The sequence below is a fragment of the Macaca nemestrina genome, chromosome 3 (genome assembly GCF_043159975.1).
Source record: "Macaca nemestrina isolate mMacNem1 chromosome 3, mMacNem.hap1, whole genome shotgun sequence".
Taxonomy (NCBI): Eukaryota; Metazoa; Chordata; class Mammalia; order Primates; family Cercopithecidae; genus Macaca; species Macaca nemestrina.
In genome coordinates, this window is record NC_092127.1 from 121,388,600 (window position 1) to 121,516,130 (window position 127,531).

The following is a 127,531-nucleotide window of genomic DNA, read 5'->3' on the forward strand; positions in this document are numbered from 1 at the left end:
GTGAGTTTCCTAATCTTGAGTTTTAATTGGATTGCACCATTCTCTGATAGACAGTTATAATTTCAGTTATTTTGCATTTGCTGAGGAGTGTTTTACTTCCAATTATATGGTCAATTTTAGAGTAAGTGTCATATGATACTGAGAAGAATGTATATCCTGTTGTTTGGGGATAGGAAGTTCTGCAGATATTTATTATGAGGTCCACTTAATCCAGAGCTGAGTTCAAGTCAGGAATATGTTTGTTAATTTTCTGCCTTATTGATCTGTCTAATATTGATTGTGGGGTGTCAAATATAGTCTCCCATTATTATTGCATGAGAGTCTAAGTCTCTTTGTAGGTCTGTAAGAACTTGTTTTATGAAACTGGGTGCTCCTCTGTTGGGTGCATATATATTTAGGATAGTTAGATCTTCTTGCTGAATTGAACCTTTTACCATTATGTGATGCCTTTGTATGTCTTTTTTGATCTTTTTTGGTTTAAATTATGTTTTGTCAGAGACTATGATTGCAATGCCTACTTCTTTTTACTTTCCATTTGCTTGGTAAATATTCCTCCATCCTTTTATTTTGAGCCTATGTGTGTCTTTGCACTGAGATGGGTTTCTTGAATACAGCATACCAATGGGTCTTGACTCTTTATCCAATTTGCCAGTCTGTGTCTTTTAATTGCGGCATTTATCCCATTTACATTTAAAGTTAATAATGTTATGTGTGAATTTGATCTTGTCATCGTGATGTTAGTTGGTTATTTTGCACATTAGTTGATATAATTTCTTCATAGGGTAATTTGTCTTTATCTTTTGGTGTGTTTTTGCAGTGGCTGGTACCAGTTTTTCCTTTCCATATTTAGTGCTTTTTTCAGGAGCTCTTGCAAGGCAGTGGTGATGAAGTCCCTCAGCATTTGCTTGTCTGGAAAGGATCTTATTTCTCCTTCATTTATGAAGCTTAGTTTGGCTGGATATGAAATTCTGACTTGAAAATTTTTTTCTTTAAGAATATTGAATATTGGCCTCCACTCTGTTCCAGCATGTAGGATTTCTTCTGAGAGCTCCACTGCTATTCTGATGGGCTTCCTTTGTAGGTGTCCTGGTCTTTCTCTCTGGCTGCCCTTAACATTTTTTCCATCATTTCATCCTTGGAGAATCTGATGATTATGTGTCTTGGAGCTGATCTTCTCATGGAGTATCTTAGTTGTGTTCTCTGCATTTCCTGAATTTGAATGTTGAGCTGTCTTGTGAGATTGGGGAAGTCCTCCTGGATAATATTCTGATGTGTCTTTTCCAGCTTGGCTCCATTCTCCCCACCTCTTTCAGGTACTCCAGTAAATCATAGGTTTGGTTTTTACATAGTCCCATATTTCTCAGAGGTTTTGTTTATTTCCTTCTCATTCTTTTGTCTCTAATCTTGTCTGCCTTCCTTATTTCAGCAAAATGGTCTTCAGTTTCTATATTTTTTTCTTCTGCATGATTGATTCAACCATTGATACTTGTGTATGCTTCATGAAGTTCTCATGCTGTGTGTTTCAGCTCCATCAGGTCATTTATGTTCCTGACTAAACTGGCTCTTCTAGTTAGCAGCTCCTGTAACCCTTTATCAAGGTTCTTTGCTTGTTTGCTCTGGGTTAGAACACACACCTTTACCTCAGTGGAATTTATTATTACCTACTTTCTGAAGCCTACTTCTGTCAATTTGCCCATCTCATCCTCTGTCTAGTTCATCCAACTCTGCACCCTTGCTGGAGAGGTGTCACGATCATTTGGAAGAGAAGAAGCACTCTGGCCTTCTGTGTTTTCAGTGTCTTTTCATTGTTTCCTTCTCATCTTCATGACTTTGTCTAGTTTCAATATTTGAGCCTGCTGACACTTGGATGAGGTTTTTGTGGGGACATTTTTGGTGATGCTGTTGTTGTTATTTCTGTTTGTTCATTTGTTTTTCTTTCAATAGTCAGGTCCCTCTTCTATAGGGCTGCTGCAGTTTCTTGGGGATTCACTTCAGGCTCTATTAATCTGGTTCTCATGTGCCTGGAGATATCACTTGAGGAGGCTGAAGAACAACAAAGATGGGTTCCTCCTCCTTCCTCTGGGATCTCTGACCTCAGGGACACCGACCTGATGCCTGTAGGAACAGTCCTGTATAGGGTGTTTGACAACTCTGTTGAAGGTTTCTCCCAGTTTGGTGGCACAGGGAACAGGACCCATTTAACAAAGCACTTTGGCCATCCCTTGGTGGAAGGGGTAAGCTGTGCTGGGGGAAACCTACTCAACTGATCTGCCCAAATTCCCCAGATCTACTAAGAAAGATTAATTCTGCTGGTCAGCAGAGACCACACCCACCTCTCTCCCTAGGGGCTCAGGCCCAGGAAGATCAGAGTTCTGCCCCTGAGCCCTTGGTTGGAGTTGTTGGAGTTCTTGCAGGGAGGACCCACCCTGTGAGGAGGAATGGATTAGGGTTCAGCATGAAGAGGCACTCTGGGCACAGTATCCCACAGCCAATGTGTTGTCCTATGGGGAATACCTGTTGGGACCAAGCCATCCAGCCTCCCTGACTCCAGAGAGGAAAAATGCAGTCTGGAGCTATAGAGATGGCTGCCACATTACCAACCCCCTCCCCGGGAGCTTAGTGTGTTAGGCATCTAGCAGCCCCAGTGTCAGCTGTCACCCCTCCCCCAAGGAGCTCAGAAAGCTTAGACAGCAGGCAGCTGCAACTGTGATGATGGCTGTCTTCCCCACCTCCCCCACTCCCCGAACTTGGCAGGCTTAGGAAGATTCTAGCCAAGTGGTTGCTGAAAATCTGCATGGCTCCCTGGTTGAGACCCTAGGCCCTGTTGGCATGGGCTCATGAGTGGAATTTTCTGATCTGTGGCTTGCACAGTTCCATAGAAAAAGTGTGGTTTCCCAGGCTGGGTAGCATGCTCACTCACCACTTCCCTTGACTGGGGAGTGAGGACTCTGCTGCCCCATGTGACTCTCAAGTGGGCCATCCCACCACACCACTCTTCCTTCCTCTCTGTGGATCATACCAAGCCACTTAGTCAGTTCTGAAGACAGAGCCTGGTTACATGGTTGCCAGTGCAGGATTCACACACTGTTTTGGTTCTTTTCAATGGGAGCCTTTGATCACCTCTGCTTCTAGTCAGCCATCTTGGTCCTGCCCTGACTAACCTATTTCATGTAGCGTGATGACCTCAAGTTTCATCGATGTTGTAGGATGTGTAAGAGTTTCCTTACTTTTTAAGGATAAATAATATTCCATTGCACATTGTTATGGTTAATATTGTGAGTCAACTTGATTGGATTGAAGGATGCAAAGTCGTGAGGGTGTTGCCAAAGGAGATTAACATTTGAGTCAGTTAACCAGGAAAGGCAGACTCATCCCCAATCTGAGTGGGCATAATTTAATCAGCTGCCAGCATGGCCAGAATAAAAGCAGGCAAAAGAACATGGAAAGGCTTGATTGGTTTGGTATTCTGGCCTACAGCTTTCTCTTATGCTGGATGCTCCTGCCCTGAGCAGCAGACTCCAAGTTTTCCAGCTTTGGGACTCAGACTGGTGTTCTTGCTCCTCAGCTTATAGACAGACTATTATGAGACCTCATATTGCAATCATGTGAGTCAATATTCCTTAATAAACTCCCCTTACATGCACAACTATTCTATTAGTTCTGTCCCTCTAGAGAATCCTGACTAATACACATGTGTACACCATGTTTTGTTTACCATTCATCTTTCTTGAAAACTTGATGCTTCTACCTTTTGACTATTGTAAACTATAGCATTATGAAGTTGAGCATACAAACAACTCTTCAAGCCTGTTCAAAAATAGTGTATTGATTTCTGAAAAAAAATTAAAAACATAATTACTATTATGGCCTAGCTATTCCTCTTCTGAATATATACCCCATTGAGGTATATATAGTTACTGCACTACCTTTTATTCCCACCAATAGCACACACAAGGGTTCCACTTTCTCCATGTCCTCACCAATACTTAGTTTCTTTTTTTTTTTTTAATTGTTGCAATCCTGATTGGTGTGAAGTGATAACTCACTGGGGTCTTGATCTGCATTTCCCAAAGGATTGGTTATATTGAGAATACACTAATGTGCTTGTTGACCATTTGTATATCTTCTTTAAAGAAACATCTATTCAAGTTCATTGCTCATTTTAATTGGATTGTTTTGTTATTGTTATTGAATTTTAGATGTTCTTTATATATTCTGAATAATAACCTGTTATCAGATATCTGATTTGCAAATATTTTTTCCCATTCAGTAAGTTCTTCTTTCACTTGGCTAATTTTGTCCTTTCATGCACAAAAGTTATAAATTTTAATATAGTTCAATGTATCCAATTTTACTTTTATTTTGTGTATTTGGTGTTATATTTAAGAACTCATTGCCAAATACAATATCGTGAAGCTTTTTACTCATGCTTTCTTCTAGTAGTTTTGTGATGTTAAGACGTATGTTTAGGTCTTTGATTCATTTTGGTTAATTTTTGTACGTGGTAAAGTAAAGTCCCACCTCGTGTATATATCTAGTTTCCAAAATATCATTTGCTTTAAAGAGTATTCTTTTTCCCATTGAATGGTCTTGGCACCTCTGTAGAAAACATTTGATCATATATACAAGGATTCACTTATGGGATATCTACACTTTTTCATTGATCTATATGCCTGTCTTTATGCCAATACCACATTGCTTTTATTACTTTAGCTTTGTAATTAGTTTTGAAATTAGGAAGTATGAGACTTCACATTTTGTTATTTGTTAATGTTGTTTTGATTATTTAGGGTACCTAGACATTTTATAGATTTTAAGATCTATTTTTCTGTTCCTGAATAGAAACACAATTCAAATTTTGATGAAGATTGCATTATATCTATATATTTCTTTGAGTAGCATTGTCATCCTAGCAATATTAAGCCTTCCAATCAATGAACATGGAATATGTTTTCATTTCTTGTGTGTCTTAATGTCTTTCAGCAACATTTTGAACTTTTCAGTGTACAAATCTTTCATTGCTTTGGTTCAACTTATTCCTTAGTATTTTATGTTGCTTTATTTTTTGATATGAGACCGGGTAGGTTTTCTAGTGTAAAGTCTACCCTAGAATCATCTATGTTGCTAAAAGGGTCTGGTTGGAAATTCTCTGAGTCTACTCTGTTCATCAGAGGTCTTGAAATTTTAATCAACCTGGCCTTGCGGTATCATGCTCATATCAGAATCACGCATGTGGATAAATGAGTGGTTCTGGGGATTCCCAGGCACACTTCTGTTTATCTGAGCTCTAGGAAGTTGCATTGGTAGTTCTCTCATGAAACTTCTAGAGGGACAATTTTTGAGCCTGCTGGTGTATCTCTCCCTGGAAATTCACTTGGTCAGTATGTAATCATTAAGAACCTTTAATTGCAGAAATAACTCAGAACCACAATTTTCTTTAGAAGCAGTCTATTTGAGAAACGAAACGTTTTTAACTTGAATGAAATGGGATTTACATAATTTTCACAATTGTGAACATTACTAATTCTATAGGCAATGGGATGAAACTAAGCGTTGGAATCTAATAAGTCTGGGTTCAAAACCATCAAGAGGCACTCAGATCATTTATTCATCTGTTTTTTATTTTTTTTTAATTAGCCAGAAAATACACAGTTCATTACATTGTTTCAAATACCAAATGGCACAATACATAAAGGGTCTGTTGTAGGTAGATTTTCTGGGAATTACCAAGATTCCATTTTCTAATCACCAGCACCTGTGAACGTGATAAGTATTTTATGTTCTATGGCACAGTCGACTTTTAAAAAGGATACATTATTCAAATAAGCCTTAACAAATCACATGAACTCTTAAACAGAGAACTTTCCTTGGGTGATGACAGAACAGCACAGCAGAAGAGGCAGTCAGAGATTTGAAGCATAAGAAGAATTCAACACCCTGTTACAGCTTTGGACGTTCATACACACACACACGCACACACACACACACACAGACAAATTGCAGAAAGCCTCTAGGAGTAGAACATGATTCCTAGCTGACAGACAGCAAGGCAAAAGGAACTTTAGATCTAAAACTGCAAGGAACTTTATTCTGCTGATATCCGAATAAGCTTAGAAGCAGATTCTTCCTGTAACCTACGTATTAGTGACCAGTCTATTCACCACCTTTCTTTCAGCTGTGTGATATCCTAAGAAAACTCCCAGTCATCCCAGCTGGCTTTTTACCTAAAGAATGTTGAGTTAACAAATGTGTGTTGGTTTTAGGACACTAAGTTTGTGATAACTTGTTATACAGTAATAGAAAACTAATATAGGGCCCCACACAACACTTGCATATTGAAAGTGTTCAATAAATGTTAATTCCCTTTCATTCTGTATGCAAATGATAACATGTTTGTTTCTCACATAGACTAGTTTCACTTATATTTGCCTAAATGAACAAAATTCCTATCATGCAAGGCATAACTGAAATCCATTTTTCTGAAGAAGCATTGTGTGATCACTCCAGGGAAAAAGTATATATATATTTCTTTTTGAATTATTGTAACAGTATTGTTGTATCTTTTCACAACATGAACTGTATTTTGATGTTTATTATAATTATGAGTGAATATCTTACCTCCAGAACTAGACTACACATCCTTTAAGAGCATGACTGTTATATGTGAACTTGATCCTGTCATTATGATATTAGCTGGTTATTTTGCTTGCTAGTTGATGTAAATGTACTAAATGGTCCACTTAAAAGACACAGACTGGCAAATTGGATAAAGAGTCAAGACCCATCAGTTTGCTGTATTCAGGAGACCCATCTCATATGCAGAGACACACATAGGCTCAAAATAAAGGGATGGAAGAAGATCTACCAAGAAATTGGAAAACAAAACAAAAAAAAAGCAGGGGTTGCAATTCTAGTGTCTAATAAAACAGACTTTAAACCATCAAAGATCAAAAGAGACAAAGAAGACTATTACATAATGATAAAGGAAACAATTCATCAGGAAGACCTAACTAACCTAAATATATATGCACCCAATACAGGAGCACCCAGATTCATAAAGCAAGTCCTTGGAGACTTACAAAGAGACTTAGACTCCCATACAATAATAATGGGAGACTTTAACACCCCACTGTCAACATTGGATAGATCAACGAGACAGAAAGTTAACAAGAATATCCAGGAATCAGACTCAACTCTGCACCAAGTGAACCTAATAGACATCTACAGAACTCTCCACCCCAAATCAACAGAATATACATTCTTCTCAGCACCACATCACACTTATTCCAAAATTGACCACATAGTTGGAAGTAAAGCACTCTTTAGCAAATGTAAAAGAACAGAAATTATAGCAAACTGTCTCTCAGACCACAGTGCAATCAAACTAGAACTCAGGACTAAAAAACTCAATCGAAACTGCTCAAACACATGGAAATTGAACAACCTGCTCCTAAATGATTACTGGATACATAACAAAATGAAGGCAGAAATAAAGATATTCTTTGAAACCAATGAGAACAAAGATACAACATACCAAAATATCTGGGACACATTTAAAGCAGTGTGTAGAGGGAAATTTATAGCACTAAATGCCCACAAGAGAAAGAAGGAAAGATCTAAAATTGACACCATAACATCACAATTAAAAGAACTAGAGAAGCAAGAGTAAATGCACTCAAAAGCTAGCAGAAGGCAAGAAATAACTAAGATCAGAGCAGAACTGAAGGAGATAGAGACACAAAAAACCCTCCAAAAAATCAATCAATCCAGGAACTGTTTTTTTGAAAAGATCAACAAAATTGATAGACAGCTATCAAGACTAATAAAGAAGAAAAGAGAGAAGAATCAAAGAGACACAATAAAAAAAATGATAAAGGAGATGATGCTGGCCTCATAAAATGAGTTAGGGAGGATTCTCTCTCACCACCAACCCCACAGAAATACAAACTACTATCAGAGAATACTATAAACACCTCTATGCAAATAAGCTAGAAAACCTAGAAGAAATGGATAATTTCCTGGACACTTATACTCTCCCAAGACTAAACCAGGAAGAAGTTAAATCCCTGAATAGACCAATAGCAGGCTCTGAAATGGAGGCAATAATTAATAGCCTACCAACCAAAAAAAGTCCAGGACCAGATGGATTCACAGCTGAATTCTACCAGAGGTACAAGGAGGAGTTGGTACCATTCCTTGTGAAACTACTCCAATCAATAGAAAAAGAGGGAATCCTCCCTAACTCATTTTATGAGGCCAACATCATCCTGATACCAAAGCCTGAGAGAGATACGCAAAAAAAAAAAAAAAGATAATTTTAGACCAATATCCCTGATGAACATTGATGCCAAAATCCTCAATAAAATACTGTCAAACTGAATCCAGCAGCACATCAAAAAGCTTATCAACCATGATCAAGTTGGCTTCATCCCTGGGATGCAAGGCTGGTTCAACATACACAAATAAATAAACATAATCCAGTGTATAAACAGAACCAAAGACAAAAACCACATGATTATCTCAATAGATACAGAAAAGGCCTTTGACAAAATTCAGCAGCCCTTCATGCTAAAAACTCTCAATAAATTCGGTATTGATGGAACGTATGTCAAAATAATAAGAGCTATTTATGACAAACCCCCAGCCAATATCATACTGAATGGGCAAAAACTGGAAGCATTCCCTTTGAAAACTGGCATAAGACAGGGATGCCCTCTCTCACCACTCCTATTCAACATAGTGTTGGAAGTTCTGGTTAGGACAATCAAGCAAGAGAAAGAAATAAAGGGTATTCAATTAGGAAAAGAAGAAATCAAATTGTCCCTGTTTGCAGATGACATGATTGTATATTTGGAAAACCCCATTGTCTCAGCCCAAAATCTCCTTAAGCTGATAAGCCACTTCAGCAAAGTCTGAAGATACAAAACCAATGTACAAAAATCACAAGCATTCTTATACACCAGTAACAGACAAACAGAGAGCCAAATCATGAATGAACTCCCATTCACAACAGCTTCAAAGAGAATAAAATACCTAGGAATCCAACATACAAGGGATGTAAAGGACCACTTCAAGGAGAACTACAAACCACTGCTCAGTGAAATAAAAGAGGACACAAACAAATGGAAGAATGTACCATGCTCATGGATAGGAAGAATCAATATTGTGAAAATGGGCATACTGCTTAAGGTAATTTATAGATTCAATGCCATCCCCATTAAGCTACCAATGACTTTCTTCACAGAATTGGAGAAAACTGCTTTAAAGTTCATATGAAACCAAAAAAGATCCCACATTGCCAAGACAATCCTAAGGCAAAAGAACAAAGCTGGAGGCATCACGCTACTTGACTTGAAACTATGCTACAAGGATACAGTAACCAAAACAGCATGGTACAGGTACCAAAACAGAGATATAGACCAATGGAACAGAACAAAGTCCTCAGAAATAATACCACACATCTACAGCCATCTGATCTTTGACAACTTGACAAAAACAAGAAATGGGGAAAGGATTCCCTATTGAATAAATGGTGCTGGGAAAATTGGCTAGCCATAAGTAGAAAGCTGAGACTGGATCCTTTCCTTACTCCTTATACGAAAATTAATTCAAGATGGATTAGAGACTTAAATATTAGACCTAAAACCATAAAAAACCCTAGAAGAAAAACTAGGTAATACCATTCAGGACATAGGCATGGGCAAGTACTTCATGGCTAAAACACCAAAAGCAACAGCAACAAAAGCCAAAATGGACAAATGGGATCTAATTAAACTAAAGAGCTTCTGCACAGCAAAAGTAACTACCATCAGAGTGAACAGGCAACCTACAGAATGGGAGAAAATTTTTGCAATCTACTCATCTGTCAAAGGGCTAATATCCAGAACCTATAAAGAACTCAGTCAAATTTACAAGATAAAAGCAAACAACCCCATCAAAAAGTGGGCAAAGGATATGAACAGACACTTCTCAAAAGAAGACATTCATACAGCCAACAGATATGAAAAATACTCATCAACACTCACCATCAGAGAAATGAAAATCAAAACCACAATGAGATACCATCTCACACCAGTTAAAATGACAATTATTAAAAAATCAGGAAACAACAGGTGCTGGAGAGAATGTGGAGAAATAGGAACACTTTTGCACTGTTGGTGGGATGGTAAACTAGTTCAGCCATTGTGGAAAACAGTGTGGCGATTCCTCAAGGATCTAGAACTAGAAATACCATTTGATTCAGCCATCCCATTACTGGGGATATACCCAAAGGATTATAAGTCATGCTGCTATAAATACACATGGACGCATATGTTTATTGTGGCACTATTCACCTTGTAATCAACCCAAATATCCATCCTTGACAGACTGGATTAAAAAATGTGGCACATATACCCCATGGAATACTATGCAACCATAAAAAAAAGGATGAGTTTGTGTCTTTTGTAGGGACATAGATGCAGCTGGAAACCATCATTCTCAGCAAACTACTGCAAGAACAGAAAACCAAATACTGCATGTTCTCACTCACAGGTGGGAATTGAGCAATGAGATCACTTGGACACAGAAAAGGGATCATCACACACCGGGTCCTATTGTGTGGAGGAGGGATGGGGGGATAGCATTAGGAGATATACCAAATGTAAATGACGAGTTAATGGATGCAGCACGCCAACATGGCTCATGTATACATATGTAACAAACCTGCATGTTGTGCACATGTACCCTAGAACTTAAAGTATAATTTTAAAAAAAAAAAGAGCATGACTGGGCTTTATTCATCTTTATTTCTGATTTATCCAGTTGGTACCACAACTTGTTCACATTTGTATCACTTCAAATATTTATTGAGCAAATATATATTTACTGATTCATTACTTAAGATAGTCTAAAATCAAATACATTCAATTAATCAGAAGATGTCTTACAGATAAAAATATAATTTTCAGTGCAGTGGTTGATAAACAGTTATGTAATAAATATCTGCTCATGTATACGGAGGAAAAACTGTATGTAAAATAATCATTTTTAATTATTCTGAGTCTAACGTTTCATTTGTAGTTGTTCAATTTTCTGATTTATTTCCTGTTTTGTAGGTGAACTGATTTTCTAGCTGCTCCAAGATAACAGGTGTCCCATAAATGATAAACAAGAGAAAAAAAGCTTTGGGAAAATATCTGAAGCATTAAGATTAAAGCTTTGATGTGAAGAATTATCTACTCTTTGAAGAGGGCCAAAAGTCATCAATAATCATTATAGTACCTTACAAGGGGAATGTAATTTAAAAACATTTGTCAAATATTCTTTAAAAAATACTACCTTAAAATTCGAAAGTTGAAAGAGTTCAGAATCTAAATGTTTTCCACTGCTTTATCTTGTCATTACTTCTCAGTAGCTTTTAGAAAGGTCATTGACTTATATGTAAGAAACTCAAAATTTACATTTTTTTCTTTGATAGCTCTAAAACCTGAAAATAAATATACAGGGATAAAGTTATATTAGTTCTATTTATATAAATTAGTGTTTAAAGTTAGATTTTTGGGTTAAATATAATGATGAGAAGAAATAGCAGTCAGGATATTAAATAAATAATCAGAATTCCTACTTAACACAAAATGAAATTATGTATTTAGAAAAAGGTCAAAATGCACTTTCAGAGGGAATTCACTACATATTTTAAATAAACTAATAAGAGATTTTACAGTCATATTTTTATTTTGTTATTAAAATGAACCATTTGTGACTATAAATGACATTTTTAAACTTTAGATATTGGTTTACCAAAAAAAAAAAAAAAAAAATGTAGAATACTTCTCACTCTTCAGTGCTACTTTTTTTTTTTTTTTTTTTTTTTTTTTTTCTGAGACAGAGTCTCTCTGTCACCCAGGCTAGAGTGCAGTGGTGAGATCTTGGCTACTGCAACTTCTGCCTCCTGGGTTCAAGTGATTCTCCTGCTTCAGCCTCCCAAGTAGCTGGGATTACAGGTGCTCACCACTATGCCTGGCTACTTTTTTTGTACTTTTAGTAGAAATGGGGTTTCACCAGGTTGGCCAGGCTGATTTCGAACTCCTGACCTCAGGTGATCTGCCTGCCTCAGCCTCCCAAAGTGCTGGGATTACAGGTGTGAGCCACCGTGCTTGGCCCAGTCCTACTTTTTTATGTTCTCAAGAGTTTTATTTTTTGGAAGGCTACATATCAATTTTAAACCAATTGGTTTATAATGTTTGACAATAAAAATATGGTTTAGTGTCATTTGGGATCATTTTAGCTGTGGTAATTCTTTCAATTATAGCATTCCTTAAAATAAAAATAAAAGATATACATGTGTAAATGTATGTTCATATTTTTATTTTTGTCTTAATTAAAGTACAGTCATATAAGGAGAAGAATAATACAGGTAAAACCTACAATACTGTAACTAAAATAATATTGGGGATTTTAACAGCCAAGGATGTTGCTGAATTGAAGAAACAAAAAGAAAAAAAAAAAAAACCTGTGTTAAGCAATATACTTAATGATTAAGCAAAACATGTAAGACTGAAGATGACTTTCAGATAAAAGACTGAAAAAGAAACATTCATTTTTATCTGAATATCTTGCAGCGATTTCTGCAAATGTAAACTACTTCTTAGAATAGTGAAATTTAGTATGACTGCATGTTTAGGAGTAAAAGAGGAAATAAAAGATAGGTGCAATGTCTCAGAGGAGGCATTGTGTGTAAATGAAAATACATTTGTGTAAAGTAGATGATTGGTGCAAGTAGTCTTTTTGAAAATTAATGAAATAAATAGTAATAATAGTAACTAAATGAAAGAAGTCTTCTTTAGTGTGTCTCTTTAGAATTTCCAAAGGGTTTAGTAATTAAGATGACATTCACGGGTAATAATATATTATTAGTGCTATGATGATAAAAATTATCCATATCCATATATGCATAGAACTTTTAAGTCTACAAAAATATGTCTATGAATATATGTATTTATATATTACCATAAATGTACAGTAATTCCTCACTTTGTCAATAGGTTCTTGGAAACTGAGATGTTAAGGGAAGTGACATAAATTTTTTTTATCAAAGTTGTAAGAAAACTACATTCCCCATCTCTACTAAAACTACAAAATTAGCCGGGCATGGTGGTGCATGCCTGTAATCCCAGCTACTTGGGAGGCTGAGCCAGGAAAATTGCTTGAATGCAGGTGGAGGCTGCGGTGAGCCCAGATCGTGTCATTGCACTCCAGCCTGGGCAGCAAGAGCAAAAGTCCATCTCAAACACACACACACACACACACACACACACACACACACACACACACACACAAAGAAAGGAAATATATTGAAGGACACTACTTTATTTAAATATCCACTGTACATCATTTCCCTTAAAGTTGCAGTTTCCAAGAACTTGTTGATGATGTTAAGTAAATATTTAATGTTTATGAATATAGATCTACAGTTTTTCACAACATTTGGATTATTACCCTGACATTACAAATAAGGAAACTTAGGTTCAGAGAGTCAAAGTGGTTTGACTAACAATATATGTCTTAGTCTGTTTGGACTGCTTTGACATAAATATCATAGACTGGATGCTTATAGACAATAGAAATTTATTTCTTACAGTTCTGGAAGCTGGGAAGTATAAGATGAAGAGTTTGGTAGATGTGACGTCTGGTGACCACTTCATGATTCATAGGCAGCCATCTTTTTGCTGTGGTCCTCACATGGTGGAAGGGATGAGGCAGCTCTCTGAGGACAATTTTACAAATGCACTGTCTCAGCCAGAACTACATTCCTTTGGGAGGTTCTAGGTAAAAATCTGTTGTTTTACCTTTTCTAGCTTCTAGGGGGCCACTTCATTCTTGGCTCATGACCTCTTTCTCTATGTTGAAAGCACATCACTTCAACTTCTACTTCTTTCTGACTGTATCTTCTCCTGCTTCCTTCAATCCCTTATAAGGAATCATGTAATTACACTGGGCTCAAGGCTCAACCTACCTGAGGTTCACTGCTGCCACCAATAATGCCTATGTACCCAGCCCACAGGCCGAAGGACTGTTCTGCTTGCTTCCGGCTCACAGCATATCTGGGGCCCACGACCACCACCCCGGTATCTATGTATGCTGCCCAAGGGCCCAAGGACTGTCCAGCCCAGGGCCTGCCACAGCAACCACTGGCACTCACTGTCACCCCTCCCCCGTCCAGTGGCAGGGCTGCCCCATGCCTTTACATACTGCCAAGTGCACTAGGACCAGCCTGTATCGTGTCTCCTTTCCCAGTAAAGTCACTCCATAGCCTTCACAAACAAACATAGACTAACCCATTGAGGAACTAGCAAACATTGCTAACATTGATTATAGCTGAAAAAATTTTACAGTGACTACAGTAATCTACCCACCTAGAATCAAAGCCTAAGCACCCTACTCAACTAACACTATATATATATCTGTAGGAAAAAGTGTTACCCTACAAAATCTACTCCACAAAATTGGGAGAAGTGACTGTTACACTAGATGCACAGAAAACAATGCAGGGACACACAAAAAAAAACATAAGAAAGCAAGGCAACATGACACCTTCAAAGGAATAAAATAATTCTCCAGAAATAGATCCCAAAGAACAAATAAACAATATGTAATTCCTGAAAAAAGAATTCAAAATAATGATCTTAAAGAAACTCAATGAGATAGCAGAGTACACAGACAGACAACACAAAGAAAACAGAATAAAAAAATTCAACAAAGAAATAGAATAATAATAAAACTGAACATAAATTCTGAAACTGAATAATGTAATAAATAAAATGAAAATACAATTGAAAAATTCAACAAGATATTATATCAAAAAATGAATAATTTTTGATCTTGAAGACAGGACTTTTGAAATAACCCAGTCAGACAAAAAATAACAACAAAAAAAGAAGAAGGAAAAAGAATTTTTAAAAATCCACTTGACATATGGGACATCATTTAAAGAAGAAATATTAACATTTTGAGACGTCAGAAGAGACTGAAAAAGGCATAGGGAACCTATTTGATGAAATAGTAGCTGAAAACTTCTCAAGTCTTGGAAAAGAAATAGACATCTAGATGGAGGAAGTTCAAAACTTCCCAAATACCTTCAACTCAAAAAGGTCCTCCCTGAGGCATATTTTAGCCAAATTAGTCAAAAGGCAAAGACAGAGAATTGACAAAGAGAGAATTCTAAAATCAGCCAAAGAAAAGCATCAAGTCACATATATGAAAATCCCCATCAGACTACCAAGAGATTTCTCAGCAGAAACCTTTCAGTTCAGGAGAGAATGGGATGATACATTCAAAGTGTTAAAAAAAAAAAAAAAAAAACTAGACAAAAATACTATACACAGCAAAGCTATCCTTCAGAGATGAAGCAGAAATAAAGTCTTCCTCAGACAAACAAATATTGAGGGAATTAATCACCCCTAGAACAGCCCTACAAAAGCTAAGAGAATCCAAATCTGGAAGTGAAAGGACAATATCTACCTTCATGAAAACACATAAAGTGGAAAACTTAAAGGAGTGTAAAACATATTGATGGTACAGATATATAAATGAAAAACAGAAGGGAATCAAATGTTATCACTGCAGAAAATTACCAAACCACAAATATAAATGATAAGAGAGGAAGAACGGAGCAAAGAATTTATGAAACAATCAGAAAACAATTAACAAAATGACAGGAATAAATCCTCAACTGTCAGTAACAACCTTGAATGTGAATGATATAAATTTCTCAATTAAAAAGTATAGACTGAGTGAATGGGTAAACAAGACCCAACTACATAGGTAAACTCACTTCGCCTGTAAAGACACAAATATACTGAAAATGAATAGGTGAAAAAAGATGTTTCACACAAGCAGAAACCAAAATTGTGCAAAAGTAGCTATACTTATATCAGACAAAATAGACAGTAAGTCAAAAAACATAAAAGGAGGAAAAGATGGTCATTATACAATGATAAAGGGATCAATTCAAAAAAATGATATAGTAGTTATGTATTTAAATGCATCCAACAACAGAGTACTCATATATATAAAGCAAATATTATTAGATCTAAAGAGAGAAACGATCCCAAAATAATAATAGCTAAGAATTTCAACACTGCACTTAATACACTGGACAGATCATCTAGTCAGAAAGTCAAGGAAGACTTAAACTGCACTTTAGACAAAATAGACCTAACTGACATTTGTAGAGCATATTATTCAACAGCTAGAGAAAAAACATTCTTCTCTTTAGCACATTGAACATTTTCCAGGATAGATAGACCATATGTCAGGCCACAAAACAAGTCTCAACAAATGAAAAAAAATATTGAAACAATATGGCAACAGGTATGTGAAAAGGTGCCTAACATCATTGGTCATTAGAGAAATGCAAATTGAAATGACAATGAAATATTCTGTCACCCCGGTTAAAATGGCTTTCTCCAAAAGACAAGTGATAACAAATTCTGGCAAGAATGTTTAGAAAAAGGCACTCTTATACACTGTTGGTGGAAATGAAAGTAGTACAGTCACTATGGAAAATAGTATAGAGGTTTCAAAAAATTAAAAATAGAACTACTATATGATTTAGCACTACTGAATATTTATTCAAAGGAAAGAAAACCAGTGCACTAAAGAGATATATGCACCCCCATGCCTGTTGCACCACTATTTACAGTAGCCAAAATATAAAATCTACCTATGTTTTAATCAACGGATAAATGAGTAAAGAAAATGTGGCATGCATACACAATGGCATACTATTTAGCCATACAAAATAATGGAATCCTAACATTTGTGGCAACATGGTTGAACCCAGAGGACATTATGTTAACTGAAATAAATCAAGCACAAAAAGATTTATGCTGCATGTTTTCACTCTCACTTTTTATGTGGGAGCTAGAAAAATTGAGCTTATAGAAGTGGAGAACAGAATTACGGTTATTAGAGGCTATGAATCCTAGGGAGGAGGGGAGGTTAGGGACAGATTGGTTAATGAATACACTATAGTTATATAGGGGAAATTGATTCAAGTGTTTCATAGCACTGTGGTGGTAGATATACTTAACAACAATTTATTGTGTTTGTTCAGAAAGCTAGAAGAGAAAATTTTGAATGTTCTCAACACAAAGAAATGATAAATGTTTTAGGTGATGGATGTGATAACTATCCTAATTTGATCATTACACATTGTATAGTTGTGTGAAAATATCAGTCTGCACCCCATAAATATGCACAATTATTATGTGTCAACTGGAAATAAATGGAATAAAGTGCATGATTTTTGTATGTCAACTATACCTAAAGTGTTTAACACACAAGAAATATGGGGAGTATAATGTATCATTTCTTCCTTCATATAAAAGTTGCCAAGTGCACTTAGATATTTGAACTGTTCCAATATAATTCAAACTTTAGTATCATTATAAAATTATTATTATTACCTTTTTTTTTTTTTTTTTTGTGACGGAGTCTCGCTCTGTTCCCAGGCTGGAGTGCAGTGGCATGATCTTGGCTCACTACAAGCTCCGCCTCCCAGGTTCATGCCATTCTCCTGCCTCAGCCTCCCAAGTAGCTGAGACTACAGGCACCTGCCACCATGCCTGGCTAATTTTTTTCTATTTTTTAGTAGAGACGGGGTTTCACTGTGTTTGCCAGGATGGTCTCGATCTCCTGACCTCATGATCTGCCCGCCTTGGCCTCCCAAAGTGCTGGGAATATAGGCGTGAGCCACTGTGCCCGGTCTACCTAATTTTTCCAAGTTTTATTTTCCCCCTTATTATCAATCTTCCTCTATTCAGTTCATTATACTTAGTTAATGCATGCTATTTAGTTAATGTCAACTACAAAATTACAGGTGTTTTAAATCCTGAAAAGAAAATTTTATTAAAAATGAAATTTTTCAATTAACACAATGCAATAATGTTCTCCCTGTGCTTAATAATTTAAGCATAGTGCTATTGCACACATTTGCTGTTTGATCATAGCTTTGAGAGAAATAGAATTGAGCACCATAAATTAACTGAGCATATATAACTTTTTGTCAATGTATGCTCTCCTGTTTCTTTCTATTTCTCTTCCATTTTCCTACCTTTCTTTGCCATACTTTCTTTCTGCTAAAAGTTTAACAGACAGAGAGCCAAATCACGAGTGAACTCCCATTCACAATTGCTTCAAAGAGAATAAAATACCTAGGAATCCAACTTACAAGGGATGTGAAGGACCTCTTCAAGGAGAACTACAAACCACTGCTCAACAAAATAAAAGAGGACACAAACTAATGGAAGAATATTCCACACTCATGTATAGGAACAATCAATATCATGAAAATGGCCTTACTGCCCAAGGTAATTTATAGATTCAATGCCATCCTCAGGAAGCCACCAATGACTTTCTTCACAAAACTGGACAAAACTACTTTAAAGTTCATACAGAACCAAAAAAGAGCCTGCATTGCCAAGACAATCTTAAGCCAAAAAAACAAAGCTGGAGGCATCATGCTACCTGATTTCAAACAATACTACAAGACTACAGTATCCAAAACAGCATGGTACTGGTACCAAAATAGAGATATAGACAAATGGGACAGAACAGAGCCCTCAGAAATAATACCACACATCTACAACCATCTGATCTTTGACAAACCCGACAGAAACAACAAATGGGGAAAGGATTCCCTATTTAATAAATGGTGCTGGGAAAACTGGCTAGCTATATGTAGAAAGTTGAAACTGGATCCCTTCCGTACACGTTATATGAAAATTAATTCGAGATGGATTAAAGACTTAAATGTTAGACCTAAAACCATAAAAACCCTCAAAGAAAACCTAGGCTGTACCATTCAGGACACAGGCATGGGCAAGGACTTCATGACTAAAACACCAAAAGCTATGGCAAAAGCCAAAATTGACAAATGGGATCTAATTAAACTAAAGAGCTTCTGCACAGCAAAAGAAACTACCATCAGAGTGAACAGGCGACCTACAGAATGGGAGACACTTTCATGGTCTACCCATCTAACAAAGGGCTAATAACCAGAATCTGCAAAGAACTTAAACAAATTTACTAGAAAAAAATCAAACAACCCCATCAAAAAGTGGGCAAAGGATATGAACAGACATTCTCAAAAGGGATATTTATGAAGCCAACAGACACATGAAAAAATGCTCATCATCACTGGCCATCAGAGAAATGCAAATTAAAACTACAATGAGATACCATCATTTTAACAGTAGTTAAAATGGCGATCATTAAAAAGTCAGGAAACAACAGGTGCTGGAGAGGATGTGGAGAAATGGAAACACTTTTATACTGTTGGCGGGAATGTAAACTAGTTCAACCATTGTGGAAAACAGTATGGCGATTCCTCAAGGATCTAGAACTAGAAATACCATTTGACCCAGCCATCCCATTACTGGGTATATACCCAAATGATTATAAATCATGCCGCTATAAAGACACATGCACACATATGTTTATTGTGGCACTATTCACAACAGCAAAGACTTGGAACCAACCCAAATGTCCATCAATGATAGACTAGATTAAGAAAATTTGACAAATATACACCATGGAATACTATGCAGCCATAAAAAAGGATGAGTTCATGTCCTTGTAGGGACATGGATGAAGTTGGAAACCATCATTCTGAGCAAACTATCACAAGGACAGAAAACCAAACACTGCATGTTCTCACACATAGATGGGAATTGAACAATAAGAACAACTGGTCACAGGGTGGGGAGCATCACACACTGGGGCCTGTTGTAGGGTGGGGGAGGGGGGAGGGGTAGCATTATAAGATATACCTAATGTAAATGACGAGTTAATGGGTGCAGCACACCAACCTGGCACATGTATACATATGTAACAAACCTGCACGTTGTGCACATGTACCCTAGAATTTAAAGTATAATAAAATAAATAAATAAAATTTTTTAAAAAGTTAGTAATCTTTAACATAAGCAAATGCTATAGCTGTATAAAAACACTTTGTACTGTTATATTCAATGTCAGCAGATTTTTCAGCTTCAGAAATAAATCAGCATTTATATTTAATGAAATCACTATCAGAATTTGAAAATATCTTTTATATTCTGTGGGGAAGCATTAGAAAAAGCAGTTTAGCAGTAACATTGTCTCAGCACTTCCATTTCCCCTCCACAGAAACAGCTTGTGGGTTTTCTGGTAAAGCAAACTGCTTTTTACCTCTGACTTAAGTTTCCACCTGCCCTGAAGTGAAGGTTAAACTAGGAAGGAGAGTATTGATTCACATTTCATATGGGAGTTTTCTTTGGACTGCCCTGGGCTATGTATCTGTACCATATAATGACAGTTGCACCAGTTCTTAAATGAACCTAGATGCCTAGTTAAGTAGGTGACATACTCAAAGCTTCTGTGTCCCGGTTTTAACCCAGAGTGTACAAAAGACTATTCATGTTGGCAACTTGTCAGAGATATTCTTGAATGTCAGTTTATTGTATCAATGCTATATGGTATCTACAAGATAAAATGGAACACACTGAAACCACTGAAATAACTCACTCTTTCTCCATATTGTGAGCAAAGAGTATTTGCAATGAATGGTTAGTTTCATGGGTCAACTTGGCTAGGCTATGGTATTCAATCAAACAGTAATTTACATGTAATGGTGGAGGTATTTTGTAGATGTGATTAATATCCACAATCAATTAAGTTAAAGAGGTGGCCTTGATAATTTGGGTGGGCTTTATGCAATTAATTGAAAGTCTTAAGGGCAAAACTAAAGTTTCCCCAAGGAGCAAAGAATCCTGACTCAAGATTAGAGCATCAGCTCCTGCCAGAAAGTTTCTGGCTTGTTCACCTTCTCCTGCCAATTTTGGACTTACCACACCCATAGTTACGTAAGCCAATTTCTTGAAATAAATCTCTTTACTTTATAGATATAGATATAAATGTAGATAAGGTGATATAGATGTTACTGGTTTTGTTTCTTTGGAGAACACTAAATAATACAGTATTATTGGCACAACACTCGGCAAAAGCAGTTCTCTGCTGAAAAAGCTAGTTTTTCTAAACTTTTCTGGTACGCAAGGCATCATCTCGCTTGTTTTCTTATGTAGAATTTAATCTTATTAAAAAACACCAGACTCACAAAATAGGGTTGACATTTGGCTTTTTTTTTTTTTTTCTCATAATACTGGGATTACATGATACGCTTTTGACTAAAGTATACTATGATTCACAGGATAATAATGGGACTCTCAGATATTTTAATCCACTTTCATTGATTTTTAGTGTACTGTCCTTCTCTTTTACTCCACAACTCCTTAATTTTGTATGCATACAATTTTGCCTTAGTCTCTCTGAGGATATTGCTGCTATTTATATTTGATCTATAGTTCTTAAGGTTATTCTTTTACTTTCAACAGAAAGAAGGAATTAGTTTCATCTCATCTGTCAAATTTAATACTTTAATAATGCTATCTGGAAGTCCATGTTAAGAAGGACTCTGTTGGTCTGTGTTTCTGATCAGTAGGAACAATTGATGTTTTTGGCAATTGACAAGGGTGTGTAAGAGAAGGGACGGGAGGAAATGCAATACCTTTGGAAAATTGTAATCTATACAAAGATGCTGGAAAAATCTTTTATCACCAGCCCTGACCTATCTATTGAGCACCAAACCTAGGTCCAATTACTTCTAAATTTTTCTTGCAAGTGGCACCATCACCATTCTACCCTTCTATGAGTTCAAATTTTCTCGATTCCACATGTGAGTGGAATCATAAGATATTTATCTTTCTCTGCCTGGCTTGTTCTACTTAACATAATGTGCTCTGTTTTATCCATGTCCTTTTTAAAAGGCCGAATAGTATTCCACTGTGTATATTTACCACATTTTAAATCCATTCATTTGTTATATATGTATTAAAACATCACAATGTATCCCATCAATATATATAATTGTCAATTAAAAATAAAATAAAACTTTAAAAACTTTAAATAAATGTGTAAATTGTATCACTTTCATCTAGTCATGAAACCAGAAAAGATAGTCATTTAAGCTCTTCTTGTTTCTACAGCCTTTATTCTTGCTAAAACTGAGCTTTGATAATTCTGCTTTCTAAACATATATTTTATCTATCCACTCTGCATAGAAACCTTGGATGTATTCCTATCATAAAACTTAAAGCATACTTTTGTTTTTTACTCTCCCACTAAACACTCTCTTAACAACAGACATTCAGATTAGTCTTTGCATATCAGAGTGGCTAAAATAATGTATGACACTGAGCAAGCTATCAATAAATATTTGCTAAATATGTGGACATCCTTTATAACAGCTTTTCCATCCCAGGCAAAATTAGATGTAACTGAATCCCCACTCTCTCCATGTCCTCACTTTCTTCAAAGTACTTCCTAAAAGGTACTAGATAGCTTGTTTGCATTTATTTGTAATCACTATTATCTCATACTAGTGTCTGTTAAATTATGCAAACAAACCACATCTCAAATCATTCCTGTGTCACTTGCACCCAGTGCAGTTCTTGATTTTTATTGTCTCAGCAAAGTTTTGTTATAGGAAAGTGAATAAAAATTCTTGAGGAAAAGAGGAATCTGGAAAGATGCTTGTGGTCTGGGGTTCAGATCCTCTTCTAGGTATAGAGAAGGCATTGTGTTTGTTGTTGTTGCTGTTTGTTGTTGTTTGAAGACTCAGACTGGAGTGCAGTGGTGCTATCTTGGCTCACTACAACTTCCGCCTCCTGGGTTCGAGAGATTCTCGTGCCTTAGCCTCCTGAGTAGCTGAGATTAAAGGCATGTACCACTTTATCTGGCTAATTGTAGAGACAGGTTTTTTGTTTTTGTTTTTTGTTTTTTTTTTTAGATGGAGTTTTGCTCTTCTTGCCCAGGCTAGAGTGCAATGGTGCGATCTCGGCTCACTGCAACCTCTGCCTCCTGGGTTCAAGTGATTCTCCTGCCTCAGCCTCCCAAGTAGCTGGGATTACAGGTGTGCACCACCAAGTCTAGCTAATTTTGTATTTTTAGTACAGACAGGGTTTCACCATGTTGGTCTGGCTGGTCTCGGACTCCTGACCTCAAGTGATCCACCCGTTTTGACTTCCCAAAGTGCTGGGATTACAGGCATGAGCCACTGCACCGGGTTGAGACAGGGCTTTACCATGTTGACCAGGCTGGTCTCGAACTCCTGACCTCAAGCAATCTGCCCACCTTGGTCTCCCAAAGTGCTGGGATTACAGGCATGAGCCACCACACCCAGCCAGCAATGTGTTCTTCATACTCAGTTTCACACATAGGTGTTCTGGGTCAGATATTGATTTGTTATCATTATTGAAATGATAACTTTTCCCAGCTTTTATCAGAGATGATTCAATGAAAGCTAGATGAAAAACTCTAGTATATGTGTGACAAGATACTCCAAAGGTGAGGAATGAAGAAAATGGAATGTCTCTGCTTATATTCAGGAGTAGGGGGAAGTTGCCTTTCCTTCCTTTCCCTCTCAAAAGGAGGCACAAAAATCTATGCTTCTTCAAGATGTGTTGAAAAGGATCCTAGATTCTCTAACCATTTAGAATGTGAACGCATTTTTCTAAGGGCCAGATACACCCCTCTGTTTCTGAATTTTAATACCTAGGGATATCTCCAAGATCCTGGGCACATTTTCCCTTGAAAGAGAAACACATACTTTGGGAGCTAGGTAAATCTCTCTGGAGTTCTTTTAGTATCCAAACAAGTGAATGTTAACCTCTTAAGGCTTGCTTTTAGCCCAGGGACCAATGTTTTTAGTGAAATTTATTCAGAAAGCTCCAACTCTTCAAGAACACAAAATATTTTCTATACACTGCCATCTGGCTATAATCTCTCAAGATGCAGTCACCCAGGTAAAGTGTGTTTTGAGAAAGCATAGTTGAATATGGGGGTGTGAACTAAAAACCAAAGTGTTGGAGCTTGAAGGCTTTTGGAGGTAATTGGACCAAAATCAGAATCTCTGCAGAGTAGAGAGGTATCTGTGTAACTTTATAAATGTAGTTCAAATAATTAATGTCAATGAGAACAAACTACATGATTGGAATGAAGTAAAAATAATTCTAATAACAGAATATTATAAAGCTTATACCTCAACACACTCTTTAAAATTATTTCTAACAGATGAAAAATCTTAAATAAAAACATCAGTAAATCAAACCTGGTGCTACATTAAAAGGATGATGAATGCTTACTTAGAATGTTTTATTCCAGTAATGAAAAAAAGACAGTTTAAAATTATTAAATCTACATAATAGAACACAACAATAATTCAGAGTTGAAAATAACTTCCATTACCACTAGGAACCAATATATTAGTTTAATGAACCAATTATAAAGACTCAGTAATGGAGAACTAAATATGACTTTGGTACCAAAATAGAAAGGCAGATCTGTGGGATCAATTAGAAACCTCAGAAATGAATGTGTATGTGTGTGTGGGTGTGGGTGCATGTGTATGTTTGTATGCATTTAGTATAGATATACAGCTAGTTTCTATTTGGTGAAGAAACGCTAGAGCAGTTAATACATAAATTAGGGCAATTAACTACCTCTGAGGAAAATAAAGTGAAAGTATTATAGTAGATTATATGTAACAAGGTTGCACATGGATTAAAGAATTATATATCAAATAATTTAAATTCTTAAAAAACAAGAATAAACCATGGGTTAACATTTATCTTGGCTGATGGCTTTTCCAAATAAGACATCAAAGATCAGAGATGAAAAACAAAACAAAGCATTATTAGCATAGGCCAAGAACAGGCTGAGAAGAACATTTGTGATATATGTGACAAGAGAATATCAAATGCCCATAATATTTATACTGCACAGACATGTGAAAGAGAAAAACTGAAACACAGTATAAGAAAATTGAGAAAGTGCATGAACAAACTTTTCAGAAGTAGAGATATTCACTTTCTGTGTAGAGTATATGTAAATAAAAGTTAAATATGCTTCTCCTCTAATGTAATAATATTATTGTTACTACATTTACATTAGAGGAAAAGCATCGTCATCACCATCATCATCACTGTTAACATTACCCACCTTTGCAATTGTTTGGAAAGCAGAGACTTTCTTTACTGTTGATGAGACGGGAAATAGAAATAAATATTCTACAGGGTAATTTCCAAATATACATCAAAAGCTTGGAAAATGGACATTCTTTAATTCCAAGGAAGTATTCTTTGTACATTACCAAAGATTTCAAAAAAGGTATAAGCTAAATATCTGTCAATAACATAGTAAAATTGTATGTGTATACATACATACACACACACACACACACACACACACACAGTGCAATACCATGAAGCTATTAATAATTCCATATTTGAGAACAGTTATCTTCATAAAAAAAGAGTAAAAATAAAAACTGGTTAAAAGTAATGGATATACTTTTAAATGGAAAATAAGAATATATTTTAAAAAGAGAGCAAAATGTAATTATTTGTGGATGGGAGATTAATGGTTATTTCATTTTTCTTCTCTTTCTTCCAGGCCTTCAATATCCAGGCCTCAAACTGTTCTCCCTTCCTTTCCTCCCTTCCTCCCTCCCTCCCTCCCTCCCTCCCTCCCTCCCTCCCTCCCTCCCTCCCTCCCTCCCTCCCTCCCTCCCTTCTTTCTTTCTTTCCTTCCTTCCTTCCTTCCTTCTTTCCCCTTCCCTTCCTCCCTCTTTCATTCTCTTTCTTTTCTTTTTTGTTCCATTTTATACATCAAATATTTTTTCAGTAAATGTAATTTTTTCAGTTAAACAGTTTTTAATATCAAATCATCTTTAAAATATGATTGAGAAAGATAAGATGGGACATTTGAAAGAGAATAATATATTTTTACACAAGCTTCTTCCTGTGGCAGTAATCATGTATTTAAAAGCCTTTGAACCTGAGCTAAAAAGACTTTAAAAAGCCTATAGTTACTACATTTTATTCATTTAGTGTTTAGGTTTATTCATAGTGGAAAAAAATGTTATTTGTGAACTGAGCTGAAGGTATGTGATACACTGTAGTAGATAAGGTAAGAAGAATCCATCTCATAGGTTTTGATGTTTAAAGGAGAAAATCAGATTTTTAAAAATAGATACATGCCACAACCTGTATATATACACATACATGCATATATAGAGAGAGATGGATATTTGTGTATGTATATATTTGCTCAGACACCCACACACACATACATGGCATTCATTACTTCATTGAGTTAGTATCTCACAGAAACACTTGAGGAGATGCACTAGGAATTACACATAGGTAAGCAGCACTGTATTTGTATTAATCTAATGTAAAAATTTAATTGCTGTTTAATGTTTGTAGTGCAAAAGCCTTAGGCTTCCAATTCCTTAATCAATCTCCAGAACTTAACTCGGTAAATGACCATACCAGGAAAATTTAGAAAAATAAATTTCAGTGTTTGCAGACAAGGACAGAGTTTACAGAAATATATATATTTTTAAAAATCTAATGTTTAACACCAAAAAGTATATGTGAGAGAATATTATTCTCTGCTTTCACAATTTCATTCCTTGTCTGTTTTCATTATTCATACTCCCTTACTTGCTTCTCTGTTTCTCTTTGTAAATCAGCACTGCAAAAGGGTATTTCTGAATTATTTCACTTTTTTTTGAAAAAATGGGATCATATTAATTTATGAGATTCAATTAAAATATTTTTACATAATAAATCCAACTGTAAAGTAACTTCACCTTCATCATTATTAGTGAACTTTAATCATTTGCTAGTAATATTTATCTTATTATATAATAAAATTATATACATTATATATTATAGTATAACAGTATACTATTATATGCACATTAAATATTTATATCTCACATACTCTTTACTCTCTTGAGTGCAATTTCCGAGTAGAACATTAAGATATGGTCAGCAATTCTATAATCCCGAATATTATACCATAAAGCACATATACACTGACATTCCCAAACACATATCTGGAGAGCAGAGCTGACATACTGACCATGCACGCAAAAAATTGAATCTGTTTTCCTCATTTTAGGATGACCTTCACATCTTTGATGTGCACAAAGTCCTTAAAAAAATAAGTTGCTGCATCGACAGCTTGTTCTTCAAATATCGGCTTAAAATAAATTTATTCTATTGTTATATATAAGTGGAACATTATAGGAAGTCACGGAATGGTATCTCCTATCATAGCCTTGAGGGCACACAATAAAAAAGTTTATTCATCTTTTTCTATAATCACCCTTGAGATGATGTCAAGGTACAATTCAGTTAAAAAAATGTAGTTTAAATTCACATTTGCTTGTCATAATTTCAACTGTTGAGACACTGCTTCTCAGACTTTTCTACTGATATATCATTATTAATGAAACAGAGAAGTCCTGAGAATGTGTGCTATTGCTTAAAGAAAGATCTTCATATACAAAATGCATTTGCAGGAATTTTTGCATTCAATGCTATAGAAATCTGGCATATGCTTTGGGCAAACCACTATGAATGCTATTTATCACAGTTTTGGGGATATTTTGAAGATATATTTTCTGACAATAACCTGGCAACCACGTGCCACACTTTACTTTCTCTACTCTCCAAATCAAACACACACAGTAAAAAAAAAAAAAAAAAAAAAAAAAAAAAAAAAAAAACAAAAAACAAAACAACAACAACAACAACAACAACAAAAACCGGAACACCTGTATTCACTGTTGTATAAAAAAGGAAATAGTCTGATTTTGCAGATGAAGAATATAATGGTAAAGGCATTATATCTCTTTAAAATACTAACGGGTCTAACAAGTGATGATTCTAGGGGGAAATATGTCCTCTGCAATTCCAGCCACTCATTTTCCCACAACACAAACACAAACAAAATTCCACAAGAGTGATCTAAGGAGAATGAATAAATGAGGGCATTTGAGCTGGAACTCAAAGTACCAGTAGAATCACAACTACATTTCACAGAAAAGGGGAGGCAAAACAGGTCAGGCAGAAGCAAAATGCATTAATGCCATTGAATGAAATATTGACAATAATGTCCAAATGCTCTCACACCCAATGTTTTCTTGAGCAAATGGAGAAAACTAGAACTCTGCTTCTTATTTCGACCTATATATGCAGCACCAAGAGTAAACAGTGGTATTCTAGAAGTTATGCAGATCAGAGTGTATTCCAAAATACTAACTTTATTCAAAGATCTGGAGATGTGCATGATTACAGGCATGAGCCACCGTGCCCGGCCTCATTTATGTATTCATGTATCTAAAGTGTATTTATTTATCATTTAATATATGCTGATATGGTTTGGCTCTGTGTCCTCACCCAAATCTCATCTCAAATTGTAATCCCCACATGTCGAGGGAGGGACCTGGTAGGAGGTTGATAGGATTCTGGGGCAATTTTCCCCATGCTGTTCTCATGATGGTGAGTGAGTTATCACAAGATCTGTTGGTTTAAAAGTGTTTGGCAGTTCCTCACCTGCTCTCTCTCTCGCCACCTTGTGAAGAAGGTGCTTGTTTCTCTTTCACCTTCCATCATGATTGTAAGTTTCCTGAGGCCTCCACAGCTGTGTGGAACTTCGAGTCAATTAAACCTCTTTCATTTATAAATTATCATGTCTCAGGTAATATCTTTATAGCAATGTGAAAACAAACTAATACACATGCCAAGCATGGCACTACATGTTTGGGGGTCCAAGAGTGAACAAAACTAAGTCATTCTCTTCACTGAGCTTTTACTCATGTGTATGTTTGTGTCTACGTGTGTATATTTGTTCATGCACACAAACATCGTCCCTATTGGAGTTGGGAGGAGAACATACAAACAAGTAATTTTGAATTAGAAAGGGAAGAATGTTTTATTTTTATTTACTATGTCTCAGTATGAAAAGTCTGAAAAAAATTGAGCAAGTGTATGACATGATAATTTATATACCATAGAAAGATAGTTCTACAGCAATCCATAATATAGTCAAAAATAAAGAGAATAAAAAACAAAAGGTAAGTTAAAGCTTGGTCAACTGATTGTGAACTATTATAGAAGCACAAAAAAGTAAAAAGAAGATTTGAGATTGAAGGGGAAAGCGTATCATGTCAAGCAGCAGAGCTGCCAAAAGCCAGAGAGGAAATTTGATGTTATTTTGCCAGAATCTAGACATCAAGAGTAGTGTAGATAAGGAAATTAACTTAGTTTGCTATTAGCTACTTTACTTTTGACTAGTTCCTGGGTGGACTGATATGTTCCTGCATTCCTTGAGAGATTTATACTCATGGAAACTAAGGCAGAAAAAAATCCTCAAGAAAGTCAAATAGGTCATATATTCCTGAAAGACCGAGTCAGATATATATTATGGCTGTTTAAAAGTTATACTATTACCAATGACCTCTAAAGGAGAACTTTTAATAGAATAATAAAATATACTCTGTAAAACAAAGACTTTTTTTCTCCTTCTCAACCTTGTGAGTATTCCATCAGTCTTCTAACCATCATTGATTTTGGGACGTAGTAGGAATGACTGTTTAATGCATGGAGTAACGATCCAATAGGAAAGGGTTAAGAATTAAATTAGATGTAAAAAAGAAAGAGAAATGATATAGTATAGAATTTCTAGCATAAGACAGTAAATAAAGTTATTATTAACTAAAAAGCATAAATAAGTCTAGAATTATAATTAAGTCTTAGTTATAAGTAAGTAGATGAATCTAGACTTAGTTATAAGTAACTAAATAAGTAGTAACCTATTTATAAGTAAGTCTAGACTTATCTACACTTATCTTACAGGTTATCTTGAGTTGAGGAAAGATTTTGGGGACTAGGAAAACTTTATTGTAAACACAGCCAATTGGAGAAGACCAATTGGAGAAGAAAGACCAATTGGAAAGGAATTTGGGAGAGATCAAATATGAAAGAAAGAATCAAAGAGGCAAAGGATGCAAGTGGAGATCATCTTAAGAAATTGAAAACTCATTTTTATTTCCAGTGTTACATTGAGTATAGAGGAGTGAATAACGAACCCAAACTTTCCAAAAGCTTTTGATATTTTTAACATTATTAAGTTTTTAGTCAAGCAGCAGACATAGTTTCAAGGTAATCAGGCCAATCAAACCTCAGAGCCATGCATCCAGGGAAATCAGTAAATTTCTCTTAAGGGAAATTTTTAATGACAAGACCGATAGCCATCTGATAGACTCCATTTGTTTCTATTGCTTCTGCACTGTTGGAAAAGGTGACTTTGAGATTGCTTCCAGCTCTACATTTTATGATTCAATTATTCATTTAAACCATGAGAACTAACCACAGAATAATAATTCAAGCAAATCATAAAATTTTGCTCCCTAGGTTGTAATCAATTTATGTGGGGTGTAATGTTTCAAACAAACAGCTTTTGTTACAAATATGAACATACACATTATGAAACTAGATACTGCTCATACTTTATTTGAACCCAAATATTAGCATTGTAAAATTCTTATTTTGTGAGACATGTGATTTCTTATCATTTGCTTGCCCTCTCAGAGCTCTCAAATTAGTATACATCATTTATATTTCTAGTGTATGCTAAAATGTTAGAAATGAAATTATTACATAGCACATTATTTGACATAGATATTTCAATTTCATGCAATACTTGTTGCATCTAGTGCTTGTTATTTAACAGCTTTTTAATTTAAATGGGTATGTAATGATTTTTGAAAGTATATGGAAGCTGCATTCATTTCTCATTTCTTAGCTATTGGATCTATGTCATAGATTAATTTTGCTAGTGATTTTAAAAACTGAAACAGTAATTACTTGTATCTTCTTATGGCACCTTTTAAAATCACTAATGGAAAAAGTCAATGTTAAAACAGTTATTCTCTAATTACTTTAGGTCAATCGATACAGCTAAGTACAAATGCAAGGTAGTACACAATTTATCATATTTTTAACAAAAGTCTACAATAACATTATCTTTAATAATTTCAATATAGATTTGAAAGAAAAAGAACCTGATAATTTTCAGCATATTTTACATACATATTCAAAAATTCATGTATTTTATGGTTAGCAAAGTATCCCGAAGTGCCAAATTGACAAGAATGTTTTATTTTTTTCCAGTTTATTCAAATATATTGGTGCCCAAAACCTGTATTATGCAAACAGGTTATACAACATCATATTTCATGTTGGAGACAGATATAAGTGATATAATAAAATGGCACAACCTAAGTTCTTGCTTCAAATTGACATTTCCCCTGTCTGATCATTGAATATACTGTCTAGATTTGATGATTATTGATATCTATCTATTTTTTTGCTTCTGCTGGTCAGATTTCAACTCTGGGACGCTCAGGATTCATCTCTTACTTGTGCAAATCCCTAGACCTTACCTTGCCTCATATCTTTTTTTTTTTTTTTTTCTTTGAGACGAAGTTTCTCTCTTGTTGCCCAGGCTAGAGTGCAATGACATGATCTCGGCTCACCGCAACCTCCACCTCCCGGATTTAAATGATTCTCTTGCCTCAGCTTCCCGAGTAGCTGGGATTACAGGCATGCACCAACATGCCTGGCTAATTTTTCATATTTTTAGTAAAGACAGGTTTCTCCGTATTGGTCAGGCTTGTGTCGAACTCCCAATCTCAGGTGATCCTCCCACCTTGGACTCCCAAAGTGCTGGCATTACAGGCCTGAGCAACCACACCTGGTCAACCTTGCCTCATTTTTAACTTACAATTCTGAAATCTGAAATTTTGTCTCTATTGAATTCAGTTTCATGATCTACATGTGTGGCATGACCTCAAGCCAGCATTACTTGCACATCAGGTGAATATCAGTCTCAAATAGCTGTGATCACCTTTGTTTCACTAACAGCTTTTGACTCACTAATCAAACCAACACTGGTTCCTATAGATAAGGTGTGTAAAAAATATTTTTATGATAACAATAACACATAATGTTAAAAAATCAAACACTACAAAATGATACAAATTAAAAAATAAAAGACAGTCCACTATCCTGTCGAACACCCCTGAAGTGACAATTCTTCTGAAAGTTAAACCCATAACCGTAACTAATATTAAAAGTAAGCTTTTTCAATTCAATCAATTTTAGGAAATATCTATGGACTCTGCTTTAAAAGATGAAGATGACCTTATTTTCCATCCATAGTTTTTAGTAGATATTCTGATAGTGGGGGGCACTGTAACACAGAAAATCTGGATAACTAAGAAAACAATATTTTAAATAGAACTTGATTTTCTACATATTAAGGAACATATCCAGTACTCAATAATGAAAAAAGTGCACTGCTTAAGATATAGGAAGTAGTAGGAGAATACATTTCCCTTTCCGACTGGAACAAAACATAAAATCTACAAAATTATGAATATCTTAATGCCCCAGAGGGCTGAGTTCACTATGTAACCTAATTAAAAAACTACAAGAAGAGACAAACTCTTTCTAGGAGGGATAAAACTCATGCTGCAACACGTTTGCCAAATCAGTGGAAAAAAGAGGAAACCACCAAAGATAAAAGTCACAAGTACTAACCTGACATTGTAATTAATTCTTAAACCCTGAGAAGTAACTGGGCTTACAGTTTCAAATCCTGTGAACCTCAGAAACAAGGGAAGTCTCCATTTACCACTTTTTTTTTTTTTTCATGGACTTTTCTTGAATAATGAGGGGAAATTTGGGGGTAGGTAAGTCAGGAAAAAACAGAAGAAAAGCAACCTCAGCATTACAGGCACATGAGTCTGTCTTAAGTCTGAGGGTGGAAAATAAAAACTGAGAAAAGCATGTTCATACCTTACACTTTACACTGAAAACCATAAAGCAGCTGTGAAGCACAACTGAGGGGGACAGGAATACCAAAAGAATACTCCTCTAAAGAGATGGAGGGGCATAGGGTCCGTTAAGTCTGGAGGCAAAGTAAGAAAATAGAGAAAAACCCTCCCCGCACTCCAGGCCTTAGACTAAGTACAAGCCAAATTTATCTATTGCTGCTTATAGACTAGGGGACCTAACAGAGACTTACCAATTGAGAGTACAAGTGCATAGAGCCTGCCTACCCCGTGCACAGGGCTCTAACAATTACCCCGGATGGATGACCCCAGCACCTTTCTCAAGTTTGAAGGTCAAGCAGATAAATTAGAAGACTGCATGACTACTGAATGCGACTATAATGAGTTACTATCAAAGTCCAAATCAGCCAAGCAATAATCTAGATTGATTTAATTCTCCTCATGTGAATTGCCTGACAGATGCAAAAATCTCCTGTTTTCTGGATGTAAAAAATATTTAAGTCACTGCTATTCTTGCACACACAATGTTTGACACTCAATAAAAAATAATGGGATATGCTAAAAAAAAAAAAAAAGCGAGTACACATGACACGTTGGCAATAGACAAACGGAAACTAAAACCAAAGACAGACATTTTGTTTCAAATATTTCCGTATCAGACAGGGCCATAAAACCAGTGATGATAAATATGCTAAAACATTTAAGCAAAAACTAAACAATATGCCTGAAGAGTTAAAGAATTTTAACAGAGAGATTCATACCATATTTAAAAATTCCAAATTGAAATTATAGAAATAAAAAACATGATATTAAAGATTCATAATTATTTTAGCAAGCTTAATAACAGAATGAATATACAGAATAATCATTTTATTTGATAGCAGGTCAACAGAAATTATTCAAACAGAAACATTAAGATTGTTTTTAAGTAACAAAAAAAAGAATAGAGTATTTAAAAACAATTTGACGTTAAACTACTAACATGTGCATAATGGAGTCCAAAAAGATAATACAAAAAGAATGACAATAAAATATTCAAATTGAGAAGTTTTTAAGATAAACAGATGTCCTATATATCCAAAAAAAAAAAAAAAATCAGAAGATACTAAGGAGAATTAATAAAAGAAAAACAAAGCTTGGCAGTCATAGTCAAATGGTATTGGGTGAAAATTAACAATAAAGAGAAAATCTTAAAAACTATACCAAGAGGCCGGGCGCGGTGGCTCAAGCCTGTAATCCCAGCACTTTGGGAGGCTGAGACGGGTGGATCACGAGGTCAGGAGATCGAGACCATCCTGGATAACACGGTGAAACCCCGTCTCTACTAAGAAATACAAAAAATTAGCCGGGCGAGGTGGCGGGCGCCTGTAGTCCCAGCTACTCGGGAGGCTGAGGCCGGAGAATGGCGTGAACCCGGGAGGCGGAGCTTGCAGTGAACTGAGATCCGGCCACTGCACTCCAGCCTGGGCGACAGAGCGAGACTCCGTCTCAAAAAAAAAAAAAAAAAAAAAAAAAAAAACTATACCAAGAAACAGTAAGAATTACAAATTGCTTTTATGAAAAGCAATGGATACCAGAAGACAATTACTGGCAATTTTTGAGGCTGTCAACCTAGAGTTTTACATTGACAAATATATCCTCCAAAAATAAATGTAAAATTAAGACTTTTTTGACAGCAAAATATTAGAGAATTTATTTTCAACAAATACAATATATGTGCATTTTTATAAAGATATATATTAACAAATTTTAATATATATAAATCTGCTTAAATTTTTGCTCATTTGCTGTGTTTTTATTTAAAAACACAGTTACACGAATAAATACAAGACGTAATTACTGAAAAAAGATATTTGAAATACAAGTAACTGAAAAATAGTATCACATGGAGAAATTCCACACGTAAATAAGAAAAAGTCCAACAAGACAACAACCAAAAGGCTTTAGATTTGAAGCACTAAGTATCATCTTATTTATTTGATTATCTTATTTTCTTTTTTCTTGTGGAATTCCCATGGAGAGATTTTATGACCTATATGCTACATTTTAAAACTTTTCCATAATTTTCTTTTTTTGTTGTTTGAACTATACTCTGGAAAACTTCTTAGTTTTTATTATTTTGAACATAAATTTGTTATTTAGGCCTGGATATTTCATTTATTCAGCCCTTAATTTTCTTTTATTTCAGAAACAATGTTCCAATTTCATAAAACCTCTTCTTCTTTATGATTGCTCATCAGTCACCTCGTCTATTTTATAGAATCAACAAATTATATATTTAGTACATCTTAAATTTTCCTTAGGAGAAATCAACTTTCCCCATAGTCATCAGAGTCACTAATACAGTTGGTTTTCTATAGCTTGCTTTCTACTGATAGGAATATCCTTAATATATCTTTTCTCTATTGAATATCCTACTCACATTTTCAATTCTCAGTGTTATAACTACATTAATAGTGCTTATGTTCTCCAAAATATTCTACCTAAATTTGTATGAATTCTTGAAACCACAGTTCTTCCTGAAAAAGTAGCTTCTATAATTATCACTGTACTTAAATAATATAATTTTCCAATTGCACATTTCATAGAATAACATTTTCTAAATATTTTAGATTTCATTACTTACTATTTCTCTTATTTTTTTAAAGTAAACTATATCGCAGTCCAGAGGACATGTGAGACAATTTTTGACAAATAAAATATTGTATTTCCCTTTGTAAAATCCATCCTTTTACTTTTGTTATAATATTTACCTACTTAAAAAATTCCATGATAAACATTATTACCTAAAACATTAGTAAAAGCAAGATTAACATTAGTTTTTCATTTATGAAACAATTATTCATTGACCACATGCTATGTTCTAAGTACTATGGCCAAAACTGGGTATAAACGAATGAATAAAAGAGAATATATCCAGTCCTTTGATGTATATGTTCTAATTGGAATACAAACATCAAACAATAACATAAACAAATGCATACAACTAATTTCTAAGTAAAGATATTAAGAAATAAAAAACTAACAAAAAAATCTCTAATTCTCACCCACAATATAACCCACTACTTTTTCATAATGCAGTTAATATTTTGAAAAAATCTGACCATATTAATTAGCTCACAATTGTGTTTTTGATTGTTACTGAAGAACTCCTGAGAATCTTGTTTTTAAAGTTGATAACATATCTTTGGGTGTTCAAAAATATGTCAAAGTACTTGATTTTTAAGGATAAACATGATTTAATCTATATGACACAGTACAATATAAAGTTATCCAATAAAAAGAGCTACTGTAATACATTCTATTGGAAACTAAATATAAATACATAAAGAGGTTAAAAGTAAAAGGCTGGGCATGGTGGCTCGTGCCTATAATTCCAGCACTTTGGGAAGCTGAGGTGGGTAGACTGTATGATCCCAAGAATTTGAGACCAGCCTGGGAAACATGGCAAAACCCGGTCTACACAAAAAATACACAAATTAGCCAGGTGTGGTGGTGCGCACCTGTAGTCCCAGCTACTGAGGAGACAGAGGTGTAAGGATAACGTGAGCCTGGGAAGCAGAGATTGCTGTGAGCGAGCTCATGCTACTGCACTCCAGCTTGGGTGACAGAATGAGACTCTGTTTTGAAAAAAAAAAAAAAAAGGTAAAAAAAATTAAAAGTTTTAGCTGTGTATATGTATTAGTCCATTTTCACACTGTTTGACTTACCTGAGACTGGTAAGAAAAAGAAGTTTAATGGATTAACAATTCCATGTGGCTGGGGAGACCTCATGATCGTGCTGGAAAGCAAGGAGGAGCAAGTCATGTCTTACATGGATGGCAGCAGGCAAACAGAGAGAGCTTATGCAGGGAGACTCCTATTTTTAAAGCCATCAGATCTCATGAGACGTATTCACTATCACGAGAACAGTATGATTCAATTGCCTCCCACCGAGTCCCTCTCACAACACGTGGGAATTCAGGATGAGATTTTGGTGAAGACCCAGGCAAACCATATCAGTATAAAAACATATATTAAAACATATAACTAAGCATAAGATAATTGAAGTGATTATTTTAATATCAGAAAAGCCGACTTCAGGAATATTGCAAGGATAAAGAACACATATCATAACATGAAGAGGAAGATCCATCATAAATATATACTATTTGACATGTCTACAAAACCTTTAACAGAATATCAAAATACGTAAAGTAAAAAGTAACAGAATGAAAACAATAAATAGACAAATTCACAAATACAGTTGGAAATTTAAAAATCACTTATCTCAGTAACTCCTAGAATAAATAGAAAATTAACATGAATATAGGAGTTTTAACAATATTATTAATAAAATCAAATTCTCTAAGCCTTCACTTTAAGAGAATAATGCAAACCTAATGTAGAAAGAATGTATGTAGAAACAATGAAAAATGTCAAAAGAGTGAAATACTCTATATAAGTGCAGACATAAATGACATTGAAAATAGATAATAGAGAAAAATCAACAAAACCAAGCAATTTGTTTAAGATCAAAATAATTGAGTAACTCCCTGGCTAGACTGATCATTAAGAAAAATAAACAAACTCACAAACTTACCTTTGAAAATTAAACAGGGGACATCAGCACTGACCCTACAGGAATTAAAACATTCATAAGGTCAAATTATGTACAATTTTATATAAAATAAATTAATACAACTTAGATAAAATGAACACATTGTTTGAAAGCTGTTGTGGTAGGCAGAATGGTTTTCCTAACTCCTTATCTATCCCCTAATCTATGAAATATGTAAATATGTTATGTTGCTAATGGGACTTTGCAGACATAAGTAATATTAACCATAAGGGAGAGTGTCCAGATCACTGTGCTTCAATCTAACCACAAGAGCCCTTAAAAGCAGAGCATATTCTCATTCTGGGGTTAGGGAAAGATGGCACAAGAGGAGCTCTGAGAGATTGGAAGCCTGAGAGGGACTCAGCCTTCCACTGCTGTTGATGGTAGTGGGATGCCACATGAAAAGCATGAGAAGGAATGTAACAACCTCTAGGAGCTATGAGCAGTCAACAGTCAATGGACAGCAAGGAAACACGGAACTGAACTTTACAATAGCTTGGAGAGCAAGGAAACATGGAACTGAACTTTACAATAGCTTGGAGTTGAATTTGGCCAAAACTCAATTGAACTTCAAGTATATTCATCCTCAGAGACTCTAAAAAGAAAACCTTAATTTTGGCTTTGTGGGATATTAAGCAAATGGACCTCACCAAACCATGCTGAACCGGAACTTCTGACATACTGAACTGTGAGATTAAAATGTATTACTTGATGCCACTAAATTTATGGCACTTTGTTAAAACAGTAATATAAAACAAACACAGGCACAAATGTCAAAAATGACACAATAATAGATAATTTGAGAAGACCTACCTTAACTAAATAAATTTAATTCACAGTTTAAAACCTTCTCACAATGAAAATGCCATCTTCAGATAGCAATACTGGTAGATTTTCTTAAACTTTTAAGACAAAATAATAATGCAAATATGAAGCTTTTTAAGAAAGGAAGAGGGATACCATAATCATTTTATAAGACCATCATTACCCTGTACTAAACTAAACCAGAATGAAATTGATTACAGTTTTAAAATTCATTATATAATATCTTGCCTGATCATTGATGTGAACATCTTTAACAAAATATTAACATATTGATTCAAATGATACCTAAAAGTGCAATACACTATGATCAAAATTTGTTACTTAGAAATGCAAGACTAATATTAACATCTAATAATAAACCAATGCATTTTTCATATTAAAAGAATAAAGAACAAAATCTTTATTACCTTTTCAATAGACTCTAAAATCATTTAATAAAATTCAGCACCTATTAATGAGTTTAAAAATCAGTGTACTAGAAAAAGAAAATAACTTTCACAACTTTATATAAACTGTACACTAAAAACCTATAGCTAATATTGTACCTAAGATCAGAAGAAGGACAAAAGTTGTCCACTCTTGCTATTTCTATTCAATATTGTACCAGATATTTTTTATTTAAACTTTTATTTTAGGTTTTGAGGTACATGTGGATGTTTGTTACGTAGGTAAGCTAGTGTCAAGGGGGTTTGCTCTACAGATTATTTCATTACTTAGGTATTAAGCTCAGTACCCAGTAGTTATCCTTCCTGCTCCTCTCCCTCCTCCCACACTCCACCCTCAAGAACACCCCAGTGCGTGTTGTTTCTTTCATTGTGTTCTCATCATTTGCCTCCCACATATAAGTGAGAAAATGTGGCATTTGGTTTTCTGTTCCTGCATTGGTTTGCTAAGGATAATACCATCTAGCTCCATCCACGTTCCTGCAAAAGTCGTGAATTTATTCTTTTTTATGGCTGCATAGTATCCCATAGTGTATATGTACCATATTTTCTCTATCCAATCTGTCATTGAGGGGCTTTTAGGTTGACTCCAAGTTTTTGCTGTTGTGAATAGTGCTGCAATGAACATTTGTGTACATGTGTCTTTATTGTAGAATGATTTACATTCCTCTGAGTATTTACATTCCTCTGAGTAATAATGGAATTGCTGGGTCCAATGGTAGTTCTGCTTTTAGCTCATTGAGGAATCACCATACTGCTTTCCACAGTTGTTGAAATAATTTAGACTTTCACTGAGAGTCTAAATTAGTATTCCCCTTTCTTCACAACCTCACCAGCATCTGTTATTTTTTTGACTTTTTCATTCTGACTAGTGTGAGATGGCATCTCACTGTGGTTTTGATTTGCATTTCTCTAATGATCAGTAATATTGAGGCTTTTTTCATATGTTTGCTTACAGCATGTATTTCTTCTTTTGAAAAGTCTGTTCATGTCCTTTGTCCACTTCTTAATGGGATTGTCTATTTTTCTCTTATAAGTTTAAGTTCCTTACAGATGCCAGATAGACCTTTGTTGGATGCATAGTTTGTAAAAATTTTCTCCCATTCTGTAAGTTGTTTGTTTATTTTGTTGATAATTTCTTTTTCTGTGGAGAAATTCCCAATTTTAATTAGATTCCACTTATCAATTTCACTTTTGTTGCAGTTGCTTCTGCTGTCTTTATCATGAAATTTTTGCCCATTTCTATGTGCAGAATGGTATTGTGCAGTTTGTCTTCCAAAATTTTTCTATTTTGGGCTTTTACATTTAAGTCTTTAATCTATCTTGAATTGACTTTTGTATAGGATGTAAGAAGGGGTCCAGCTTCAGTCTTCTGCAAATGGCTAGTCAGTTATCCCAGCACCATTTATTGAACAGGGAGTCTTTTCCCTATTGCTTGTTTCTGTCAGCTTTGTTGAAGAACAGATAGGTGTAAGTGTTTGGCCCTATTTCTGTGTTCTCTATTCTATTCCTTTGGTCTATGTGCCTGTTTATGTATCAGTGCCATGCTGCTTCGGTTACTGTTGTCCTGTAGAATATTTTGAAGTCAGGTAATGTGATGTCTCCAGCTTTGATCTTTTTGCTTAGGATTGCCTTGACTATTTGTACTCTTTATTCATTCCATGTGAATTTTCAAAAAGTTTTTTTTTTTTCTATTTCAATGAAGAATGCCATTGGTAGTTTGATAGGAATAACATCAAATCTGTATATTGCTTTGGGCAGTATGGCCATTTTAATGGTATTGATTATTTCTATCCATGAGCATAGGATGTTTTCCATTTATTTGTTTATGTCTTCTCTGATTTCTTTGAGCTATTTTTGGAATTCTCATTGTAGAGATCTTTCACCCCCCTAGTTCTCTGTATTACTAAAAATGTTATTCTTTTGTGTCAGTTGTGCATGGAATTGCCTTTCTGATTTGACTCTTGACTTGGCCTTTTCTAGTGTGTAGGAAAGCTAGTGATTTTTGTAAATTGATTTGTATCCTGAAATTTTGCTGAAGTTCTTTATCAACTGAAGGAGCTTTTGGGCTGAGACTATGGGGTTTTCTAGATAAAGAATCACATTATCTGCAAACAGAAATATTTGGACTTCCTCTCTTCCTATTTGGATGCCCATTATTTCTTTCTCTCTTGCCTAACTGCTCTGGCTAGGACTTCCAATACTATGTTGAATAGGAGTGATTAGAGAAGGCATCCTCATCTATTTCTGGTTTTCAAGGAGAATGCTTCTTTGTACATCTGGTAGAATTTGGTCATTAATTCATCAGATTCTGGGCCTTTTACTGGTTGATAGGCGATTTATTACTGATTGAATTTCAGAGCTCATTATTGTTCTCTTCAGGAAACCAATTTCTTCCTGGTTCAGTCTTGGGAGAATATATGTGTTCAGGAATTTGTCCATCTCTTCTAGCTTTTCCAGTTAGTACACATAGAGGTGTTTGTAATAGTTTCTGATAATTATTTTTAATTCTGTGGGGTCTGTGGTAATATTCCCTTCGTTATTTTTTATTGTCTTTATTTAGATCCTCTCTTCTTTATTTTTGTAGCTAGTGGCCTATTTTATTACTTAAAAATTAGAAAAAGACTCTTGGATTCACTGATAATTTCAATGGTTTTCATGTCTTGATGCCCTTCAGTTAAGCTCTAGTTTTGGTGGTTTCTTCTCTTCTGCTAGATTTGGTGTTGATTTGTTTTTGCTTCTCTAATTCTTTCAGTTTTGATGTTGAGTTGTTAATCTGAGATCTTTCTAACTTTTTGATGTGGGCATTTAGTGCCGTTAATTTTCCTTTTAACACTGCCTTATCTATGTCCCAGAGATTCCAGTATGCTATCTCTTTGTTCTCATTAGTTTCAAAGAACTTCTTGATTTCTGCGTTAATTTTATTATTTACCCCAAAGTCATTCAGGAGCATGTTGTTTAATTTCCATGTAATTGCACAGTTTTGAGTGATTTTCTTAGTCTTGATTTCTATTTTTGGTTTGAGAGTGTGTTTGGTATGATTTCAGTTATTTTACCTTTGCTGAGGATTGTTTTATGTCCAATTATGTGGTTAATTTCAGAATATATGTCATGTGGCAATAAGAAGAATGTATGTCCTGTTGTTTTGAGCTGCAGAGTCCTGTAGAGGTCTATCAGATCCACTTGGTCCAATGTGGAGTTCAGATCCTGAATTTCTTTGTTAATACTTTGCATTGGTAATCTGTCTAAAACTGTCAATGGAGTGTTGAAGTCTCCCATTATTGTGTAAGAATCTATGTCTCTTTGTAGGTCTCTGAGAACCTGCTTTATAAATTTATAAATTTGAGTGCTCCTGTGTTGCCTTCATCCCTTTATTTTGAGCCTATGTGTGCCATTACATGTGAGATGGGTGTCAACTTTCCACTTTGTGCCTTTTCAGTTGGGGATTTAGCCTATTTACATTCAAGGTGAGTATTGGTATGTGTGGATTTGAATATTCCATTGTGTTGTTAGCTGGTTATTATGTTGGCTTGCATTTCCACTTTATAGTGATACTTGCCTGTGTGTTTAAGTGTGGTTTTGTGTTAGCTGGTAGTGGTCTTTCCTTTCTATATTTAGTGCTCTTTTCAAGATCTCTTGTAAAGCAGGTCTGGTAGTAATAAACTCCCTTAACATCTGCTTATCTGAAAAGGATCTTATTTCTCCTTTGCTTGATAAGCTTAGTTTGGTCAGATATAAAATTCTTTAAGAATGTTGAATAGAGGCTCACAATCCCTTCTGGCGTGTAGGATTTCAGCAGAGATGCTCACTCTTAGCTTGATGGGTTCCCTTTGTAGGCGACCTGCCTTTTCTCTCTAACTTCCTTTTACTTTCTCTCTTTCATTTTGGTCTTAGAAACTCTGATGATTATATTTCTTTGGGATTATATTCTTGTGTAGATTCTTGCAGGAGTTCTCTGTAGTCCCTAAATTTGTCTGTTGGCCTCTCTAGCAAAGTTGAGGAAGTTTTCATGGACAATATCCTAAGATATGCTTTCCAGGTTTTTGCTTTCTCCTCCTCCCTTTCAGGGATGCCAGTGATTCATAGATTTGATCCCTTTGCCTAACCCCATACTTCTCAGAAGTTTTGCTCATTCCTTTTTAAAAAAATTTTGTCTGTTTTGAGAAAACCAGTCTTCAAGTTTTGAGATTCTTTCCTCAGCTTGATTTATTCTGTTAATACTTGTGATTGCAATATGAAATTCTTGTACTGTGTTATTCAGTTCTTTGAGACCCTTTAGATTATTTTTTATACAAGCTATTTGTTCCTTCATTTTCTATATTGCTTTATTGTGGTTTTTAGTCTCCTTGGATGGGGCTTTGCTGTTCTCCTGAATCTCAATGATCTTCGTTCATATCCATACTCTGAATTCTATTTCTATCATTTCAGCCTGGTTAGGAACTCTTGTTGGAGGACTGGTGTAGTCATTTAGAGGACATATGACACTGGCCATTTGAGTTACTAGAGTTCTTGCTTTGATTCTTTCTCATCTCTGCGTGTGGGTGTTCCTTTATCTGCAGTGTTGATTGAGTACAGTGAATAGACTTCTTTCCAGATGTTTTCACTGGGCTGAGGCTTTGTGTTGGGCCTTTATTTGAAGCTAACTTCTTCTCTCTGGTTTTAAAGAAGGGTATGGTAGTAAGGTATATTTGGTGTGAGACTTTGGGCTATAATCCAGTAGGTGGCACTTAGGCTCATTGGTGAGTTTGTAGACTCTTGCTCTGTTTTGTAGCTCCCCTATGCTTCCTTATAGTTGCAGCCATGATGCTTCTCAATAATCTGAAATTGTGGGTTCCTCTCCCCTTTAAGTGCTGTCTGTAGACGGCAGCTTGGGACTCCTGGGCTACCTACTGCAGTTCTGCGGTGATCTCATTGTTTATGTTCCTTCCCCAACTTGGAGGCAGCAAAGGAAGGGACTATATCAGAGGTTGTGGCCAAGGGTGTTTGCTTGTCTCCTGGGGTATCCAGGATGCAGGTCAGAGAGATGCAGGTCACCAATCTCTCAGTGCAATCAGCCCAGGATGGAGGGGCTGTGCTGTGTGCCCAAGCCAGGGTTTACCCTGAGGTGGGTAAGATGTGTGGGAGACAGACTGACCTCCTTTCCTTGGGTCAACTGCAGTTTGTTGGAGGTGTGGATAAGGCACTTAAGGTTTTTGCTCCTTCATTAGTCTGAAGGTAACAAGGGGAGTTCCACCACAGAGGCAGTGATAGAGAGGCTCTCAGTTGCACCTAGATGCTCTGTCCAGAGAGTTGCTACTGACTTGATAGCTATGGTTGGGGGGTAGCTGGAGGCACAGGCCTAGAGGACCTGTCTGGTGAGGAGATATGAGAATGAGCACCTGCATAACTGTCTGACCAGTGTTTTTCTTTTTTCTTTTCTCTTTCTTTTTTTTTTTTTTTTTTTTTTTTTGTAGGCTTGCTGCTATATGCTGGAGACCTGCTCCAGTCTCTAGTCATTTTAGATTTTCCAGCACCTGGAGGTATCACCAGTGAGGGTTGTGGAACAGCAAAAATGGCAACCTCCCTCTGGGAGCTCCATCCCAGGCAGTACAGACCTGTTTCTGGCCCTAACACACCTGTAAGAGGTGGCTGGAGACCCAAGTTAAGAAATCTCACTCAGAGAGGAAAAATAGGATCAGAGTCTCACTTTAAAAAGCAGGCTGGCCATATTTTCATAGAGTAGTTGTACTGTGCTGGGTGTCCAGTTCATATCAGACAGTCCAAAGCCTGAAGGCTGGAACAGCTAAGTCACCAAACAGCAAAGATGGTGGTCCACTCCTCCCTCTGGGAGCTCTGTCTCAGAGAGCTATGAAACCTCTGTCAGCTGCAGAAAACCAGCAGGGGTATCTGGAGACCCCAGTTGGGATACTCTACCCAGTGATGAGAAACGAGATCAGGGACCTGCTTAAAAAACGGTCTGGCCATAATTTTGTAGCTCATCTGTGCTGTGCTGGAGGTCCACATTAGCTCTTGGTTGCCTTAGACTGTCCAAATTCAGAAGGCCAGAATAGCAAAGTCACCAAAACAGCAAAGATGGTGGCCAGCCTCTCTATCTGAGAGCTCCATCTCAGGGAAGTTTTAAATCTCTGTCAGCCAGAGAGCACTGGTCGGGGTGGCTGGAGACCCCAGTTGGGAGGTCCTGCCCAGTGAGGAGGAATGTAATTGGGGACCTGCTTTACAAAATAGTCTGTCCATATTTTCACAGTGCGGCTATACTGTGCTGGGGGACTACCCCCACTCTCGGTCACCTCAGACTTTCTAAAGCCTGAAGGCCTAAAAGACTAAGTTGCCCAAACAGCACAGGAGGCAACCGACACCTACATTTAAGAGCTCTGTCTCAGGGAGGTGCCACGCTGCTATTGGTGACTGGCTGGAAATCCAAGCCAGTGAATGTTATCCTGTAAGGTGGCATGGAAGTGGGGCCTGCAGACTGTCACTGCTCAGTCCCGTAGATTGAACCCATTTCCTAGGAGTGCATTTGGGGGGTCTAACCACCTGCTTTGCTAGAGTTGCAGTTACTTCTGCAGGGAAACCCAGAAAGCCTGGGTATCTAAGACTCCCTGGTCCCCATGTGTGGCTGAGAAGCGGCTCTGCCAAGACTTCATGTAGTTCTGTGTTAGACTGAAGACCATGGTGGAATGGGTTTACAAGGGCATCTCCTGACCCCAAAGATGCAAAGATCCATGGGAGAAGCATGGGTTCCCAGGGTCACACATTTACTCACTGCTTCCCTGGGGGAGGAGAGGGTGTGGGAGGTTCTCTTGGCTTTGTGTCACCCCGGAGTGGGCCATTGTCCTGCCTTGATTTTCTCTGTTCTCTGTGGGTCGAGTTGCTTCCTTGATTAGTCCCAGTGTGAGTACCCGGATGTTTCAGTTGAAGGTACTCTATTTATTTACCCTTTCAGTTCCTGTCTTTGAGAGCCACTAGCTGCTTCTAGTCAGCCATCTTGTCCACCTCTCCTGAGATTTTTAACCAGAAGACATGCAAATTTAAGAAAAAAGAAGTAACACTTAACTTAGGAGACGACGTGATCCTGTGTATAGAAATTTTAATAAATTTACAAAAATCTACTTGAATTAATAAATTTAGAAATGTTGGAGGATAAAAATCCATACATCATTGTCAATTGTGTTTATTTATACTAGCAACCAACTATTAGAAAATTAAATTAAAGGAGCAATACTTCTCATAATAGTACCAATACTTAGGATTGAATACTTAGCAATAAGTGCAACATAGGGTAATCAAGATGTATACAAACTATTGAAGAAAATTTTTAAAAATACCTAAATAACTTAGAGATATATGCTGTTCTGGGACTAGGAAACTCAATATTATTAGTGTGTTTATTTATTTATTTTGTTATGCATTCTACTACAGATTCAATGCAATCTCAAATAAAAGTGTTATAAGCTTTTTCTCCAAAGGAAATTGACAACCTGGTTCTGACATTTATATGAATATGTAGAAGTACTAAAATACACAAAAAATCTTTCTTTGTCTAGACCCCAAGATTATCAACCATAATTAATTAGTGCAATTGAAAGTCATCAAAACAAGAACATCTACTCTTTGAAAGTATCTGTTAACAAAGAAAAGCCACAGATCAAAAAAATTTTTGCAATACACATATCAGGTGAAAGATTTGTATACAGAATATATAAAGAACACTCACAAGACAAAATAAGAAGACAAATCCCATAACAGAAAATAGACAAATGATTTATACAGGCACCTCAGTAAAGAAGATATATGAGTGACCAACAAAGACATAAAAATATTAATGAACATCAGAGAAATGCAAATCCAGAAAAGATCAAAGCCCTGCCAACACCTTTATCTTAGCCTAGTAAAAAAAACAAAACAAAACAAAACAAAAAGATCAGATTTCTGATTCATACAATCATAAGATAATACTTTTGTGTTGTTTTAAGCCATTATGTTCATTAGTTACAGCTGCACATTTAACCAAATACAAATACCATCCCCCTAAAATAATTAAGCCTGAAAAAATTAACAATAGAAAGTGTTGATAAAGAGTTGAAGCTATTGGAACTCTCATCATCAATTGGAGTAGAAAATGGTACAACTACTTTAGAAATTAGTTTGACAATTCTTACAATGTTGAATATACGCTTGCCTTATGAACCAGCAATTCCACATCTTGATACTCCAAAGAAATGAAAATATATCCCCACACAATAATTTATAGATGGATGTTTATAGCAGTTTAATTTATAATAAGCCCAAGTTGAAAATGACCTATGTCAATTAAGAAGTGAATTGTTAAAAAAAACTGTGATATATAAAAATAATTATATATATATATATCTAATTTTATTGATGCACACAAAAAAAAATATAGAGAAATCGCAAAAATATGCTGAGAAGAACCTAGCTACCAAAGAATACATTCTATATAGCTGTATACCTATGAATCTCTAGGGACATGAAATATATTTTTTAGTGATAGAAAGCAATTCATTAGTTACCTGAAACTGGGGTATAGAATAGGGACTGAGTGGAAAGAAATAATGGAAATACACTCTATCCTAAAATTACTTAGACTTACCCAGATATACATATTGTACCTTTAAAAGGTAGGCATTTTGCTGTGTGTAAATTGTTGTTTCATAATAAAACACTTCTAATAATTCTAGCTAATCATACTTTCTTAAATCTGACAATGTAATAATATTTATTTAATAATGTTAAGTGTATGATTAATATTAATTTGCTGTTTTGAAATATTTTAACTTTAAAATTTGAGATATTTCCTATGAATTAAGTGTTAATTAATAAATTATGGGGATTAACACTTAATTCATAGGGAACTTTTATAAACTTTTATACTACAAATTTTTTTTTTTTTTTGAGATGGAGTGTCGCTCTTTTTGCCCAGGCTGGAGTGCAATGGCGCAATCTCAGCTCACCGCAACCTCTGCCTCCCGGGTTCAAGAGATTATCCTGCCTCAATCTCTCGAGTAGCTGGGATTACAGGCATGTGACACCATGCCTGGCTAATTTTTGTATTTTTAGTAGAGACAGGGTTTCTCCATGTTGGTCAGGCTGGTCTTGAACTCCCGACCTCAGGTGATCCACCCGCCTCGGCCTCCCAAAGTGCTGGGATTACAGGAGTGAGCCACCGCACTGGCTCTATACTACAAATTAAATGCAAATAGTAAAATAGATGTCTGGACTCACTCAAGTTCTTGTAGAATAATTATAATCGAATTGCTAATGCTTTTCTTTCTTCTGGCAGACAGATCAAATATAGTATAACAAAATCTAAGTTTTTATTGATGGATGTTTAAATAACTCACATTTTTATTTAACATTACAAGATTTTTATCTATCACTATGTTTATCTCCATCCTTACCCAAACAAAACAAACTTCGTACCTGAAGATAAAGCATGTTCAATGCCCTTTCTCACTGGGAAAATAAACTTCTTTTGGGCTCTAGTTGAAGGCCTAAGATTTATCTGTTACTTTCCTGAATACTTTTTGTTTTGAGTGATCCACAGAAACTATGGTAGAAGAATCCTATTTTTTAATTTATAATTTTTTAATTTTTAATTTCTGTGGCTACATAATAGGTGTATATATTTATGGGGTACATGAGATGTTTTAGAAGAAAGCCTACTTTTTAAGTAAAAAACTGGCTGAAGAAAAAAGTAGATGTTCATATGACACTTTGCCACATCTTACTGAAATGAAGTTACTAACAAATATTACATGGGTAATTTAGTTCTTATTTTATTTTATTTTATTTATTTATTTTTTTAAATGGAGCCTCACTCTGTCACCTAGGCTGGAGTGCAATGGGGTGATCTCAGCTCACCACAACCTCTGTCTCTCAGGCTCAAGTGACTCTCCCACCTCAGCCTCTGGAGTAGCTGGGACCACAGCTGTGGACCACATCCAGCTAATTTTTTGTATTTTTGGTAGAGAGAGGGTTTTACCATGTTGCCCAGGCCAGTCTCAAACTCCTGGACCTCCCATCTTGGCCTTCCAAAGTACTGGGATTACAAGCATGAGCCACAATGCATGGCCTGGTAATTTAGTTCAATTAAAGGAAATACCCTTTTTTATGTGAGACTACTACTTCATTACACTATTTACAGTCCACTTTTCACATTCTGATACAGAGATGCTTCTTTCCAATATCAGTATCAGCATCTCCCCCTTAAATTTCTGTAAATCACTCATTGGATTTGTGCCATTTTCTGTCATGTTTTCTAAGCTCCCATCTCTGCCAGGGGCCACTGTTAGGTTTACTACAGGACATGGTGCAGGTTTCAGACTCGGTCACCCTTAACATAATGCTTTCATTTACTCAGATAACCAGGAAACATTGGAGGTAAATGTGGAGCAGGTCTCCTTCCTCTTGGCCCCTTATCTCATCCTTTTTCTACAACACAGCACAATCACACAGTGTTGTATATGTGTGTCAGACTTTATTGAAGGGCTGTAGAAATGCACAAATAAGTAAATCAAAAGAGGATAGTTAAAACTATGAACTAAATATTTTATTCTTAAGTTTTGAAAGAAAATAGTAAAAAATAAATTTTAACCATGGTTACAGCTTTTATTCTAAATCCCCTTTCCTCAGCTCACCTTAAACTATTCTATCTTAACCTATTTTCTTTTAACCTCCGCCTAACCTATTGGGAATCTCCATTCACGCTCAAAAGGATTGATCTCGCCCCAAGATCCCATCCCTCACTCTCCAGCATTACCCTTTCTAAAATCTGAGTTATGTAACTTACTACAAAATTACCTCAGGTCTCCAGGCAGTCTTGTAAAGTTTTTAGTACTTCAAGTCCCATAGAATTCAAGACAGACACAAACCCTCTCAACTGAATACTCAATTTAAGTAATTCCCCATCAAAAATTGGCAAATATGCCCCTTGTCTTTTCCGTATGCCACTTGTGGATCACTTTTAGATTTGAGGCAAGTTATCCAGTACTAGGCAGTCTCTTTCTCTCTCTAACACACACACACACACACACACACACACACACACACACACACCCCATTCAACCATTTGTCAAGGACACAATTATTTCTCCAAGGCACTGTTTTTTTTTTTTTTTTTTTTCCAAAATAGCATCAACTTGTGAAGGAGTTTGTATGCAGGCTAATGTCAACTGCCGTTTCATCTTCTACAACCTTGGTAGAAAAATGAAAACAATCTTTTCCCTTTATAACTATACAGAAAAGGTGATGTTTCCTGAATAACCTCATTTCAATAATAGCGACATCAATGAACTCACTTATAAACTTGAAGTTACCTTTATGTCTTTCCTTCACATCTCCTACTAAATCCCTTCACAAGTGCTGTTCATTCTATCTTCAAATTATATTTTTAATCAAGCCGCTTCTCACTAAACCTCCAAGACAATGTTGTTGCCTAAGATACTATCATCTCTCACCAACACTACTGCAATAGCCTACCAACGAATCATCTTTCAGCTTTCATTTCTCTCCATTCCCTACACAATCTAATGATACTTTAGAAAGTGTTAGTTAAATCTTGTCATATGCCTACTTAAACTTCTAATGAATTTCCATTACATTCTGAAAAAAAAGTCCAAGGTCATAATGGTATAAAAGCACAACCTTATTTGGCTTCTCTTTCTTATTTTGGACTCCATTTCTGCCCACCTACTCCACTCAGGTAGCACTGTCTTTATTCAACTCTTTTTCAACACGCCAATCAGAGAGTTCCCTAGGGGACTTGGCAATTTTCCAACCATCCATCTGGAATGCTATTCCTTGAGACAAATGCCACGATTTATTCCCTCACTTGATTCAGTTCTGTTCTAATATGGCATCAGCTCAGGAACCTTTTCTAACTATTCAATCCATAAAATTCCTCTCTGACTTTTCCCTAACATATTGTTGCTGCTGTTGTAACATTTGTCATAATACATCAACATATTTTTTTAACTTTTTAATTATTTATTGTATTGTCTTTCTTTTTCCCCCAAGCACAGAGATTTCATCTGCATTATTCACATTTTTCAGTACTCATAAGAATCCTTGTCACAAACTGGATAATAAATATATTTTTAGGGAATAACATAATGAATTAATTAATAAAATGATAGTTATCATTCTCTTAGTAATTCTCCATGTTTTTCTGTTTTAACTCATTTGACAACTTCTGGTGTTTTTTAAACTCATGCTATATAGATGGATAATGCCTTAGTATCTAAACACACACAAAAAATATATGCCTAAAGGAGGTCATTTATGTGAAACAAAACTTTGGAGTCTTAAAAGAATATAAATTATGCCACACATCATTTAAAACCCAATAGTAATGTTTAAAAAAAGAGTGAATACAAAATATTTTAAAAGATAATTTCAACTTTTATTTTAAAGGATTCAGAGAGTACATGTGTAGGTTTGTTACGTGAGTATATTGCATGATGCTGAGGTTTGATCGCATCACCCAGACAGTGAGCATAATATTACCCAATAGTTTGGTTTTCAACCTTTTCCCCCATCCAAATCTTCCCCCTCTAGTAATCCCCAGTGTCTATTTAGTGCCATCTGTATGTCCATCAGTACTCAATATTTAGCTCACACTTACAAGTGAGAACATGTGGTGTTTGATTTTCTGTCCCTGAGTTAATTTGCTTACAATAATGGCCTCCAGCTCCATCCACGTTGCTGCAGAGGACATAATTTTATTCTTTCTTATGGTTGCGTAGGACACAGAAGATTTTTAGGATTGTGAAAGTATTTTACATGATACTATACTATGATACTCTACTCTAATTTAAAATAGTGAATTTTTTACTTTACTGATAACTCAGTGTACCTGACAGTCAAACATTGATATATAATGCTTAAAGTTTAACAAAAAATGTTCTGCAGAGTTTAATATTTTATGTCAATAGTTTGTGTTCTTTGAAGTGAGAAGACATATTTATTTGGTCCAATACTTAAGATTACTAATTTAACTATTCTAAAATAATTTTTATTATTATTATGGGAATATACAAACACTTAATTTTGGAGACTTTATTTCAAGTAGCATAAACATTATTCCACATTCATCTATTCATAAAGATCACAGGCCATTATTTCCCTTAACCAGTAATAAAGTCTACTGCAGGAATTGATATACAAGTATCTGCCATTGAATCACATAAGACTTTTTTTTTTGGTAAAAGCTTTAGAAATAATATTTACAAAAATGAATTCAAAGCACATATGTCATAAAATACTAGAAATGGTCTAAAAAAAAGCAAAAAGCTTATATGGGGCATAAGGAAATTATCTCTTTTGAACTGTAATCCAAAGAAATAATTAACCGATAATGAAAGGGTGATTTTTCAGCATCAACTTTATGTTTTATTTTTATACTTCCAAAATTACAGAGTTAATGTAGGTTCTATAGGGTTTCATCTGAAATTCTAACAACCAAAAGTTCTGAAAGTCTGTGTATGTATATTTAAAATAACTCATCTGGCAGCAAAATCTGATTTGACTTGAACTCATTTTGAGGACACTTGACCTGAACTGATAGGGGATACAGTTTTTATTTGTCCCTCCCACTGTGAATATTTATATGTTTCACTGCTGATGTATTAATATGCTCAATTTTAAAATGCTACCCTTGATCTTACTAGACGATATTATAAAATATATTGCATATACATTGTACTACTCTGATAATTTCTGAAATCTATAATCCTCTGGCTTCAGGGGATTTGGATAAGAAATTCTCAAAGTGAATATCCTTATTAAAATAAATCTTGAACAGTATGGGAATGTGTTCTTCGAAAAGTAATGAGCTTAAACCAATGCTGGGCATAATTTGTGCTAAATAACTGTTAACTATTACTATTAACCTGAATCATTGATCTTTCAACTATGAATGAAAAGTGTTTGTCAATTAAAAATCCAACAAGACATCTCAAACAATACGTGTCTAAAAAAAACTTGAATCCACCCTCACTGGCAAAACAAACAAAAACTGCTTATACTGCATCCTTTCCTCCCACACCAAATGAGTTACTGTGAATCTAGTTTTCTGGTTACTTATATCCAAAAGCTTGGTACCATTCTTGATGTGATGATACTGTTCTTTCTAACATATGCCACATGCAAATATCAGAAAATCCAGTTGGAATCAGTTTTTTCTAACTACAAAATATATCCAGAACCTGACCACATTTAATCACCTCCACTGCTAATTCCCTGTTTTTAACAACAGATTTATCTCTTCTGGATCATTCCAATATCTCCTACAGTTTTGTCTGATTCTATTTTGATTCTCCCTCACCGCTAACTCAGTCCACCTTCCAATCTATTCTCAACAAGGCAGTTTATTCAAATCATGTCACTCTTCTACTTAAATTATTGAAATTCCTTCCACTTTTAATCCAAATGAAATCTAAACCCACAATAATTTACTATCTACAATTTTGAACCTATATGATCTATTACTACTTTATCTCTGAACTCACCCACTAACATTCTTCCATTTACTATTGCATTCCAGGCACACAGGCCTTTATGTTCTTTCAGTACACCAGGCAAATGCTCAGCTTTGGGTGACTGTTTCTTCCCTCTATAGCTGTCTTTCAACAGATGTTTGCATTGCTAAATTCCTGAACTCCTTCCAGGATTTTCTCAAAGGGCAGCTATATTCTCAAAGTGGTCTGCTTTGTCCACCCTATTTAAAACAAAACCTTACCTCCTCCAACTCTGATACTCTGGAGTTACCTTTCCCTGCTGTACAATTTTTTTTATAGCACATTCCAGCTTCTAATATATTATTAATTCATTTTTAAATTAAACTTTTTTTTTTTCCATTTTTTAGAGACAGTGTCTGGCTCTGTCATCAAGGATAGAGTGCAGCGGTGTGATGATAGCTCACTGTAGCCTTCAATTCCTGGGCTCAAGCAATACTCCTGCCTCAGTCTCCTGAGTAGCTGGGACTACAGGAACATGCCACCTCATCAGGTGAATTTTGTTAAAGTTAATTTGTAGAGACAGGGTCTCATTATGTTTCCCACACTGGTCTCTATTGGGGGAACCCACCCCCAATATTTCAACATAGGTTATTTCCATTTTCCGTAAGTGTTGGCTGGCTGAGAAATAAAGAGAAAGAGTACAAAGAGAGGAATTTTACAGCTGGACTGCTGGAGGTGATATCACACATCGGTAAGACCATAATGCCTGTCTGAGTCTCAGACCAGCAAGTTTTTAATAAGGGTTTCAAAAGGTGAGGGGGTGTAAAACAGGGAGCAGGTACAAAGATCACATGCTTCAAAGGGCAAAAAGCAGAACAAAGATCACATGCTTTTGAGGGAACAAGACAAAAGGCAAAAGAGAACTACTGATAAGGTTTTATGTTCAGCTGTGCACATATTGTCTTGATAAACATGTTAAACAACAGAAAACAGGGTTTGAGAGCAGAGAACCGGTCTAACCACAAATTTACCAGGGTAGAGTTTTTCCCCACCCTAATAAGCCTGAGGATACTTCAGGGGAGGAGGGCATATTTCAGTCCTTATCTCAACCACATAAGACAGACACTCCCAGAGTGGCCATTTATAGACCTCCCCCCAAGAATATATTCCTTTCCCATGTTCTTAATATTAATATTCCTTGCTAGGAAAAGAATTTAGTGATATCTCTCCTAATTGCACATCCATTTATAGGCTCTCTGCAAGGAGAAAAATTTGGCTCTTTTTGCCCGAACCCACAGGCGGTCAGACCTTATGGTTGTCTTCCCTTGTTCCCTAAAAATTGCTGTTATTCTGTTCTTTTTCAAGGTGCACTGATTTCATATTGTTCAAACACACATGTTTTACAATCAATTTGTACAGTTTACACAATTATCACAGTGGTCCTGAGGTGACGTACATTCTCAGCTTATGAAGATAACAGGATTAAGAGATTAAAGTAAAGACAGGTGTAAGAAATTATAAAAGTATTATTTGGACACTGATAATTGTCTACATTAAAATAAGATCTTCACAATTTATGTTCCTCTACCACAACTCCAGCCGGTCCCTCCGTTCAGGGTCCCTGACTTCCCGCAACAGGTCTCAAACTCCTAGCTTCAAGTCATCTTCCCACCTCAGCCTCCCAAAGTGCTGGGATTACAGGCATGAGCCACGGGTCCCAGCCTATTAATTCATTTCTAAATTTAATTTTTTATTGTGTAGCTTCCTCCACAAGAATGTAAATCCACAAAAACAAGGTTTATCATGATTGTATTCCAAACTCCTAAAAAGAGATGAAAAATACTTACGTATATATTTACTAATTTCCAAGAAAATATCTTATTTTGACTTTCAAAGATTTCTTTTGTCCTTAATCAAATCTATTTTTTTTTTTTTTTTTTGAGACAGAGTCTCGCTCTGTCACCAGCCTGGAGTGCAGTGGTGCCATCTCAGCTCACTGAAATCTCCACTTCCTGGGTTAAAGTGATTCTCCTGCCCCTGTCTCCCAAGTAGCTGGGACTACAAGTGAGTGCCGCCATGCCCAGCTGATTTTTGTATTTTTAGTAGAGACGGAGTTTCACCATTTTGGCCAGGATGGTCTCGATTTCTTGATGTAGTGATCCACCCGCCTTGGCCTCCCAAAGTGCTGGGATTACAAGCATAAGCCACCATGACTGGCCTCAATTTTAATTTTCTATACTTTACTGAAGTCCAGTATAACCTAGAAGTGAGAGAATCTGTGGACAAGCAGTTGCAAATGTAAACACTACACTACATCGTCACCTAACATAGGGTATGGGCGGAAGCTAAAGAATGGCCAATCATTTCTTTAGTGCTCTCTAGTGTTTGCTATCCAAATCCAAAGTGTTTTTAATTCAGATACACAAGGCCAATAAATATGAAATGGAACTGAAAGGAGATCGGTCATGTTGGGAGAGGACAGTTTTCATGGAGCGTCATGTCAGTTGCTTCAACACTTTTAGTAGAATGTAGAAACTAAAATGATGAAAATCACAATTGCTTAAAACCTCAACAATTTGCCTGAGTCAAAACTACAACTCTAGAAACAAACCTAAAATATATTTATTTGCTTCTTAAAATATCCTAGTTAACTTTGTTTGCTAATATAAAGCATAATCCTGAGAAAAAGTAAGTTGATATACTTTTACTAGCCAAATAAAAGTTATATAATGACAACTTTTCATATCAAGTTCTAGTAAAACTTGTAACACAAAACAGGATAATTAATAAAATATGAAAATTTTCATTTCCTATATGGCTAAAAAACACAATCATTTTTATGTTTTTTCTTTCCACATAATTTAAATATTTTCATTTTATAGGGTAAACTGCACTAAGAATATAGTAAATGATTATTGGCTGAGTTGATGTAGTTTATGAAAATTTACATGTATAACAAAGTATGTGCATAAATAAGAAACATTAATATTTTATACGTTTTTATTTCTGTTTTGATGAATAACTGGCACTATAAGAAAATTCATTATTTCAGAACTTTTCTGATAAGAAAAGGAAATCTAAAACTAATAAATCATTTTTTCTGCTTTTTTCAAGGAGATTTATATTACATTAAAATACATATGTAGATATACAAATATACATTTATTAGATTGTCATTAAAAGTAATGACAAAAACCACAATTACTTTTGCATCAACCTAATATATGTATGCATATGTCATATATATATATACACAATATATGGCATAAACATATATCTGTATGAGTGTGCATGTCTGTGTGTGTATGTATGTTTGTTGTTGTTGTTTGAATGTGTTAATCCCTTACCCCCAATGTTTGTTGATTTTATATGACATACCTCTTAGTCTAATTACCATGCTTATCATCTCAATGACTTTGTTGTATCCACTTTGCTTTTAAAGAGTGAGGGTTTTTTTTTTAACCATTTACTCATTTACCATCTGTGTTTATATATTTTTTTGTTTCTGTTTTTGACAAAGCCACTCTGTGACCCAGGCTGGAGTGCAGTGGCGTGTTCATGGCTCACTGCAATCTCTACCTCCTGGATTCAAGAGATTCTCCTGCCTCAGCCTCTCAAGCAGCTGGGATTACAGGGGTGCACAACCATGCCAAGCTAATTTTTGGGTTTTTAGTGCAGATGAGGTTTCACCATGTTGGCCAGGCTGGTCTCAAACTCCTGACCTCAAGTGATCCACCCACTTCGGCCTCCCAAAGCGCTGGGATCACAAGCATGAGCCACTGTGCCCAGTCATATTTTTGTAATTTTAAATACACAGGGTATGAATACACTGAAGTTATTTTGGCTACCTAGTGTCTATCTTTTCTTATTCTATCAATACTCCAGTTTTGTTTGCATATCCACTTACCCTTCTCAATCATTTTCTTCTTATCACTATCACACAACACTTCCCATCCTTCAGGCCAAAGTTGAGGGCACAAGACAATATAAACCAAATTGATGCAAAGAGGCTTGTGCTGGGAGAGTCTGGAAGTTTTAATCAGTTTCTGAAAGCGCTACCAGGAAAGGGCCTCTTCTTGTTGCATATGAACAAGGAGATAAGTACCCTGGTAGCTGCTTGTAGTTCCTTAACAATCTTGGAGGGGACAATCCTTGAGATTGATGGACTCTGTGGAAGGTTTAGAGGAGAGACAGAAAAATGAAAAGACGAAGTGCCTTTTATGATGTCAGTGGGTTAAGCCTCCCCTTCTACCAACAAACTATCAAGTTTTAGGTTTATGAATCTATAAATTTGTTTAAATTTTAATCTAGTTTCCATCAGGTTTTAAGACATTGAAAGCTTCAAGAGTTTTTAACTCATAAAATTTGTTGTATATAAAAACTTATTCAAAACATCTTGAAGCAGGGCCTTGGAAACTTTCTTTCATTATTTATTGTACCGACAATGTAGTTTCTTAGTTAAAAACAAAAACATACACATTTCGTTAAAGTCTTTTTTACTTTTAATTGCTTTATCTCCCTTTATCCCATCTTTCCAAGGTTGAAATCTGACCTTCACCCTCCTTTTCTCTTTTATTCTAGTGATCTTAAGTGTCTTTTTATTAATAAACAATTTTCATGGGATATAGAGTTCTTCCTAGATTTGGGAAGATATTTTCAATCTTTACTACTGCTTTTCCCTGCCTGGTTGAAAAAAAATCATGGCCAATTAGGTGACTATTAATTGTTCTAAATTATTTGAACCTTATATTTAATATTTCCTTTCCAACCATAGGAAGATGACATACTTTGTGAAATCATAATTGTAAATTTCCATTATTGCATTTGTCTTCCCCACAATTAGTACTAATAAGTAAAATTTTATCATACATTCAAGTGTGATAAAAATAATATTTATTAGAACCTACTATGCACCAAATACTATACACTGAGTTTTGCATATCTCATTTACCTTCACATCAATTTTATGAGGAAAATTATACCTCTATTTTATAGGTGATAAAATCTAGTCTTACAGCATGAACGTAAAGTCTCTTGCTTTTCCTACAATGTTACTTGCTTTAAAAGGTAGGTTAATAAATTCATATATATATATATATAAATATTTTGTAATAAGATGCTTTGCATTTGATGAAATATTTATTTATTGATTGATTTTTATGCATAAATCTTTAGTGATTGTTAGTGATTGCAGTCTTTAAAGTTTCTATCATAAACTAAATATTCCAATACACCAATAAGAAATGACATTATTTAGAAAAGTTCGCTTAATCTATAGTGCATTACAGTTATCTATACCTTCATCTGTCTATTCTAGGTCCTAAATGGTGCATCTTAAATTCTTCCTTTGGAAAGCATGAGCATCTTAAAAGCATCCACAAATGTTCTTCAACTGATTCAAATTTTTACATTTCATCTACCTTAATTCATAAGACAAAAGATTACTTAGAATTGGGAAATCAAAATATGGTCCACAAATAGTAAAGTATGAATTGCCTAGGTTCAATAAACTTATTTTCCTTTTCTCCCACTACCTTCTCCTTTCCCTTCCCATTTTTTCCTCTTCTCCTTCTCCCGCTCCTCTTCTTTTGTCTTTTCAAAAAGACCAAGTAATGCCACATGAAGTTTTTCTTCACAGAGCTGCAAAGTTTAACTCATGTTCTCCAGTATCATTCTCATCTTTTTAATGTTTTTAATAGTTAATATAGAGTGAAATTTGATCTTGACTAGCAGGGGTAAGAATATAAGATGAACATAGTTATTGCACGTTATTAGTTCTCTGTTCATATGCTAGGCTTAACTCAATGCTAGGTCACTTCATACATAAAGCTGTATGTGAGAGGAAGACAGGCTTCTCTGTTTTCAGCCAAACTACCAAGGGCATATCTACCTGCCCCAAACAACTCTGCAGTGGCCAAGGTATTCTGGCTGTTTAAGTAATTAAAACATTGAAATAAGATAGTTGCAGCTGTCAATTAATTAGGGCTGTGGGTGTCAAATATAATTAATTAGTTTCTTTAACAAATAGTTATTGTGTTCCTGCTCTATCATGTTAACTGGGGTTTTTATAGCCAATAGGGTAGACCTGGTCTCAAGCAAAATGAAGCTCATAGCCTAATGTGGGATGAAAATGGAAAACAGATGAAGATAATTAATGAACTTAAAAATGAGAACCTAAAAAGAGAATATTTGCTGGGAGAAAAGATTGATATTTTAAAGAGAGTGGGCCCACAAGCTTTTCAAAGAGGTAAAATTTAAACTATAACAAAAATAAATTGGAAGATACTAACTATGTGAAAGGGAAGAACATCCCAGACATTGTACACACCATGTGCAAAGGTCTTAGGGTTGAAAGCAACTTGGTTTGTTTCACAAACTCAAAGACCATTCACGTGCCTAAAGTACAGTGAATGAGAGATGAGTGCAGTCACACATAAGATTTGAAAAGGAGCGAGAAGCCAGATTATGCAGTTATTTTCAGACCAGAGTAAATGCATTTGGTTTTGATTTTAACTGTAGTGGGAAGTTATTGAAAGACTTAATCTGCAGATAAATATGATGAAATTTATATTTTAAGATCCCTTTAATAGGTAGGTGAAAAATTGATCAGGATGTAAGATAAATAGAGGTGGCGAAAATGTGGAGGCTACTGGTAGAGCTTAGGCAAAAGATGATAGGGATGTGGACTAAAATTATGAATGTCAGGTGAGTAACAGAGGGTGGAGGGAAGACATATTTTGTATATAAGATCAACAGAAGTATGACTGATTGCTTTGCAGACATCATAGGGGCATGCAAAGAAAGACTCAAGGAGAGGATTCTGGGATGGATAAATAAATTAGGGAGATAAAGGCAGAGAGGTAGTCCTTAAATCCATGGGAATGTGTGACATCATCATTAGTAAGAATGTTCAGAGACCAAAGAAGATAACTCAAACTGGTACCCTGAGTGGTCCAGATATCTGGAAGCTTTATACAGATGGGGAGGTTAGCAAAAGAGGCCAGCAGAAATCCAGAGAATAAAAGAAAAACAAACAACAGTAGTATAAGTGATATTGCCCGCCCTCTCAAGACCCAACCAACACACATGTTTTTTTTTTTTTTTTTAATTAGTTAACCATTTTATGATAATTTCTAAAACACTGGGTAAGATGAAGATCGGCAAATATTCGCTTAATTTGACAAGTCTTTCATATTGACTGTACTAGAGGAAGGAGCCAGACAATGGTGAGCTGAATGGGAGTGGTGGTGATCATAAAGTTGGATCAAGAGAAGGATTTGGTTTGTTTTTGTTTCATTCTTAGGTGCTGATTTTAGGCCAGGGTCAGGAGTGGTGTGGGATGGTAGTAGGTCATAGTTTAAAACTGATAAAAATAATCCAGAAATAGTTTAATGATAATATAGAGAGACAAAATTTTAAAAGACTTTGAAAATGAAATAAAGGATGGAATCTGAGCAAAAGTGGAAGTATTCTGTGATAGAAAAAAAACAGGTTTTACTATTGTTTAAGAGTAGGTAAAGGGAGAAAATGGAGTTCATACATAGACAGGTTGCTAAACCCCCTGCGTCGCTACCAAAACTGAACATCATATGCATTCAGGCATATGTGTTAGCTATAGATAATGTTTTTCCTTTATTTTAGGTCTGATTTTATGAGATTGGATATCATTATAAAGTTATTTGTTTAATTTTTTAAAAAAATTGTGGTCTATCAGTAATCCAATTTTGTGCAAAAGTAAATTACAGCTTCCAACACTTAAATTAACATGTAAGTCAAAATGTTCTTTTACTAAGCTATTGTACATTGTATATTTCATTCTGGAGTACAAGTCATATTATCAGAAATCAGTAATTCATTCTAAATTTTGATGACTTATTGTTTTCATAAATTTCTGCATTAAAAATTATGACTTAAAATATTTCTCTAAATATTTAAAAAATGGATCCCAAGTAAAAACAATCTAACTTACTCTAACTGAGGAATAAATCATTCTTTTCTAATATTAAGTGTTATTTGATTGATTAGTACTAAAAAAATTAACTGATGAAATCAGTTTTACTATTCAGAAGTCAATGTGTCCAATGAAAGGAATGATTGAGAAATTTTGAAATAGCTTTCAGAATGTGTATTAGATGTAGATAACTGCTATTTTAGAATTAAGTTTAAAGAAATATACCTTTCATAAGTTCTTGCAGAGAAGCAATGTTTGACACACTTAATATTTACCTCTTTATTTCCTTCCTGTATAAAGACATATTACCAACATATTGGCAGACCATATAAAATATATGCAAATGATTTGTGACCACATAAACAACTTTTTACTTTTTTTTCACATGATGTAACAAATGATTTGAATTATGGAATTTGTAGTCCTTCTGTTAATTTGTGTATTCCTTTCTTGAATCAAAGAGATATGAAGTTCCCCATGGATGGATACATGTGAAACCCATTTTTAATTTTTCTTTGAAGACATTTTATAGACTGTTACTACCACATGGTGTTTAAATAATGATAAATTGTGACAGAATTTCAATGAGATATAGAAAAAAATTGTTTAGGGTGCATGATATGTATATTTAATCATTTTATTTTTTCACATATTTGTCATGAATCCAGGAGTGGCCTAAACTGTAATAGATGAAAGTGTCATATTTAATCACACTAATAAAATGTATATTCTCAATCACCAGCTTGTTTGAAATACATTTGAACTTCCAAAAAGCTTACTAAGTGAACAAATTAAAATCACTCAGGCTTGGCATATTTAAGATATGATCTGTAACACAGTTTACCTCTCAAGCACTCAACATATATATTTCCTCATGAATCTGAAATAAGTTAAAAAAAACACTGTAGTATCTCTTCAAAAGTTTAACACAGGCTTGGCTCAAGAATCAGACCTTGGGCTGATAAACAACAGAACATTCATTAATTCATATCTGCCAAGATTTTGTTAAATACCTGTTTCTGATAAGTAAATTTACATTGAATGCTACAGGGACTTTCTTGCATATTGAAAACAGTCATCAAATACAAACTTCTTCATTCTTGAGTGCTTGCTTTTAGACAGGTTATTGTATTTTTCAAAATTAAGACAAACTGGAATATATAACTTCCTAAATGTGTTAATAGAAATTCTTCATGTTAAACAAAATTTATTTAGAGAATTTTGTACTAACTGAATTTATGAAGTAGCATGAACTTTTAATAATCTACTGGAGCCAGTTCATGTGTTCCTGTGTGTCCGATACCACTCTGCACTCAGCATAGAATACGCCTCAGACACACTGGTGTCAATTGCAGCTCACTGAGATCCACAGCTCGGCTCATGTTCTGTTTCCTGGTGTTCTTTATTTTTTATTTTTTATTTCCAAGAATTCTTACCCTGATATACCCCTTGTGTTTCTGTTTGTTTGTTTGCTTTTTCTTTTTCTTCTCCTCAGCGATGAGTCACAATAATCGCTTTTATTGGGTTGCTTTCTGGGCCTCCTAGTTGATGACTCATCTAATGAAGTCTGAGCCCAAGATCTTATCCTCAGACCCTTCTGGCATCTCTACAGTACCTCCAGTGGAACACGGAAGACACACTATGACCTTTTAAGTTCTATGGATGACACTGATTTCTCACAGGACTAAGAAAACTCTGAAAGATTCTTCTTTCTCACTGTATTGCAGCATCATCATTGGGCTAAACCAAAATTTAAAAATTTTAGTTACTTATATATATTCATAATGTATAATTTATAAGTATAAACATGTTTATATATAATTTTTAAATATATAAAATATATATAGCTTACAAATTTTATCTATATACATATATATGTATGACTCTTAAACTGGGCACCAGAGCATTACTCATATGATATTTATTTCTTCTGAAAAAAGTTGCATGTAACATTGTTCAGCATTTGAAGTTTTAAATTTGGGTTCAAAACTGTAGAGTCCTGAAATGAAGTTTTAGAAGGACTATAAAAAGATGTTTTGTTTCTATCTTTCCAGATAAAGGAATGCACAATACAGGTCTTTTATCATGTGCTGTCAGTCATATGTCCCCAGAAAGATTAGATAAGATTCTCAGCAACTGAGCAGGAGATTGTTTGAGATCTATGTCCCTAGCCAGGCTAGACCTGAATAGTAGCATGACTTTTAGAGTCACTCAATTACCATACAACTAAGAGCTGACAAAGGATTTAACTGAGAACAATGGCAGAATTAGACGACATAATAAATAAAGGCAAAAAGTGTCTGTGTATGCAGAAACAAAAAAATTATTAGTTGAGGCTCACATAGTTTTGCAATATACATATCTCTTTATAAAAAATATTGTATGATATATAATGGAAATAAATAAAATAAGAAACTCAGATATATTTCACATATTGCTTCTCTATATAGTACATTCAGTATTCAAACATTTTTTATCATATACAGCAGCCAATTTCTAATCCAGAAATTTTTTTAAAAAATCTTTTCAGATTCACTGACTCTTTAAATTTGATTTTAGCTTTCTTCCTAGAAGTAAAAGCACATATTTATAGAACCACAATATTTGATACATAATTTCAGTTCAATGTGGTCTGACTAAAGTTTACCTGCAGATTAAAACTTTGCCTTGAGGAAAGCTGATAGGTTTCTCTCTCCTCAGCATACACCTCAAGGCCATCCTAAAGAGAACAAATTCTCTGTGGGTAAAAGGCAACAAAGTTTTTAAGAACACAAAATAAACAACCCTAGTAGAGTTGGGTCCTATTAATGGCCCCATTTCACAGGCAGAAAATACTCTTTGATTTCTTTCTTTGGGGCTTAGAGATGTCTCCTGCTTGGAGATAAGACCTCCACAGTCCAAGTGGAGCTGAGCTTAACAAGGTGGGCTCAGCTTAGCAATGACAATATGGCTTCCTCTGCTTGTTCACACCACCAAGGATGAAGAGTAACTAGGGATTTGGCGTTGCTACTCTCGCCAGAAAGCATGCATTTGGCTGGACTGGCAATTCTTGGGTTAATGGAAGAAGGACTGATAGCCATTCAAGGCAGGGATCACGACCCTGACCATTTCTATCTTTGACAGTGACTAATTGTAGGTGTTGCTCTTTTGGGCTCTGGCTTATACTCTTTTCCAAGGATAGGATCTCATATCTCTGATTCTGGCTGGGATCATCCTGTTCCATCAGTTAGATTATTTTTACATTAGGGTGATACTATACACCCTACTAGCTGCATAATCAGAAATGCTCATTTCAATATCACATCTCCCACATCAGACATTATAGACACTGAAATTTCATAGCCGATTCATATTTACTACAGATCCTTGAAAGTTGTGGTATTTCCTGCTGATTTGCTAGGGCCAAAATAGCACATTTCTGTATTATTTCGAGTTATATGAAAATCTGTCTTCTTAAATTTCAGAGATCAAGAACATTATTTGTGCAATTTGGTGCACAAAATTTGTACTTCTAAAACCAAGAAGTAGGCCTGAATTGTTCCCTTCATTTTGATAATAGATTGGTTTGTAAAGATTCCTGCTTTCTTCCCTTGTCTTTGTCATATCCTTGGAATCAGAAAGGAATCCTGATAAGATGACTGATGGAGGTCACAAGGCGAGTCTGTTATGAAGGGCTGCCCTGGGACGTAAATCAACACCTTGACTCTATTGTTGTATTACTTAAATCAACTGATATTAACATGTTAGTATTATAACAATTAGCTATTAAGCTTTTTAATTGCCAAAAATTTTATATAGATGTTCAAACCAATTGCAAATGAGAACAATTGGAAAATCACTTAAAATTTTGCTTTAATATCAATTTTACTAAATCCTTAGTCACTGGAATATGGAGCATGAGGAACAGTTAAAGGCTAACTTTATAATAAAAACTGCATTATTAGAAGTTATTCTTAAATCGTACACAATTGTTTAAGATTAAAAAATCAGACGTTAGATACAGAATTTCCCCTCCTTTATTTCTATTTCAGAATTCTGTAATATGTGTCATTTAAGACATTTTCATTTAGACTACATACTTTTGGTAAATTATTGCTATAATAATAACTAGGGAAAAAACCTAGATGAACTTCTTTCCCTGAAACACTTTCATAATTGTCATAAACTTTCTAAAACTTTAGTTATAAAAGTTTGACTGTTTTGCCTACTTAGCTCTGCTACCCAAAAGGAATATGTAACTTCCATTAATATTACAGGGATTGAGATTGTTATAAATGGTAAAATTGCCCTTTGTTATTTTTCTTATATTAAACTCTACTATAAAAATAGACTTTGGAAACAATGAATAGTGTTTTTATATTTATAATGTCAATTAATTTATAAGTGTGTAACATCAGTCTTATAATTTATAATTTATAATACCAGTTATAATAGCAGTTGAAGGTTATTCCAAGATCATGTTGTCAGGCAATTCTTATTTCCTGTTGTGGTAACCAAGTATTTATTTCAATAGTTTATAAATGCTAACAATGATAATGTAGAAAGAGCTTGTAATACACTACCACAGCACAATAGAAATCAAGAAACAGTAACAAGTATTACAAAACTGCAAAATGGATCAAAGTTTAACAGTAATGGCATATGGATCTTACAACTCAAGATGCCAGAGGATTATTAAGATCAGGCTTGTTGAGCCCTAAAGTCATTACCCTACTGTTAATATTTGATAGTTAATATGAGATATTCTGGTAGAAGTTAGTTCTGAGAAATATTTCCTTCATAGTTAGTGCTAATTAATATCTTTTTTTTCTTTCAGCTACTGGTAAGGATAAACTGTGTCAAAAAAGATACTAGGTATAACCAAATATAAACTCTGACAACTACTAGTTGCATGACTTGAGACAAGTTATTTAATCTTTCTCATTTTCAATTTATGATTCTGGCAACTTGTTTCAATGATACTTTGAGGAGATTTGTAAGAAATACATAGGGTCACACAGGTAAAGACAGTTAGTACATCATCTGGCATTGTGCTTGTTCAATAACTGTTGTTCTTAGTTACATTTTTGTTGTTAATCTAATTTTTGGTGTTTAAAGAATAAATTTTTGGTAAACCTAAATTTATCAGGATTTCATATATATATGTATAACATATACTCATTACTCATATACTCATTATGAGTGTGTGTGTGTATGTATATATATATTTAGAGACAAAACCATAAATTTACATTGTATAGGGATGTGTGTTATATTAATCATGGATCAGATAAAAGGAGAGTAACCGATGTGATTTTGTTAATTTGCTGATAGTTCGTTCGTGGACTTATTAGATCTCACAGTTTCCTTACTCAAAAAAAAAAAAAAAAAAAAAAACCCAAAAACGGGAATACTTTTTTCTTTTTTTGAGACAGAGTTTTACTTTGTCACCCAGGCTGCAGTGTGAGGCAGGATCCTTGCTCACTGTAGCCTGAACTTTCCAAGGCTCAAGCAATCCTTCCTTCTCAGCCTCCCTAGTAGTTGGGACTACAGGTGCACACCACTATGCCTGGTTAATTTTTGTATTTTTTGAAGTGATGAGGTTTCGCCCTGTTGCCCAGACTGGTCTTGGCTTCCTGGGCTCATGCAATCCACCTGTGTCACCCTCAGGAATAACATTTAATATCTAGAAATTAATTAAAGATAAATGGAGATTAAACATTTAGAGGATTTAGATACATTTCCTCTTTACATTTACTATTCTTAATAACTTCATCTCACTTAAATATATAAAGCACAACAGCTTATTTACAACAGCTTAGTGTCTAAAATAGACTAAATATTATATATAACCCAAACCAGGAAAGCATTTTTCAGAGATATAAATGTCCCTCTGAAATCTTTACATGCTTTAATGAAAATTGAATTTATTTGATGTTGCAGTTCAAATCCAGAGATATGGAGTGTAAGACAGTGAATTCATTATCCATATATATCTAGATATATCCTTTATGTATCTGGCTTTTCTTAGCTGTATAATCTGAAGTAATTTAATTATTTTTTCTCAATTTCTGCTTCTTTAAAATAGATTACTATTATTATTACTAAGGATGCTACAGTTTCCACCACCACTACTATTACTTCTCAAGGCTAGTGTAAAATAACAAAAATATTTTTAAAATATTAAAAAATAGTGTAAATCATGATGTATTTCTTAAACCCAGGAGACACACTAAGATATTTGTTTACACACATGCATGTTATATGTTTATGATACAGGAGAGTTCCCTGATTCCCCTGGCAGGACGTGACACAGGGTTGTGGCTTGCCTGTTCAGCAGCTGCCACTGCTCAAACCCCTGGCAGGAAGGGGAATACATAGGCAGGTAGATGAAAGAGCCAGGGTGAATGCTTTGGGGTTCAGCCCTGCAGTAGTGTCTAGGGGTGGGTGCCTGCAGCCCCGGTGTTATAATGCTCTTGTAACCTTGTCATTCACAGACGGCTTACATGTTAGTCAGCTCTATGGATCCTCTGGCTTTTCAAGGGCAGAGAGCTAGTGTGACAGCTTTCTGTACCCCAAGCTCTTGTTCAGAGCGTGGAAGAATTGAGTCATACACGGGCTTGAAGGATACATTCATGATTTTATTGAGTGGTAGAGGTGGCTCTCAGCAAGATGGATGGGGAGGTGGGAGGGGGATGGAATGGGAAGATGAACTTCCTCTGGAGCTTGGCCATCCATTGGCTGAACTCCTCTCTGTTCATCCCCAGCTGAACTCCTCTCGGTGTTCAGAGGTTCCTTTCCCTCTCTCTTTCTTTGCCATGCTGTTCTGTCATTCTTCTGCTTGTCTCCTCGTCTGACCATCTGCTCATCTGCTTCTAGAGCCTGGGGTTCAGGGTTTATGTGGATACAGGATAAGGGAGTGGTAGGCCAAAAGGCAACCTTTTGCGTGTGAAACAGAAATGTCTTTCCCACTTAGGGTCACGGGTCTCCAGGCTTGAGGGTGAGGCCTTTCCTGGGGAACTCCCCTCTTCTACCCAATATTTCCCTGTCTCCTGTCTGTATCATTTACATATATGAGAAGGTCTATATAATCATCATTACTACTCTAAAACTGAATGCAAATCCTCAGAGCTGTCCTAACGTTTTTCAGTACCAACACGACATCCCCTACTTGTTTCTGATGTCCTTTCCAGCTATTCTTTAGCATTTATGAACAAAAACTTACCATTAACTTCACAGAAAGTGAATTCCCATTCAGATGTCTGGTTAATCATATTATTGTATGATATTTTCTCATTTTTCCTTTCCATAAAAAATTATTTACTGTAACTTGGAAGTGAGTGTTCACAAAATCATAACTATACATGTTGCTCTTTCAAATGCAGAAAAATCTATCATTTTATCTAAAACTGACAAGTACCCCATACATATTATTTTCTTTTGAAAACATCATCCAAGAGATATAGAATTCTATTAGCATTACCAGTTCAGGTTATATGACTGTGAAAGTGGTATGGAGGGAAATGAAATAAAAAAATTATTTCTTAATAATAAGTGTGAGTTTTATTCAGGATTTTTGGTGGAAATGACAAATTGAGAAAAAAAGATACCACTTTCAGCCAAGATACTGAAAAATTGAATAATTCTGATAGGTACAATTACTTAAGATACAATTACTATAATTTGAAATGGGATAAGGGGTGCAGAAAAAGATGAAAGAGGTAACTAATCTTTATTACGTATCTGTGATATGTTAGTCTATTACAGATACAATGTGGGTTCTGTAATCAGGAAGTTGGTGTTCAAATCCAGGCTCTTCAGCTTACTAGTTGGTAACCTTGACTGAGTTATTTATCATGTCTGCATACCTCAGTTTTTCTTAACCATTAAATGGAAATATAATAATACCTACTTTGTAAAATTTCTATGTGGATTAAATTTAAATGTATAAAACAGAGCATACCATAGGTTGATTTTTACTTTTAAAGAATAGGAAATGAAAATCTGTGAAAGTTAAGAAATTCTCAAGGTCACTGCAGTCAGTAAGATGGATCAGAACTGGGATCCACCTACTTTTAAGTCAATGCTCTTTCTACTGTGCTAAAATGAGGTTAGGATAATAATAGATTGTGAAAATATCAATAGTAGGATCAAACTACAAATGAACTGTGCCGAGATGAAATTTAAGGAAAAGCGAATGACATGAAAAACAGATAGATGGTAGTTTTACTGTAATTACAAGAACTTGAATGTATGGCAACGTAGCATTCAATAAACGTAAGATTGAGCTCAAAATTTTCTGGGAGGCTTTGCGGCTTACTGTGGGGTGTTTGATATTCTGTGTCTTGTTTCCCTCTGAGGGTGTATTCAGAACCCTCTCTATTTCCTTGTCATTAAGCAACATTCAGTCATTTTTTAGGTCCCACTGTCCCAGCCTGAGATTGCTAAATTCAAAAAGATTTTAGAGAAAACATAATAGTTTTGTAAGAAAATCTTTTATCACCATGGTCAAAGTCATCGTTGTTTCTCCCCTGGACTAGTGTAAAGGCCTCATTACTCATGCATCTTCTGTTTGTTTCTTATAGGTCAGCTGGCATGAGTTGTATACAGCATAAATCAATGCCCCCTACCCCCACCTAAAACCATACAACGCTTTCCAATATTACTTTCAAGGACACCTAAGTGGCTTATCATGGTCTCCAAAATCACACATAATTTGGCTCCTGCATACCCTATCACATCCATTCACATTACCAATCTAACTTACAGACTCAATCACAATGGATTTTCTTCTTTCTGTCTTTTGATCACAGAAATCTTAATTCCTCTTGCAATTCCTTTGCCCTGGAATGGTCTATTTCAAGGTCAGGTCTCACCACTGACTTCTTTTGTAAATTATTTTCTTTCTTAGTTTTCTACTTCTTTGTTTATCTTCCTCCTCCCTAATCGCATGTAAAGTAGAATAGAAGCACCATGAAACCACGGATTTATCATAGTCAGTTCCATACCTTTATTATGTTTAAGTGACAAGTAAATAAATAACATGTTGTCCTTTTCATGAAGAGACAAATCATCAGTATGGCCCATTATTTAGATAATTTCCCTATTTTACTTTTGAATTTGCACTAATATATGTTCTTTTGTATGTCATTTATTGTGTAGCTGAGAGGAATTAAAGGTGTCTCTTGTGATCAGGTACCTACATGAGAATAGAAATAATTAAAAATTATACCCATATATTTCTGAGGCATGCAGCTGATTTTCTGAGGCAATCCATTGAGTGGTTACAATGGGCTCTTAAATAATTGCATTTTCTTGAATTGGTATGCTGTGACTAAGGTACCTGTGATAACAGAGGATTGATTTCCCTCTTTACTTCCCATCCAAGTTCAAACCTTACCTTAAGAAGAAACAATTAGATTGCCTCTAAATGCAATGTTACTGATGAGCTTGTTCCATGGTCAATGGTGGAAATCAATTTTCATTTAAGAACCTACAGTACTTAGCCTTTTTCCTTTTCTGTAGTCTTTATTGATTCTTCTTTCCATAGAAAGACACTATCCATTCTACTGTAGCCAGGCGCTGTTTCCAAGATTCCATAATAATGGAGTAAAAGTTCTCAGAGAGCTTTCCTAGACTGGCAACATGCCCATTTTTTTTAATATGCAGAGGAAGGCCATTCTATCTATCATTGAGAATGGGAGAAGACTTTCATTTAAAAGAGACAGAAACAGTATCATGAAAAGCCTCAAAATAAACTCTTCTCTGGCCTGTCCAGAGATTTCAGCAGCAAGAAAAAATTAAAAGAATACTTGGATGGATTATAAATTAATCTTTTAATTAAGTGTGGCCACCAGTTTCTTCAGGTCAAGGAGCAGCTTGAAATGATTCCCTCTGTCCCTCCCAAGCTCAGAGATAAGGGGATTTTGTGTGTAGGGGGTTTTCAAGGGATATTTTTTTCACCAAAAAGAGAACATTATTCAGAAGTAATTTTTAATGTTAGTGTTATACACCATGTGGCTTCTAGATTTGTAAGACAGAAGAGTCTGCCTTATCTGAGGAATGACTGCTGGTTTTAACAGCAAAGTTGTTTTCTGGAAGGTGCCTTCTCAGATTATGCCACCCTCCCTTCTTGGTTTACAATGAGGATTACCTATGAATATCGTGAGAGGTGAAAACAGTCTATTTCACATTTGGGTTTCATAGATTCATTTGCTCTGAGGTGAGTTTTCTGATAAACATTTAATGAACTGCCCTTCATTTAGAATTGCAGCTCTGTGTATTTTGTAATGGGGGATAGTGTCTATGATCCCTCTAGTTTTCATTAAAATGAGTGACCTGGTAGGGGAAAAAACAATAGAACCTAAGCCTTATAATTAAATATTCCTGATATTTTTAACGTACAAATAACAGTAGATAATGCATATTCATTCTAATATAATCAAAACAGGAAAAATGCTGCTTTTAGGAGCTAAATCAATCAGAAATATAACAAGTTTTTATGCCAATACTTTGATACTATACTTTGCTACCAAAATTGTGTTTTAGTTTAACATTTTTCATTGCCAAACTTTTACACCTGGGAATCTGGCATTGTATATCCATGATACTAAGAAAATTCCATTTTTCCCTGAGATGCTAATTAGACTTCTCTAATCCAGCTGTTAAAGTCAGACAAAGCAGGAGAAAGAGCTAAATTAATAAAGATCTCAGATGATCACCACCTAGATATCTACACTTTTTTTTTTTTTTTTTTTTTTTTTTTTTGAGACGGAGTCTCGCTCTGTCGCCCAGGCTGGAGTGCAGTGGCGCAATCTCGGCTCACTGCAAGCTCCGCCTCCCGAGTTCACGCCATTCTCCTGCCTCAGCCTCCCGAGTAGCTGGGACTACAGGCGCCCGCCCCTGCGCCCGGCTAATTTTTTCTATTTTTAGTAGAGACGGGGTTTCACCGTGGTCTCGATCTCCTGACCTTGTGATCCGCCCACCTCGGCCTCCCAAAGTGCTGGGATTACAGGCGTGAGCCACCACGCCCGGCCGATATCTACACTTTTTGCGGTAAAAAAAAAAAAAAAAAAAAAAAAAAAAAGCATGTGAATAAATTTTTTAAATATTTCATGGAAAGGTTTGGGGTGTAAGGCATACATATGTATTATTAATCGAGGAAAATGATGAACACGTCTCAATCATTTTAGGAGATTTATTTGCCAAAGTTAAGGACACGCTCAGAAGACAGGTCTATGCCTTTCTCTGATGATGATTTTGAGGGCTCCAAATTTAAAGAGGAAACGGCGGGATACTGAGAAGCACACAGTTTTCACATAAACAAAAGGGGCAGAGGAAAAATGTGGGGAATCTGCATTTTACCTAAGACAAAGCAGACAAAATAGCATAGGGAAACAATCAGATACACATTTGTGTCTGGCAGGCGTGACTGAACATGTAAAGATAAGCTATCAATCTGCATTGTCATGGTGAAGTTTTAACAGCTCACCGAGAATTTCCTGTGGGCAAAGTATGGGGGAGGCATGTAGCTTTTCATTTTGTACTCATATTATTTAGGAACCAAAAGGGGGAGGCAGGTTTGCGTAACCCAGTTCCCAGCTTGACTTTTCTCTTTGGCTAAATGAGTCTGGGGTCCCCAAATTTACTTTCCTTTACTACATATTTAAGTATCACTTAATGATAACAACAAAGGTTAGAAAATGTACACCTTTCTAACTTATCTACAAAGATACTGTATAATTATATAATAATAAATGTGTTTTTTCTTATATATGTTAGAATTATTCATTCAAACAGGAAATTATCAGTTAAATGAAGAGCAGACTGAACAATTTAGAGAGGAAAAAATTGAAGGAAATAATTGTGCTGAATACTTTTCCGTTAACAATGGGATAGTTAGTTCCTAGCAGTCTGAGTCACCTGGATTCACTAATGTGTTTTATGTATATTCTAATATTCTTGGTGCAGTTTTTTTTTTTTTCGGTCTTTATATAATCAGGATTTTTTTTTTAAATTATGGAACATATTACGTGCATGACATGCTACTTGGAACCTAAAGAGAAAACAGCAGGACTATATTGGTACATTTTCTTCCAAATCCAGAAAGCCAAGTACATTAAAGAAGAGTAGGTTTTTAATTAAAAGAAGTATATTTTCTTATGATGGATAGGGTTAGCAGATAAAATACAGGACACTGAGTTAAATTTGCATTTGAGGTAAACAATGAATATTTTTATTATTATATCTCAAATATTGTATGGGATGTACTTACACTAAAAATTATTTGTTGTTTATCTGACTGATTAAATTTAGTCTAAATATGTCCTTTGCAATACTTAGGACATATTTATAATAATTTTTTTTTCCATTTCTTTCTAAAATATGTATTAACTTGGTATACTTCATTTTCATTTGCTAAATAATGACCAATTGTGGGTCATTTGAGTTATAAAAAATTATGTAAATACATTTAAACATCTATAGCTTTACCATATATAAATAATTATGTCTAATATTTTAACATACTTCCTTATACACTTTTTGAATGAATATTTGACTAGAGTTAAGCTCAAAATGCTAATTTTTATTTTTAAATAAAAATAAAATACTGTCAATACTAGACTACAATTTACATTATTTTGAAAACAGGTAATGTTACTCTTGGTAAATTTACTAGTCTTTCCAACATAGTAAAAAGAATAGTCATTTCATACATTTTAAAGTATTGAGAAAACATAATTTAAATTGCTTTTTCAATGAAGAATGTCATCACAATGAAATATATTTATGTTAAGGGACATAAAGAACTATTCTGTTTAGTGATTCTTCTAGCATGAGTTACTGTAAAAATAATTGGCTATTTTATAAATTAGAAAGGGAGAGTAACTATTATTCTTCTAAGTATTTATGAAACAGAAAAATATTTAATTAAGCAATAGGGTAAAGTTTTTTGTGCACAGAAAATATTTCCTAGAAATGAGAAAAAAAATGACTACATGACAAGAAAAGTTAAAGGAAGCAGTGGGGAATAAAACTTCATCTTTGTGTGACAGAATATACCTGACAACCAACTCCTGAGTCGTTGTGCTTAATTAAGGAAAGACTTGAAAATTCTTTTACAAATCGTTTTTCATTTATGCATCTCAATTTGATTTCAATTCAGGTAAATTAGGATAAATCTGGAAGGGTTTTTTTGTAGATAAATGTATGGCTAGTTTATTTTCTGAAGTTTTGCATATTTAAAGGAAAACACTAGCTTTCACATATGAAAAATGATTTGATATGTCATTTTTAAATAATGATTTATTATTTGTAAATTCTCAAAATACAAACCCATTGTCTTCTAATACAACACTGGAGGAAAAGAACACATTTCCATCTCTGTTTTCCAGTTTTGTTACTCCCTCCCTCAGTTTTATTTCTGTTTTCTATATGCATATCAATAGGCCTTTTTATTTTTCCTTTTATTCAAAAGCTTCCAACTTGTTGTCTAGGTATTTAGTGATCCATCTACTTAACATTTACATGCCTGCCTTCAATTCAGTTTCTTATTTTCTTATTTTATTGATTGGTGTTTGTGATCTTTTAGTTCTGTTTATTGAAAATAGGATATCAGAACTGAACATAAAATCAACATTCTCTTTCCTTCATATTTATTATATTGCTTTAATTTATCTATCAGTTCCTTGTCTCCTTTTTAAAAAATAACTCTGTTGAGACATTTTACGTATCATATAGTTCACCCATTTTGAGTGTACAATTCAATAATATTTAGTGCATTTAGGAAGTTGCATAATCATTACCATAAAATAAATTTAGAATATTTTCATAAATGCATTAAGATACCTCTCATGCATTTATTATTAAGTCCCACTCCTGGCCCCAGGAAACCATTAGTTTACTTTGTGTTTCTATAGATTTACCACCTCTGGACATGCCATGGAAACGGAGTCACAGGACATGTATTCTTTTATGTCTAGGTGCTTCATTTTCTTCTTTACTCTCTGAGTGTTTCTGGATTATCTTCTATATCACTGCTTCAATTTTTTACAGCTAAAATTGTGCTCAACCACTTCCAATATAGATTTTGATTCCAATATTACACTTTCACTTTCTTGAAATTTTTTTTTAAAAGCCCTCACACACACATACACCCACACACCTACTCCCCAACACATATATACATCATAATCTCATTCTTTTATTTTTTTCATCTCCCGACGTTAACACCGTATTCCAGATATTAGGAGACTGGGATTATATTCCTGTGAAAAATAGCACTTATGAAATAACTAAAAACTTCCTGGTTTTTTTGATGGTAGGGTCTTGAGAATGTAGCATTTATAGACATTACAAGTTGTCTTTAATTTTTTGGGGGGGGAATTCAGATGTATCTTGAGAAATTCGGAAATAATTTTTCCATATGGTAATCATGCACCTTGTCAGTTATTATCACTGGAACCAAGTACTTTAAATAGTAAATAAAGGACTAGGTCAAAGATGTATCATCTAAGGGAGGAACATCAATCATTAAGTTAAGATGTTGAGAAGAAAGTAACACTTTGCCTGGGCCAATTGCCACTAACTCAAAGTCAATTAAGTGGTTGAGTGGGTGGGTGAGCTTTCAAAAGATTTAACTGTGCTCTGAAGTTTTATGTGTAACTTTCTTTTTTCTGAAGATTATCTTAATAACCTTCCTAAATGGAGTAAACCTCAGTACCCCAAATTTTAAGAACTCCTGTCAAGTCTTAAATTAATATCTTAAATAATGACACAGTGTCATTTGGGGCATATAAATATTCGTGTCTGATTGCTTTTTTCTCTCCTATTATATTGTCCAGTGATTTCTGAACAAAAGCAACATTTCCAGTTAGTGGAAGAAGCATCAGAATTTAAAAGAAAAAATATCATTATAGAATAAAAAGGCAACTAGATCGACAAATATCCTCCCTTTAAATTATCAGGTGCCTTAAATGTATTTTGATATAATTACAATGTATCATAAAAATAATTATCTCATTGTCTTTTATAATCAGTTTCTTGAACGAGGACAGAAGCTGAATGCTGTATAAAATAATCATTAGTGCCTGTAGAATAAGAAAATGTTAACAATGGCCTTGATTCCTAGAGTAAAGATACAAAGTTCAATGAGGAAAATATTGCTAATTAGCTCAAATCTTACCGTTGTTGAAAAATGTTAATTATTTAATGGATTTTGAAATGCTTAATTATGTTTCCTGCCCTCAGTAAAACATTTATATAAATGAATAATCAACATATTTTTATTTGCCCATTGAGGGAAAGAAAATTAAAGAAGTCTTTTAATAACTTTCTCAGTCAAAATTTTAAGAGAAATGTGTTTTTTATAAAACTCTTACTCCTATGTTCTTAGATGAATTGAAATATTATCAATTTTAAAAAATTAAAATGTAATTTTCTTTAAGGAATATACAAAATTAAAACATACATTTAGGGCCAGGTACAGTGGCTCACTCTTGTAATCTCAGCACTTTGGGAGGCCAAGGCAGGCAGATCACTTGAGGGCAGAGGTTCAAGACCAGCCTGGCCAACATGACAAAACCCTGTCTCTACTAAAAATACAAACAAACAAACAAACAAAATAGCTAAGTATGGTGGCATGCACCTGCAATCCCAGCTACTCGGGAGCCTGAGGTGGGAGAATTGCTTGAACTCGGGAGGCAGAGGTTGCAGTGAGCCGAGAACATGCCACTGCACTCCAGCCTGGGAGACAGAGAGACTCTGTCTCAAAGAAAAAATAAATAAATAAAAAATAAAAACCCATCCATTTAGTTTCTTTTGGATGATTTAGGCATCTCTAAATATTTTCATCAGAAACATAAACAGGTACTAAAATTAAATAAAACTAAGTCACATGATGTAGCAATTATAAAATATGGTTGTATTAAATTATTATCTATTGAATGAGTTTATGGTGAAAAAGCACAGTAGTATAGAACAATCCTAACTTGAGTAATTTGAATTCTGGCACCGTTGGGAACTATTGGAATTGTAGCTCTGTCATAGAGTTTATCTTGTCTAATGAATGGGAGACATTAATATAGATATAAGAATCATGTATATTCAGCATCATGAAGCAAAAATCAATCAATCAATTAATTCAAAACAAGAAAACAAAATTCCCACACTATAAAGATACATAATACCAACATTTAGATTTCCCAGTGCTAACCCTTGTTCTTGTCTGTGTTCTATGACATATGCTGAGGACATGCAAGGATAACATGGAAACCATCAACATCCAATTTTTTTTTTTTGCAATGTGACTAATGCAAACAAATTTTGTCCCGGTGTTATAAAAGCTGTGTCCAACAAAGAAGGCTGAAAAGCAAAGAGAGCTTAAAGTGCTAGATTTGTTTTGCTTTATTTACTTCTCAATGTATTTCAGGTTTAGATAACTTGTGTCTATAAAGACATTGTTAAGATGTGTTGCTCTTACTTCTTTGGATCACAACGCTGGGAAATATTAGTGTTTTATTATAGGAAAAGAAATATTATCTGCCTTTACTTCATATTTCCACCAAGAAAGAGAAAATTTATGCTTAAATTTCTGTCATCTTCCCAACGGAGATGTGGGAGCTGAAGGATGAGGGGAGAAATGAAAGACTTTTCACTCTCCTACCATCTCTTTTCAAGGGGCATTGCTGCTGTTTGAACTAATCAGTCACTGAGAATTTGACTTTCCCTAAAAGGCAATAAAGATATTCCGTGCTCGTGGAGTAAGTTTTTTCTTTTTTTTCCTTTTTCTTTAAGTCAATCTAGTGAAAACATAATTATCAGTGTCTGCTCCTGGCAGTTCCAGGATTAAGATTTTACTCTCCCAGCAATGGAGCATTGCACACGTCGTTGCTGCATGGAGCAGAAGGTGTTGCTTCTGATATCCCACTAGTATCCCTGAACATGAGTCCCAAGATTTAGCTTTACAGAATAATCCAATTTGTCTCTTAGTAAAGTATCTTCAAGAACTCATCTTTTAGTAACGTTTTACCTTGCAATATGATGCATCTTTCTTACTATTAATGAAGTACCATTTCCACTCAATTGGCTATTGCCTAATTGAAGGGGATAAGATCACACAATCAGCATTTTTGTAGAATGGATTATCATTTGTATAATGAATTATAAGTTTCAATTTATCAGCTTTCCATGCACCCACACCAGCACATAATCAGGACTAGTGTGTAACAGTTTACATTTTTAAATAGATCCACTGATAGTTTTAACAACTACTACTTGAGAGCCCCCCCCTTTTTTTTTTTTTTTTTTTTTTTGAGGTGGAGTCACCATCTATCATGCAGGCTGGAGTGCAGTGGCATGATCTCGGCTCACTGCAACCTTCGCCTCCCTGGTTCAAGCGATTCTCCTGCCTCAGTCTCCCGAGTAGCTGGGATTACAGGCTCCCGCCACCACTCCAAGTTAATTTTTGTATTTTTAGTAGAGACAGGGTTTCACCACGCTGGCCAGGCTGGTCTTGAACTCCTGACCTCAGGTGATACGCCCGCCAGTAGTCTTCTTTAAAAATAGAAAAATTAGGCCGAGTGTGGTGGCTCATGCCTGTAATTCCAGCACTTTGGGAGGCCTAGGAGGGGGGATCACTCGAGGTCAGGCGTTCCAGACCAGCCTGGCCAACGTGGTGAAACCCCGTCTCTACTAAAAATACAAAAAATTAGCCGAACATCGTGGCCAGCGCCTGTAGTACCAGTTACTCCGGAGGCTGAGGCAGGAGAATGGCGTGAACCCGGGAGGCGGAGCTTGCAGTGAGCCGAGACGGCACCACTGCCCTCCAGTCGACTACAGAGAGAGACTCTGTCTCAAAAAACAAACAAACAAATAAAATTAGGCCAGGCATGGTGGCTTATCCCTGTAATCCCAGCACTTTGGGAGGCCTAGGAGGGGGGATCACCTGAGGTCAGGAATTCCAGACCAGCCTGGCCAACATGGTGAAACCCCGTCTCTACTAAAAATACAAAAATGACCCAGTTGTGGTGGTGGGTGCCTGTAATCACAGCAACTCAGGAGACTGAGGCAAGAGAATCACTTGAACCCAGGAGGCAGAGGTTGCAGTGAGCCGAGATCCTGATGTTGCACTCCAGACTGGGTGACAGAGCAAGACTCAGTCTCAAAAAAAAAAACAAAAAAGACCTTTTTTTTTTTTTTTTTTTTTCCCCACCGAGTTATCATGTCGAAGTCTTCCTCATTCTGTCTATGCAGGAAATATTTTATCCAATACTATGGTTTCCTTACTGGTTGTTAGCTGGCAAAATCTCAAAACCACCACTCAATGTTAGATTAACTTGGAATTGATTAAGAAGAAAGCAACATTAGGTGGTGAGAGGATATTAGCAGCCATAAACAAACTAAGTAAAACTCTCAAGGAAATCTATGCAATCTGAGTTAGCAAGCAGTAAGACTCCTTGCATGAGAGAAGAAAGTGGAAGGAAGAAGGAGAAAATAAGATGTTAATGAAGGTCATCTTACAGGCTACATCACGAGAACCAGATATAGAAGCCAGTGCTAACTTTTTCAACACTAATGGGTCATCCAAAAAAGTTTTTGTGTGTTATCTTTATTAATTGTATACCTAAATTGAAGTTTATAAGAATAAGCTAATCTAATTGTCTTTTTAAAACTATTTATTTAAATTAAAAAAAATACTAATTTTAAAATTTAAAAAAATCTCATTAGGAGGTAAAAGAACAGCACATACAAAGTAAATTAAGATTGTGTGTTTTTTAAATAGGGACCTTACATGTTATTTTATATATATATATATAATATAAAATGATACATATATATATATATGTCAATGAAATTAGAAGATAAACCAGATTATTTTAGCTAGATGGATTTTTCATTCAGTAGCTAATTTATTATACAACACATATTCTGACACTTTAAATATGAAAAACTTAACTTATTTTATATAAATAGAAAAAAATTGTTTTTGAAACTGAAAGAAAGTCTTTGAGTCTAATTTTGGAATCAGAAAATAGGTTTGTTAAAATTTTTTATTCTGAAATATTGTATACATTGTCTTGCCCTGTTCTTTATTAAAATTTATTCTTCATATCAAGTTGCATGTCTAATACATATGTCATACTTTTAAAATAAAAGGAAACTATTGTAAGTTAACAGTTAAAATTGCTTGGGACTGTTTAAAAGACTAGTTAGCAATGAAAACCCTGAATCTCTTCTAATATTTTATTTTACTTTTTCACATCTTCCAAATATGTGAGAAAGATTCATTTTATGTTTGAACTTTAGTCTATCTGAATAAAACTGTATTTCATTTATACACCTGCACCTTTATGATTGCTTGTTAAAAGATAACCTTTCATTCAAGCATGTGATTTTTCTTCTATTATATGCTATGAATAATGAAATTCATGCGTTCAAACTGGGACAGTTTCTAAATGTTACTCTAGAAGGTGGAACCTCAGTGACAGTCTTCCCTCCAGACCTTTCTTTCATTTCCATCAGTGCTTGCTTAAGTAAAGCTCTGAATGGGAAGGCATTGAAGAGGGAACACGATTTGGACAGGCAGACTTTAAGGTGGCTCCCATGATCCCCATGTGCTCATGTCCACACATTCATGTGAGCAGGACCTGTGGCTGACTTCAAAACTGTAAAATTCCACAAAGGTGACAGCATTTTATTCCTATTATTATATTATGTTATGTAAGACTTTTGCTAACCAACTCAGTCTGGAGACTCTGTCACTCCACTTTCTGTCTTTTAAGAAGCAAACTGGCAAGAATCTTTCAGACATAAAGAACTGATTGAAGCCGTCAACCATGTGAGCAGGGAAGTGGATGCTTCCCAAGGGGAGCCTCTAGATGAAATCCTAGCCCTGGCTGATGCTTTACAGCTTTGTGAAACACTGCACAAAGAACCGGCTAATTTGTGCCTGGACTAAAGGTCCTCAGAAAGTATAAGATAATACGTGTGTGTTGTTTTCAGTGGCCAAGTTTGTGGTGAACATTGTACACAAGAAAGAATACTACTAATACATAGGACTTGGTCTCTCAAAAAAGTTTCTGTTTTATTTGTTGGCATCACCATGATAATCATCCAAACAGATATAGTTGAGTACCTTAAGAGGCTTTGAAAATTGAGAGAAAAAATAAAGTTCAGTTAATAGGACATTACTAGCTCACAGTTCTAGTGGAATGGGTCCTAGGATATTAATTATACTCTAGAAGAAATAAGTTGTTCCACACATTTTATAAGGAGTGATGATTTTATCATTTCCAAATTTTCTTCTACATTTTTCCTTGGTCCTTCCATTGGCCCTCACACAACTTCAAGTTGAGTATAGTAACTAACTGATAATGAAACGATCATTCATTTTAGTGACAACAAATTATTTTGTCAACTTGGTCTATAAATGTGTAGTTTACTAATTTTCTAATATATTTTTATATTAGAATAAATTTTATGTTTTATGAGACAGTATCTTATGGTAAAACAAAGTAGCCTATAGAATTTATATACTTAAAGCTAAGACATTAGCAAATATTTCAATCTGAAAATTTATAATATAAGGACTTATAAATTTCCTATTGCTACAAAAATCAATAATAAGTTGTTTTATATTAGTCTAGGTCCCTCCATTTATTTTCTGAAAATAGCACAGTCTTTGTATATTAGTGTTTTTCTCCTGTTCTTGCAGTGAAAAAAAAAATCACTTTAATTAATTAAAACATGGAAATTGTAATCATATATCAGCAATTATTTTACTAATTCTGTTAGGAAGTCACTGGTGTTTGCCTGTGTTTTGAGAAGAGCAATATATTTGTTCTTGTAGAGAATTAGTCATTAACATTGCTTTGTAGTACAATAAATTGATTCTCTGTAATACTAGTATCTGCTCAACTATAAAAAATAGACTTGTAATTTGAAAAGCACAATTTTAACTGAATTTCAAGGCTTTGAAAAAAGTGCTTTTAATAACATTTTGTTTCTTGTTTCCAGTCTGAGGACAGAAGCTGAATGCCATATGACGTAGCCATTGATATCTGTAGAATAAGCAAATGCAAACAATGACCTTGATTCCAAGAATAAGTATGGAAGTTTCGCAATGCAGAGATACTGGGTAATTATCTCTGATTTTACTGTTGTTGAAAACATTAATTATTGAATAAATTTGAAGTGCTTAAGTGGTTCGCTTCTGACTTAAAAAAATGAACTCTTCAGTAATCAACAGTCAGGCTTAGCTGAATTCAAGAAAAAGAAAATGATTTGTCAAAACTATGTTGACAAATATAGTTATGTCTTCTGAAAAGACAGAAGTGGAGAAAAAAAATCATTCAAATCCCAGATTCTATGATATTTGGAGTTAAAAAAAAAATCAATAGGACAGGTAAGGATGATGAGATCTTTCAAAAAGATTTGTCTTTGGCAGACTAACTAGCATGTTACTCTCATTTTTAAAATAAAATATAAAATGTAAGCCAATATTTTCCTACTTTAGAAAACAAATGTGAAGGTATTCTATATCAAGCTAGATAACTCTTGGATAAACTCTCTGCTCTATATGAAGCACATTTAAAGAAACTGCTTAATCTGAATAGTAGAGGGCTCCAAAGACAGAGTGCATAAAATGAGGTAGCATACATTTTTATAAATAAACTTCATTATAAGATAAACAAAATGGTGGCAAATGGAAAACCGTCTTCTAATATGTTCTTTCTTTACTTAAAATTATTTAATAACAGGAGGACATCTGGGTCTGAGTCTTGCAAACTACTGCAGCAGCATATGACAAAATAAACCTACATCATAAAAACAGGTTACTGATAAGTATTTTACATTCCAAAAAAATGAAAAAAATGTTTGTCTTTCAAACAAAAGAATAAAAAGAAATCACTCAACCCATGGTGTTATAGCTTACAAGACATAATGTCGCTAAATATCACTTAGAAGAATATTGTGTAATAAAATAAATCACCCACCCCTCCCCGCCCCTCCACCATACACAAAGGAAAGATAATATTCTGGACGACAAAGACCAAGAATCAAATAAAATATCTATAAAGTTCAAAAAAGTCAGTTGAAGTAGATTCTTCAAATTTCAACCTCACTTCCAATGGCAATAGAGAATCTCTCTATGACATAACTATGATTCTTTGCAAAATACTCATTTTTAAGAAACACAAAAAAGACTTGTTCTTTAAATAAAAGCCAAAAAGCAAGCAGGACTGAAAAAAATTAAAGCACACAAATATAAAATAGATGAAATGGAATAATGTACTGAAAGTCCCCAATAACCTTTCTTCCTTTTTAAATGAGTTATCAATAATGTGTAATAAAAGTCAAACATTTTACACTACCTTGATCTATGTTTATATGCCCTTATCTAGGAGTTGATTTTGGAAACTCTGTTTATCTGCAATTATCAGGAAGATAATGTTGGCTGAAAATATTATTTCATTAATAATATTTTTATGTCAATATAAATTATTTAAATTGAATTTCCAAAACAAAGATGTTTTCAAGGAGCAAAAATTATAAATTATTATGTTACCCCTTCAGTATACTGTGTGTCTCCTGAAAACTTCTAAGGCAATGAATCTTTCTTTTTTATAATCTCAGCAGAATGTTTATCAGGTTCAGTTTTATCCTATTTCTGATCAAATAAGCTCCAAATCCATTAAAAAAAGAACATCATTATAATGAATGGTACATTACACTGAAAGCATTTGAGAATCTTAGGTAATGGCCAAGAATAACACTACCTTTAAAAAAATCTATTTAGAATGAAAATCATTGTCACAAGTTATTCAGTACAGTAAATGGTTTCCCTTCCCAGCCTTCTTTATATCTTTCTAAAGTTAAAAATAAAAAGACAGCCAAACTTTGACGGAGTGTCTTAGCACAAATACAAGGAGGACATAACCCCAACTAGTTGCCACTAGAATGTGGTGTGATCTGTAAGTGTTCTAAATTTTCTCTTCTCACAGGGAGCCCGAATTCTATAGACCGAGAAGACAGAATATTTGCTTCATGTTCTACTCCTATACATTTTAAACGAGATCTGAACCACCTTCCAAAAGCAAATCATTTTTGTCCCAGTTACAATTCTACCTGCTATTCAGGGCTGGCACCTGGGAAAAGTGGGCAAGGCTGTGTGATACAATGTAACCTACAGATTATCACTTACTGAGCTAAATATAGTTGGAGAGAAGGTTCTTCATGTGACACTTTTCAAACCAGCCCTTGTTCCTCTATGCCCAAGCCAACTTGTGCTTTTAACTTTGCCAAATTTCAGGTCTCATCAGGCCTGATGCTCTCTCAGCCCTCTGTGTACTTTCACAACTGCTCTTCTCACAGTATCTGCTAATGGTAATGCCCCAGCAATGCTGCATGCCTCTCCTTTCTGTCCATCTCTCTGTCTCTTTGTTTCTCTCTTAGACTTTTCTGCCCATCAGACTTATATAAAAATTACTTTTAAGAAAATTATACTGTTTAATCCACAAATATACAGTTGTATTTGTTCAAGCATTGCACTAATGAACTTTTTTTTTTTTTTTTTAATACTTTAAGTTCTAGGGTACGTGTGGATAATGTGCAGGTTTGTTACATATGTATACTTGTGCCATGTTGGTGTGCTGCACCCATCAACTCATCATTTACATCAGGTATAACTCTCAGTGCAATCCCTCCCCCCCTCACCCCTCCCCCCTCACCCCTCCTCCCTCACCCCTCCCCCCCATGATAGGCCCCCTCCCCCACCATGATAGGCCCCAGTGTAGCACATGCATACCAGGCTTTTGCCATCCAGCAGCAGGGATGCTTTTCTTCTAATCCAAACATACTGCAATCAATTAACTTTAGAAGGAAAACAATAAAACAGATTCAAATGACCCTCAAATACTAGACTTTTAGCCTGAGGCCAAAAAATATACAAAATGTTTAATTTCTTGTTTTTCCTACACACTGTACTCTCATCAAATAAATTCCTCTTTCATGCTGTATTAACGTACTATAGGAAACCAAAGAAATTTCACCAAAAATGGACTTATTTGACATATTTCAAGACTGCTATTGAGAGGGCTTACAGGCACGAATCGCACAGAAAAGCTGCCTTTTGTGGAGAAGACTTGCATCTGCAGGGAAAAAAAAAGTACATTAGTGAAATAAGCAACCAGGTGTTCTTTGAGCCCCCCTCCCTTTTTCAAGATCTATGAAAGATTAAGTACACTACAAACTACTACCAGTTCTTTCTGAGGGCAGCTCCAAGATTATCTGATATATATTCATCTGTATAACAAGGGAGTGCTTGCTTGACATGCTTTCCTCCCTTCACTCTCCCATAACCTGTGATGCTACCTCCCACAGAGCCCAGAGACACTTGGTGACAGGCCATGGTTCTGTGTGCTCACTCGTTTTCTCTGAAAATCATTTATTGCATCTCAAAAGAATTGTCTATATTCCCCATCTTTGCCCTACACCATGAAGAAGGGTAAAGAAGCCCTCGTACTGCATTGGATTATTGGGTAATCATTCTCCTGTGATTGCCCCATGCTGTGCATATTAAAACAAATTTGGTATACCTTTCTCCTATTAATCTGCCTTTGTCAGCTGACTTTGTCGAACCTTCAGGGGGTGAAGGGAAAATTTTCCCTCTGCCACTAGACTACTTATTCAGGAAATTGGAAGCTCAAATTAAAAATAAATTACCAATATAAAGATGCCGGTTGCATGAATATGATTTCTAATAAATACTTAGTTACCTAATTCTTAATTTATGAGCTAGATAATTCTAATCTTGAAAATTAATTCAGTTTATTTTCTCTTGGGCAACACTTTTATAAACAAATGGTCACACATGTTTATTTGAATAAATTCAATTAAAATATTGAATTCTTACCATTTAAAGTATTTTGCATTTTAAAAATCGATGAAAAGGCTTGCTTTTTCCTAAAATTTCTAAATTTTCTATATATTCATAGAAGTATAAGAAAAACATAACTTTGGTATGATCTTGTGCAATCAATAATGAATTCTTGTTTCTAATTAGAAATTTATTATCTACCTTTGATTTGAATTGTAGAGAACAATAAATAGTTACACATAACAAGATCTGCAGCTCTTCACTGCTGTGTGGTACTAATTAAAGCTGACACATTGTAGCTTTGACCTGAAAACCTACTATCTGTGGATCATGAACAATGACTATTGCAAGGAAAATGCCTTTCTAGTATTCATTAGAATTCATCATCGTATCTACTCAACTCTTTGTTGACTGTCACCTTCACTTGCTTAATATATATACTGGGTTTGCCTTAATCTACACCTGCTTGGTATAATATATATCTTCTTGAAAGAAAACCAAATATTGTAAAATGTAAAATAAAATTTATCATAGATTTCTAATGGTATATATGAAAAAGCACAGAATCAGTGAAAACATCTATTGATACATAAGCACAAATTATATGGATGCTTATTTGAATTTGAATTGGGTGGGAAGGTAACGGCAGTAGGGATTATTAAGAATGGTATAAAGAGAGCATCCATGTTTGCAGTCTTTCCCTGCATGACTAAGAAACCAGCAAATTTTGTTTGCGATGTGGCTGCAAAGAAGTAAGATATTTTTAGTCATAATTTATTCATTTATTTTTATTTCTCAACTTATAACCAAAACATCCAGCTGCTGTCACTCTTTTATTGTTCTTCTTCCAATTTTAGCCTCCATCTAATTTCCACAAGCCTGCTAAACACAATTGGTAAAAAAAAAAAAAGTTGAATGTAATATAAACAAGATTACGTTCAACTTCTCAGAAATCATGCAAAGTTGAGAGAAAATCCCCATTCTCCTAAAATTGTATACCTTGCAAAATTACCCTTCAAATTTTGAATTTATAATTTATTTATTTTTATTTCTCAACTTATAACTAAAACATCCAGTTGCTGTCACTCTTTTTTTGTTCTTCATCCAATTTTAGCCTCCATCTAATTTCCCATTAAACACAATCAGTAAAAAAAGTTGAATGTAATACAAACAAGATTACATTCAACTTCTCAGAAATCATGCAAACAAAGTAGAGAGAAAACCCACATTCTCCTAAAATTTTATACCTTGTAAAATTACCCTTCAAATTTTGAAGGTAATTTTGAAGCCCACTAAACACCATCAGTAAAAAAAGTTGAATGTAAAACAAACAAGGTTAGATTCAACTTCTCAGAAATCATGCAAACAAAGTTGAAAGAAAACCCCCATTCTCCTAAAATTCAATGTTTACTCAAATTGTGATGGGTAATTTTGCAAGGTATAAAATTTTAGGAGAATGGGGGTTTTCTCTCAATGTTTCATGATTTCTGAGAAGCTGAATATTATCTTGTTTCTATTACATTCAACATTCAATATTTTTTCCTTTTTTCCTTGTAGCACTGAATTAATTTTATTTCAAATGTTCTTTTTTTTAATCTTTTTAATATATTTTATTTTTATAGCACTTTTAGGTCTACAGCAAAATCGAATGAAAAGTACAGAAATTTCCCATATACCCCCTTGTTCCCCTACATTCACAACTTTCCCCATTATTAACATCCCCCACAGAGTGGTACATAAACACCATCACCTAGAGTCAAGTATCCTTTACATTGGAGTTCACTTTTGGCATTGTACATTCTATGGATTTGGACAAATGTATGACATGTATCCACCATTATGATATTATAAAGCATAGTTCAATTGCTCTAAAAACCCTCTGTGTACATTCCATTTATCTGTCCCTCCCCTCCTTAGCAAACACTGATCTTTTTATTGTATCCATGATTTTGTCTTATCTAGAATGTTAAATAGTTGTAATCTGCAATAGGTAGGCTTTCAGATTGACTTCTTTCAATTAGTAATATATATTTAAATTTTCATCATGTCTCTTTAAGCCTTGAGAGTTCACTTCTTTTTAGTACTGAATAATATTCCATTGTCTAGAAGTATCATTTATTCACTCACCTACTGAAGGACATCTTTGTGATGTATATTTATTTTTATTCATTGTTGCATTCAATTTGCTAATATTGTTTTGAGAATTTTTATCTATGGTTATGAAAGATATTGGTATGTGGTTTTCTTGTAATGTCTTTTCTGATTTTGGTATTAGAGTGATGCTGGCCACATTGAATGAGTTAGGAAGTATACCCACTGCTTCTTTATTCTGGAAGAAACTATAGAGGATTAAGATTATTTATTTTATAAATTTTAGTGCATATTATCAATGAAACTTTCTGGACCCATTGCTTTCTGTTTTGGAATAATATATACTTTTTTACTTTGGTAATTCATAAATGGCTATTCAGATTGTCTGTTTCATCATGTGTAAGTTTTGGCACATATGCATTAAGGATTCATATATATTCTTGGAAAACTGATACTTTCATTATTATGTAATGCCCCTGTTTATCCCTGATAAATTTCCTTGCTCTGAAGTCCGCCTTGTCTAAAATTAATATAGCCACACCTACTTTCTTTTGATTCATGCTCTATAGCATATACCTGTTCATCTATTTACTTTTACTCTGTATTGTCATTATACTTAAAGTGAGTTTCTCATAGACAATTTGTAGTTGGGTTTAGCTGTTGATCCATTCTGACAACATTTGTTTTAATTGATGCATTTAGACCATTGATGTCCAAAGTGATTATTGATATATATAATATTTATTATTGTTTTCTACTTATCACTCGTTCTTTTTTTCCTATTTTATTTTCCAAAAGGCAGAACTTTTTTGGCTTATTGAAGTTTTAATTGAGCATTTTCTGTTATGTTCCTCTCCTTTTTAGCGTATTATACATTTTAAAACTTTTTTTAGGGATTGCCATAGATAGATTTGCAATATACATTTACAACATATCCAAGTCCACTTTCAAACTACACTATATTGCTTCGTGGGTTCTGTGAGTACCTTATAATAATAATAATAATCATCATCATCATCATCCTAATTCCCTTCTTTTGTCCCTTGTATCATTACTGTGATTTTTTTAACACACATACACACACACACACACACACACACACATACACATTACATATAAAATGTATAATGGAATTCAATGTTTTCATTATTATTTTGAACAAACTGTTATTTGTTAGATTAATTAAAAATAAGAAAAATTAAAATTTTCACTTTACCTTCACTTATTCCTTCTCTGTTGCCTTTTCTCTCTTCATGTAGATCTGAGTTTTTTACCTGTATCATTTACTCTCTAAAAAAAATTATTTTAAGATTTTTGGCAAGGCAGTAGCAAAAAATTTTCTAAACTTATGTTTGTCTGAGAAATAATATTTCTCCTACATTTTTGAAGGACAATTTTGCAAGGCATAAAATTTTAGGAGAATGGGGGTTTTCTCTCAACTTTGTATGCATGATTTCTGAGAAGTTGAATGTAATCTTGTTTGTGCTCCATTATAGGTAATGTGTTTTATCCGACAGGATTCTTTCAGAATTATTTTTCAATTTTGGATTTTCTGTGGTTTGATATTGATATGCCTCGGTGTAAATTATTATTTTGGCATTTATCCTATTTGATGTTCTCTGAGCTTCTTGGATCCACAGTTTGGTGTCCGAGCTTCTTGGATCCACAGTTTGGTGTCACAGTTTGGGAAAATGTTTACTTGTTATTGCTTCACATCTTTCTCTTTTTTGTCTTTTTCTTCTCTTTCTGTTATTCTTATTATGCATATGCTACATATTTTGTAGCTGTCTTATAATCCTTAGATATTCTCTGTTCTTTTTACAATCTTTTTTCTTTTTGTTTTTCAAGTTTTGTACGTTTCTAATGAGACATCCTCAAGCTCAGATTCTTTTCTTAGCCATGTCTTGTCTACTAACAAACACTCAAAGGCCTTCTTCATTTCTGTTGCAGTGGTTTTTTATCTCTGGCATTTCTTTTTGCTTTTTTCTTTGAATTTTCATGTCTGTTTTACATTGTTCAAGTGTCCTTACATGCTCTCTACTCTATCCACTAGAACCCTTAACATCTTGATCATAATTGTCTTAAACTCTTGGTCTGATAATTTTAACATTCTTGTCATGTAAACTTCTGATACTTGCTCTGTCTCTTCAAACTGTGTGTGTGTGTGTGTGTGTGTGTGTGTGTTTTGCCTTTTAGTATGTGTTTTATTTTTTAATTTTTTGAGAGCCAGACATGATTTATTGAGAAAAAGAAACTATTACCAATAGGCTTTAGTAATGTGGTAGTTATATGTGGAAGATGAGGAAGCATTATGTAGTCCCATGATTAGGTCTCAGTCTTTTGGTGATCCTGTACCTTTAGACTGTGAACTTCACAAGTACTTATCAATACCATCAATTCCCCACCCATTAGGTAAGTCAGGATGGGTAGAGTATGTTGGAGTTTGGTATTTCCCTTCCCCTGTCAGAGAAGGGAAAATCCCAACAAGTTAGGCTCTGATTAACTACCTTATCTAAGGGCAGATCATATTAAGAGCAGGATGACTTGTACTCAAAATGTTTCCTTTTCCCCTTTTACTTGATGGAAGCCCCAAGGGATTTTTCTCTGATATTCATGGTAAGAACCTAGTAGAGCTCCAAGAGGTGAAAATCAACACAAGTATGGAACCATTCAATGACTAGTCTTCTTGGCATTTTTAATTCTCATTGTTGTCCACATTGAGCCTCCAGTAATTCATCTGGTACAGTTTGGTTTTCCCTATTCTGGCATTAGTTTTCGTGAACATTTCTATTCCTAAAGTTTTGATTCTCCGTACTCACCTGTGGATCTCTCCAATTTTGAGGGCAGTGATTTGCCCTATGATTTCATTTTTCTGACAGATTTAAAAAGAGGTGTTAATGTTTCCATTTGTTCAGCATTATACTTGTTGTTAGGACAGAGTGACAACTTCAAAGCTTCTGATGTATTGGACTGAAAATCAACAGTCAATCAATCAGTCACATGTTAACCTTTTTTAATCTTGCCTATTTATAAAGTATGAGTCTTTTAAGTGTTTTTATTCACAATTAGTAAATGGTCTATTTGTTGTTGTCAGGTCAAGTTTAAGTCCCCCTCCTCTCTTAGGCAGTAAAATATCCATTCTTCTGTATAAAAGGAGGAAGTTAAGTGATTGTAGATATATTTTTGTTACATCTGAATGTACTTTTCTTAATACCTTGATTATTTATAAAATATTTTGCTATGCCTCATAAATATTCCCAGTATAAAAATAAATTGAGAATTTTAGACCAATATCCCTGATGAACATCGATGCAAAAATCCTCAATAAAATACTGGCAAACCGGATCCAGCAGCACATCAAAAAGCTTATCCACCATGATCAAGTGGGCTTCATCCCTGGGATGCAAGGCTGGTTCAACATACGCAAATCAATAAACGTAATCCAGCATATAAACAGAACCAAAGACAAAAACCACATGATTATCTCAATAGATGCAGAAAAGACCTTTGACAAAATTCAACAGCCCTTCATGCTAAAAACTCTCAATAAATTCGGTATTGATGGAACATATCTCAAAATCATAAGAGCAAACCTACAAATCATATGACAAATCATATGACAAACCCACAGCCAATATCATACTCAATGGGCAAAAACTGGAAAAATTCCCTTTGAAAACTGGCACAAGGCAGGGATGCCCTCTCTCACCACTCCTATTCAACATAGTGTTGGAAGTTCTGGCTAGGGCAATCAGGCAAGAGAAAGAAATCAAGGGTATTCAGTTAGGAAAAGAAGAAGTCAAATTGTCCCTCTTTGCAGATGACATGTTTGTATATTTAGAAAACCCCATTGTCTCAGCCCAAAATCTCCTTAAGCTGATAAGAAAATTCAGAAAAGTCTCAGGATACAAAATTAATGTGCAAAAATCACAAGCATTCTTATACACCAGTAACAGACAAACAGAGAGCCAAATCATGAATGAACTTCCATCCACAATTGCTTCAAAGAGAATAAAATACCTAGGAATCCAACTTACAAGGGATGTAAAGGACCTCTTCAAGGAGAACTACAAACCACTGCTCAGTGAAATAAAAGAGGACACAAACTAATGGAAGAACATACCATGCTCATGGATAGGAAGAATCAATATCGTGAAAATGGCCATACTGCCCAAGGTAATTTATAGATTCAATGCCATCCCCATCAAGCTACCAATGAGTTTCTTCACAGAATTGGAAAAAACTGCTTTAAAGTTCATATGGAACCAAAAAAGAGCCCACATCTCCAAGACAATCCTAAATCAAAAGAACAAAGCTGGAGGCATCACGCTACCTGACTTCAAACTATACTACAAGGCTACAGTAACCAAAACAGCATGATACTGGTACCAAAACAGAGATATAGACCAATGGAACAGAACAGAGACCTCAGAAATAATACCACACATCTACAGCCATCTGATCTTTGACAAACCTGAGAGAAACAAGAAATGGGGAAAGGATTCCCTATTTAATAAATGGTGCTGGGAAAATTGGCTAGCCAAGAGTAGAAAGCTGAAACTGGATCCTTTCCTTATTCCTTATACGAAAATTAATTCAAGATGGATTAGAGACTTAAATTTTAGACCTAATACCATAAAAACCCTAGAAGAAAACCTAGGTCGTACCATTCAGGACATAGGCATGGGCAAGGACTTCGTGTCTAAAACATGAAAAGCAATGGCAACAAAAGTCAAAATTGATAAATGGGATCTAATTAAACTAAAGAGCTTCTGCACAGCAAAAGAAACTACCATCATAGTGAACAGGCAACCTACAGAATGGGAGAAAATTTTTGCAATCTACTCATCAGACAAAGGGCTAATATCCAGAACCTACAAAGAACTCAAACAAATTTACAAGAAAAAAACAAACAATCCCATCAAAAAGTGGGCAAAGGATATGAATAGACATTTCTCAAAAGAGGACATTCATACAGCCAACAGACACATGAAAAAATGCTCATCATCACTGGCCATCAGAGAAACGCAAATCAAAACCACAATGAGATACCATCTCACACCAGTTAGAATGGCAATCATTAAAAAGTCAGAAAACAACAGGTGCTGGAGAGGATATGGAGAAACAGAAACACTTTTACACTGTTGGTGGCATTGTAAACTAGTTCAACCATTATGGAAAACAGTATGGCGATTCCTCAAGGATCTAGAACTAGAAGTACCATATGACCCAGCCATCCCATTACTGGGGATATTCCCAAAGGATTATAAATCATGCTGCTCTAAAGACACATGCACACGTATGTTCACTGCGGCACTATTCACAATAGCAAAGACTTGGAATCAACCCAAATGTCCATCAGTGACAGACTGGATTAAGAAAATGTGGTACATATACACCATGGAATACTATGCAGCCATAAAAAAGGATAAGTTTGTGTCCTTTGTAGGGACATGGATGCAGCTGGAAACCATCATTCTCAGCAAACTATCACAAGAACAGAAAACCAAACACCGCATGTTCTCACTCATAGGTGGGAACTGAACAATGAGATCACTTGGACTCGGGAAGGGGAACATCACACACCGGGGCCTATCATGGGGAGGGGGGAGGGGGGAGGGATTGCATTGGGAGTTATACCTGATGTAAATGACGAGTTGATGGGTGCTGACGAGTTGATGGGTGCAGCACACCAACATGGCACAAGTATACATATGTAGCAAACCTGCATGTTATGCACATGTACCCTAGAACTTAAAGTATAATTAGAAAAATAAATTAAAAATAAATAAATAAATAAATAAATAAATAAATAAATTGGCTTCTGGAATTTTTTTTTTTTTTTATTAAGTCCAAGACAAAGGTAGAGACAGTTCCTGGGTAAGGGCAGTTTTCTTTTATGTAGTACATTTGTTCAGACGTCAGGTACAGAAAACAAATTTAATTGATTGATGTAGTGAGATTCAGGGTAATTGATTTTGAAAGAAAGTCAATATGATAATTTCATAATATTCTGTATAGGTTAATACACAATTATTTTTATATTAAATATCAATATGCCATTTTTCTCTAATTTTCTTGATTTATTTAAAATATTTCTGAATATTAAAGAAAAAAGTACTTCTTTAGATGTTCCCTTTTTTTTATTAATCACATTGTTCAAATAAATTTTTGTAGTTTATTTGAATCCTCACTTGTACGAGATGATACAAGATGATATAACCAGGCTTTGTTGCTATTCGAGTAAATCTGAATTATTATTTATCTTTCTTTTAGAGTCTTCTAACACCTCATATGTTATAGCAATTTTCTTGCTATTTTTGTTTCAATATACATGTCTACAGATTTATTTTGTGTGATATTTGTAGTGAGTAAAATGGGTTTAATTTGCAGCCCTAAAAATATATTTGCTGTTAGTATGTATTATGATTGAAATTCTTTATTTGCAAACAAAGAGCATTTGCTCATGGTATGTTATAAAGTAGAATACGGGGACAGAAGAGATAAAATACATAATCACAATTATATTTAACAAAGTATTATTAAATGGAAATAAGAAGGATATACCCAAGAGTATAGTAATATTTTGGAATTGACTTTTTAAAAATGATTTAAAGAAAGGATGCATTATGTGTAATGCTGTTTACAGTGGAGGGTGTCCAGGTTCTTGGTCTCTTGAACAAAAATTAGACAAAATGCACAAACAAATCAAGAAAGGAATGAAGGGTTTTATTGAAAATGAAAGTACAGGCCGGGTGTGGTGGCTCACGCTTGTAATCTCAACACTTTTGGAGGCCGACACAGGAGGATCACCTGAGGTCACGAGTTCAAGACTAGCCTGGCCAACATGGCAAAACCCCATCTCTACAAAAATACAAAAATTAGCCAGGCATGGTGGTATGTGATTGTAATATCAGCTACTCAGGAGGCTGGGGCGGGAGAATCACTTGAACCCTGAAGGCAGATGTTGCAGTGAGCCCAGATCATGCCATTGCACTCCAGCCTGGGTGACAGAGTGAGACTCTGTCTCAAAAAAAAAAAAAAAAAAAAAATTAAAAGAAAATGAAAGTACACTCCACAGTGTGGGAGCAGGCGTAAGCATAGGGGCTCAAAGGCCCTGTTACAGAGTTTTAGTGAGTCTAAATACCCTCTACTTGGGGTATGCCCTATGTCAATGAAGAGGAAAGTTACAAAGGCATTTATGGCGTATGCCTTATAGAGAAGATATTTCCTGTTACAGCTGAAGTGTGAATCGGCCTTATGTTCCCTGCCTCCAGACCCTATTTTCCTACCTTATATCTCCCCAAGGGATGCAATTCCCATAAATCTTTATGGGAGGCAGATGAACTAATGGTCCTTTTTTCTGTAACTGCTTCATGCTGTTTTGAGGAGTAGTCCCTACCTATCTGGGATTACAGAACTCTCACCCTGTCCTGTCTAGTGGAGGCAGGGTAACTTCTTTATGGCCACGGGCAGTGTCTTCACCTGGAACTGGCTGGAACCTTTGTTGCATGATCTGCTGGAGCTTGATGGTTTCTAGGAGAAAGGAAATGAATTTAGTTAAAATATGTAATGCGTACTTCAGGGGATGGATACCTATGCTGTCAGAAATGTTTGTTTTAGAGATTTGCAGGATAAAAAAAACCTGGTCTATCCTAGAATCTATGTATTTATTTAAAGTCTTAGCATGAGCTATCGCATTTTGGTTTGGTTTGATTTGTTGGGGCCTAGTGCATGAGTCTAGTCCAAAACAATGGCCTTGCAGAATTTTGTTTTAAACAAAATTTTTTAAACAAAAAGTCCCCCTTTTTGGTCAAGTCCTCACTTAGGTGAGAGCGTGACCAAAACCTAACGCCTTAACGCCACTATCAGTTACCATAATTTTGGATTTCCAGTCTCAGCACCTCACTTACGCTTTATGGTGTCTTTGTGGTTGCACATTTCTTTCAGCTCCTGTTATTCTAGTTGAAGAGAGACCATATGGCATTCTAGAGAGAGCTGCATGCAAACATTTAAAACCTTTGAGAGAATACAGAACACCAGGGAGACTATTATCATAACTATTGGGAGGATAATACCAAGAGTTCAGAGTATGCTCCTTACCCGAGGTCTCCATTAACCAGACTTCATAAAATCAAATAGATTAAATAATGAGCTAGATAAAGAGTTTACTCACTTGACTAAGCAGTTTCTTCATCAATCCCCTACCACGGAATCTCTATAGTCTTTATTTGATGTGTCTCCCCATAGGCCACAAGTGCCAGAAGCTGGACAGATACTTCTCTGTTCAGCCAGTTCTCTCATTTAGCATAACTTTCATAAGAGAATTTAAAGTTTGTTGTTAACTGTAGCCTTTACAGTAGAATTTGCTATAGAGCCTATCATGAGGGATACATTTCTAATGATTGCTTCTTTTACTTTAAACCATGGAAAAAAGACCTAACCAATGATGTCCTTTTAGAAGAGTGAAGGCCTTTTGACAATGTTCTCTTTAACCCACGATATGCGTTAAGAGGAATGAACCAGTGTTTTTGACGGATTATGAGGCCACATATTAAGGTTTCTTACCTACATTGGGCCTTCATCTTTTATCTATCAAGTATAAGATTATCCATGTATAAGGCTGGCTGCAAACTCCTTCACAAATAAAAGTGCACCCCATTAGTGCACATAACAGACCCCCTTTCCACTTCCATTGTTCATAGAGGCATAGGCATAAAAAAATTTCAAAGATAAGAGTTTTATGACAGTAGAAGTTTTAATCTGTGAACTTGGGAAACACTCTTTACATCAAGGATGCCATCGTCTTCTTGGGAGAAAGTTTCCTGCTTAGCTTTACCTCAAGGGTTCCAATGGGTGCACAGCTCCAAGAGCATGGAGGAACCCTTCTCAGTTGTGAGATTATGAAACCAAAATTAAAGGTCTTGAAGTTTTATTGTACTGTTAATGGCAGGGACAATCTTTCTCTGATGTTTCCAGAAGATTCAAACCATAAAAGGCTTTCTTCATTTTGTGAAAATACATTGTAGCATAATAATTTACTCTTATAACATCAGTCCTCTTGCAGGGGAAAGCTTTAATACAACCAGAAAACATTCACTGAAAATAACAATCGAATGAAATCCCTTTATAAAATGTTTAAGTGGCCGACCAGGTGACCAAAGGTACCTGAAGCTTTAAGTGTTTTCCCAGGAGTATGGAATCAAGCATTGGTTATAAACTGCTTTAAACAATTTAATAGTGAGTTTAATGTGAAAGTATTGATATTTCATTAATTTTTTGTTTTACTTGTGTTAGTAACTTTACACAAGGAAATTTTGTTATTTCTGTGGTTTACAATAACTTGACATAATAATTATAATTATGATTTATAGCATATATTTAGACATTAGAATTTTAGAAATCCCATACAATTTTGAAATATATGTAGTATTATTCACAAAAATATAACCTAAAGAAGATAGAGCATCATTTTGGCAATCCCAAGTACCTAAACATGTCAAATAATCCTATTTACCTCTCTTTTCTGGACACTTCAGGGGCCCTCTGAGGTACTGGAAAAGCCAGGTGCCAGAGAAGTCAATTTTGAAACTGAAGTTTGATTTTGGGAATGCCAGATTTCTGTAAGTTATTTATTTTGCCAAAATGATGACTCGGAAACTTTAAAGAACAAACACCTTTTATAACCCTTTGAATTTAGTCAACGTGTTCACACAGAGAACCTCTTCTGCAAGATTAATTTCCACAATTTTCCACCACTTCTTTGAACCTTCATCTTTCCCTGTCTAACTTAAAACAACCCTTTATTGCTAGGGAAATTTTACATTTCTATGCCTTCTTATAATCCTTTAATAAAAAAGAACATTTTACTGTTTTTACACACCTTGCATGTAAATCTAATTCTAGTAGTCTTAATTGCATGTTACACTGGTGAGTCTCAGCAATTTTAACTTTAGTGTAAAATTTAGTAAGTTACGTTCTGATAAGGTCTATGTCCAGCATAGCTAGGGTGTGGCCAACTCCAAAGGTCCCCAGGCCTTATCTAGATGGAAAACTGGCAAGTTAAACAATTTTCAAAAGCCAAAGAAGCAGCTTATGACCTTAAAGTATTTAGCAAACCTAACACTTGAACATAATTTAGACTACATGTTTACATTTTGAAGACAATTTTATTTTACCAATAATTTTGAAAACTGTATTTCCCAAAGATTACTAAAGTTGTGTGAATTAAAGGCATTGCATTTCCTATTTTTCTGACAAAATATTTTATTTAGGCTGTTATTATTATTAAACCAATTAATTAAAACTTTGCAGAAGAGATAAACAGTGGTTTTTACTTTATATTTAACCAGTTTGAACAGAGAGAAAGAGGCCAGAGACAGACTGGTAAGAAATTCTTACCCTTGGCCGGGCGCGGTGGCTCAAGCCTGTAATCCCAGCACTTTGGGAGGCCGAGGCGGGCGGATCACAAGGTCAGGAGATCGAGACCACAGTGAAACCCCGTCTCTACTAAAAATACAAAAAAAATATTAGCCGGGTGCGGTGGCGGGCGCCTGTAGTCCCAGCTACTCAGGAGGCTGAGGCAGGAGAATGGCGGGAACCCGGGAGGCGGAGCTTGCAGTGAGCCGAGATCGCGCCACTGCACTCCAGCCTGGGCAACAGCGTGAGACTCCGTCTCAAAAAAAAAAAAAAAAAAAAAAAAAAAAAAAAAAAAAGACATTCTTACCCTTTTGCGGTCATTCTAGGTTCCTGGGTTCGCTCTCCCTAAGCAGCCCTGGCAACCCTGCTGACCCTGCTTTACTGTATGCAAACAAACACACTGCCTTGAATTAAGAATATTCATAGATAGTTATGAATTCTGGAGAAACTAAACAGAGAGAGAAAAATGACTCAAATTTTATTTGTGAGAGTACACTCAACACACTTAAAGTATCAGGAAGCCTAAAATCCAAAAAGTTAGTGTAAGAATAAAAAGCTGGTGTGCTCCATTCATTCCTGCAGGCCTGACAAAAGTAGCTTAGGAATTCCAGATAAATTGAATGCATGATGACTTGCGGGAAATGCATAGGAACACAGAACTGAATAAAAGCCTTCCATTAGGAACTAAAAAAAAAAAAAAAATCATGATTTTATATATAGAGATACACAATCAAAGCCAGAGGAGAATAAACAGCAAATAAATGAAAACTAGAAGCAAAAACAAATAAACAAAAACCAATCCTAAATTTTCATACTCAATTTACTCTGGAAGCTGCACTGTTACCTAGGGCCCCCCAAAAAACCACATAATGAATATTTTATTCCTGATACACAATTCAACACCCTTAAGTTCACTAATACCATTATACACTCTGTGCAATAAAAAAATCCATGTCAGGCACATGACCAATAAGCAATTTAGCACTATCCACACAAAACAGTAAACATAGTGTGAAGCAATGCAAGCATGTATGTGAAATTTAGCTTTACGCTAAATTTAGCTTCATGCTTAACTATATTAAAATACAACTGCCAAACTGACAATACAATTTTTATAATACTTCTTGCTTTACTTTAATCAAGACTAAGAGCTTTAACTAGGAAAATGTTAATTAGCCAAATGTCTGCAATTCTCTATCAGGTTTTACAGAATATTTTATTATTTAAGATTTCCCCACATTTTGCTCCCCTGCTTAATCATTCCTTACTACATTGTTTTATAAACAACCTTTTCAAATCTGTAATTTGAACTAACTCTTGGATAACTTTTGAATTGGACAAAATTACTTTTTTTTTTTCACTAATAACATAACCCTTTCTGGCACATTTTTTATACAGAATTACATGTTAGCTAAAACTTTTATCCTTAGTAACTTAAAACTTTAGTAAGGACCTAAAAAGCAAAAAATACTGAACTATTAGACACGAGCATTTGTAAATAAGAATAATTCAAAAATTTTAGAAACATATTTCCCCATATTGTTACCGGGGGGTCCTTGTTCCCAGAGCTCCCAAGATGGTGCAGGGTGTTTCCAAAATGGCGGCAGACCACTTCCAAGAGGGTGGCAAGCCTCGTGTTCTCTGACGTGGGGTTCTTAACCTCACGGATTCCAAGGAATGGAATCTTGGGCCATGCAGTGAGTGTCATAGCTCTATTAGAAGCCGTGGGTCACGGAAGAGAACCGTGGAATCCAGTGACTAGTGCTCAGCTCGATTAGGATGAACTCAGGCACTTAGCCATGCAGGAACAATGGCAAGCCTTTAGGCCAATCGGGAGTGGCAATGGGCGCCTCCCTGGATCAGGAGTACAGTGGACACTCTGCCAGATCCAGAGGGATAGAAGTCTGCAGTGGGTCTGCGACAGGGGCAAACAGCAACGGTGGACAGACAGCAAAAGCTCAGATCGAGCCATAACAAAACATGGACAAGAAGAGTGCAGTTGCAAGATTTAATAGAGTGAAATAGAGTGAAAACAGAGCTCCCATACAAAGGGAGGGGACCCAAAGAAGGTAGCCGTTGCCAGCTCAAATACCTGGGGTTTATATCCCCATCATTGTCCCTCCTGCTGTGCTCTCAGGCAACAGATGATTGGCTATTTCTTTACCTCCTATTGTTGCCTAATTAGCATTTTAGTGAGCTCTCCTTACTATCTGATTGGTCATGTGTGAGCTAAGTTGCAAGCCCCGTGTTTAAAGGTAGAAGCAGTCACCTTTCCAGCTAGGTTTAAGGATTCTTAGTTGGCCTAGGAAATCCAGCTAGACCTGCCTCTCAATATTACAACCCTTCTTATTTGGAAATGACCCATATATTAAATGAGCATTAAAAATAGCCTTAAGATTTTAATTTACACATAAATTTACCTAAAGCGTTTATCTCATTCACTGTACATAAATTTACTTTTAACAAGGGAGACATGAGACATCAATCAACATATATAAAACAAACATGGGTTTGGTCCAGAAAGGGAGGACAACTCCAGGCGAGTGGGAGGATGGAGGTCTTTCCAATCACAGGTGGGAGACAAACAGTTGCATTCTTTTGAGTTTCTGATTAGCCTGTCCAAAGGAAGCAATCAGATATGCATTTATCTCAGTGAGACTTTGAATAGAATGGGAGGCAGGCTCACCCAGGACAGCTCCCATCTTGAATTAACACTGACATTTAAAAATACCTAGCAAAGACAAACATAAAATTTAGATAAAACGTATGCTAACTATTCTGAAGGCATTTCTGTTTTCATTTCACCAATAATTTTAAAGCTAGCTTGTTTAGTAAAGTTATATTTTCAGTCATGTGAAATTGAAAATTGCTTAGACTTATTTACTTAATCTATGAGTACTCTTTTACTTACAAGCCAATTTGGTAGACACGGCATAAAACAATTAAGTGTACATGCACATAAACACATCTAGACCCATACACACACACACATAAATGAAGATCCAATAGCTTGGAACCTTAGCCTGAGATAGTAATACAAGCTTGCCAGTTTTACTTTGCCCCAGTAGACAATCCAAGGAAGGCTGTGAAACAAAATTCCAGGTTAAGCAGTCTCCACTGCAGTTGTAAATCAGTCCTCAGACTCTAAGGAGCACTAGGGCCAAACAGTAACAAAGGAGGGTGTCAAACGCTAATGAGGGCCACTGCTTGGAAGAACAGCATAAAAGCCTATATACATGCAACGTCATCAAACTTTCCAATTAGACAGTCAACTTCAGATTCCAAACACTTTTGGGGCCAAGCAGCATTGCAACTGCGAGAGAAAATTCTAAGGAGGTTTTGATACTAGACCTCAGAACCTCTGCCAAGAGCATACTGTTGCTTTGCAGAACCCACGGAGTGTCCTTTGGGGTCCAATCTTAGAACTCCAGATGTCTCTGGCCTTAGGAGTGCCCGCCACATGCAGGTTTCCCCTCCAAAGCATACTATGCGATTTTTAAGAACAGTCATGAACTGTAATGTGAACTGGATGCCCTGTGAGCCTTTTGTTCCTTAGCCAGTTGAGTACAGCAAGGGAAGGATTTAGCATATGAAAAGAAGGTTTAAGTTGCCTGAAACACGTGTGAGTTTGCTCAGAGCTGCATCCCACGTAGGGATTAGGGACCACGCTCAGAAAAGAATTTTTTAAACTTCCTTACCCTTTCAGGGCAGGGCAATTACTCCCATTTGTTCCCAGGCCTTCAGGCAATACTGGGGAGTGACCCAGCCAATTGCCCTCAATTCCAAGGAGCTACTAGGAAAAAGCTACTGTAAGACTGAAAAAGGAAGAGAGGAAAAAAATAAAAATAAAAGACCCAGATTCCTTAAGCCAACCGCGCGGTGCCGGTTAGGCTTCTCCACGTGAAAACCCCTTGGTTTCACTGGCCACAGCTAGAACCTGCAATTGCTTCAGTGTTTAGGTGCTGCCCTCCAAGGGTGCCAAGTTGGAAAGGAAAGGAGAGAGAGAGAGAGACAGAGAGAAAGAGAGAGAAAGACCCTGAATGGAGCAGAAAGGAAAGGGAGAAAAATGAATCCCAAACTTAGGGCTTACCTCTTCCTCTGGGATGGCTCGCCAAAACATGTTAATGGTGGAGGGTGTCCAGGTTCTTGGCATCTTGAACAAAGAATGGGACAAAACACACAAACAAAACAACGAATGAAGGGTTTTATTGAAAAAGAAAGTACACTCCACAGTGTGGGAGCGGGCCTGAGCATAGGGGCTCAAGAGCCCTGTTACAGAGCTTTTGTGAGTTTAAATACTCTCTACTTGAGGTACGCCTTATCTAAATGAAGGGGATGGAGTAAAGTTACAAAGTCATTTACAGTGTATGCCCTAGGGAGAGGATATAGGTGTTATAAGTGAAGTGTGAATGGGCCTTATGTTTCCTGCCTGCAGATTCTATTTTCCATCCTCAGTGCCATAATTTCACATTTATAATGCCAGGTATTCTTTTAATTTGTCTGCTGGTATATCGGTTACCTTTTATAATTTCATGTGTTCATTTACTAATTTAAGAGACAGAATCTCTTGAGGTTTGCAGAACCCACGGAGTGTCCTCCTTTGGGGTCCAATCTTAGAGCTCCAGATGTCTCTGTCACCCAGGATGAAGTACGGTGGCGATGGTACCGGTGGGTCTTTGTTCTTAGAGCCCCCAAGATGGCAGGAAGTGTTTTGTTCTCTGAGCTGAGGTTCTTGGCCTCACGGATTCCAAGGAATGGAACCTTGGGCCATGTGGTGAGTGTTACAGCTCTATTAGAAGCTGTGGGTCATGGAAGAGAACCACAAAACCCAGCGATTAGTGTTCAGCTCAATTAGGACTGAACCCTGGCCCTTAGCTGCGCAGGAACAATGGCCAGCCTCTAGCCCAAACAGGAGCGGAAATGGAAGCCTCTCTGGATCAGAAACGCAGTGGACACCCTGCTAGATCCAGAAGGGTGGAAGTCAACAGTGGGTCTGCCATGACGGCGATCAGCAGTGGTGGATGGCCAGTGATAGCTCAGCTCAGGCTGGAACAAACACGGACCAGAAGAGTGTGAAGTCGCAAGATGTAATAGAGTGAAAACAGAGCTTCCATACAATGGGAGGGGACTTAAGGGGGGTTGCCCATCCAGCTCTAAGGCCTGGGTTTATATCCCGATCATTGTCCCTCCCCCTGTGCTCTCAGGCGATAAATGATTTCACTATTTCTTTACCTCCTGCTTTTAACCTAATTGGTATTTTAGTGAGTCCTCTTTAGTACCTCATGGATCGGTTTTGAGCTGAGTTACAAGCCCTGTGTTTAAAGGTGGGTGTGGCCTCCTTCCCCAGCTAGGCTTGGGAATTCTTTGTTGGCCTAGGAAATCCAGCTAGTCCTGTCTCTCAGCACGGTAGTGGCTCAATGAAGCCTCAACCTCCCAAGCTCAAGTGAGCTTCAGCTCCCAAGCTTCAGCTTCCCGAATAGCTATGAGTACAGGTGTATGCCACCATACTGGCTAATTTTTTATTTTTTTAGAGACAGGGTCTCTCTGTGTTACCAGGGTGGTCTCAAACTCCTGGGTTTAAGAGATCCTCCCACCTCAGCCTCCTAAAGTGTTGGGATTACAAGTGTGAGACACTGCATCCAGTCCTTTTACATTAATACTGAGTTTGTTGTGCTCTCATGTGTAATATTGTACCTCAAAGTTGTAACTTTGAAAGAATTGTGTCATTTCTCCCACTGGATTCTCAAGAGTCTCCTTCCCCTTTCTGCCATGGTGATTTAACTCTGGCAGAAAAAGATATTTATATAAACTACTTAATTTATTTAAATAATCTAACCACTTTTTACTAGGTTTTAAAATATTCAGTAGCAAAAAGGAAGCCTCTAAAGCATTGTACACTTCAAAAACAAATAAAATTCTACCTGTTCACCACTTTAGAATCCACTGCTCTTGGTTTTAATACTCCAATGGGTGTCTAATTCATTCCTCTTTTTTTATGGCAAATATGTCACCTTTATTTTTTGTCTCTCTTTAAACTTACCCGTCTCATTTGAGGGCTTTCCTTTTTTAACCTATGATTTTATTAACAACATATGATTAGAAAAATGGAGCACTCTCTTGATTCGTTTTTATTTTGTACAATCAGATTTTGCACAGATTTTTAAAATAAAAGATAAAATTCAAAACAACAAAAAATAGGCATTTCTTTATGGTAACATTGTTTTTTGTTTGTTTGTTTGTTTTTTGGGTTTTTTTGTTTGTTTGTTTGTTTTTTAATGTGTCTCTCCTAAAATAATATGGCATCCTTTTCCAAAATACTAAGCATAGTCAGAGGAATAACCCAGGGACTTACAGGATGGGAGGTATTTTCATTGGAATCTGCAAAGATAGGGTATCTCAGCCTATTTTTGCTTTGTATTTATTTTTGCTATAATTTGTTAAAGTAGCACATTCTAAGAGTCTAATATTAGTAAATTAAAAAAACCAACAAAGAGTCTTGCCAGATGCTTAACTCTTGAGATCAAGGGTCAGGGAAGTCTTATATTCTTAGGTTAGCTCCTTTGTTTAAAGTAACATAGAGAAAATAGGCACAAAGCAGGGTCAATTCCACTCTAGGTAAATCATGATGAAGTAGATTATACAAGTTCTGAGGATAGCTGTAGACAAAATATACTCTCTTGTATATTCATTTTAGAAGTAGCACATGCAATTAGACAAATTTCATAAAATCTTCTATGTGAGTTTAATAGGCTCACATAAATGGTTGTCCTTCCCATAAAAGGCTGATGGAGTTAACAGGTTGTGACCTCAAGTCAAATAACCATATTAGTCTGAAAAGGCCAAGTTATTCTGTCATGATAAACAAAATCCCAAACCTTAGCTGCCTAAACCAACAAAGCTTTGTTTTTTACTCATTCCATGTGTTATTCACCGTAAATTTTGATTGCAAGTTGACGGTGGCATTTTTCAGTGTTGCCATTATTCTTACCATGGGACCCAGGCTGTTGGAGGAACTGTAATCTGAAACATTTTCACTTAGTCTGATAAATAGTAAATAGCACCCCAGGGTATGTTACAGAACCAATTAAATTCTCAACTCAGAAGTGATACAGTTCAATTTCTCCTAGTAATTCATTGACTGGAGTGGTCACATGGTTTCCCCCGAAGTACAGAGGCAGAGAGAGTGAAATGCTACCAGGTGATAGGAAAATGTAAATATCTAGTAAACAATAGTATTCATTCCACAATAGGCCAAGGTCTTTGTGTCCCTTATGGCCATTTATGTTGTACAATATGTACAAATCCTTGGTTAATAGCACTTTTGGTGAGAAATTAAGTTCATCCTTTTTTTTTTTTTTTTTGAGATGGAGTCTCGCTCTTGTCAGCAGGCTAGAGTGCAATGGCGCCATCTCAGCTCATCTCTGCCTCCTGGGTTCAAGCAATACTCCTGCTTTAGCCTCCCAAGTAGCTGTTATTATAGGCGCCCACCACCATGCCTGACTAATTTGGTATTTTCAGTAGAGACGAGGTTTCACCATGTTGGCCCGGCTGGTCTCAAATGCCTGAATTTAGGTGACCCACGCGCCTCAGCCTCCCAAAGTGCTGGGATCACAGGCGTGAGCCACCATGCCTGGCCTAGTTCATCTTTGTGTTTCTATAAAATAATTCTTAACAACAGTATCTCAAATATTGAAAAAAATACATTTGAGTCTTTTCAAAGACTCAAATTTTTCTGGCTTGGATAAAGTAATAAAAGTTGTAAGTTCACTTTTTTTTTTAGAAAGTCATTCTGTTCCCCCACAAAAATAAACTATGTCAATTGTTGACTTTAGACAGTGAGGTATTTGAAGAATTTCACCTTCAGACAGAGAGCAGGAACAATGTGAGCAATATCTGGATACAAGTTGACACTGCATTTGAAAAGGAATAAAAGAAGAAGAAAAAACATTTTAGATATTTCCTGTCTCCTTCTCTATTGGCATTTCTCGCTCCTTGAAAAAGAAAAGACTGAGCTTTGCAAAGAGGTGAGAAATGCTTGATTTTAATTTTGATGGGATCACATAGAAATTAAATGAAAAGAGAATTACTTTTGTAATGTAAAGTGATTATGTTCTAGCAGGATCCAACCAATTGCATGTCCTTAGGTAATTATTTATCCTTCCAGAGCAGAGGTTGGCAAATTATGTCCTGTGAGTCAAATTCTGCTTGTTTTTGAATGGTTCTCAAACTAAGATGGATTTTACATTTAATAATAATAATTTTAAAACTCAAAGGAGTAATAATATTTCATGATCCATTCAAAACATATGAAATTTAAACCTCAGTGAAACACAGTCATTCACATTCATTTACATATTGTCTATGGCTGTTTTCATGCTGCAGTGACAGAGCTGAATAGTTGCCACAGAGGCTATGTCATTGTAAACTCTAAAATATTTACTATCTGGCCCATAACAGAGTTTTCCATATCCTGTTTTAGAGTTTTACTTTACTTATCTGTGCAATAAGAATGACTCTTATTTCATAATGTTGCAATACTTTGGAAAATTGATTTTTTTTCTTATTTCATTTTATGATTTATTCTGGCTTGAAACAAAATTATGATTCAGTCACAAATCATGGATGATTTTTCCTCTGTTTATAAGAATTGAATATCCATTGTACTTTTTAAGTTAATGATTTAGATATTTAGGCCAAAAAGAGCACCCTATTCCACACATACTTTTATGTAACTTTGCTCTGTTTCCCACTTGGGAGACACTACTGCTCCTCTTGCTATAACTAAAGTGCATGGGGGAAAAAAAAGAATGAAGATATCCAAGTCTTGTGATTCAAGATGATAGTTGTCTTGCCTGTTTTAATTAAAATTCCTTATTCCTTCCATATGAAGTACCACACCTCATATGGTACATACAGCTGTATCGTAGTTTACATTTCTTGGAGGTAAAGAGAGAGGGAAGAACACAAAATCTTACACCTTCTTAGAGTAAAACAATGTAAAAGAATAGGTGTAACAAATCCATAAGTGAGTCATTGTTTGGATTAAGTGTGGTAATACAGAGGCCCCCATACTCAGGGTTGTACTTGAGCCACAGGTAGTGTGTAATACTAAAGGGTCTTACTGCTAGGTGAAGTGATTAAATCTAATTTCCCAAAATGACAACCATGAAAACATATTAATCCAGATTTTCAAAAAGACAAGAAAATAAATTAAAAATAATGAGAAATTACACATTTTTGGAAAGAAAATTGGCAAAAAAAAAAAGTAGTTAATAACCTGGAAGCACAGAGAAAATTAAAACTAACATCTGTAAACTTTCATACCAACAAGATATAAACAAAATTTCCTTTTGAACCCTGAAAATTCTTAGGAATTAGTGGCACAAGCTACCATATATGGCTAAAGTAAGATATAAAGTTGAAAATGTACTTTTATTGGCCTCTTCCCTTTTCCTTGAATGCACCATTTCTCTGCATTTGTAATTCCTTTGTACAAAATGCCTTTTCCACAGCAATTCCCATGGTTTCCTTCCTTAATATTTTTCAGGAATTTATCCAATTATTATGGAGAGGGAAACAAAATATACAATCACTTCATTGTATCATCCATAATGTCTTATAACCAATAAAAATTTCTAGACATTCAATAGAACAAGAAAATATAATTCATAATAAAAAAACAGTAAGATGATCAGAATTGGAACTAGCAGACAAAGACAAAGCAACTATAATAAATATTAGAAGAATAAAAGAAGAGATATTTATAGTAAGTATATGGATGTAACTATTAGTAGAGAAATTAAAATTATAAAAAAGAACCAGACAAAATATAACATTAATTATATGGGTTTAATGATTAGTTGGAGACAGCAAAACAGGGAAGTCAGTGTATGTGAAATTATATCAATAGAAATTATCAGATCTGAAGAACTAAAGTGTTATATATAGAGAAAACTGAAATAAACAAGAGTTCAGTGACCTCTGAAAAAATATTGTTCAGTATAAGGATACACATTTAATTAGAGTCCCAGGAGGATATGAGAGGACATTAATAATATTTAAAAATAAAATTCCTGAAAACTTACAAAGCTACCCTGTATCAACTTTTGATTGAGCAACCTCAGCAACAATTAAGCATCTTAAACCCAGAGAAAACAATGTCTAGACACATTGTATCTAAACTGCTGAAAAACAAATAAAATAAGCAAATTATTGAAAGTGACCAGAAAAAAATGCTACCTTACATACAAAGACATAACTGTACAAAAGATAAGAGACTTGTAGTAAATAATAGCATCATGTCAATGTTGTATTACTAATTGAATAACTATATTGTGGTATATTAGAAAATGACTTTGTTCTTAGGAAACACATACTGAAGCACATAAACAGTATAATGTCTGTAACTTTTAAATGTTAAAAGTTGATGTAGGCATACATGCATGGGAATACAGTTCTTTTTACTATTATTGCAACTTCGTTATAATATGAAATTTGTAAAAAATAAAAAGAACAAAAAACATCAAAAATATAAATGTATACATGTGTATAAAATAAAAAGTAAATTTAAAAATTTAATGTGTAATGGTAGAAACTATGTAAACCTTAGCAGAGTAGGCAGCTTCTTCTGGGCTTAATTGTTGACATAGAGAAATATGTGTTCATGATAGTTAGATCTTTTGATTTTTGTATAAAGAAACCTGAAATTTATAATTTTGTGTGAAATTTCATAATTTTATATTTCAGTACAGAGTAAAAAAGTATACACTGAATACACTGAATGTTCATTAAAATAAACACTTCAATTTGGAAACTTTTTATATTAACATACATCAGTAATTCTTGAATAACAAATGATAATTCTGATATTATTGTTTTGCTTGCATCTGTAAATGTAGTTCACATGTTCAATATTGTCTGTGTATAAGAGGTAAGCTAGTAAAAATCATGTCTAAGATTTTCTAAATTCTGTATTAACTTTATATATTTTGTATATCAATATCAACATTTTACTTCATAAACATTATGAATTTGGAATCTAAGTTATCTAATCCCATATTTCTTCCATTCTTTTCTTCATTTTAAGAACAGTGAAGGTAGCAAGTATTAGAATGAGGAGGAAGATGCTAGGGAGTATATCTAGGGTTTTGAAGACAGTACCACACAGGCCACAGAAACTAAAGACTGGAACTAAATCATAATAATTTCAGAGACCAAAGAGTCAGATGGAGACAAAACCAGTGTTATACATTGGTTTATAGAGTCTGGCTTATGGCCCAGAAAATAAGGCAATATACAAATAGGGTAAGAAGAAGTCAGTGTGTGCTACTGTGGTCATAGTGGTGAGTTAAGCGGATAATCAGGTATTGAAGAAACAGGAAAATTCTGGTCAGTTATGGAAACACCTGTTAGTGTGTCCATGCCTTTCTTTAAAAAAACTGACATGAAGTGTGGTGTATGGATGAGTCAGCCTGACTTAGAAAGCCCCAGGTAAAACAGATACTCACACTACAGATAACACAGCCCGTAAAGTAAGTCATATCCATTTACCCATATTAAACTTCAGAAGTTCATCTCATAGCTGTGATGTGATTGATGAATTCCCATTGTACTGTTATATGTAGGGCAGGTGCTGGCTCTGTGTAAGCTGTGAGAGCTGTGTCTTGTTCTATCATCTTAATAGCCTGATTGATGGTACTACTGTCAACATTATGATGCTGTTTTGTGAACCTTGAGCCTATATTATATCAAACTCAAAATAACTGTATCAGTCTTAATATACTGTAAAGTATGTAGCATCTATCTTGTCTTTCTTATTAAAATCTCTCTCAGGTCTTTACCTGCCCTAAGTCTATACTCAGAACCGCTAAGGCTCTTACTTCTTGGGACACACAAAGGGTTTGTTTACATTACTAAATATTGTCCACCTTCAAAAATTGTCTATTCTGCCTTTGCCATTCCAATATATTATCAAAGTCTTTCTCTTTACTACAAATTTAAATATATTAGTGCGATTAAGGGTTAAAGTGATTTATCTCTATAGTTAACAACCATTCCTCTACTTACCAAATGGTTTAAACATACCAAGCTATTGCTTAACAGTCGTGTATTGTTTAACAACTAAATATGTTCTGAGAAATGCAATGTTAAGTGATTTCAGCATCCTGAAAGCATTATAGAGTGTAATGTGCTTATACAAATCTAGACGTATAGCCTACTACACACTTAGGCTACGTGGTATGGCCTATTGTTCCCAGGCTACAAACCTGCACAGCATGTCACCGTGCTGAATATTGTAGCAATAGTAAGTAACACAATGGTAACTATTTGTGGAGCTAAACATATCTACACACAGAAAAAGTACAGGAAAAATACAGTATAAAATTTAAAAAAAGTTATACCTATATAGGGCACTTACCATGAATGGAGCTTACAAAACTGAAAGTTGCTCTGGGTGAATCAGTGTGTGAGTAGTGAGTGAATGTGAAGGCCTAGGACATTACCATGCTCTACTGTAGACTTAGGATACATTAATTTATTTAAAAATATTTTTTCCTGAAAATAAATGAACATTTGCTTCCTTTAACTTTTTACTTAATAAACTTTTCATAAACTTTAAATCATGCTACTATAAAGACACATGCACATGTATCTTTATTGCAGCACTGTTTACAATAGCAAAGACTTGGAACCAACCCAAATGCCCATCAAAGATAGACTGGATGAAGAAAACGTGGCACATATATCCCATGGTATACTACGTAGCCATAAAAACGAATGAGTTCATGTCCTTTTCAGGGACAGAGATGAAGCTGGAAACCATCATTCTCAGCAAATTAACACAGGAACAGAAAACCAAACACTGCATGTTCTCACTTATAAGTGGGAGTTGAACAATGAGAATACGTGGACACAAGGAGGGGAATATCACACACTAGGGCCAGTCGAGGAGTAGGGGGCCAGGAGAGGGACAGTATTAGGAACACCTAATGTATGTGGGGCTAAAAACCTAGATGATGAGTTGATGGATGCAGCAAACCACCCTGGCACATGTGTACCAATATAACAAACCTGCACGTTCTGCACATGTATCCCAGAACTGAAATTATACTAATAAAACATGGTTTCAACTTTTGGACTCTTGTAATAACATTTAGCATAAAACACACACACATTTTTCTTTTTTCCTTTTTGAGACAGAGTCTCACTCCTTTACCCAGGCTACAGCGCAGTAGCACTATCACGGCTCACTGAAGCCTCAACTTGCTGGAGGCTCAGGTGATTCTTCCACCTCAGCCTCATGAGTAGCTTGGACTAAAGGCGTGCACCACCTCACCAGGCTGATTTTTTTGTATTTTTGTATAGATGGGGTTTTGTCATGTTGCCCAGGCTGGTCCTGAACTTCTGGGCTCAAGCTGTCTGCCTACCTCATCCTCCCGAAGTGCTAGGATTAGAGGTGTGAGCCACTGCATTTGGCCTAAGATTTTTCTTCATATCCATAATCAGTATGCTGCTTTCTATTTTTAATTTTATTAATTTTTCCTTTTTTAAAAAAAATTTAAACTTTCTTGTTAAAACTCAGACAGAAGCACATACATCAGCCTATGCCTACATAGGGTCAAGTCATCAATACCACTTTTCCATCTCCACATCTTGTCTCACTGGAAGGTCTTCAAGGACAATAAAATGCATGGAGCAGATAGGAATGCCTTTTTCTGGACCTGCTCCAGACTGTTTTACAGCTAACTTTTGTTTTAGTAAGTAGGAATGTACTTTAAAATAACAATAAAAATGTAGTATAGTAAATACATAAACCAGTAGCATAGTCATTTATTAAAAATTATTATCCACTGCATATAATTGTGTTATATTTTTACACAATTGGAAGTGCAGTTTGTTTACATCAGCATCATTACAAACATGTGTAACACGTTGTGCTATAACGTTAAGATGGCTATGACATCACTAAGGGATTGGAGTTTTGTAGCACCTTTATAATAGTATGAGACCACCATCTTACATACAGTTTGTCCTTGACTGAAATGTTATGTGGCATATGTCTGTGTATATCAATATATTTATGTATGTATATTTGTCTGTGTGTGTATATATACATATATATGTAAAATAAAATCTGTGTGTATGATCCTCTGCAGTAATATGGAACTTCCTTTCAAAGTCTCTGAGACTTTTTAAAATCTAAGGTTTTTTTCTATTGCTACCTTTTTATTTTATTTTTTGTTTATTTTGAGACTGAGTCTTTCTCTGTTGCTCAGGCTGAAGTGCAATGGCACAATCATGGCTCACTGAAGGCTTGAAGCCTTGACTCCCTGGGCTCAAGCCATCCTCCCACCTCAACCTCCTGAGTAGCTGAAACTACAGATGTGTGCCACCATGCCTAGCTAATTATTTCATTCATCGTAGAGATGAGATCTCATTGTTTTGCCTAGGTAACTCCTGAGTTCAAGTGATCCTTCTACCTTGGGCTCCAAAAGTGCTGGGATTGCAGTCATGAGCCACCTCACCCAGCTGAAATATAGGAGATATATATATATATATATATATATGCATATATAAAAAATTATCTATGTATATATAATCAATGTATAAACATATACATTTAAAAATATAATTGGACCAAGCATGGTGCTGTAATCCCAGCACTTTGGAAGGCTAAGGTAGGAGGATCACTTGAAGCCATGAGTTCAAGACCAGCCTGGGCAGCAAAACAATACCTTCTCTCTACAAAAAATGAAACAAAATCAGCTGGACATGGTGGCATATACCTGTAGTCCCAGCTATGTAGAAGGCTGAGGTTGGAGTATCCCTTGAGCCCAGAAATTTGAGGCTTCAGTGAGCTATGAGCCTGCCACTGCACTACAGCCTGTGCAACAGAGGAAAACTTCCATCTTAAAAATTACACAAAAATTAAAAATAAAAATGTAATCCCAGCACTCCTGACTTCAAGTGCTCTGCCCGCCTGGGCCTCCCAAAGTGCTGGGATTACAGGCATGAGCCACCACACCTTGCCCATTCTTTAGTTCTTTATTTGGCAGGAGGTGTGGTCAACTCCCTGGGATACATATGCATCAGAGACTGCAATTCTAATTAAACTTAACACAGGTTTGATGGAGTGGTTGTTGAACTAGGAGAGGTAGCAGAAAAGCTGATTTTTCTATGCCTTCTAAGGCCATTAGGATTGATATTGACATAATTATTAAGTTAAATGGGACAGGTAAGAAAAAAATTAATTCTTTCACCTTCTGATTGCTTCCTGTTACACCCTGGCTCTTGGAAGCTTCTTGTCACGTGAAATCTTGAGAGCAGATCACTAAGGAAATTTCGGAATGGACAAATACAAGAAGCATACAGCAGATGCTGACTATCCATAAACAGGACTGCTATTGCTACTCTATTATGGAACTTTTTCTTAGAAAAACAGTATTTGCTCCTCTACTCAATATAAAACTCCTATCTATTCAAGCCCACAACCTACTTCTCAGTCTGGGAGGACTGAGTTCAAAATACTGTGGTACAAGGCTTGATGTTTTTTCTGAAGTTTGAGCCTGGACTTTTTCTTGTGACTCCAGTAATGTAAAGTGTCTATGAGAGAAATTCCTTGTACATTCAACTGACAGAATATGCAAAATCAACCAAATAAAAGAGCATACAGAAGTCTAAGTTGCCAATCATGGGTGATTTAGATAGTTTAGAAAGAGCTGTCATAATTATGTACTTTTTTTTCTTATGCAAAATAAACTGGATTCTAAGAATTTTATCTACCTCTATTTGCAAAATAGAAAGTGCCTGGTTATTTCAGTGATTTGTGCAGGTAATTTTCTAACTATTTATTGTAACTTTGCATGCATAATGAATGTACAGCTAATCCTAACCATGATTATAAATATAAATGAAGTATTGTAAATTATCATATAAAATACAAAACTAGAGAATAATATCTTACAACTAGTGCTAAATATAAGCAGTAAAAATGAATACTTACAAGTTGGTTAATTGTTGAAATGATGACAATAAATAAACCTCTATTTGGGATGGACTCCTGCTTCTGATGATCTAATGTTAACTAGTCCCTCACTTTTAAGAACCCATTTAATTCAAATGAATCCCATAGTGCAGAAAAATTCATTTTAGAGTAAAACATATTAATTATGTTCCTGTTTTTAAAGGTAGTGCTGCACCAATACCATTCTAAATTGTGAAGAATTGAAATAAATACGTAGGCTAAATGAGACAGACATGTGGCACCCATACATACAAATGAAACTAGGAAATCACAGAACAAGTTTTCAAACTTGGCCTAGATAAAAGACTAGGCCAAGTTAACCATGGAAACATATTAATTGTAAATTTTCATTTCATCAAGATTGCACACATGCACACAGACATACACACAAACCCGTACACACACGTTCAACCATTGCCCTCTGCCCATCATTGGCAGTTAGGACCACTTCACCGTATACCAATTGATTTCTCTCATTCCAAAGCCTGGGTCCTGCTCTGACCTCAGCAAAGTGAAGCATAAGTAGTTCTAGGTTAATAAATGATCATAATATAGATAATTATGTAGGAACTCTTCAATATGTTATGGTCAGACAACTGAAAATATAGTTAGCTTGTGAGAGTTAGTCTTTAAAATATACAAGCATGTGATTAGTAAGATTAGTGACTTTTCTAGAAAGCACATAGATCTGTACTCAAATCTTTGCTCCCACACATCCATGTTGTTGACCCTGGGTAAATTAAACAGTCCATTTTAGACTTCATATGTTTAATACATAGAGTACAGGTATATGTTTCGTATAAATATATCAATACATAATAGTTATCCCATGAGGATTTTGTGGAATTTAATTATTTAATTTACCTAGCATTCTCATTACAGTCTATAGCACATAATGTGTGCTCAGATTTTCTCTCTTAAGGCCTGATGACTTCCTAATCAAGAGAGAGAACAGAGAAAATATAATAGACTTGACTGTGAAAGGCACTGTTGCTTTTAAATGATATAGTTAAAGTATTAAAGATAAGTAAAATTAAACTTTAAAGTAAAGTAAGTAACTTTAAGTAAAGTGAGATAGATAAAGTAAAACTTACAGACAGCAAGGAACTTGAAAAGGAGACAGTCAATGTTTGGCTGTTTATCCAGCACAGTTCAGGCAAGAGGTACAATGAAGCCAGGGATATGGATGTTTTGCTGCGGGATAATGATAACACATCTGGCTTTTTCAGTGGACTGGAAAAAGCTCACATCCACATGACATTATGACATCCTTGATTCCTCCGTTTCCCACACATGCCACGTGCAAACCATCAGCAAACCGGTTTTCATCCCTTCTACCTGCATTATTCTAGTCCAAGCCAGGAGTATCATCACAACTTCTAGGTTGGCTCAGGTTATTCTCAATGCAGCCAGCGGAGCTGTCCTTTTAAAATGTATGTTATATTATATCATTCTTCTGCAATAACCCTTCAGTGTTTTCTCATTGTACTTAGTAAAAAGCCAACATTCTTTACAGGAGCATACAAGTCCTTTTACAACCTGGCTGCTTTGTTACCAATGTTTCCTGATTCTCTACCACTTTCTTGTCCACTTTGCTTCAGCTATGACGGCCTCCCTGTACACTCTTGCCCTGGAGTTTCTGTACTCGCTGTTCCTTTTATCTAAAACATTCTTCCCTGAATACCCTCATGGCTTCTCATTTACTACAGGTCTGAACTCAAATGTCATTTTGATAAGTCTCTATAAATAGCATCCAGCCTGCCCTGATACTAGACACTCTGTAATTTCCTCCTCTGACTTTTTCCCTTCTATTGTATTTATTTTCATCTGACATAATACATATTTATTTATTTATTTTTGTTATATGCATCTCTACCTGCCCCCCATGCATGCCTTCACAAGGTAAGTTCTATGAGGCCAGGGACTTTGAATTGTTTATGATTGTATACTTAATACCCAAAAGAGTTCCTGGCTAAATATAGGTGTTTATTAAATGTTTGTAAAATTAATGAATCGAGATTATACAACTCTCTTTATTCTGATGACATGTTCTGAAAGCAATATTACAATTATTTTTTCCTTCTTTCCAAATACCATAATGTAGGAAAGGGGCACAGTGCACTCCTAGCACAAGTAATCACCGGAAAAGAACACATCTTTCTAAAAAATATAAATTAGTACATTAACAAAAAGATTGCGAGAGGAGGGAAAACAAATGCAAAACATCCTTTTGATGAATTGGTGGAGGAATTTCAGGTCAAGATCTGACGATATTTGATTAATGAAATTTTTTTCTTAAAATATAAAAAAGAATATCCAACACTTTCCCATAAAGTTACTTGATTAGAAAGTTCATAAATCAGATTTTCATAATGAACTCAGTCTATCCTTTCAGTCTTAGCAAGGTTATACCTAATTATTCCTAGAGAGATTAGTGTGTATCATTTTTAGGATTCTCTTATATATCTTTTCTAAAAGACGTAATCCTTAGCATTTTAAAACTTACATGTGTGACGATGTCAGTATCCTTAGGAAGACATGTATTTGGATGCACAATGACTTTCATAAATCACATAAAAATATCTAATAATAAAAATATTATTAGATAAATAATATTTATCTAAATAAACACATTTAGATAAAATGTGTTTCAGTCTTACAAAAATTCTTAAATGTTTATTATTAGCAATTTTGATACCATCTGGCTTATTAACTCCCTGCTATATACCTTGCTTAATTTGTTTTCTTGGTTATAGATATAATACTAAGTAGATAAGATGAGAGTACTTGAGAACTGGCTTTGAATTATTTTCATGAATGATAGAATTTACCTTTGGTATGCCTATTTCATACAGTGAAAACTGATGGGAAGGATTGGAAAAAAAATCCCAGGGGAGCTAGGCTTTTATGTCAACTTCCCCAAGGGGTGACTATATCTCGATTAATTTTGTTGCTGCTACACTTCTGTGGAGTTCAGGAAATTACTGCCCCTAGAAACGAATATCTGAGATCAGGTAAGAGATTGGCTACAGGATTTTCAAAAGAATAAGGGCCAAACTTTCTAATTTACTCAGTGTTCAGGATTAGCACTTTTCTAAATATTTTGTAAGAAACAAGTCAAACACACAAGCTATTATTTAAAGACAACTTCACTATATAAAATTTAAAGCATCTGCTATTTATATTAGCAGACTTTTCATTGTTAAGGGGGCTTCATCTTCTTCAAGATTCTCTAACTGCCTCTCAAATATATATTAAACAGATTTGCAATGTTTTAATACTGCATACTTGCATGGCAAATAAAGAAATATATTAAATGTAACCCATATACTAGATAGGGGGTTAGGAAATTTTATATGTATTAGTTTATTGAAACTACACATACACATACACACACACACACACACACACACACGTACACGCACAAAAAGTAAAGATGAGGGATTGAAGCTCCGAAATTAAATATTATGCTCAAGGTTACAGAATCAGTGTGTTCAGAGGAGGTATTCGTGCTTTGGGCTTCTGGCTCAAAAAATCCTGTAGTATTTCTCCTATGTCATATATTTTTAGAACTTTTGATGCTCTAAAATGGAATAAATACATTCACACTTCTATTTCAATATTATGTTAATCATGTTAGTATTTTCAGTTATTATTTACCTATGTCCTATCATGTCCTTGCAAACAGTATCCTTGCTTTACCTGGGAAAAAGTAATTGTCAAAGTTAGTTGCTAATGATATCATTTCTTGCTTGTTCTACTTCTGAGTTATTTTTATCTTGTGGTTTATTTATTTTGGCACAGCAAGATTCACAGCTTCCTCCACAATTTCATAAAATGTTTCTTGTTTCATAACCTTGTTGGCTGCCCTAATTGCAATGTTCCTTTAAAATAAAGTTAATTTGGACCTTTATTTAAGTACTTGTAAAGTTTTTTTTGTTTAATTTCATGTGCTTTAACCACATATAAAATAGAGCATATTTCTGAGTGTAATGCACAATCATTTTCATGGAGACTACTATATCCTAAGGTTTTGGCTTCAGAGAATTTCTAGTACATATTTTTGATTAGTTTGTATATTGGATTAAAGTAATTCATTTTTATAATAGCAGAAAATATTTCACTGTATAAATTTCAGTTTTCGTTGCTATATATGTGTGTGTGTGTGTGTGTATATATATATATTTTTTTTTTTTTGGAGATGGAGTTTCACTATTGTTGCCCAGGCTGTAGTGCAATGGCATGATCTTGGCTCACCACAACGTCTGCCTTCTGGGTTCAAGCAATTCTTCCTTAGACTCGCGAGTAGCTGGGATTACAGGTTTGCACCACCACACTCAGCCAATTTTGTATTTTTGTAGAGACCAGGTTTCTCCATGTTGGTCAGGCTGGTCTCGAACTCCCGACCTCAAGTGATCCACCCGCCTTGGCCTCCCAAAGTGCTGGGATTACAGGTGTGAGCGACCATGCCTGGCCCATTGCTTTATTTTTGAAAATGCTAGTTAAGCAGAATTTATTTCATCAGCCGTATGGTCATACTTGACATACCTGTTTAACACTTGTATTTTATTTGGAGGACACTGCTCCATCATCCATTCAGTAAATGTTTGTTGAGTGTCTGCAATAATGCAGATTGTGGGAAGTTTTGGGAAAGTAAAGACAAATAATAAAGATCTACCTTCTCAAGGCTTATGGTGTAATGAAGATAGAAAGTACGTTAAATATTGTAATTCAGTGTTAAGTTCATTTCAGATCATCATACAGGGTGTTGTGGGTTTACAGAACAATTGAGAAGAACAGCAAATGCAGTAGAAAATTGATGTGTAGAATGCCAGATGTCTGAAACAGAATTTTGATGTCAGGAATCTGCAATTTCTTTTCACTATAGTGAAAGTTGCATGTGGGTAAATGGGAGGAGACTTGACTAGAACTCCAGAACCTAAAGCATAAAATTTAAATTTTAATAAAAGGTAGAAAAAGGTAAATATACTATCTATGGGTTTACTTGAAAAATTTTCTATGTATGGTAGAGGGGCTGATTTCCCAGTGCTGTTAGCTTTCTGATGATTAATCTATAATAAATATCTGAACTTTCCAATTCTCTCACTGTACACTTGGCTAGTTCTATCAACTGTATGAGCCCTAATTAGCAATACGAAATTTATTTTTTAATACTAACTGCTGCAATTGGGATTTAAAATAAAAACTGGGATAATTGAGCTCCAATAATTAGCTACAACATGGATTAAGGAAAGGATATGTGTCAGACACCATCTTGGGAATTTATACACATTTTTATTTCATTCTTACCACTGTTCATGATACTGGCACTAGTATCTTCATTAAGTGGATATGGAGGTTTTCTCAATTAAGTGTAAATATCTTGACCAGGTTTGCAAAAGTAATAGGTGACAGAAGAGTCTTAATCCAAGTGTGCTTGATTTAGAGTCTGCACTTTCTACCCCTCTTTCCTTCCATCCCCAGTAAGCCTAATTACTTCTGCAAAGTCATAAGTTTTATCACATCAATAGTTCTTCAAAATGTGATTCCTAGATCAGCATCATTTGGGGACATTTAGACATACAAATCCCTAGGCCATATCTCAGACCTACAAAATAAAAATCTATGGAAATGGAGTCTGTCAATGAGAGTTTTACAAATCCCTCTAGCTTACTCAGGTGCACAAAAAAAATTAAGAACTACTGTATCAGGGTTTTAGCCTGTGTTTCTCAATCCTGAATCTACATTGGAATCATCCCAAAGGCCTGAAAAATACCAGTACCATGGTAACCACCTCAGAGATAATGATTTTTAATTATTCAGAAATGAGAAATGTGTGTGTGTCTTTGTGTGTATGTGCAGATAAACACACATGATACAAACATACATACATACATACATACATACATTTTCCCAGGTGATCTTAAATGTGTATTTAAAATTGAGAAACACTGTGGTATATCAGTGCTTCTCAAGTTTAATGTGTATTTAAAGCACCTTTGGATCTTGTTAAAATGCACATTCTGGTTCAATGTGTCTAGCTGAAGCTGATGTTCTGCAATTCTGATGCTGAAATTTTGCAATTCTAAAAATCTGCTAGATAATGGTCATTCTGCTGGTCCATGGTACATACTAAACAGTAAAGTATTATATTTAACATGCCACTGTACCTGAAATGTAAGATTTTTGAAATATTTCAATTTGTTGCCAAAAGGAGGTGATATTTCTTTGTCTATGAGTGTGGGCTGTGTTGTTAAAATGGGTTTGAGATCTTGCTTCACTAGGGATTAGCTGTATAACCATAAGCAAATGTTTTACTCTCTCCATTTCTCAGTTTCTTTATTTTTAAAGTAATTTTCAACGTTATTTTTAATGATAATAATGGTAACTACCATAATGCTTTTCTGAATATTTAATAAATCAATCAATAAAATGATTATTACAGTGTCTACCATTTCATAAGTGGTTAATAATTCATTATTATTTTTATTAATAGTATCATTATAAACTTTCATTTCTAGTTTGACCTTGATTAGAGTAATTAAATATTGACTTATGTTCTTATGACTTATATCAAGAATAAGATTATACTGAAAAATTACAAACACAATTGAATTAAAACAATGAGAAAGCCACAAAACATTTATTTATTCTCAGCATCAAAATGTTAGACACTCAAGCAGGAAGTGGAATATTCAACAATGCGTATTTTGCAAAGCAATGTAATTTGCTACTAGGTACAGCAATTTTAATCACTCTACTAGAGCTTTAACAAATTCAAAATAATAGTCTATGGAATGAATTTCACAGTAGTCTATGGAATGAATTCTTGTGACCTGTTTAGACATGTAATCTGTTCTGAAACTACTTAAGTCTGGAGACACATGGCTTTCAGCAGAACTATTCTTTGATCCAAGTGCTTCCCTATTATAAAGGATTTCTTAAGCATTTCTCCACAACCAGTGGTCCAAAACAGCATTAATAAAAGTTTGTTGAATATAATAACTAATTAAATTCATAGTTTCTGATTTTAACAGACCCCAATTTGATTTATATTTTCTATTAGAGAGTTTGACCTACTTAGTAGATTAGAGAACTTTGTGATCTGAATGATATTCCTGCCTGACAGCAGGAATTCACATTCCTTGAGGACTTACCTTAAGTAGGACTCATTAGTCCTCTGTAGTCCAGTGCCCCAGCTGCCTATGCTGAAGACAAAAGGGTAGCCAATTTAATTAACCACAGCCTCGAGGAGCATAATTCATTATCAATTTTTCCAAGTAATTTAAGACTATATCAATGCTCCCAATGAAAGGCTAGATGGAGCCAAGTGGTCTAATAAAGAAAGAAATCCCTTAAATCTAATTGCTCTTTTGACTATTTAATTGAAGGCAAAATTAGAGGCCATGACAAGACCACAAAACTTATCATCCGAGTAGAGAGACCTATATTTCTTTTATGTGATAAGAAGTCAATAAAGTACACAACCAAGCTTTTTGGGGAGAACTGTCTGTGATTCATTGTACAAAATACTGTAGCCTTTCCACTACCCTTAGCTTATGTAACTAATTTCATAGCAAATGAACAACAGTTGAAATATTTATTTTCATGTTATTTACAATAAGTATCTAACACAAATCAATAGCTAGAAATAGGTTCTCAGTGACTAATTTAATTTACTTACTCAAATATTAAGTGCCTTCCTTGTGCTGTGCTAAACAAAGAGAAGGCTAAGTAAAATATTTTTATGGCTTTTAAATGCTGACACTTTACTAAGTGATGAAAGATAATCATATATAAAATGATATGGTTAAAAATAAGAGAAATGATAAAGTTATAAAGATTGTGGGAATTGTAGGGGAGAAAATTTAAAAAAGGTGAAAATTATTTGAGTTGGGCCTGAAATAAATATTTATAATTTATAAGCGAGAAGATATGCAAAAGAGATGGCTGAACACAGGGCATACAATGCCCCTAACTTTTCTCTTTCGCACGGCTGGAGAGTGAATGGGAATAAGGTAGATAGAAAATTAGACTGTTGACACCAACTACACCCTAATTTTATGGATCATGTGCTTGAATATGTTCTTTCCATAAGTTAGTTCATTCTATTTCCTCAACATATATTAAGGTATGCAATCTTATCTTTACCTTGATGAATTGAGAATTAATTTGAGAAGGTATGTGGAATGTTCAATGACATTTTCTTGATCAATGAAATCCCAAGGTTTAACTCACAGGACTTCCTGCTTCAAGCCTGCAAATCTTTTCATATACTGCACTAGCAAGAACTTGTATGTCATATTAGGAGGAATGGAATTCATTCCGTAGACTACTATTAATACATTTTAATTAGGAGATCCATGATTATACTTGATTTTAACCAACATTCACACACACACACACACACACACACACACACACACACACACACAGCAAAAATGACCGAATTAGAAATGTAGCAATTGATTAGATATTGAATGGAAAGGGTGTCGATTTTTAAAGGCATATGGTTTTTAAAAAATACATTGTTCTTGTCATCATGAAACCAGCATCTAATAAGCAAGAAAGATATAAAGCAAAGAGATACTCTAGTCAGTACATTTTCATGTAAGTCTCATTGACTTAAGAGAGCAGTAACAATAACATGCTGTGCCTTATTCAACTAGATTCAAGTAGAAGTGTAACCACAGTTTTTGTAAATTTAAGCACAATTTTAAAACACCTCAAAAGAAAGAGGTAGGAATATATCAGAAGAAGGAATTAAGTTTTGCTGCTTGGTTTTAATAAATAACAAACTCTGTAATTTTCCTAAAGTAACTAGTAAGTAAGATTTGAGGGCCTATATTGATTTTCATCTACATTTCACTAACTCTTTGAAACTAGATGTGGTTATTTCAAATTGCAGCATCCAATCTCAAAAATATCAGTGTGCATGATCTAACAGAAACATAATAATATAAATGGTTAGGAAAAACTATTTTTGACAAGCCTCTTAACTCTTGAGAAGTTCCAGTTTATTTATATTGAGCTCTACTTCTTCCTCAATCCATATGCCACTGAAATGTGTTTTATCTCTCAACTCTCCAACCTAATGTACAAGGATCTCTTTCTATAATTACAAAAACTTAGCAGTAATCATATGGAGTTGTATAGTCAATAATATTAAATTCTTGCTGCAGTAACTTGAAGATTGATTAGGTAATTGTATTATTGAATATACAGTGGCTATGGCTTCACTAGATAAAAAGAGAAGAAAACATGGGTTTAGAATTATAAAAATAGAGGAAAATATTTAAATAACATAATTGAGTGGAGAACACAAAACAAAGGTGGAAATTCTAAATATTTTCAAAGATAGAATCTGAATTTAAAGGGGCCTTAGTTATCTAGCATTATATAGTAAATTACACCAAACTTAGCAGCTTAAAACTACCCATCTTTATTGTCTCACAGTTTCTGTGTGTCAGGAATCTGGGTACTGTTTACCTGGGTCCTCTAGCTCAGGGTCTCTCACATCAGGTGGAGGCCAGGCCATAGTCATCTCAAGTCTCAGTTGGGAAGGGCTCTGCTTCCAAATGCATGTGGCAGGAGTAAGTTCTTTATGGATTTCTTCAACGTGGCAACCTGCCTTATTAAAGCATGCCATCCATGAGTGCAATAACATCTCCAGCATTACAGAAGTCACGGCCTCTTGTAACCTAACCATTAAAGTGATGTTCTATTATTTTTGCTGTATTTCTTTGTTTAGAAGGAAGTCATTAGGTTTATCCTATGCTCAAGGTGTGAATATAATTAAGGAAGGCATCCAGTTCATAGCCTACCTACTACAGTGCTTTTGTGTATATCTATGTTGTAAGAGCTCTCTAGAGATTATAAATACCTACTGGTATAATTTTGGTATTAAAAAGCAGAAATACTGTAAATTACCACTTACCAATAAAAAATCTAAATTGTTGTTTGAACTTTTAAATGTAAAAATATTTGTGTGTGTATTATTTATATATTTTAATCAGATACTTATCAATTATAAGAAATTAGAGTTTTTTTTTCATTTTTGTAATTTTAACAGCAATGAAAACATAGAATTATCTTAAAATTGTAGTTATTTGAAAATTGCAAGGTTGGACATGGTGGCTCGTGCCTGTACTCCCAGCATTTTGGGAGGCTGAAGTGGGCAGATCACGATGTCAGGAGTTTGAGACCAGCCTGGCCAACATAGTTAAACCCTGTCTCTACTAAAAATACAAAAATTACTGGGTGTGTTGACATGCACCTGTACTCCCACCTACTGGGGAGGCTGAGGCAGGAGAACTGTTTGAACCCGGGAGGTGGAGGTTGTGGTGAGCCGAGATTGTACCACTGCACTCCATCCTGGGCAACAGAGTGAGACTGTGTCTCAAAAAATAAATTTTAAAAAAAGTAAAAGAAAAGAAAATTGCGGAGATGCATATTTGTGATTATTTATTTTATTAGGCCTTTTTCATTGCTATAAAAAATATCTGCGACTGCATAATTTATAACGAAAAGAGGTTTAATTGACTCAAGATTCTGCAGGTTCTACAAGTATGGCACCAACCTCACTTGGCTTCTGGGGAGGCCTCAGGGAGTTTTTACTCATGGCAGAAGGTGAAGTGGGGCAAGCACATCACATGACAAGAGCATGAGCAAGAGAGAGTCAGGGTTGGAGGTCCCACACACTCTTAAAGTACCAGATCTCACAAGAACTCACAATCACAAAGACAGCACCAAGCTATGAGGGATCTCCCTCCATGATCCAAATACCTACTACCAGGCCCCACTTTCAGCACTGGGGGTAATAATTCAACAGATTGGGGCAGGAACAGATATCCAAACTATATCATTTATTATTTTATCAAAGCAACTGCAAATGGGATCAAATCTCTTTAAAATTTCATGCATAGGTTAATTAATATTACTTTAAAACTATATATACATGTGAATGTGAGAAATATTCAGGGATACATAGTTAAATATTTGCATGTATTAAAAAGAAAATAAATACCATTGCCTATTACTATGTACCAGAAACTATTTTATGCATGTATCAGTAAATAAAACAGAAAAGGTCCCTGTTTTCATTTTACTTGTATCCCAGAGTGGTAATAAGACAAGTATTCAACAAGTAAAAAGTCAATTGTAGATAGTGATATGAAGAAGTAAAATAGTCGATGAGGGTGACAGTGGTGGGCAATGCTACTGAAGGAAGTCTGGGTATTGCAGGTCTCTGGGAATTTGAATGGACATCTGAATGACAGCACTGTTAATATCTGAAGGCTGAGCTTTCTAGAGAGAGGGCAAAACAAGTCCAGTGATCCGTAAAGCAGAAAAGCTACCCGACTGCTTAAGGATATGAAAGAAGAGTAGTGCGGCTGTACATAGTGATAAGTAAGGGAGGTGGAGTAGTCAAAATGAATTTGGAGAAGCCCTAGGGTGTACTTTATAGAGGTTATTGTAGGCTGTGTAAGTATTCTGAAATTTATTCTAATTCAAAGCGGAAACTATTAGAAAGTTCTTAGGAGGAGAATGGCAAGAACCGGAAACAGTCTTTTAGGAAAATCTTGCTAGCAGAGAACTTGTGTTTTGAAGAGCTGTAAAGTAAAGTAGATATTTGTGAAGATAGAAAACTCTAGAGCATTTTGTTTAATGACAGAAATGACCCTAGAGAAAATAATGTTCCAGAAGAGAGGTGGCCAACTGCAATTTTGAAGGATGCGGAAAGTAATTTCATGTTACAAGTGGAGAAGTTGGGCTTTAGAGAGCCTGAAGGTCAAATCAGTCATTGAAACAAGAAGACAAGTAGAGTGGATGACTGTAGATATGAGATATTGTTGTAAAATGATAAAATAACTTCTTTTTTTAGCAAGCCAAGCAGAATATTAGATTTTCAATAATATTTCCTTATAGGCTGAGATTCTATGATTCTTAGGTGAACATTTCTTTAATTACACATTCACTGAGATTCTATGACTTGTAAGATTAACATTCCATTATGCTATACATTTTGAAAAGGGGAAACAATCTAAACTAGCCATTCGCAAATGTTAGTATACAGCTAGATGCACTATGAGAAATATGAAAACACTGGTGAATTTTTCATGCAACAAATTTTTCATTTATTCTGGGATTATGCTCTTTTCACTACTTGTGTTTTAATGCCTTGTTTTTTTATTAAATGATGATGATAAAAGACAGGAGATATGTTCAAATGTCATCAATGTGGAAAATCTTAATAAAGCTGATGTTCGTAGATAGAGGGCACGACTCTTCTTTTTCATTTCTGAGCATCAAACATTTTTTGCCATAGTGCTTTTTTATTTGGATTTTAAAAAAATAAAATTAAATAGTTAACTTCTATTGTAGAAAATAAAACATTTGGAGATAATATATAAATTAAACAGAAAATAATTACTTCATGGGAGAACAAACGAACAGTAAAAAGTTTAGTTGACTATTTTCAGTACTTCCATTATAACTTGATTGTTTAGAGAGGCCATTCTAGGTTCTCATTTTTAAGCATTTAAAGCATCAGTCATTGAAGAAATAAGACAATCAGCACACTTTAGCTACTTTTCCAGCACATGAAATTTATCTTACTATCTAAAACTTATTACTTGTCAAAAATGTAATTCATCTGGGTCTCTTTAAAAATCAAGAAATGGAAACATGCTATCTTAAAAGGGAATGCTTTATTTTCCTTTTCTATGAAAAAAATGTAGAGTCAGTAAATAACCTAGAAATGATTGGTATGTGTCTATGTATATTAGAATAGAAAACTATCAACTCAGAGTGTCCTATTTATTTAAAACAGCCCACTAAGGAAAACGATGTATGATTATTGATATACTTTGGATTTTTGTTCCCTGTAAATGTCATGTGGAAATGAGATCCCCAAGGTTGGAGGTAGGGCCTAATGGAAAGCGTTTAGGTCATGGGCAGATCCCTCATGAATGGTTTGGTGCCTTCCCTGTGGTATTAAGTTCCCCGTCTATTAGTTCACTTGAGAGCTGGTTGTTTAAAAGAGCACAGC

The 127,531-nt window shown here is 35.1% G+C and overlaps 2 long non-coding RNA genes across 6 annotated transcripts; both read right to left on the bottom strand.

Annotated features, from left to right (window-relative positions):
* Nucleotides 1-5,622: 5,622 nt before the first annotated feature.
* On the bottom strand, nucleotides 5,623-70,610 carry LOC105463576 (uncharacterized). Of its 4 annotated transcripts, XR_011621201.1 has the most exons (11): nucleotides 70,470-70,610; nucleotides 63,738-63,809; nucleotides 62,527-62,830; nucleotides 58,438-58,559; nucleotides 57,047-57,307; nucleotides 37,377-37,411; nucleotides 36,505-36,575; nucleotides 13,830-13,950; nucleotides 13,620-13,747; nucleotides 11,320-11,467; nucleotides 5,623-5,755 (listed from the first exon to the last, which is right to left on the bottom strand). It is a non-coding gene; the product is annotated as an uncharacterized lncRNA (long non-coding RNA). The 4 variants fall into 4 exon arrangements; XR_011621202.1 differs by lacking the exon at nucleotides 58,438-58,559; XR_976412.2 differs by lacking the exon at nucleotides 36,505-36,575.
* Nucleotides 70,611-84,962: 14,352 nt separating this feature from the next.
* Nucleotides 84,963-116,115, bottom strand: LOC105463577 (uncharacterized). 2 transcript variants are annotated; one of them, XR_003013916.2, is made up of 4 exons: nucleotides 115,575-116,115; nucleotides 102,547-102,609; nucleotides 95,465-95,573; nucleotides 84,963-85,218 (listed from the first exon to the last, which is right to left on the bottom strand). It is a non-coding gene; the product is annotated as an uncharacterized lncRNA (long non-coding RNA). The 2 variants fall into 2 exon arrangements; XR_976417.3 differs by lacking the exon at nucleotides 84,963-85,218 and having other exon boundaries at nucleotides 93,907-95,573; nucleotides 115,575-116,113.
* Between the last annotated feature and the right edge of the window lie 11,416 nt (nucleotides 116,116-127,531).